The sequence below is a fragment of the Myotis daubentonii genome, chromosome 15 (assembly GCF_963259705.1).
Source record: "Myotis daubentonii chromosome 15, mMyoDau2.1, whole genome shotgun sequence".
In the NCBI taxonomy this organism is placed as follows: Eukaryota; Metazoa; Chordata; class Mammalia; order Chiroptera; family Vespertilionidae; genus Myotis; species Myotis daubentonii.
Window position 1 is genome coordinate 9,733,900 of NC_081854.1, and position 138,390 is coordinate 9,872,289.

The following is a 138,390-nucleotide window of genomic DNA, read 5'->3' on the forward strand; positions in this document are numbered from 1 at the left end:
GCCGATGGAATCTCCCAGCCTCACCCACGTCCACAGGCCCAGGGGGAGCACTGCAGGCCCCGGTGGCACCTGTTCTACATGTCACAGGATGGGGATGGGGGAGAGCAGCTTTGGTGACAGAGTACAGGACCCAGTAGGTGTGGGGAGTGGGAGAGATGACAGGATCCCTTTGCCTGGAAAGAGTGGGCAAGGGCTACCCACCTCCACACTCCACGGTGCAGGCTTGCGAGTCAAGTGACCCTCTGCTGTGCATGTGCCTCCTTCCACCCCTCTTGGGGGCGGCTGGGGGCGGCCAGAGGCAGGCGGTGTCACCGGGCAGTCCTCAGACAGGTGCTCCAGCCAGAGCCGCAGGGAGTGCAGGAGAGGTTCGTATCAGAGTGGCCTGTGCGACACCCGGCCCTGCCCCTCTGACCCCTTCTCCTCTCACAGCTCCATTGATTGATATTGGCTGCCTCGAGCTCAGTGACAACTCCTGAGACCTGGGATTGATTACCGATGTCTGCCATGAGCACAGGCTGAAGAATGGTTTAGAATCTATTTCTGTCATTGGTGACTGAAAAAGTCATTCTCAACCCTGGCTGTGCTGGAAATCAGAAAAAGTATTTAAGCTAGGGTCACACCCTGTAAAATTCTGGTTCCCCACCCTTTGGGGTTTATTTCCTGAAAGTTCCACAGGCAATTCAAAAGAGCAGGTAGGCTTGGAAACCACTGAACAAGACAATCCTTTCCAGACTAGAACTTCATTTATTCATTCGCTCAACACTTCTTAAGCGGTGTCGTTTAGAGGTTACCACGTGCGGTAGAAGCCTGAAGAAAGCCTTCAGAAGGGGCAGAACGAGACCCCACATGCTAGTCGCTCGGCGAGTATTGACTAAGCACCTACTGTGTCTGCCCTAGTCCAGCACCTGGGGACACAGTGCTTCACCATGGAGCCCGACCCTGCCCTCGGAGGCTTTCACTCCCAGATGCAGAGATCTGGGACTGACACACTCCCCTCCACATCCAACCTGCCTTTGAGAACTCCCTTTTATGTCTCTTATGTAACTGTCTGGCAAAGGACGGGCACGTCTTTGTAGGTTTTTAACACATTTACTGAATGCTTGCTTTGTCAGGCCTTGTAGTCCACATGCTGGGGATGTTACTGCCATCTCAGATCTTGCAGTCTGTGTATATGTATTCTTTCTGCCTGGAGGGAGGTGACAGGAAAGTTGGCCAACTCTAGCCCGGCCAGCGTGGCTCAGTGGTTGAGCGTGGCCCTATGAACCAGGAGGTCACAGTTTGATTCCCGGTCAGGGCACATGCCTGGGTTGCAGGCTCGATCCCCAGTGTGGGGCGTGCAGGAGGCAGCCAATCATGATTCTCATCATTGATGTTCCTCTCTCCCTTTCCCTTCCTTTCTGAAATCAATAAAAATATATTTTTTAAAAGAATGATTATTTCTTTTAAAAGAAAGAAAGTTGGCCAACTCTGGAAACTATACGGGTGTAAAGAGTCCCCAAGCCCGTCCTGTCATTCTAGGGACAAAATACTCAGGAAGCTCGTAAGACCCTGGGTTTAGTGTTACAGAATTTACCAGGCGACTGAAAAAATACACGGAGTACTCAGAGACCCGGATAAACCCATTTGCTTTCAGATGCACTAGTACAATGGGTCGGTTCTCCACATCCTGAGTGAATATGGAGGAGGCTTTCCCTTTATATCCTTTGGATTCTTTGTTTTCTCTGTTTCCTAACTACCAGGCTGTGTGGGGGCTTCCACAGCCCCCCCTGAGTCAGTCACAATGGGGGAGTTACATTGTATCTAAATGCCTGGTCTGGGTGGTGCCGGTGACCTCTCCTCTAGCTAAGCTGTTACATTCTTTGTTTATGGCCCCTCTGTAAAATGGGAGTATTCTGGGAAACAGGTTCTGCAAGACAGGGCAGGCATCAATGGAGTTAATATCGGCTGGCAAGAGTGTGGTTAGAAGGCAGGTTACTGGCACAGACTCAGATTGCTAGCCCCCCACCCCCGAATGTCTTATGTCCCCCTTCATTAGAAACACCTGGTCCACTCCTTTCTAGCCTATCAGTCAAGGGACTTACTCTCCCTGAGCCTCGATTTCATCCTCTATAAAGTGGGCTAATAAACCTCTGCAGGATTGTTGCAAGCTTATAGAGGTAAATTTGGGAAGGATGTGTGGCTCATGGTGCTCAGCGAATGCTGAATAAGTGAATGCTGGGTAACAATAGGATGGTTGTGAGGATTCAATGGGATAATCCAGCCAACGTGACTGGCACAAAGCCATTCAATAAAGGAGGAGGTTGTTTGTCAGGACAGATAGCTAGACCTTTCTTTGGGGTAAGAAGAATGCATTTCACCATTTTATTTTACATATATATTCAATGTTTTACTTAGAAACAACTTGAAACCAAGATGTTGGTTTGAAAAAATTAATTCAAAGTGAATTGAAAGTAATCAGCCAGTTTCTCAATTAGAATTGATATTCCGGGATGAGTAGCAGGATGTCTAGATATAGATGAGACTCTCATCTAATAATCAAAGCTATTCCTGAGAGCCAATTGATTAGCTGAAGCAACAGGTACTTCCTTTCATAAATGTATTTTTGTTGACTTCAGAGAGGAGGGGAGCGGGAGAGAAACGTCACTGATGAGAGAGAATCACTGATGGGCTGCCTCCTGCACGGCCTTGGGGGATCTAGCTGGAAACCCGGGCATGTGCCTGACCGGAATGGAATCGTGACCTCCTGGTTCATAGGTAGATGCTACACCACTGAGCCACACAGGCCGGGCCATTTCACCATTTTAAAAGTGATGTGATTAACAAACTATTGGTGCGGTCTTATTTGGGTTATAATACTACTTACTAGGTGTGTGATCTTCCTTTTACCTCTGTGTGCCTCAGTTCCTTCATGCATAAAGCACAGTAACTACCTCAGACTGCTTGTGGGTTTTAAATAAATCGATAGATGGGAAGCGCTTAGAACAAACTGTTCCTGACATATATATATTAAGCTTTATTGTGGGAGTTATCTACCGTCCACATAGCGCGCAGGCGCGTTGGGGCCAAGTCGCCGGGGAGGCTTGGCGGCCATCTTGGTAAAGGGCAGCGACGCAGCTGTGACGTCGTCAGTCTGCGCGACGAGCGGGCACCCCGAGGCCCCGGTCGCTTCGGGAGCGTGGGGTGGGGCAGGGCGGGCCGCGCGGGGCTGCGGGAGTGAGTGGCTGGGGCGCGCGATGGGGGAGGCGGCCGTGGCCGCGGAGCCCTGCCCGCTGCGCGAGGACAGCTTCACGCGCTTCTCGTCGCAGAGCAACGTGTACGGCCTGGCGGGCGGCGCGGGCGGGCGCGGGGAGCTGCTGGCCGCCACCCTTAAAGGCAAGGTGCTGGGCTTCCGCTACCAAGACCTCCGACAGAAAATCCGGCCGGTAGCCAAGGAGCTGCAGTTCAATTACATACCCGGTGCGTGGCGCTGTGGGGCCGGAGGGCCGGGAAGATGGTGTTGAGAAGGCTTCTGAGGCTCTGTCTGAGCCGGATCGCTATGATGGGAAAATGGGACCAGGGTGATTGAAGGGGGTCGGAGCTGGTAATCAGGAGGCGTTGGGGTCAGAGGGCAGGGATAAGAGGAGCCTGGAAGTGGGTAGGATTCAGGATCTCTGCTCCCATGATGATGGTGATCAGGACTCAGTAGGATTCAGAGATCACGATCATTGCAGTGGTTAAAGGTTATGGAGTCCTAGAGGTCAGGGGTCACTATGATTGGAGGTATTGCCTGAAACTTGAACTTTGAACTATCCCCTCCCAGTGGATGCCGAGATTGTCTCCATCGACACTTTCAACAAGTCGCCCCCAAAACGGGGCCTGGTCGTGGGAATCACGTTCATCAAGGTACCCAGAGCCCCCTCCACCTACCCGTTCCCTCCTCCTTACACACATGTGGATCCCACGGAATCTGACCCAAATCCCTCCTGCCAGCCCTACTCTCCCCTGAGGCCAGTTTCCTTCCACAGGATTCAGGGGACAAAGGCAGCCCCTTCCTTAACATTTACTGTGACTATGAGCCTGGCTCTGAGTACAACCTCGACTCCATTGCCCGTAAGTGTGGCCTGGAGGGAGGGAGAGGGCGGGGAGGGCACCTGTAGGTCCCTCGTGCCCACCTACCTGTGTTCCCCCTGCAGAGAGCTGCCTGAACCTGGAACTCCGGTTCACTCCTTTCCAGCTGTGCCATGCCGAGTGAGTAAGCCTGGGATGGGGTACAACAGGGTGCGGGTGTACCTGCAGGGGAGGGGCTTAGCAACGGAGACCGCAAACCTGCCCCTAGGCAGTCACATTCTAGTTCTGTTTTTTTAGAGCATCGTGCATTTAAGGTGTCCGTGGACCAGACGCGTGGCTGATGGGCTACCATTTTGTTATCACCAAACTAGATAGAGTTCAGTGAGCATCCGTGTTCTAGATATCTAGAATTCTCAGGTTCTCGGGTCCTCAGTTTCTAGACTTGGATATTCCAAGAGCTAGAAATGCTATTTTCTAGAGTTGCAAGCTCTGAGATTCCAGGAACTGAAAGTACTATAGTTTGATAATTCTGAGGTTCTGTCATGATAAAGCCCTAACATTGTCATATTTCAAGGAGCGACCCTACAGATCATTTAGAATTCTGGGGTTCTAGAATCCCACACTATGAGAATTCCATTCTAGAGCTCTGGATTCCATCCTAGAACACCAATGGTCTGGCACAGGTGCTAGCAAACTTTTTCTGTAAAGGCCCAGGTGGCAAATACGGTAAACATTAGGCTTTTGAGGGCCAGACCATCTCTGTCACAACTACTTGTCTGCTGTTATAGCAAGAAGGCAGCCATTGACTATGTAAATGAGTGGACATGACTGTGCTTCAATAAAACTTTATTTATAAAAACAGATGGTCGGTTGGATTTGGCCTGTGGGGTCATAGTTTGGCAGCCTCTGCTCTAGCAGGTGAGAGTTCTAGAAACTGATTTTCTGGATTCTAGGAACTGGATGTTCTACCATTCTGTGTCTGAATATCCTTGGTGGCAGTTTATTCAAGGCCTAGTAATTTAAAGGAGACAGAGAACAGAACTAGTTCTAGAGATAGAGATTCTAGTGTCCTGGGCTCCTGCAACCCACTCTAGAGCTTTATATTACACTAGAGGCCCAGTGCACGAAATTCGTGCACTGGTAGGGTCCCTCACGGCTGCCGGCCAGGGCCTCCCTTCCCCTGGCTGCCTGCCGCCTTGGCCTGGCACCGCTCGCTCACCTGCTCCACCATCCCGCCACAGTGGGGCCCGTTGGGGCTGGCAGTGCCTCCACTGCCGCATCGCCAACGCCCACCATGTTCTGCGCCGCCCCCTGGTGGTCAGCGCACATCTAACTCCCAGCTGGTCAAACTCCCCAGTAGGGACAATTTGCATGTTAGCCTTTTATTATATAGGATTTCTAAATCTCATCCGGAATGAAGACTCTAGGAGACGAGAGCTCTAGAAATGGGAGGTGCTCACAGGCTAACTTCCTATAGTTCTGCATCCTGAGGCTCTGGCCCTGGATCCAGTGTCTGGATCCCACAGCGTTAGGGTTCTTGCAGGCAGAGGTTTTGCAGACTCTGCCACTCTCGGGCTCTGCCACACGGGGGTCCTAGATGTCTCTGCTTCCAGGGTCCAGGTCGGGGATCAGCTGGAGACCGTGTTTCTCCTGAGTGGGAATGACCCGGCCATTCATCTCTACAAGGAGGTGAGGCAGGGGGAGGCGTGGCGGGCACAGCCCTGCCGGCGGCGTGAGGGGATGGCCACTGATACAAGCGGGGGTTGGGTCTTGGTTCTCCCAGAACGAGGGGCTGCACCAGTTTGAGGAACAACCCGTGGAAAATCTCTTCCCAGAGCTCACCAACCTGACCAGCAGGTAGGAGAGTGGCCGGACGGGACCAGGGCAGGTGGCCGCAGAGAAACTGGGTCGTGGGAATGGACCCCTAGAGAAGTCGGGTGGCGGGGATTACCTCAGAGAAATGTGGCAGCAGCGAGGGTCCCAGGGCTACAGGGCGGGCCGGGTCCCCGTGACGGCCTCCGGCCCCTCTGTCCGCCCACTCCCCCTCCAGTGTCCTCTGGCTGGACGTTCACAACCTCCCCGGCACATCCCGGCGACTGTCAGCCCTGGGCTGTCAGAGTGGTTATGTCCGCGTGGCCCACGTGGACCAGCGGAGTCGAGGTGATGGCGGGGTCTGGGGGGTAGGGATGGGGGGCTGAGGGCGGCGGCAGGGCCCTGAGTGCCCCCCTCCCCGCAGAGGTTTTGCAGACGTGGACGGTCCTGCAGGACGGCCCTATCTCCCGCGTGATCGTGTTCAGCCTGTCGGCCCCCGAGGGTGAGCCCTGGACTTGGGGGGACAACTCTGCAGGCTCGGCGACCCCGCACCTATGTCTGTGCCCTGCTCCCGCGTCCAGCCCTCATACCTCTCTCGGTCCCTCCCGCCTGCCCCCGGAGCTGCAGTGTGTCCCTCCCCTCCCTCCACGCCCTCAGGTCTCCCTTCCAGCTCCCGCCCCTGTGGTCTCCTCTGCCTTTCGCGTGGGGGTCTGACCTCACCCCTGCGCTGTGGCTTTCTGGGCTCCCTGCTCTGTCCTCACTCTCGCACTGTGCTCTCCGCCTCAGCCTTTCTTGAGGCCTCGCTGTCTCACCACTCAAGGTCTCGCCTCGCCCCCCGCATGTCGCTCTGCTCCTCCTGCCGGGGTCCGCCCTTCGCCGCTGTCTCCCTGGGCCTGACCTCGGCCAGCTGCCATCTGTCCCCCAGGCTGGTGTTTATTTTTCCTCCGACCGCCATTCCTACTGTGGTCTCGCCTTGGACCTCCCTGCTGTCACCAGCTTTTGCCTCTTCTGCTATCGTGGTCTAACCCCAGACCTGTCCTCCTGGTCTCTGACCTCGGCCACTCTCTCCTCCTCTGAGCTCTGCCCCTCCCTCTAGCACTCCCTCAGGTCTCTCTCCTGAGGCCCCACCTCTGTTCCTCTCACCGAGGGGAGGGTGGTCGGAGGAGGACCCTGGGCCCGTCCCCTCAGACCTACCCCCCATTCATGTTCTTTCTCCAGAGACCGGGGACGGGCCGCAGCGGGAAGAGTACAGTGTGCTCGTGGCCAGCATGCTGGAGCCGGCTGTGGTGTATCGGTGAGGGGCCCGGGGTGCGTGGGTGCCGTCTCACCCCAGACCTTTGCTCTGTGGTCTGACCTTGTCCCTCTGGGTGAGGTGGTTCAGGGCTGGGCAGGTAAAGGTGTTCATGGCCCAGGGAGTGGGTGCAAGTGTTTAAGTCTAGAACTTGTAGGGGTACGGGGAGGCCTTGGATGGGCACGAGCTGTCCGCTCTCCCTGGAGGAGGGGAGAAAGCCTGCTGGCAGGTGTGTAACGACCGCCTTCGTGTGTGAGAAAAGCTTGATTTGTAGCATTTGCCGATTTCCATGGTGTAAATACTCCCGCCAGGGGGGAGTTCAGGCCACTGACATGATGCCAGCAGGCTTGCCAAGCTTGTGAGCATTTCCTCTGGTGAGCCAGCACGAGGCAGCTGTGGCGCACCTGGTGGGCAGTGAGGAGGCCCCAATGGGGACCAAGCTCTCCAGGCTCCATGGGGACAGTGTGGGTGTCTAGATCCCCCAGGGGCCCATGTCAGTTTCCATTTGGGAGTCAGATGGTCCCACTCCAGGGGGAGGTGTGGGGCTCCAGATGGGGGAGTAGCCGGTGGGCAGTCGGAGTAAGGGATTTGAGCTCCCCTTGGTGGAGAGGAAGGTGATCAGATTGGAGATGAGGGAGATCAGGGGGGTGTCCAGGCTTCAGGAGGGTGTGCAGACCTTCGACGTGGAGCTGTGTGGGCCCTGGCCCAGGGTCTGGCACTAAGGGTGGTGGGCGCTGCGATCTGACCTCAGCCTGCCCCTGCGCTGGGGACCCTCAGGGACCTGCTAAGCCGGGGGCTGGAGGACCAGCTTCTGTTGCCTGGCAGTGACCAGTTTGACAGCGTCCTCTGTGGTCTGGTCACCGATGTGGATTTGGACGGGCAACCGGAAGTCCTGGTGGCCACCTATGGGCAGGTAGGACCCGAGGGAAGGACTGACACCCGCCCTCCCATCCACTGTCCCCGCCGCCCTGGGTAACCCAGCCCCTCGCCCCTGCAGGAGCTGCTCTGTTACAAGTACTGCCGCCCCGAGTCGGGGCTCCCCGAGGCCGAGCGCGGATTCCGCCTGCTGTGGCAGAGGAGCTTCCCCAGCCCGCTGCTGGCCATGGCCCACGTGGACCTGACCGGGGACGGGCTGCGGGAGCTCGCCGTGGTCTCCCTGAAGGGCGTGCACATCCTGCAGGTAGCGGGCTCCACGGGTTGGGTCCCTGGACGCGGAGCCTGAGATGGGGTTTTCGTACACCTGCTTGATTGAGGGCATGTTCACGGGGAATGTGTGTGTTTTACATTCTCTCACCTTCAGGCAAGGGCATTGGCTGCAGGCCCCCTCTGGGGGGTGGGAGTAATCTTTTTCTGGGAGGTGGTTCCTGTTGACTCAGGAGAGCTCCCAGGAGAAGGGGCAGCTGGGAGCACTCACAGCTGGCAGGAAGCATTCACAGCTGGGGGAGCACTCACAGCTGGGGGAGCACTCACAGCTGGGGGGAGCATTCACAGCTGGGGGAGCACTCACAGCTGGGGGAGCACTCACAGCTGGGGGGAGCACTCAGCTGGGTGGAGCACCCACAGCTGGGGGAGCACTCACAGCTGGGGGAGCACTCACAGCTGGGGGGAGCACTCACAGCTGGGGGAGCACTCACAGCTGGAGGGAGCACTCACAGCTGGAGGGAGCACTCACAGCTGGAGGGAGCACTCACAGCTGGGGGAGCACTCAGCTGGGTGGAGCACCCAAAGCTAGGGGAACACTCACAGCTAGGGGAACACTCACAGCTGGGGGGAGCACTCAGCTGGGTGGAGCACCCACAGCTAGGGGGAGCACTCACAGCTGGGGGAGCACTCACAGTTGGGGGAGCACTCACAGCTGGCAGGGAGCATTCACAACTGGGCGAGCACTCACAGCTGGGGGAGCACTCAGCTGGGTGGAGCACCCACAGCTAGGGGAACACTCACAGCTAGGGGAACACTCACAGCTAGGGGAGCACTCACAGCTGGAGGGAGCACTCAGCTGGGTGGAGCACCCACAGCTAGGGGGAGCACTCACAGCTAGGGGAGCACTCACAGCTGGAGGGAGCACTCAGCTGGGTGGAGCACCCACAGCTAGGGGGAGCACTCACAGCTAGGGGAGCACTCACAGCTGGCAGGGAGCATTCACAACTGGGCCAGCACTCACAGCTGGGGGAGCACTCACAGCTGGGGGAGCACTCACAGCTGGCAGGGAGCATTCACAACTGGGCGAGCACTCACAGCTAGGGGAGCACTCACAGCTAGGGGAGCACTCACAGCTAGGGGGAGCACCCCCGGTGAAGGGGATTCTGACACAGCATCTGTCCCCCCAGTGCCCTTCAGCCTCCCTGACTTTTGTCCTTCATTCCTCATGCTTTGTCACCTCGTCTCTTCCCTGTGGCCTGGCCCAGACCTGCCCCTGTGATCTGACCTCCACCCTTCCCTTTGCCCCCATGACCGTGCCCTCCTCCTGCAGCCACCCCTGTTGTGCACGTGACCAGCCTCACCCTGGCCGTGGTCTCCCAGCAGCAGCTGCTGAGCTTCCGGCCCCGGAGCCCCACTTCCCCCCCTGCCCGCAGTGCGGCCTCCAGCGCTTCTTCCGCAGCCAGTCCCCCGCTTTCCGCTCTGGCCACCTCGAGCCCTTCCTTAGTCCAACCTCCCAACTTTCTGTCGTGGTCAAGCCTGAGGGCTGTGGCCCACTGTCCAGCTTTCTGCTGCACTTTGACCTCTGACCCTCCCAAGCAGCCTGACTGCCGTTTCCCCTGTCACAGTCTCATATCCAGCCGTTCCCGTGGTCCAGGGTCCAACCCGGGACCCTCCATTGCAGTTTCACTTCCTGCTAATATAGTCTGACCTCTGACCTTTGCCCCATGGCCCAGCCCCCACCCCTCAGGCCAGTGGTTCTCAACCTTCCTAATGCCGCGACCCTTTAATACAGTTCCTCATGTTGTGGTGACCCCCAATTTCATTGTTACAAACTGAACATAATGAAAGCATAGTGATTCATCACAAAAACAATATGTAATTATATATGTGTTTTCCAATGGTCTTAAGCGACCCCCAAAGGGGTCGCGGCCCACAGGTTGAGAACCGCTGCCTTAGGCCATGGTGAGTATGCGTTTCCTAATGTGGTATTTGCTTCTCCTTCCACCTGGTCCGACTCCAGGATCCTTTCCCGTGCTGTCCAGCCTGGGTTCTCTCTACTGCCTCTAACCTTACTGCCTCATCTGAGTCTTGCTTGGGCTTGTCCTCCCGTCTGTCCCTCAGGGGAACGGCCTAGGTTAGACCTCAGGGCACCCATGCAGGGCAGACCCCAGGGGAAGGGTCTGAGTTGAACCAGTGGATGAGTTTAGACCTGAGTAAAACGGAATGAGGTTAGGCTCTGGGGCGGTCTGAGGTTAGAGCCTCATAGAAAGGGCATAGGGCCCTGGCCGGGTGGCTCCGTTAGATAAGTGCTGTCCCAGTACACCGAGGTTGTGGGTTTGCTCCCCAGTCAGGGCACATACAGGAATCAGCCAAAAGTGCAAAAATACATGGAACAACAAATCGATGTATCTCTCTTTCTCTTTATAAAATACTAGAAGCCTGGTGCACAGCCCGGCCTGTGCCCTCTCGCAGTCTGGGACCCCTCGGGGGATGTCCACCTGCTGGCTTAGGCCTGCTCCCTGGGGGATCGAGCCTAAGCTGGCAGTTAGACATCCCTCTGGCAGTCCAGGAGCCCTTGGGGGAGAGGCTCCTGCCACCGCTGCTGCACTTGCCAGCTGTCAGCCTGGCTTCTGGCTGAGCGGTACTCCCCCTGTGGGAGCGCACTGACCACCAGAAGGCAGCTCCTGCTTTGAGGGTCTGCCCCCTGGTGGTCAGTGTATGTCATAGCACCCGGTCGTTCTGCTGTTCAGTCAATTTGCATATTAGGGTTTTATTATATAGGAGATGTGTGTGTGTGTGTATAAATTTTTTTTAAAATGGAAAGGGCATAGGTTCATCTCATTGGAAAACTCTGAGGTTAGGCCACAGGGAGGTGTCTGTGGTGTGACCGTGGCAGCAGGACTGCCCTTCGCTGGGCTCTGACCCTCCCATCACCTGCACTGCGATCCGTTTCGAGCCATTTCACTGAGATCTCTGTCCCTTCTATGAGGGTCCCACCTCAGACTCCCCAGCCATCTAGCTCCACCCTCTCCCCCCCCCCCGCCCCCATGTGGGACATTCCTCTCTTGTCTGCTTTGCTTTGGCCTCCTCTGTCCTGTCGGCCTCTCCTTTCCTCCAGCGTGTCACCTGTGTCTCTGCCTGTGGCCTCACCTTGGCCTCTCCAGGGTCAGACCTCCCTCCCATAGAACGCAGTCTCTCTCATATCTTGATCCATCCCATCTCTTTCATCAACTTCTAACCTCAGACCAACAGTTGGGCCCAGGCTTGGTTCCTCCCACTGGAAATTCACTGAAGGCTGCCCCCTGGGTCTAACCTTCACCTGCCAGACACCTGTCCCACCCGCACACTGGTTTGCTCTCGGGCCCCCACCATGGCTGGGCTCCGGGCCTTTGGGGTGGTCTGACCTGCACCCCTCAGCTCTCTCAGCCCCGCCCTCTCTCTTGCTCCCCCAGCACAGTCTGATTCAGGCCTCGGAGCTGGTCCTGACGCGGCTTCGGCACCAAGTGGAGCAGAGGAGACGTCGGTCACAAGTGCTGGGGGACAGGGTGGGCCCGGGGCCTGCTGGGACGCCGGCCTCCTGAGCACCCACCCACTGCCCCCCATTGGGGTGCTCACCTCCAGCCCTTCCTGAGGCGGGGGGTACGGGGGGAGGGAAGAGTCCTGAAGGAGGGCATGCCTGGCCAGCCCCCAGGTGCTGGGACTGTGAGCTCTTGCCCTGGCTCTGTCCCAGGGCGCCCTTCGACCTCACCTAGCGCACTCCTCTGTGCCTCAGTGTTCCCATTGAAAATGGGGTGATCTCACCCAGCCCCCCTTCCGCTCCAGGTGAGAACTGGCCAGCCACCGATTGTTTTATGTCCTGAGGAGCTGGACTTCCCGTTGTCTTTATTCTTTTGTTCAGCAAGCAAGTCCTAAGAGCCTGGCCCCAGGTGCTGGGCTGGACTCGCCCAGAAGAACGGAGGGAGGGACATGGGAGAGAGGATCCAGGGATAGACCAGAGTCAGGACTGAGAAGAGGCCGAAGTGTAGACCTCGGAGGAGAGAAATGAGGATGGGCCCTTGCCGAAAGGCTGCGGTTAAACCGCTGTGGAAAAGACCAGACTACAGGGCAGCGGTTTCCAGCCGGTGCCGCGAGAAGTGTTAAAGCATGCAGTACCTGGCTGTTTAGTCAGGGCACGGACCTCTTCCCCTTAGATTGTCAAATAAAAAAAATGACAGCAGCTGCATGGCCAGTGTGGGTCAGTGGTTGAGCACCAGCTTGTGAACCAAGAGGTCGCCAGCTGGATTCTGGGTCAGGGCACATGCCTGAGTGTGGTTCGATCCCCCGTAGGGGGCGTGCAGGAGGCAGCTGATCCGTGGTTGATGTCTCTCTCATCATTGATGTTTTTCTCCCTCTCTGTCTCTGAAATCAATTTAAAAAGTATATTTCTTAAATGACAACAGCCAACACAACAACAGCCGTTTGGTGTGAACAAATAAAAATTACACCTAATTTTGTGTTTGTGTGTCAGATCAGCAAAGAATATATCTGTTGGTGTGCACAGAATATTAAGCTGGGGTTGGACCTGCAGGGAGGACGGGTGAGACCCCCGTGGTGAGCTCTGGACCTGAGACTAGAACCAGTAGGGAAGCGAGGAGATGGAGCCTCAAAGGAGAGGAAAGGGTGTGAAGGACACTGTGGGGAGCTGTCCAGCTGCAAAGAGGGTCTGAGGCTGTGGGTTGTGCTGAGGTTGGACCCCAAGGGCCAAGGTGAGACCCCAGCAGGAAGTAATTGCGTTAGATGCCCCGGGAATGCTGGGTGGGACTCGGTGGGCGGACGAGGTCAGTCCTAAATGGAAAGCCCCCGAGGCTGGGGACAAGGCTGATCGCAGCCTGTGGCCATGGGACCTGCCCCTTCTCTGGCACCAGGAGGACTCAGGCCCCCCTCCCTGACCCGTGGAGGGCCGGGGTGACCAGGCCCCCCTCCCTGACCAGTGGAGCGCCAGGTGACACAAAGGTCTGCCCTCCCCCACCAGGGGCCAGGAATCGGTCAGGAGGCTGGGGAGTGACTCCGAGCAGGACCAGGCTGGTGGGCGGGTGGGCTCTTTCCTCGGGGCAGAGGTGGGTGGGATCCTGCTCCCTGAGGAGGGCCTGTGGCCATCGGCCTTCACCATCGGTGTGACACACGCACTGACAGCAAAGGCCCAGCCGCCAGCTCTCTGCAGGCGTCTTGACGAGATAGCCTGCCATTTCTTGGTGAGCCTGGCTTCTCATCCCCCAGAACCCAGGCCCAAGTATGGGAATTGGCAGGGGGTGCCTTCCACCTGTGCCGTCACCCCCGTGCCGGGCGGGCGGGGACCCTGGGGGCGCTCCGGGAGGGGGTTAGTGATGGTGTGATCTGAGCAGGGCGCACACCCTGGAGAGGGGCGTGTGTGGGTGTGTCCACTCCAGGGCTCAGGAGTGGGTCTGGGCCACCGGGTCCTCCGCAGCTCACTTCCTGGCTTCCCGCCGGGTCCGTGGCCCAGGACAGCGTGTGGTGTAGCGGCGCAGGGGGTAGAGCCTGAAGCCACACTTCACCGCCCTGTGCCTCAGTTTCCCCATCTGTAACAGCGTCCGCCTCGCAGGGTTGGTGGGCGGGTTAGCTCCATCAGCATGTGTCAAGCGCTTACAAGAAGTGTTCGTAGCACCTGCACGTGCCGAGGGCGGCGTGAGTGGCAGCTGCTGCTATTATTATTAACGGCGCCTTTGTGGTTGTTTCCGCTGGCAGGAGTTTGGATCTGAGTGGCTAAACATTCCTGTCCTCCCCCCAGTCCTGGGAGCCGGCAACTATTTGTAGCTATTTTTTGCGTCTTTGGCCCTTATATGGAGCAGAGGCGGTATGTGTGTTGGGGATGGGGGCGGAGGGTGCCTCTGAATGACCCCTCCAGGTCCCCCCCCCCAAAACATGGGAAGAGCGCCCTGCGCCGCTGTCCCTGCCTGTGGTGCTGAACCCGGGGGGAGGTGGGAGGCGCGGGCGGCCTCCTCCTGCCCCGCCCCTCGCCAGGCCCCGCCCCGGGCCGCCCCCGCTTCGCCGCCTCCCCTCTCCCCGCCTCTCCCTCCTCCCCTCCCCAGAGCTCCTCCTCCCTCCCTCTCCAGCCGCCCCTCCCCCGCGTCCCTCCCCCCTCCTTCTCTCCTCCCTCGATCCCCTCTCCCTCCCCTCTCCCAGGCTCTCCCTCAGTCTCCAGCTCCTCTCTCCCTCTCCCTCTTCTCTCTCTGTCGGGCAGACTCGCCCACCACTGCCAACCCAGGGCTGGGGGGACCCTGCCCAGGCTGTGGCTGCAGGTAAGAGATCCCCAGTTAGTGGGGGTGTCGGGGAGGACAGAGTTCCCCAGCCTGGTTTGGGCGGGGGGTGGGGGGGTGAGGGCGTCTGTGGAGCCGGGAGCCGCTTTTCCCCGAACTCGTCGATGGCGGCTGGGGGGCTGCATATTCGGGGGGGGGTACCCAGGCCTTCCCAAGGGGCGGGGGCGCCGCCAGCAGCCAACATCCTCAGCGCCCCCCACCCCCGCCTTCGGGGAGTATGGCGGGCTGGGGAGGGGGTGCCTCCTGGGCACCGAGGGGCGAGAGCTCACCCGCCCCCCTTCTCTCCCCGCCCCCGACTTCCTGTGTCTGGTGTCCTCTCCTGCCTGCACCCCTGGGGGTCTCTGTCCGGCGAGTCCCCGTGTCAGGCTCGCGCTGCCCTGCGATCCCGCTGTGCCCGGTCCGCGCCGCCTCTACAGAAGCCCGCCGCTCCCCTCCGGCCCCCCTCGCCATCTGCGCTTCCCGTCTCCGCTCTCCCCGGTCCGTCTCCGTCTCCGCTGGCCCCACGTCTCCCCCTTCCTGCCGCCCCTTCCCCTCTCGCCTCTCCATCTGTCCGGGCGTCTGTCTGCCCGTCTCCCTCCCTCCTCCCCCCGGCGGCCCGCTCGCTCTCCTACACACCTTGGCCCCGCCCCTGGCAGGGGGAGACCTGGAGGAAGAAGATACGCCCTGCGGAGTGGGCTCCCCCAGAAGGCGAGGAGTCCCCCGAACTCCGCTCCCTTCCTCAGCCCGGTCCCTCCCGCCCTCCCCGCCGCACCTCCCCGCCCTCCCCGCCCCTCCCCTGTAGAGTTCCTTCTCCCCCGCCTTGGTTCTGGCTCTGAGGCCAGTCCGTCTGACCTGCGCCCTGACCTGCGCCCTGTGCAGAGCAGACGGAACCAGCCCTTCTGCCCAACGACCCCCTTCCTCTTCGCACGGACGGCCAGTCCTGCCTGCAGTCTAACCTCCACACGTCTTGCTGTTTGTCCGTTCGCAGTTCAGCCTTTCCACAATTTTCAGGCACCTTTCTAATCCAGGCACAGCGCTAGGTCCTGGGTCAGACCCGCCAGCCCCTCCTGCAGCCTCCCCTCCCTCCGCTCATGGTGTGCCGGCCTCGGACGGTCTCTCCGTGGTTCGTGGGGATGGAGCTCAGAAGCTCCTCTACCGCCCCTGGTGGGTCCGGGAGGGCCCTTCTGAGGCTAGAGGCGCCGGCCGGCCAGGGCACCCTCTTTTTCCTGGAGGGAAGGGGCCCCAGAGAAAGTGGGCTACAGTGAGCGGCAAGGGAGAGGGGTGAGTCTCCAGGTGCCACGTGGCTCCGGCTGGGCTAAAAGAGCACCGGGTCAGGAGTCCCACGAGATGAGTTTCCATCTCTGCTCGGCCTCCGACTTCAGGCTGTGTGACTCCGCCAAGCCTCTCCCCTCCTGGGCTCCAGCTCACCCACCAGCACTGCGTGTGTGATCCCCAGGCCCGGACATCGCATGCTCCCCGTGTGTGTGTGTGTGTGTGTGTGTGTGTGTGTGTGTGTGTGTGATCCCCAGGCTGGGACATCGCATGCTCCCCGTGTGTGTGTGTGTGTGTGTGTGTGTGCGTGCGTGTGTGCGCACATGTGTGTGATCCCCAGGCTGAAACATCCCATGGCTCACCAAGTGTGTGCCTGGGTGTGTGTGCACATGTGTGTGATCCCCAGGCTGGGACATTGCATGGCTCACCCTGTGTGTGTGTGTGTGTGTGTGTGTGTGTGCGCTCACATGTGTGTGATCCCCAGGCTGACACCTGGCTCACCCTGTGTGTGTGTGTGCACGCTCACATGTGTGTGATCCCCAGGCTGACACCTGGCTCACCCTGCAGCAGTAAATGTGCACGTTTCGAAGCCTGGGTCCCCACCTTGCACATCTGTGCGAGGGCTGGCGGGCGCCCCCTGCCCCCCACAAGCACAGTCAGGAACTGCCGCTGCCCTCCCCAGTGTGAGGGGCCTGAGGGAAGAGGCCCCACCTTCCCTCACGCCAGACTGGCCCCCCTCAGGCTGGCAGCCCCACTCTGCGGGGGAGGTCGCTGAGGTCCCAGGAGGCGTGGGAGGCAGAAGCAGGGTGCTCACACTGACCCAGCTGGCCGCCGGCCCACCAGAGAGAGGAGAGAGATGGCTCCGGAGATGGGGCCGGCCATCTGCCCTCCCGGCTCCCTCCCTGGCCTCCACCTGATCCTGTGGCCCCTGGATGCTCAGCCCAGACTAGGTTTCAGTTCCGCTGATGGACGAGAGGCAGAGGCAGACGAGGGGAGCTCAGCTGTCCCCGCCGCAGGGCGCAGATCTCGCGGCTGTTCATTTCACAAATATTTATCTTGTGCTTTCTCTCCTCCCCCGAGGCCTCCGTGAGAGGAAACCAGGTTTCTGAGGGAAAGGCAGGGAACCAGCCTGCTCCGAGGGCAAGGAGAGCAGGCGCAGCAGCCCTGGGCGGGCCCTGGCCCTCCCCGCTGGCGCCCGGGGGTGGGGGGGACAGGTGGTCAGACTTGAGGGAGGATCGCAGGCCATGGCCCTGCCACAGGGAGGGAGTGAGATGCTTCAGAGGAAGGCTGGGCTCCCAGGTGGCCCCGGTTCCTCCTGAAAGCCGAGGAGGAGGGAGGGAGAAGAGCGGAGTCTTTGCTTTGGATCCTGGTGGGTTTGTAATTATGCCTAAGTCGTTGCTAATTAGGGGGCTGCTAATTAGACATATCATTAGGGGACTTGCCGGTGGGGGCTAATTGTGCGGTGGCCCTTTAAGAGTCACCCCTCTCTCCCGCCTACACACACACACACACACACACACACACACACACTCCTTCTCAGGGAGGTTCTGCCAACACTCTGCCTCCCTCTCCAGGAGGAGCCAGCTCCCCGCCCGGGAGTGCGTGCGTGAGGAGGTGGGCGTGTTGGGAGCAGGCTGTGGGCTAGACTCGGAGAACTTGCTTCAGACAAAAATGGCAGGTGCTGGGAGAAGAGAGGCTGGTGGCCAGAGCGGGGTCCGGGCTGGTGGAGCCTAGCAGGACCCCTCCCTTCCTCTCTCAGTTCCTTTTCGATGGGTTGCTGGGTTACCATGGCAATGCAGGGGTGGGGCAGAGCCGCTGGAAGCCAGGGCCACTCTTGGAAAGAGAAACGAGGATGGGGAGCCCCAGGGTTGCTGCTGGGGGACTTCAGGCAAGTTACTGACCCTCTCTGAGCCTTGGTCCTCTCATCTGGGAAGAGGCTGGGGACTCCCCCCAAGAGGGCTGGTGCGTTGTGAGTAAGATGTTCAGAGAAGAAGACATGGGGCGGACTCCTCGAGGAGAGAGAGGGGGGATGTGGAGGAGAACCGGAGGAAAAGGGAACAGCAGGAGCGAGGTCTCTGAGGCAGCATGTGTCCACGGTGTCAGGGCCGGCGAGGAGGCAGTGGGCCGAGTGAGCAGGGGAAGGAGGGGATGAGGCCAGAGGGGATGGGGGCCAGACTGTGCAAGACCCTGTGAGGGGGGCAGAGCAGAGGACGCTGGTGCTCTGAGTGAGGAGGGAGCCACGCAGGGTTCTGAGCAGCGGGGAGATGTGCACTGACTTGCATTTTTAAAAGAAACCTAGACAGACAGACACAGCCACTCAAACCCAGGACCAGACGCAGGAAGGGAGGTGTTGAAATAGTAGACACCCTGCACCCACAAACAGGACAAAACCTCCAAAACGGTTCATATGTCACAGCTGCTAAGGAATTGTGCACCTCGCAGAGACTGGGGTACTGGAGAGAGACACCTGCCACCAGGTGGGGGGGTGTGTGTGTGACAGGCCCTCCAGCGGCCCCTTCTCAACCCCACCTGAGACAGACAGACACCCAGCACCCCCTGCAGCCCAGATTCGAGCAGGAGCGCACTGAAGGCCAAGTTGGGAAACATTAGAATCACCTAATGCAGTGGTTCTCAACCTCTGGCCCTTTAAATACAGTTCCTCATGTTGTGACTCAACCATAAAATTATTTCCGTTGCTACTTCATCACTGTCATGTTGCTACTGTTATGAATCGTCATGTCAATATCTGATATGCAGGATGGTCTTAGGCGACCCCTGTGAAAGGATCGTTCGACCGCCCAAGGGGTCGCGACCCACAGGTTGAGAACCGCTGACCTAATGAATCGCCTCCAGCCTTCGCCTCACCCACTGAATTATTCAGTCTGTGTTTTTTGTGCCTGGCTTCATCCATGCATTGTGTGTCCGTGGGACCCATCTGTGTTGTTGGGTGTATGGGTAGCCCACTCCCTTTTCAGTGCTGTGTAATATTCCTCAGTGTGACCACATGCTACTTCTCCATGTTACTGCTGACAGGCATCTGGGCGGTTTCAAAGTGGCAGCTATTAGAAGTAAAGTTGCTATGAACACTCTTGTAGTCCAGCCAGAGTGGCTCAGTGGTTGAGTATTAACCTGTGAACCAGGACGTCTCGGTTCCATTCCTGGTCAGGGCACATGTCTGGGTTGCAGGCTCGATCCCCAGTGTGGGGCATGCAGGAGGCAGCTGATCAATGATTCTCTGTCATCATTGATGTTTCTCTCTCTCTCTCCCTCGCCCTTCCTCTCTCTGAAATCAATTTAATATATATACTAGAGGCCCAGTGCACAAAATTTGTGCACTGAGGGGGGGGGTGTCCCTCAGCCCAACCTGTGCCCTCTCACAGTCCAGGAGCCCTCGGGGGATATCTGACTGACGGCTTAGGCCCACTCCTGTGAGCCCAGCTTCTAGCTGAGCTGTGCTTCCCCTGTGGGAGCAAACTGACCACCAAGGGGCAGCTCCTGCATTGAGCATCTGCCCCCTGGTGGTCAGTGCGCATCATAGCAACTCATCGACTGGTCGACTGTCTGCCCCCTGGTGGTCAGTGCATGTCATAGCGAGTGGTTGAGTGGCCTTAGCATATCATTAGCATATTACGCTTTGATTGGTTGAACAGCTGACTGGACAACCAGACACTTAGCATATTAGGCTTTTATTATATAGGATGTATATTTAAACACTCTTGTATGTGTCTAGTCTATTGGGGGACACGTGACCTGTTTCTCCTGGGTAACGCCTGGGAGCGGAATTGCTGAGTCGTAGTGTGCACATTGTTCAGCTATGGTTCCCCGGAGTGGTTAGACCAATTTACAGTCCCACCTGCTATGCGTCTGTCTTTATCTTTCTGGGTCTTTCTCCCTTCGTCTCTGTCTACCTCCCTCGGTCTCCGTCCTCCCTGTATTAGTCCTCAGCCTCCCTCTCCTTCTCCATCCCCAACAAGCCTTGACTCCTGTGTGTCCAGGAGGGGTGCCCTCCTCTCACCCAAACTTCCTCCTCCTCCCCCGCAGGACCCCGCCACCCTCCATGGCTCCCCTGGCCTTGGTGGGATTTGCGCTCCTCCTGGGGGCTCCCCCCTGCTCGGGGGCAGCTACCCCGACCCCCTCTCTGCCACCTTCCCCCACCAATGACAGCGACACCAGCACGGAGGTCTGCCAGGGTTCCAACCGCTGCCAGCCGGGGGTCCTGCTGCCCGTCTGGGAGCCCGACGACCCATCGCTGGGCGACAAGGCGGCAAGGGCCGTGGTCTACTTTGTGGCCATGGTCTACATGTTCCTGGGCGTGTCCATCATCGCCGACCGCTTCATGGCCTCCATCGAGGTCATCACGTCGAAGGAGAAGGAGATCACCATCACCAAGGCCAACGGCGAGACCAGCGTGGGCACCGTCCGCATCTGGAACGAGACCGTGTCCAACCTCACGCTCATGGCCCTGGGCTCCTCGGCGCCCGAGATCCTGCTGTCGGTCATCGAGGTCTGCGGCCACAACTTCCAGGCGGGCGAGCTGGGCCCGGGCACCATCGTGGGCAGCGCGGCCTTCAACATGTTTGTGGTCATTGCCGTGTGCGTGTACGTCATCCCGGCCGGCGAGAGCCGCAAGATCAAGCACCTGAGAGTCTTCTTTGTCACGGCCTCCTGGAGTATCTTCGCCTACGTCTGGCTGTACCTCATCCTGGCCGTCTTTTCCCCGGGGGTGGTCCAGGTAGGCTGGCCCCGTGGACACCGCCTCGGTGCATGCATGTCTGCAAAATCCAGAGGGGGGGGGCGCCCTGGGCTTGGGGGGGGCCGGTTCATGTGTCGGCACAAATGCATGCTCAGACCCCAGAGGGCGCCCGGTCACGCCCTGAGCAAGAGCTTCCGGCTGGGGAGGGAGGGCAAGTGGGGCTGGAGTCCTGAGGGTGCTCCCAAGCCGTGTCTAGATGGTGCTCCAGGCCCTGGAAAGGGCTCCTCTGCCGGGGGGGGGGGGTGCCATTGGCAATATTCCCACCCAGAAAGCCCCACCTTTTAACTCTCACAAGGGAGCCACGTGTGCTACGGATCCTTGTGGTCTCTGTAATGCATCCTGCCCTTCCGGTAGCCAGCTATTTGCTAGGTGTGCTTACGTTCTCCTCCTCGCCCTGTCTTTGCATTATTTAGTTCTCCTTTTTCCAGAAGACACGCCCCCCTGTGCACAAGTCATGCTCCGGTCGCATAAGCCAGCCTTGTGTTTCCTGACGATGCTAATTGCTTTGGGCAACGGGTGCAATTTGCATAACTTATCCGTGGACAAGCACAGATACATGCCCACATCTGCCGCCTCTAGCTCTGAATTCCCCGGGCAGGCTGTCGTGGTTTGCACCCTGCCTTCACCATTCCCCAGTGATTGCTGATGTTCGGATCATTTATGCCACTTGACTGTAATTTATACTCACATCAGCACAGGTAGAAGCCCAGCCCGCAGCAAAGCCCGCTTTGCATAATTTATTCCAATAGTGAGGCAAAATTGAGACCGAGCTGCATAATTTACACCCACATTCACATGCTCATCTGCCTCTCGTCTGTCCAGTGTCTTAACCGGCATCCCGACTAGCCTGCGTTTAAAACAGCGGTTCTCAACCTGGGGGTCGAACGACCCTTTCACAGGGGTCGCCTAAGACCATCGGAAAAACACATATATAATTACATATTGTTTTTTTTGTGATGAATCACTATGCTTTAGTTATGTTCAGTTTGTAACAATGAAATTGGGGGTCACCACCACATGAGGAACTGTATTAGAGGGTCTCGGCATTAGGAAGGCTGAGAACCACTGGTTGAAAACATCTGCCTAGTTTATTTCCCACAGTCCCGGAGACTGCAGGCTTTATTTGCATAATTTATTGATGGGCCTGCCTAATTCATTTGCACACAGGCAGAATTTATTTGAGGCTCCCCAGGATGCCTTCACACGCGTGCAGTCTCTTCATGCATATCTGTCAGGTTTTACCAGTTAACGTTTCTTTCCCGGAAGGATCTGGAGGTAGAGGCATAAAAATTCTTTGCAGATGATACAAAGGCAGGACTGCGGGATGAGAAGGCAGGGAGGAGAGGGGGAGATGGCGGCAGCGGCAGCAGACAGCGGGGAGGGAGGGAGAGACAGTCACTGCGACGGGCCCGTGACTGTGGCCCTGAGTTCCTGGCTTCATGGCCAGTAGTACAGAGCCATGTGTCACAGTTTCCTTTTGTGTTTAGTTTTAATTTTTATCTATTTTAGAGGAGGGGGTGAGGGAGAGAGAGAGACATCAATTTGTTGTTTCCCTCATTTATGCATTCATTGGTTGATTCTTTTTAAAAATATATATATATTTTTATTGATTTCAGAGAGGAAAGGAGAGGGAGAGAGAGCGAGAAACATCAGTGATGAGAGAGAATCATCGATCAGCTGCCTCCTGCATGCCCCGCACCAGGGATCGAGCCTGCAACCCGGGTACGTGCCCTTGACCAAAATCAAACCTGGGACCCTTCAGTCCTCAGGCTGATGCTCTATCCACTGAGCCAGACCAGCTACGGCTGATTCTTTTTTGAAAATATATTTTTATTGATTTCAGAGAGGAAAAGAGAGGGAGAGAGAGGTAGAAACATCAATGATGAGAGAGGAGACTCATTGATCAGCTGCCTCCTGTATGCCCCACACTGGGGATCGAGCCTGCAACCGGGGCATATGCCCTGACGGGGAATAGAACCAGTGACCTCCTGGTTCATAGGTTGAGCATCATAGGTAGACACTCAACCACTAAGCCACGCCGGCCAGGCTGTTGGTTGCTTCTTGTGTGTGCCCCTGACCGGAGATCGAACCCGCAACCTTGGCATATTGGGTCGGCACTCCAACCAATGACACTATCACACTTTTCAGGCTGTTAAAAAGGTTTCCAAAATGGTCTTGGATGAGGATTTATACCAAAACTGTGAAGAGAATTTTAGACACCACGGCTGAGAGGCGGCTAGGGGTGGGGGTGGAGAGGGGGTTTCCCCCGAGGAGGAGCTGGCTCGGATGTAGGGAACAGAGGGTATAAGACGCCAGGGCTCTGGGTGGAGAAGCAGGCACGGAGGGGCCTGTTGGGAGGAACACAGAGACCAGGATTGTGGGACATTTTGTGAAACAGCTGACGGAACTGGCATGAGATAAAGACGGCCCCGGTTCCCCCTGGATGCGCTGAACGGGGCAGGGAGAAGATGAGCCTGGCTCTGGCTTCCCCCCGGAAGTGCTGCGTGACCTCCGGCGAAGCCTGTGCCCTCTCTGGGCCCCAGTTTTCACATTTGAACCATGGAAGGGGTTGAACTAGACCACTGGTTCTTTTTTAAAAATGTTTTTTTTTAAAATATGTTTTTATTGATTTCAGAGAGCGGAAGGGAGAGGGAGAGAGAGAAATATCCGTGAGAGAGAATCATTGAGCAGCTGCCTCCTGCAGGGCCCCTCCTGGGGATCAAGCCTGAAACCCGGGCATGTGCCCTGTCTGGGAATTGAATGATGACCTCCTGGTTCATGGGCCAACACTCACCACTGCACCACACCGGCCGGGGCTTTGTTGTCGTTAATCCTCACCTGAGTATATTCTTTCCATTGATCTTTAGAGAGAGTAGAAGGGAGGGAAAGGGAGGCAGGGAGGGAGAGAAACATCAATGTGAGAGAGACACATCAATTGGTTGCCTTCCGCATGTGCTGTAACTGGGGCTGGGCATCGAATCTGCAACCCAAGTACGTGCCCTTGACCGGGAATCGAGCCCAAGACCCTCTGGTGCACAGGCCAACGCTCTAACCACTAGACAACACTGGCCAGGGCTCAACCAATCGTTTTTGGCCCTTCAAACCTAATGCTCCTTTTTTATAACAGACAATTTGTTTTATGCCCTTTATTCTGCTGATGGGAAATTCTTAGGTAAGAAGAGAGAAGTCTTCTAGCCTCAGAGTTTAGTTCGTGGGCCCTGGAGCCAGAGGGCTGGGTTCAAATCCCACCTCTGCTGCTTCTTAGCTGTGTAACTAACCTCGGGCAAGTCCCTTACGTGCTCTCAGGGCTGCGTGAGGATCCGCTGAATTGCTTCCTGTGGAAGGGCCTAGAACAGCCAGCCAGGGACAGAGAGAGGGTGAGCTGTTCTTCTCATGAGTGACCTTGAACTTGCCTCTGCTGTTGGCTTCCCCACGTCAGTGTAACACCTGACCTATGACATAAAGGAAAGTAACCTCTCATAGAACAGTGTGCATTTTCACATGTCAGTGCTTCCGCATGACTACCTAACCGTCATGACGAGGGAGCCGCATGCCAACACCCACTTATAAACAACGAGCCCTAGCCGGTGTGGCTCAGTGGATAGCGTGCCGGCCTGTGGACTAAAGGGTCCCATGGGCTCATGCCCCGGTTGTGGGCTCGATCCCCAGTAGGGGGCGTGCAGGAGGCAGCCGATCAATGATTCTCTCTCATCACTGAGGTTTCTATCTCTCTCTCCCTCTCCCTTCCTCTCTGAAATCAATAAAAATATCTTAAAAAAGGAAAGAAAAGACCAGAGACCATTCCATGCAAGGATTCAACAGAAGAGCAGGTCGCCACGAGGTTAAAAGCGAGCATCTTAGGTGCATATGAAACACCCAGGAGCATGCTTCGTACGTACAAAATCAGAGTGGAGTTCTGCCCTGGTTATTATAAGCAGGCTTTTCACTGACATGAATGTCCAGTGGGAGGTTCCGAAACGAAGTCGGCAGGACGTGTATTGTGGGGGGCTGTCCCATGCGTCTCTGATGTCAGCAGGCTGGAACTCCCCAATTATGTGCACCCATCAGCACCCCTGGACTTCTGATCCCCCGCTGGGGGGCGTGCCTGTCCACCGGGACCTGAGGTGTCTCACTCCCCTCCCACCGTGGGCGAGTGCACACGCCCTCACTGTGGGTGCCCTACAGGGGAGATGGGACCTGCTAGGGCAGCGGTTCTCAACCTGTGGGTCGCGACCCCTTTGGGGGTCAAACGACCCTTTCACAGGGGTCGCCTAAGACCATCAGAAAACACACATATAATTACATATTGTTTTTATGATTCATCACTATGCTTTCATTATATTCAATTTATAACAATGAAAATACATCCTGCATATCAGATATTTACATTATGATTCATAACAGTCGCAACATGACAGTGATGAAGTAGCAACGAAAATAATTGTATGGTTGGGGGTCACCACAACATGAGGAGCTGTATTAAAGGGTCGCGGCATTAGGAAGGTTGAGAACCGCTGTGCTAGGGTCTCCTTTAACTTCCCTGCAGGGAGCAAAGCCAATCATAGGGGCCTGAGACTGTCCTCTGATGAAGAGAGAATCCCCCACAACACACATGGTGCCCAGGAGACGGGGGCTCATTTTACAGCTTCTTTCCACAAACCCATCTGGTGGCTTTTGTGCGGTTTCACTATTTCCAAGTCCTCCCTTTTCCCTGAGCCATCAGTAAACACAGCGAGATCTTAGGAGATATTTCCCAGACCAGACTCATTGTTAAGATACCTCTGGGGCCAGCAAATAATAAATCCTTTTTACTCTTTTCTTCTTTATCTTTTTTGTGTTTGTTTGATTTTTGTTCATCCTCACTGAAGTATTTTTTTTCCCCATTGATTTTTAGAGAGAGTGGAAGGGAGGGGGAGAGACAGAGAGAGAAACATGGATGTGAGAGAGACATATCAACCGGTTGCCTTCTGCATACACCATGAGCCTGCATCCGAAGCACGTGCCCTTGACCAGAATTGAACCCACGACCCTTCAGTCCCCGGGCTGGTGCTCTAACCACTGAGCAACAGCGTTTCTTCCTTATCTTTAAGGAGGAAGGTGACATTTGAGTCTTCTTTAAAAATATTTTTAATTGATTTCAGAGAGGAAGGAAGAGGGAGATAGAAACCTCAATGATGAGAAAGAATCATGGATCGGCTGCCTCCTGCACACTCCCCACTGGGGATCGAGCCCGCAACCCGGGCATGTGCCCTGACCCAGAATTGAACCGTGACCTCCTGGTTCATAGGTCAGCACTCAATCACTGAGCCAGGCCATCCGGCTGGGCTCCATTTGAGGCTTTTCACGCATATTTTCAGGGTGAACTGTCATGTGTTAGTGGATGCTTTTGCAACGCGCCCAGAGAAGAATACTAGTGATGATAATGATAATAGCAATTTCGCATTTTGAGTATTTTCCACGTCAGGAACTGGCCATGCCGCGTGCCCCAGTGCATAACTCACTCAGTCTTGGGTCGGTGCCCACCTCCTGGACAAGAGGCTGGGCCAGACGTCCCGGGATCGGAGCTGGGCATGGCCGGGCTCTCTGGGGAGGCAGCACGTAAACATGGGAACTGGTTTCATGAGGCTGCGGAGAAGCCAGGCTGAGCCTCTTTTAGAATCAGCTCTGTCCCCAAGGACCCCGTTCTGAGAAAGGCGCCTGGCCAGGCCGCATTGGGGGTGGTGGTGGGGGGATGGAGTCTGGGGGGGAGGTGGGCAGAGCGCATGGAGCTGGGACTGCGGGGAGGGGGCTGCCTTGGTGGTGGCGGAGAATAGCTGGTTCCTGAGCGTGAGAAAAGGGGTGAATGAGGCGACCAGGAGAGAGACAGGGGGAGAGCGACAGAGTTCCAAGCATCTCACAAGGGAAGGAGATCGAAATCCACAAAATACATAAAAGGACGTGGAGACAAGTCAGGAGGCAGCAAGAAAGGAAGACCCTGGCGGGTGGCTCAGTTGGTTGGGGCCTCGGCCCATACACCACGATGTTGCGGGTTTGATTCCCAGTCAGGGCGTGATTCCCTCCTCCTCTCTAAAACCAATAAACATATCCTCAATGGGAATTTTTTTTTAAAGGAGAGGAGGAGGAGGAGGAGGAGGAGAAGGAAAGGTAGAAAACAAAAATCCAACAGACACAAGGCTGAGACAGACCAACACAGAGAGACGAGGAGACAGAGGAACAGGGACAAGAGCGGAACAGAGACGAAGAGGGAGGAGGGTGCAGAGACGGAAATGGGAGATGGGGGAGATGGGGAGATGGGGGAGATGGGGGAGATGGGGAGATGGGGAGATGGGGAGATGGGGAGATGGGGAGATGGGAGAGATGGGAATATGGGGCAGATGGGGAGATGGGAGAGATGGGGAGATGGGGGAGATGGGGAGATGGGGAGATGGGGAGATGGGGGAGATGGAGAGATGGGGAGATGGGGAGATGGAGAGATGGGGAGATGGGGGAGATGGGGAGATGGGGGAGATGGGGAGATGGGGGAGATGGGGGAGATGGGGAGATGGGGGAGATGGGGGAGATGGGGGAGATGGAGAGATGGGGGAGATGGGGGAGATGGGGAGATGGGGGAGATGGGGGAGATGGGGGAGATGGGGGAGATGGGGGAGATGGGGGAGATGAGGGAGATGGGGGACAGGGACCACCTGCGGAGTGTTGGGACCCCGACGCGGGAGGGGACGCGGAGAGCCGCGGGGGGCGGAGCGCGCCCCCTGGCGGCGGCGCTGACCCACGCCCGCCCGCCCGCAGGTGTGGGAGGCGCTGCTGACCCTCATCTTCTTCCCGGTGTGCGTGGTGTTCGCCTGGATGGCGGACAAGCGGCTGCTCTTCTACAAGTACGTGTACAAGCGCTACCGCACCGACCCGCGCAGCGGCATCATCATCGGCGCCGAGGGCGACCCCCCCAAGAGCATCGAGCTGGACGGCACGTTCGTGGGCGCCGAGGGGCCGGGCGAGGCGGGCGGCCTGGGCCCGGGCCCCGCCGAGGCCCGCGAGCTGGACGCCAGCCGCCGCGAGGTCATCCAGATCCTCAAGGACCTGAAGCAGAAGCACCCGGACAAGGACCTGGACCAGCTGGTGGGCATCGCCAACTACTACGCGCTGCTGCACCAGCAGAAGAGCCGCGCCTTCTACCGCATCCAGGCCACGCGCATGATGACGGGCGCGGGCAACGTGCTGCGGCGCCACGCGGCGGACGCCTCGCGCCGGGCCGGCCCCGCCGACGGGCCCGCGGAGGAGGAGGACGACGGCGCCAGCCGCATCTTCTTCGAGCCCAGCCTCTACCACTGCCTGGAGAACTGCGGCTCCGTGCTGCTGGCCGTCACCTGCCAGGGCGGCGAGGGCAACAGCACCTTCTACGTGGACTACCGCACGGAGGACGGCTCGGCCAAGGCGGGCTCCGACTACGAGTACAGGTGGGTCCGGGGGGCGGGCGGGAGGGAGGGAGGCTGTGCGCGGGGCCTCGGGGTTCCCGGGTCTCCTGGCTGCCTCCGCGCCCATCCTCGCTCCGCTATGGGCAGACCTGGATTCATTCATTCGTTCGCTCCTTTTTTAAATTTTAAATATATTTTTCTTGATTTCAGAGGGAGAGAGAGAGAAACATCAATGATGAGAGAGAATCATCGATCGGCAGCCTCGCAGGGATCGAGCCCCAAACCCGGGCATGTGCCTTGACCGGGAATCGAACCCGGGCCTCCTGGTTCCCAGGTCGGCGCTCAATCACTGAGCCACGCCGGTCAGGCCATTCACTCACTGTTGAGAGCCTACTTGGCACCACACTGTACCAGGCGTTCGGCGCACACAAGAGAATGTGAGTGCCCACTGGCCAGGGCTGCCCCTCCCATGTTCATCACGTACCTGTGGGCTCCTGTGCTTGGCACCACAGTTACCTGTATGCTTCCCTGGTAGAACAAGTACCCCACGGACACCATGACTAAAATAAAGCGTTTATTGAGTGCCTACTGTATGCCATGGGCATATCATGGTGAACACGATATCTAAGGTCCCTACCGTCCGGCTACAGTAAGGCTGCAAACTATTAAACTATATGAAAACATCAGGTGAGCCCTAGCCGGTTTGGCTCAGTGGATAGAGCGTCGGCCTGCAGACTGAAAGGTCCTGGGTTCGACTCCAGTCAAGGGCACATGCCTGGGTTGCAGGCTCAGTCACTGTGGGGGCCATGCAGGAGGCAGCCAATCAATGATTCTCTCTCATCATTGATGTTTCTATCTCTTCCTCCCTCTTCCTTCCTCTCTGAAATCAATCGAAAAACATTAACAAAAAAAAACAAAAAACACCATCAGGTGATGTAAGTACTACGTAGGAATATTAAGATAAGAGGAAGGCGACGGTGCCCCAATTGTGCCCAGGTTTTTGGCTCCACCATAAAGCAACCCACCTCTTGCGCCCTACTGAGCCCTGTCCTCACACCCTTTTGAACAGACCTGTGATCTTCCCTCATTCAAGCAGTTCCTGCTGAGCACCTACTGTGTGCCAGGCCCTTTCTTTTGTGGCTCAACATACAAATGCCAGCAAGATAACTTCGCTGCCCTCCTGTGGCCCACAAAATTCTTTATCTATTTGTAGTTCTGTCCATGCCACACTCTTTCAAGAATTGTAGCTTTACAGGATAGCTACTGTAGTTAACTGGCGTGCAAGTCTCCCTTGGTTTCCTAAAATAATAGCACTTATCGTGTGTCTGCTGGGTCAGCAATGGGCCTGGGCAGTGGAGACAGCAGCAAATGAAACACATAAAATTCCTGCCAGAACAGTCAACGTCCTCACCGGCCGTTAGAGAAAGACAGGCCACTAGGACGTACACGCTGAGCACATAGAAATGCCAGGAAGGGGCAAGAGCCGTGAGGAAAACTAAGGCAGAGGACGGGAGAGCATGTTGGCGGCTGAGCTGTGCCCCGTCCCATCCGCTCACCATCCGCCACCCCTCCCCGCCACCCTCTCCCTGAATGAGTCACAGATCTCTGGTCCTGCCACCACGCAGCAGCCAGTCCCCACGCAGACCCACGAACCGCTCATGCTCTGTCCGTGCATTCCTCTCTGGCTTTAATGTTTCTTATGAATAATCGTGGCGGTCCGTGTGAGCTGCAGGCAGCACGGCCCTGCGCCCATAAACACTGAGCGTGCCTCTCTAAGAACAGCGACATTCTCCTGCGTAATCACCAACGGCTCCCACACTCAGGACACTCAAAACCGAGTCAGTGTTACTGCGCGATGTGCAGCCCACGCGTGCATCGCCCCGGCGACCCCCGGAGCATCCCTTATGGCTGCGTGTCCCCCTCCCTCTCTTCCCATCCATCCCAGAACCACGCCTTGTGTCTGATGGTCGTGTCTCTTTGTCCGCTTCACTCTGGATCCGTCCCTGAGCCTTCCCGTGGCTTTCGTGACCCTGACACTTTGGAAGAGGACAGGCCAGTTACTGGGACAGTCCTCGGTTTGGTTTGGGCTTGTCTGTTTCCTGTGGTCAGATTCAGGGGGTGCGCTTCGGGCGGGGCGGGGGAAGTGATGCCGTGTCCTCCTCTTTGCCCAGGAGGCACGACACCCACTGGTCCCCTTACTGGTGACGTCCACCTCAGCCCTTTGTGGTAAAGATGGTGCTAAAGACTTTCAACAGTAAAGTTAAATTTAAAAAACATGTACCTTAAAAAAATGATGGTGCTAAAATCACCACATTCTACTATCCCTTGAAGTTTACATTTCTTTTTAAAAATATTTTTTGCCCTGACTGGTTTGGCTCATTGGATAGAGCATCGGCCTGCGGACTGAAAGGTCCCAGGTTCGATTCCGGTCAAAGGCATGTACCTGGGTTTTGGGCACATCCCCAGTAGGAGGTGATTGATGTTTCTCTCTCATCGACGTTTCTAACTCTCTCTCTTCCTCTCTGTAAAAAATGAATAAAATATATTTAAAAAAATATTTTTTATTGATTTCAGAGAGGAAGGAGAGGGAGAGAGAGATAGAAACATTGATGAGAGAGAATCTTTGATCGGCTGCCTCCTGCCCGCCCCCTACTGGGGATCGAGCCTGCAACCTGGGCATGTACCCTGACCGGGACTCAAACCCGTGACCTCTTCGTTCATAGGTTGACACTCAACCACTGAGCCACACGGGTTGGGTCAACCCATTTCTTTTTTTCATTTTAATTTTTTCAATTACAGTTGACATTCAGTATTCTGTTAGTTTCAGGTGTACAACACAGTAGTTAGGCATTTATAAAACTTACAAAATGATCCCCCCAGTAAGTCTAGTTCCCACCTGGCACCAAACATAGTCATTAAAATATTATTGACTCTCTTCCTTATGCTGTACTGCACATCCCCATGACCGTTTTGTAGCTACCAGTTTGTACTTCTTACTCCCGTCACCTTTTCCTCCCAGACACCCACTCCCCTCCCGTCTGGCAGCCAGCAGTCTGTTCTCTGTACCTATGAGTCTGTTTCTGTCTTGTTTGTTCATTGACTTTGTTTTTTAGATTCCACATATAAGGGAAATCTTATGCTATTTGTCTTTCTCTGACTGACTTATGTCACTCAGCATAAAACCCTTTGGGTTCCTCCATCTTGTCACAAATGGTAAGATTCCACTATTTTTCTATGGATGAGTAATATTCCATTGTGTATATGTACCATATTTCCTTTATCCACACATCTATTAATGGACATCTAGGTTGCTTCCATATCTTGGCTAGCCTATATAATAAAAGCCTAATATGCTAAGTGTCCGGTCGTTCAGTTGGACATTCAACCAATCAAAGGATAATATGCTAATGATATGCTAAGGCTGCTCAACCACTCGCTATGACGTGCATTGACCACCAGGGGGCAGATGCTCTGACCAGTAGGTTAGCTTGCTGCTGGGGTCCAGCCAATCGGGCCTGAGCGAGATGGGTCGGACATGCCCTGAAGCCCTCCCCTGGTCCCTCCCCTGCTGGCCAACCTCCTGCATCCTTCCCCGGCCCGATAGTGCACCAGTGGGGTCCCTCAGCCTGGCCTGCATCCTCTCACAATCTGGGACCCCTTGGGGGATGTCGGAGAGCCAGTTTCGGCCCAACAGCTGAACGACCGGTTGCTATGATGCACACTGACCACCAGGGGGCAGATGCTCAGTGCCGGAGCTGCCCCCTGCTGGTCAGTGCGCACTCCCACAGGGGTAGCGCCACTCAGCCAGAGGACGGGCTCGTGGTTAGCTAGTGCAGCGGCAGTGGTGGGAGCCTCTCCCGCCTCCACGGCAGAGTTAAGGATGTCGGACTAGGGCTCCCAGACTGTGAGAGGGCACAGGCCGGGCTGAGGGACTCTCACTACCCCACCAGTGCACAAATTTCATGCACCAGGCCTCTAGTTGTAAAAACCACTGCAATGAACATATACATGTATATAGCTTTCAAACTAGTGCTTTGGATTTCTTTAAATAAATACCCAGATGTGAACTTGCTGGGTCATAAGGTGGTTCTATTTTTTTTAACCTTTTGAGGAATCTCCACACTGTTTTGCATAGCAGCTGCACCAATTTGCATTCCCACCGACAGTTGAGGGTTCCCTTTTCTCCACATCCTTGCCAGCTCTTGTTTGTTGATAAGTTTACATTTCTAACATCCCACAACTTTAGGATCCTGAGATTCTAATATTAATATGTAAATATCACTAGCTAGCTTTTGTTGAGTGCTTTTCCTGTATTAATGCAATTCTCTTTTTTAAAAAAACACATTTTTATTGATTTCAGAGAGGAAGAGAGAAGGAGAGATAGAAACATCGGTGATGAGAGAGAATCACTGGCTGGCTGCTTCCTGCACGCCCCCTACTGGGGATCGAGCCTGCAGCCTAGGCATGTGCCCTTTTGGGAATTAAACTGTGATCTCCCGGTTTATAGGTCGACGCTCAACCACTGGGCCACGCCCGCTGGGCTAACTCAATTCTTATAACAACACCATGAGGTAGACACTATTATTAGCTGCATTTTACAGAGAGGAAACTGAGGCTCAGAGGGCTGCAGCATCCTAACTGCCCAAGTTCCAGCAGGCCCGGGGCCCGGCCCTGCTGGGCACAGGTTGGCCCACCTGGCTGGGCGTCCTTGGGGGCCAGCGGGCTTTGGCAACGGCGTCCAGGTTCCTCCACTCGGGGTCTTGTCGTCTGGTTCTAATGCTTTGCCAGAACCTTGGGGTCCCTCTGCCCCTCCCACAGGGCTGGGCTTCCCTTGGAGAACTGGAGCCCAGGACCCCTTTCTTCTGAAAGTGATAATTAACGATAGTGAACACTTATCGATCAGATAGTGCATTTCAGAACCGGAGCCGAGTCCCTGAGGTGCATGGTGGGAGGGGTGGGAGGGAAAATTAAAGGTTTTGTAGATGAATTGACACCCCAGAGTCACTCTGCTGTCTACAGCTCTACCAGGGAGAGCCCACTCATTCCCTGTCCCCTCACAGCTCCCCCTGATTAAGCTAATGTCACTGCCTCGCTGCCTCCCCCACCCCACTGTAGAGCATCCTGTGTGCCCTTCAGCGACATGTTTAAACGTAAGCCAGCCCACCTCCCTCCGCTGCTCAGAGGCCTCGCGCCGTCTCCATCTCACTTGGACTAATGGCCACAGCCCTCATCGTGGCGCACCAAGGCCTACACCATCTGCTCCTGTTCCGCCTGTGACGTCATCTGCCCCCCTCTCCTCCCTGCTCCCTCCACTGCAGCCACACTGGCCTCAAACACTCCAGGCCGCTGCTGCCTCAGGACATTTGCATGGGCTGTTCCCTTTAACATGAATACTCTTCTCCAGATCTCCTCCACTTGGCTCCCTCCTCGGGTCTCTGCTCAGATGTGCGCTCCTCGGCAAGGCTTTCCCCAACCACCCTAACACGGCACCCCCTCCTCACTCTCCACCCTCTCCCTCTATTTTCTCCATGGCACCATCGCCACCTGACGTCATGTTTGTTATTCATCTCCTGCACTAGAACTCTCCGCTGCTCTGGTTTTACTGCTGTTTCCCCAGCACTTAGAACAGTGCCTGGCACACAGCAGGTGCCCAATAAATATTGGTTGAACGAAGCAACTGCAATTAAATCGTTAAATGTGTAATTGTCACCGTGATACGGCTCTGCCAGGAGGCTGTGTGCTCCATGAAGACAGCCTGTTCCCCGCTGTGTTCCCAGCAGGGCCCAGCACAGGGCAGAGCAGGTGCTCAGGGAGTGTTTGTTAAATGAATGAATGAATGAATGAATGAACAAATGATGCCAAGTTCAGGAATGTGGTCTTTCTCTTGCGGGTCCTGGGAACACAGAAGGGTTTGTCAGAAGCCTGACAAGGTCAGTCCTGGGCCCTGCAGCGCTTCTACTCCAAGGGCGGTCCATTGACGGGGACTGTCTGCATCCCCTGGGAGCTAATTAGAAATGCAGAGTTTTTTTGTGTGTGTGTGTTTTTTTTTAAATATATTTTATTGATTTTTTACAGAGAGGAAGGGAGAGAGAGAGCCAGAAACATCGATGAGAGAGAAACATTGATCAGCTGCCTCCTGCACATCCCCCACTGGGGATGTGCCTGCAACCCAGGTACATGCCCTTGACCGGAATCGAACCTGGGACCCTTGAGTCCGCAGGCCGACGCTCTATCCACTGAGCCAAACCGGTTTCGGCAGAAATGCAGAGTTTTTGAAACCTGCAGCTACGGAACCAGAACCTGCATTTTTAACAGGATCCCCACGTGATTTGTGTGCACATTAAGGTTTGAGACTCATGACTATGGAACCCTCCAGATTCTCTCTCCACCTTGGGACTTTGCATGTGCTGTTCCCTCTGCCTGGCGAACTCCTGCCCACAGAAGCCTCCTCCAGGAAGCCCGCCCTGATCTCACAGTCATCGTTATCTGTATAATGCTGGACCAACTCTGCCCGGTTCCCCTCCTGCATCCCCTCCCCGCCCGGAGCCCACCTGATTCCCCCTCCGTATGATTTGTTTAATGCCTGTCCACGCTCATGCCTGAGAGCTGTCCCGTGGCACTGCCCCCTCCTCCGGGAAGCCCGCCCTGACTGCCTTGGCCCCCGTTGTTGACCGCCTGCCCTTCACCCCTCTCCCCGCCCCTCCGCTGCAGCGAGGGCACGCTGGTGTTCAAGCCGGGCGAGACGCTGAAGGAGGTGCGCATCGGCATCATCGATGACGACATCTTCGAGGAGGACGAGCACTTCTTCGTGCGGCTGCTGAACCTGCGCGTGGGCGACGCGCAGGGCATGTTCGAGCCCGACGGCGGCGGGCGGCCCAAAGGGCGGCTGGTGGCGCCGCTGCTGGCCACCGTCACCATCCTGGACGACGACCACGCGGGCATCTTCTCCTTCCAGGACCGCCTGCTGCACGTGAGCGAGTGCATGGGCACCGTGGACGTGCGCGTCGTGCGCAGCTCGGGCGCGCGCGGCACCGTGCGCCTCCCCTACCGCACGGTGGACGGCACGGCGCGCGGCGGCGGCGTGCACTACGAGGACGCGTGCGGGGAGCTCGAGTTCGGCGACGACGAGACCATGTGAGAGCGCAGTGTCCCCCCCCAACTTCCCCCCGCCTCCCCCTGGGGGTCCGGGGAGGGGCGGGGCCTGCTGGAGGGGCGGGGCCATGCCCGGGAAGGGGGAATGAGCGGGTGGGCTGCTAGTGGGCGGGGCGTGGTGGTGGGAATGGGCGTGGTCTGGTTGTGGGTGGGGCCTGGGTAGGTCCGCGCTGGTGAAATGGAAAGGTCGGGGTATATGGACAGGGAACAGAGAGGGGCCGGGTCAGGAGAGAGGAGGGAGGAGACAGCAGTGACGGGGGTGTGGCCAAGATGATAGGAAGGGACGTGGGTGGGGCCTGGGAGAAACTGGTTGTTTGGGGAGAAGTGGGGACTCGGGGGAGGGTCAGGGAAGAGTAGGAGAAGGGCCTGGGCAGAGGAGTGTGGAGACTTCATCGGTAGTTGGTGGAGATGGAGTGTGGCCTGCGGAGACGAGGGGAGGGTCCCGTGGAGTTGGGAAGAGGACGGAGTGGAGGGCGAGTCTGTGGAATGGAGACAGGGCCTAAGGCATGGGTGGAGTCTGGGTAGGGACACGAGGAAATAGACCTGGACAGCGGGAGAGGGCGGGGCATAAGGAGATGGGGCGGGGCTTGTGGGGAGCAGGTGGAACCTGGAGAAATGAGAGACCGAAGCAGGGGTTCTCAACCTGTGGGTCTCGAACAATGAAAATACATCCTGCATATCAGATACTTACATTACGATTCATAACAGTAGCAACATTACAGTTATGAAGTAGCAACGAAAATAATTTCATGGTTGGGTCACAACATGAGGAACTGTTATTAAAGGGTCGTGGCATTAGGAAGATTGAGTAGCCATATGGGGACCTGGGAAGGGGGCAGCAGGGTCTGGGAAACTGGGGGGCTGGGGTTTGGGAAGGTGGCGTGGAGTCTGGGGAGTGGGGCTGGGTGCACAGGCAGACATCTGTAGACACACAGACACAACCAACACACACGTACACACACACACACACACACACACACACACACACACACACGCACTAGCAACATACAGACACAAAATGTCACAGACAGGCACGTTGAAACAGGGCTGCTTTGACGCCAGACACCCGGCCACGGCCTGACACAGATGCCCGAGTCTCCCCGGGGGTGCCTGCAGCCTCACCTCCCCCACCCGCCTGCCAGGGATGCTGCGCGCCTGTCCCCCTTCGCCCGCTCCCTTCTGCCGCCCCCGCACGCCCCGTCTGTCTCCCTCCTCCTGCCGCCCACGCGCCTCCCACCGAGCAGAGCCCCCACCGCGCTCCTTCCCCCTCCTCCTCCCACCTCCGTGCCTTGGCCTCCGCCCAGCCTCTCACCGCTCTCCCTCTCTCCCCTGTGCGTCTCTGCCGCCTCCCACTCCCGCAGTCTCGCCCCGGGTCTCTGTTCATCTCTAGATCTCTGTATCCAGCTCTCTGGCCGGGTAATATTTCAGTAATGAATTCTCTCCATACCTCTCCATCGATCGCTCTGTCTGGCTGGGGTTGAGAACTTGGGTTGGGGGCTCAGAGCACCATCCGTGGAGGGGCGAGGATGCAAGAAGAGACAGACAGACACAGAGACAGAGGAGACCTGGAGAAAGAGCAGGAGAGGGAGAGGCAGAGCCAGGGTAACAGAGTCAGAGAGAGAGAAGCAGACAGAAAAGAGACACAGAGAGCATGGGAGAGACAGAAACTTAGAGACAAAGAGAGAAGGAAACGGAGAGACAGAGATACAGCAAGAGAGGCCGAGGAGCCCTGGCCAGCGTGGCTCAGTTGGTTGAGCGTTGTCCCGTGCACCGAAAGGTTGCCGGTTCAATTCCCAGGGGTTCGATTCCCGATTCCTGGTGCGGAAGGCTATCTGATCTCTCTCTCTCTCTCTCTCTCTCTCTCTCTCTCTCTCTTTCTCTCTCTCTCTCTCTCTTTCTCTCTCTCAAGGCTATCTGATCAACGTGCGTGTCTCTCTCTCCCTCTCCCTTACTCTCTCTCTACAATCAATAAAAACATTTGTTTTAAAAAGGAGAGGGAGAGGGAGAGATTGAGGGACTGAGACGAAGGAAGACTGAAGGGAGATGAGAGATATTCTGAACGGGAGCCTCAGAGGGACTCGGGGAAGGAGAGGTCCTGGGGAAGCAACGGAGAAAAAAAGAGGTCGGGTAGCAAGAGACAACAGGAAGCAGCAGGAGAAGGGAATGGGTCTGAGGTCAGAGGCCACAGTGGGTGGGAGAGGGGAGTTTCCAGGACACAGGAGGGCAGGCATGAGGGTGATGGAGAGTCAGGCTGCGGGGAAGGCTTCCTCCTTGATCTCAGCAAGCCCTGCCCTCGTCTCACTCTAGTCCCTCCTGCTGTCCCTCCCAGTTGGGTGTCTCCCCCTGGGTCCCCTGAGGCCATGCCTGTCAGGGCGCCAGTTGGTGTACGTGTCACTGGGTGTCAGTCACTGCATGTCGGTGGGTCGTGGCATGTCTGTGAGAGAGTGGGCGTGTGTGTGTGTGTGTGTGTGTGTGTGTGTGTGTGTGTGTGTGTGTGTGTGTGTGTGTGTCCCTGTCAGCGGGTCACCCTGTCAGCCGCTCTCCGCGTGGGTCAGGGTGTGTGAGGCGCGTGTCTCAGCGGATCCTGCTCCTCGCCAAGGCGCTTCAGCACCACGGACAGCTCCCAGCCCCCGCCTGAGGTGGGGGCCGGCGATTCTTCGCACCCACAGAAAAGTTAAAATATGCTGAGAGCAGGAGAGGGTGGCGGTGGGCGTACGTCCCCGCATGACCGCTTTGTGTGTGTCTGTCTTTGCATGGGTGTCACTGTGACTTGTGCACTTGTGTGTTGACATGGGTCTGTTGTGTGTTGAGATGGGCCTGTTGAGACCCTTTTGCTTGAGTTGTGCTGACGTGGCTGTTCCACTCTGTGAACACTGAGAGCCAGGCAGAGAACAGATAAAGAAAGGCAGAGGGCTGGGGAGAGACTGAGGCAGAGAAGGTCACAGCCAGAGACAGGGACGGAGAGAGAGAGACAGAGGGAGGCTGAGAGATGAGCAGAGACAGGGAGACTGAAAGAGATGCCGAGAGAGAGAGAGAGAGAGAGAGAGAGAGAGAGAGAGAGAGAGAGAGAGATTGAAGGGAATAAACAGAACCAAAAGGCGTAACGAGCGAGGCTGCCTGGTAACACCAGGGTCTGTAGGTTGGCCCTGTCGCCCGGCTGTGGTGGGGGCGTCGTGTTCACGGGCATCTGGTCCCCGCAGGGAATGGCTGCGGGTGCGATGGTGTGCGGATGGGGGCGGTGTGATTGGCTGTGCTTCCTCTCTGGGTGACTGTGTGGGCCGGTGTTTGTGTGCCTGGGTTCTGGGGCTGGGCCTTGTGGTTCCTGCCGCCGAAAGCGCTGCCAGTGCAGTGTGTGGGCTTTCTGGGGTTGTGGGTCTTTGTGACGGAGGGGTGGGTTGTGTGCCTGGAGGGGAGGGATAACGTCTGTCCATTCCTCCCCTGCCACACCCCGGTTACCATAGCAGCGGGGAATGCTGAGGAAGTCAATGAGCACTGAGTTAGCCTTCCGGATGTGTACAGGACAGAGGGCAGGCAGCTGGTGGTCTCTTGGGCCGAAGGGTTCCAGTGAACAGAGGTTTGTGGAAGGTGCCCTGCCCTAGGCGTTGGCGAGTCAGCAGAGACCGTAAATGAACACAGGTCACGGCCCTGGTGGAAGTTGCCTTTTAATGCCAGGAGGCAGATGGCAAAGAATAAACAAAATAAGTGCACACCCTAGCCTAGATGGTGTGTTAGAACAAAGACGACAGAACACAGAAGGGGTTCGGGATGCTGGGGGGCGGGCAGGGGCGGATTTCAGTATTAAAGGAGGTGGTGGGAATGGGCCTCATTGAAAAAGAAGGTGGAGCCTGGCCCGCATGGCTCAGTGGTTGAGCGTTGACCTATGAACACAAGGAGGTCACGGTTCGATTCCCGGTCAGGGCACGTGCCTGGTTGCGGGCTCTATCCCCATTGTGGGGTGTGCAGGAGGCTGCCAATCAATGATTCTCTCTCATCATTGATGTTTCTCTCTCTCTCTCTCTCTCTCTCTCTCTCTCTCTCTCTCTCTCTCCTTCCCCTCTGAAATCAATTAAAAAAATTTTTTTAAAAAAAGAGAAAAGAAACAAGTGGAGTTTGAGAACTAGAGGAGTGAGGGTGTGAGCCTGGAGGAACAGTGTTCTCGGTGGGAGGAACAGCCGTGTAAAGGCCCTGAGGCATGCGCAGGCTGGTTGTTCCAGGGACAGTGAGGAGGCCAGTGTGGCTGGGATGAGTGAGCGGGGGTCGGGGGCGGGGGGGCGAGGCCAGAAAGGGAACCAGGGCCACATGGCACAGGCCTTGCGGGCCACTCGGACTCTGGCCTTGATCCCGGCTGAGAGGGGAACCGCCTGAATGCCCCGAGCAGAGGAAGGGCCGGATGTAATCGGGGGTCGCGTCGGAATCCCTCGGGCCGCTCTTTAATAAGCCTCAGCTTCCTCGGAGGCTTCTGGGCTTGTGCCTGTCAATGGGGATAATAAGAGAAAGAGAGGGCCTTCCTCTGAGGATGGTTGCAGGACTGAATGAGGTGACGGGACCGGGACGGAGCCGGGCTCAAGGAACGGGGTGGCTGAGAGGGAAGGTATCGGTGGCTGAGAGGGGAGGGGCCTCATGCCCGTGTCCTGCTTCGCCCGCCCAGGAAAACTCTTCAGGTGAAGATAGTGGATGACGAGGAATATGAGAAAAAGGATAACTTCTTCATCGAGCTGGGCCAGCCGCAGTGGCTTAAGCGAGGGATCTCAGGTGAGGGCTGAGGGGTGGGCTGTGGGAGAGATCAACGGTCCAGGGTGCGGGGGCCTCGGGGGGTCCACTGTGGGTGCTCCTTCAGACTCGTGGATCTGAGCTTCCCAGGGGAGCGATCTCACTTTCTCTCTGTCTGTCTCTCCCCAGCTCTGCTGCTCAATCAAGGTGAGTGGAGTTTACCTCCTGGCTTTACGAGAAAGGGGGGCCGTGGAGGGGGCGTCAGGGAGGGTCAGGGCCTCGAGCTGCTCTTCCGGGTCAGGTTTGAGGCAGGGTGAAGGTGAGATACAAGTAGACTTGGGTGAGGGATGGAGCTGGCCTTAGAGTTGGTAGGGCCAGCTGAATTTGGGGTTATAGCGTGGGGTTCAGAGGCCGAGATTGTTTTGTTTGTAGTTAAAGTCGGGGGGGGGGGTGTAAGTCATAGAATCCAAACTGGATCTGCGGTGAGGCCAGAGGGAGTCAGGCTTGGGGTTACTTAGGACTGGGGTGGACTTAGGATTTGAGATCAGGATTAGGATTTGGTCAAGGTTACAGTTCAGATGGAAGCTGGTGGTGTTTAGATTTGTGAGTAAAATTAGGGTCAGGGTCTGAGACTGGGGTGAGAGTTGAGGCTATAGGGTCAGTGACTTGGAGATAGTGAGAGAATAGAATTGGTGTTTGGGGTTATGGTTAAGGCTGGACAAAAGATTGTAATAGTCAGGGTAAGTAATACACGCTGCTGTAACAAATAGGCCCCAAATCCCAGGAGATGAACACAAAAGTCATTTCTTGCTCAGGCAATGTTTCCTGAGAGTGTAGCTGCCTGGTGGCTGGCTTTCTTCAGAGAGTTAGGGTTGGTGCTGGGCTTGGAGCAAAGGATCAACACGCTTTAGGGTGATAAATGAATTCAGGGCCAGCTATAGGGGTCTAGGTCCAAGATTTGTACTGAATTGGGTCACCCCTCTTTTTGCACTCCCTCAGTCATACTCTAGGATGTTTTCAGAGCTTCGATATAGAGACCAGTCCTCTTCCCTCAAGAGTTGTGATGATGTCAGTGATAATAATAAAAAAAGTAGCTTTTCTGACTGTCATGTGCCAAGCACTGTTCTAAACACTTAACATGAATTAATTCTTTTAATTCTTGCAATTGCCTTATAAGGGAGGTATTATTATTATTGTGTCCATTATATAGATATGAACACTGAGGCACAGAGAAGCTAAAGCATTGCCCAAGGCCACACAGTGCCCACCATAGGAACCTCAGAGCCCAACAACTGAACCTTGTGGATCAGCCATGGGAGCTGGGGTGGGAGCTGGGGAAGATGATGGTCAGATAGGAGGCTGGGGCAGGCTGGAGGGGTGTCACCAGGTGGCTTCCCAGGGGACACAGACAGTGAAGGCATCACAGGCCCAATTAGCTAGGCCTCCCTGGAGCCTAACCCCCATCCCTCATGCTGCAGGGGACGGGGACAGGAAGCTGACAGCGGAGGAGGAGGAGGCTCGGAGGATAGCAGAGATGGGCAAGCCGGTTCTTGGGGAAAACTGCCGGCTGGAGGTCATCATTGAAGAGTCGTATGACTTTAAGGTGATTTTCTGGGGCCTCCCTGTCTTGGGGTTTTGCTTGAGTTGTTTCCGTGGAGAGAGTCTAAGAGGAGATCAACTATGAGGGTCACAAGAGAGGGGCAACCAAGGGTCCAGAGCCACCCTCCAGGTCCCTCCATTAGCACCATGGACAGCACACGCCTCCCTTTTCCTAGTAGCCCTGGGGTATGGAAGGTTGGGGGCCCCTGAGCATGGGGTGTGGGCCCCCAACCCCAGTCCCCCTCATGGGGCAGTCTTGGGTGATCGCGGACAACAATCTCTCTCCCACCCTTTCGACCCCAGAACACAGTGGATAAACTCATCAAGAAAACGAACTTGGCTTTGGTGATTGGCACCCATTCATGGAGGGAGCAGTTTTTAGAGGCAATTACGGTGAGCGCAGGTAAGTGGGGAGGGAGGAGAGAGAGACAGAAGAGGGAGGGGAGGGGCGGGCAGAGAGAGACACAGAGAGAAATGCGTGGAAAGACAGAGGGCAAGAGAGACAAGGAGAGAAAGACAGAGAGATAGAGAAAGAAAAGAGCAGGAAAGACACTGAGAGGGACAGACAGAGAGAAAAGGAAAGAAACAGGTACAGGAAGACAAAAGAAAAGATGGAGATCAGAGACCAACAAGACAGACAGGCACACGAAGAGACTCACCGCAGAAAGACAGAGGCGGAGGAAATGGGACCTAGAGAGTGAAGTCAGTGCACGGCATGAGGCCAGGGAGGGGCAGATAGACCCAGAGAAAAAGGCGGACAGAGACGGAGGGGGCCCGAGGTGCAGGGCTGCGGGCGGGAGGGCACCGCCCAGGCTTTCCTGTGGAGATTGGAGGGTGGAAACAGGTTAAATGGCCTGCCCGCCCCAGATAGAGCCTGGGCTCCTCTGTTGCCATGGAGACAGTCACCACAGCACCCAGCTGCACCCCCCTGTACGGTGTCCGCCCTCCTTAGGCCTCAGACGGTTTCCGACTGCCCCCCTGTGGCCAGAGACACTATGACACTCGGATCACAGTCTGGGGTACACACTGGGGAAACTGAGACCCAGAGACAGAGGCGGGACTGGCCTGGAGCCCCCCGCGAATCCAGAAGGAGCTGGGGTGGAGCTCGGGGCTCTGTCCCCCGCACAGCATCAGCTTCCCGCCCGGGAGGCCTAGCCAGTGGGAACCGAAACACAGAGCTGTGGTTGGAAAGACACTGGTCAGAGGTGGGACCCCCAGACGCCAGGCTTCGGGGATAGAAAAGCAGCAGGCAGCTGCCGAGAGACAGCAGATGGGAGGCCTAATAGAAACGAGGTGGTGTCTCCCCCGAGGCCACATCCTCTGACATCTCCTTCTGAGGGGTCCCCGGCCCCGGCCCTGTACAGGACACTCCTGGGGACAGAGATGACCATGACAGCTCAGGCCCAGCCCTCGTGGGACTCACAGTCCCGTGTGGGAGACAGACCTGTCACAAGAGTGACAACCCAGAGTGGGCAGGGCCGGACTGGGGCGCTCCGGGAGCTGCACAGGGAGGGGGCCTGGCCCAGCTTGAAGTTCAGGAGGGCTTCCTGGAGGAGGAGGCACCTGAGCTGAGTCTTCAGATGCAAATAGGAGTGTGTCCTCCATGCTCTGGCCTTCGCCGTGTCTCCCTGTGGTCAGTGAGGGGTGCGCTCGGTGGCAAGTCACAGAAAACTCGACCACAAGTGGCGTAAGCACACGAGTTTATTTTTCTCACAGGAGGAAAAATAATCTGCAGGAGGCAGGTTAGCAGCAGCTTAATAATGTCATTAAATCCCCAGGCCACTTCCTTATTTCTCAGCTTTTGCTTCGTGGTTGCAAAATGGCTGCTGCCCCTCCAGGTGTCGAGTCTGTATTTTCCAGGCAGGAAGAGAGGGAGCAGGGGATCAGGAAGGGGCAGCAGGCCTGTCGCGTTTGAGTTTCCAATTCCACTTAACTTGGGGTCACAGCAGAAACCTCCCTCTTTGGGATGTAACATGCAGAACCCCCAAAACCCCACACAACCACTTACTGAAGCATCTACAAATCCAAGCATGTATTTCCTTAACAAGGCGAGTGACTAAAAGTGGGGAAGGTGTAATTGACCTGAATCCCCGAGCCCGTCCAGCTCTCATGGCTTCCACTGCCCCCGGGCAGCCTCTGCCGCTGACGCTCTGCGGAGCCACTGGGCTGCACCACGGGAAGTGGCTTCATAATTTGGTGGCCGCCTGCCTTTTATCCCCGACTTGTGCTGAGTGACCGGTCAGGGCTCACGGGGTCTCTTAGCAGCAGCCTTCCAGATGTTGGGTTGGCACACTCGTGTGCTCCTTGCTCTTCATTCGTTGCTTTGTGCTTGTCAGTTTAGGGCGAGGCGGACAAATTGTCATCTGTGCCTTCTCATCACACAAGTCACTGCAGGTCAAAAGCGGGTCGGTTTTGGTCGCAATAGCTGACACAGGCGACTCTAAGAATGAGGGCCCCATCAGGAAAACTAGGTATTTCCAGAAACCCTCTGTTTAGGCCTCATTGCCAGATGGGGTCACATGGCCACTGCTGCAAGGGACTCTGGGAAAGCAAGTATTTAGCTTAGGACTACTAGCTGCAAGGAATTTAGGGAAAGTGAATATTTTCACCTGAGGACATGGCCATTGCTAGCCTTAAGGGATTCTGGGAGAGTGACTGTTAGCTGGATACATGGCTCTCTCTACCTGCAAGGAATTTTGGGAAATCAAGCGTGTGGCTACTGTCAGCTGCAATGAGTCGGAGGAACTGAACACTTCTTCCTGCAGAATATGTCTACCTGTGAATGTTTCTACATGCCTGTCAGTAGCTGTAAAGGGATGTGGCCACCCCTAGCAGCAAGGGATCCTGGGAAGCTGGATATTTTCAACTGGGCATATGGCCTCCTGAAACTTAGAGGGATTCTGGGAAAGTAAATATTTTCACCTGGGCCTAACGTTCTCCTAGCTGCAAGGGATCCTGGGAAAGTAAATATTTTCACCTGGGCCTAACGTTCTCCTAGCTGCAAGGGATCCTGGGAAAGTAAATATTTTCACCTGGGCCTAACGTTCTCCTAGCTGCAAGGGATCCTGGGAAAGTAAATATTTTCACCTGGGCCTAACATTCTCCTAGCTGCAAGGGATCCTGGGAAAGTAAATATTTTCACCTGGGCCTAACGTTCTCCTAGCTGCAAGGGATCCTGGGAAAGTAAATATTTTCACCTGGGCCTAACGTTCTCCTAGCTGCAAGGGATCCTGGGAAAGTATTGTTCTTAGCTGCTGACATGGACACACCTAGCTTCAAGGGATCCTGGGAAAGCGATTCGTTTTATGGGACTGGCTGTCCGGAAGTTGAACAGAGTGGGGCTGCAGGCGAGGAAGGAGGCATGGGTGTGTGCCCCAGCTGGGTCGTGTGCCCACAGGGGACGAGGAGGAGGAGGAGGACGGGTCCCGGGAGGAGCGGCTGCCTTCGTGCTTTGACTACGTCATGCACTTCCTGACGGTGTTCTGGAAGGTGCTGTTCGCCTGCGTGCCCCCCACGGAGTACTGCCACGGCTGGGCCTGCTTCGGCGTCTGCATCCTGGTCATCGGCCTGCTCACCGCCCTCATCGGCGACCTTGCCTCCCACTTTGGCTGCACCGTGGGCCTCAAGGACTCCGTCAACGCTGTGGTCTTCGTGGCCCTGGGCACCTCCATCCCCGGTAACCCCCTGGGGACCACTAGCGGGCTGGGGTCTCGGAGAGGCCAGGCAGTGAGGCCTCAGAGAAAGGTCCTGCAGAAATGAGCCGATAGGATCGTCCAGAACGCATGCCGGGGGTCCCAGAGGAGTATCCTGGTGGGTAATAGAAACAGGTGGGGGTCCCAGATTCACTATGAGTGGAGTCCCCAAAGCAACCAGGGGGAGTGCCCCACCGGGTGGAACTCAGGAGGTGGGAAATGCTGGAAGCCTGATGATGGATTCCATAGAAGCAGGATGTTCATTTCCCCTTCTCTCCCCTGCCCCCGCCAAGGAACCAGATAGAACTCTGTTGCTGGGCATGAGAGGAACCAGGCCAGTGAGTTTTGAAGCTTTCGCGAAGATGAGGGAGCGAGTAGAAGCCAGAGGTTGAAGGCGGGGTGCCATACAAATAGGATGGTGGCGTTTCAGAGACCTCGCTTAGACCATTAAAAGGCGGTGGCCACCATCCCGTCCCGTCTTCCCAAATAAACCCGAGCGAGAGTCCCTTCAACACGGGGCGTCAGAGACTCAAGTTCCTGCAGGAGGAGGGAGGCCAGGTGGGTGGGGAGGCCGAAACCTTGGTTTCCACGTCGCTGTGGTCACCAGCCAGGTGGTGGCGCTGCCCTTGGGGAATGTTGGCCTTTCCACGCCTGCCCTCCAGACCAGAGGCCTGAGTTGTTAGCCGGACGTTCAGGAGTGGGTGGGGCCGCAGAGGCCAGGCCCCTGCTTGACAGAAACCGCGTGGGGAGCGGACAGGAAAGGGGGTGCACGGGGTGGAGTCTGGCACTGACCTGACGGGGCCTGGTGGCAATGAGCCGATTGGGCCCGTGGAAAGCAGGCAGCAGGCTCGGTAGGATGCAGAGCGGATCCCACGAAAATCAGGCAGCGAGTCCCTCAAAGCAGGCTGCGTCCCACAGAAAGAGACAACGGGTCACATAGAAAGCAGGCAGAGGCCTGGCCGGCGTGGCTCCGTGGTTGAGCATCAACCATTGAACCAGGAGCTCATGGTTCCATTCCCGGTCAGGGCACATGCCCGGGTTGTGGGCTTGATCCCCAGTGGGGAGCGTGCAGGAGGCAGCCGGTCCATGATTCTCTCATCACGGATGCTTCCATCTCTCTCTCCCTCTCCCTTCCTCTCTGAAATCAATAAAAAAAAAAAATTTTTTTTAAAAGAAAGAAAGCAGGCAGTGGATCCCAGTGAATGTAGGCAAGTCCCCATAGAAAGCAGGAAGCGAGTCCAAGGGAAATCTGGCAGCGAGTTCTACAGAAGCAGGCGGTTGGTCCTGTAGAGCAGGCATAGGGGTGGCGACAGACGTTCCCTCTTGGGTGGGATCAGGGCCTCACGCCCTTGCCTACCACAGGGTGCCCCCAGGGCTGCAGGGGGCAGGGGGGAGGCGGGGCCTGCGCCAGCCGGGCCTGGGTCACGGGGCCACCCAGGAGCACGGGGAGGCTGGGTGTCGGATGGGCAGCAGGCGAGGGGACGGGTCCACGCAAAAACCGGGGGTGACCCGCGCGTGTCTCTGCCCGCAGACACCTTCGCCAGCAAGGTGGCGGCGCTGCAGGACCAATGCGCGGACGCGTCCATCGGCAACGTGACCGGCTCCAACGCGGTGAACGTGTTCCTGGGCCTGGGCGTGGCCTGGTCGGTGGCCGCCGTGTACTGGGCGGTGCAGGGCCGCCCCTTCGAGGTGCGCACGGGCACGCTGGCCTTCTCCGTCACGCTCTTCACCGTCTTCGCCTTCGTGGGCATCGCCGTGCTGCTGTACCGGCGCCGGCCGCACATCGGCGGCGAGCTGGGCGGCCCGCGCGGCCCCAAGATCGCCACCACCGCGCTCTTCCTCGGCCTCTGGTTCCTCTACATCCTCTTCGCCAGCCTCGAGGCTTACTGCCACATTCGGGGCTTCTAGCGCCCCCAGACTCGGCTCCCCCCGAGGCGGCCACACGCGCGCTCCCCGGCCCGGACTCAGCCTCCCTGCCTCCTGGGAATCCGCCTCCCCAGCCCACGGCCCCACCGACAGCCCCTCCCTTCCCCTCGCGAGCCTCCCAGGCCCTCCTCCTATCCGGTACCCCCTCCAGCCCGTCCACACCCCTGGGGGGGGGGGCGCCTCGAGGCCCCGCCCTCAGGGACCCTCCCCAGACACCCAGCCCTGGCTCCTCCCAGGACCCCCCCCAGGGGAAGGGCCTCGGAACTTCGCCCTCCCTGGGGCCCTTGAAGGAGGCGGGTCCACCCCAGGAGATCCAGGATCTCAGCCATTTCCCCCACCTCAGGGAGCGCCATTCAGCCCCAGGGCGGGGGTGGGGGGGTGGGGGGGGCTTGCATAGGGAGCCACACCTCCCTGGCTTCTCCGCTCAGGCCCTTGGGAGCGCGCTCTTTCTCGAGGCTTGGAGAAGGGAGGGGAGCAGTCGGGGTTCAGAGCTGGAGGGGGCGCCTGTGGGACCTGCCGTCTCTCACCTTCCAGCGCCCCGCTCTCGTCCACTACCTCCGAGAGCCCAGCCGCGCCCCGGACGGGGCCTGTGTGTACATAGTGTGTTGGGGAAGGGGTCGCGGGAGGGTGCATGTCTTGGGGAAAGGGGGTGGCCGACTTCCCTTTGGAGAGGGCAGAGACTCCCCCAGCCATGACAACCGACTTTGGGGAGGAGGCCGGGAATCAAAGGGAGTCCAGCCATTCCCCCCGACAATCCAGACGGCTCATCGTGCCCTCAGTGCCAGCCAACCCGGGCAGGACCCTCGAAGAGGAGACTGAGGGTCCCAGAGGACCTACAAGCCAGCACATGCTGCCACATCTCTGCCTGATGGGGACCGAGGGCGGGGGGGGGGGGGAGGGCGGGGCCTGGGCTATGTGGGGGGGGGGGCATTTTTAACTTTGGGGGCCACCCATCTGCTGGTAGGCCACCTGCGTTTTCTTACTGTTGATGTTCCCCCGCGCAAAGGACATACCTGGAGCGTGGGGAGTGCGGCCCGCTTCTTGGGGCCCCGAGGATGACCCCGCAGCCCCCGTCACCCCCCCCCCTTCCCACGGGTTTTTAGCGTCCGGTCGTCCTGTTGTGCACCGGCCCAGCATCCCAGACTGTCACCCACTCCCCTTCTCCTCTCCCAGCTCACCAGCACCAGTCACTGTCTCTTTTCTCTGTGATTTCTGTAAAAGTTGCCATAAAACTTGGAAATTCTGCCTGGGAAACGGCCTTCCGGTGAGAAGTTGGGAGGCAGGAGGAGGGAGCGAATGAGGACTTTGGGATTTCCGCAGCTGTGAAGTAGACCAGGAAATCTGGGTTTTTTTCCAGCCATCGCCCCTCCTCTGCAGGACACACCCACATGCAACCAGCCACCCAGAAAGTCCACACAGCTCCCCTCCCACCCCCCAGCCAGCCCTCCCTCCTGGCCCGGAGCTTCCCTAATCCATCAGCTACAAAGTATTCCTCTACAGGGGCGTCCTGGGAACTCAGATTTGCCTGAGCAGGAGCTGGGTTCAATGGGGGTTCCCCCCCCCCCCAATAAAGCAAGTCACTTTCTCAGAATGCTGGGGTAGGGGGGAGGACTTGTGAATCCCCAGCCTTTTCGAGCCAGTGGTTAGCATGAACGGAGTACGCGGGCGTGGGGAGTGCAGAGAGCGCGAAAGGACCAATGATCAGCGATCCTCTCGGCCACGCTGAGGAGCCTGGAGTTTATCCTCAGAGCGAAGGGGAGCTTTGGAAGGGACTGCATGGGGGTGGAGTGGGGCAGGCCATGGATATCCGATTTTCAAACGTTCCTTCTGGCTGCCTGTGAGAACGGAGGCTGGGGGGCCCGGGAGGGGCCTGGGGCAGCAGAGGAGGGGGTCCCGGAGTCGGGTGGTGGGAGGAAGGTGGGGAGAAGGGGTGGTTGAGAGGGAGAATGCATCCGGGCCCTGGCGGGAAAGAGACGGTGCCAGGGAGAGTTTATGGAAGGGATGGTACGTGGACGAAAGAGGGACGGCGCAGTACCCGGGGCGGCCAGTAGAGGGAGCAGTGGCCACCCTGAGCTCGAGGGTGTGAGCTGAGTGCCCTGAACCGCCACAGACCCCGCCGAACCCCTCCCAGGAGAGAAGGGGGACAGAGTGAGCACCCCAACTTACTCCTCCCACCCACCAGTCTCCTGCTGGAGCCTCCCCCGCCCCGCCCCGGCCCCATTGGCTCAATCCAGCAGAAGCCGGAGGTCAGAGAGGGAATGGCCTCAGCTTCTGGGCGCAGAGAGGAGGGGCGATGGGAGTTTTCAGAGTGAGGTCTTTTCTGGGCCCAGAGCAACGAGGAAAGGCTGAGGTCAGGGGACAGGACACGCTTTGGAGGGAAGGGGGGGCGGTGAGTACGGGCTCAGGGGGCGCGGTAGGAAGAACAGGCGTGGAGAAGGCGCTGGGTTGAGGGGGGTGCGTGCTGAGGGCGAGGTGCCTGTGGGGCGTCCAGAGACGCCAGGGAGGGGACGCCTGGAGCTCAGGAGGCGGCTGCCTGGAGGGAGATCTGCCATTTGTTGACCATGAGGTGTCACCAGGCCTCGGGAGGGGGAGGGCTGCCCAGGGAGAGGGTGCAGAGTGAGAAGGGGCGCGGGCAGTGCCTTGAGGGGCTCCGACCTCTAAGGGGCACATGGAAGACGGGAGAGCTGCCCACGGAGAGGGACCCGCCAGAGAGGTAGGTGGTGACCTGGGTGCATGAAACCCGGAGAAGGGTTTCCAGAGTGAGGGCGTGGTCCGCAGGGTCCAAGGCTGTGGCAGGTGGAGGAGGAGGAGGAGGAGGGTGAAGGGACCCCCGGGATTTAGGATTTGAGGAGAGCGGTTGGGTAGAGGGTGTGGGGGCAGAAGTCAGGCTGGTCCAGAGTGAGGAGGGAGTGGCAGCTGGGGAAACTGAGTCAGGGCATGGAGGCCACACGTTGGACAACCTGGAAGGAGAGGGGGAGCTGCTGGAGGGTGATGGGGTCCCAGAGGGCTGTCGCGGGAGGGTGGGGGCAGGTGTGACGCAGCGGGGTGCTGGGGATGAGGGCGGCAGAGAGCATTGGGGAGACGAGTTTGTGCGAACAGTGCCCTCAGCAGCTGGCAGTTATGGAGCCCACGATGCCAGGCTGGGCTCACCCAGTCACAGCCTCATTCAAACCGCCATTGTCCCAGCGTCACTCCCATTGCCCAGGGCAGGAAGCTGAGGCTCAGGGGGTGGAGCAGCGAGGAAGGGCTGAGGTCAGGGGACAGGGACAGGATTTGGAGGGTAGGGGGTGGGGTGAGTAAGGGCTCAGCTCAGTGCTGGGTGTCCCCAGAGCTCGGGACGTGGACGAGATGTTGCAAAACCTTACAGATGTCCCTTCACCCCCAAACCTCAGGATCCCCACCTGGATGAAGGCATCCAAGGGAGTCAGCGTGGGAGTGACTTAAATGACTTGCCCCCAGGGGGCGGCCTCGCAGGGAGATTTCTTTTCTTTGTGCCTCAGTGTCCTCGCCTGGAAAATGGGGACAATAACAGTAATGGGACCTATTTCACAGGACCGTTGTATTCTATTATAATTTAACATATAATTTATTAGAATTATATATACTATATTATATTAACTTCTGTGCATTTTTATCATAATTATATTAAACTAGAGGCCCAGTGCACAACATCTATGCACTGGGGTTGGGGGTGGTGTCCCTCAGCCCGGCCTGCGCCCTCTCGCAGTCTGAGACCCCTCGGGGAATGTCTGCCTGCCGGCTTAGGCCCGATTCCCCCGGGAGTGACAGCCACAGGGCAGGAATGCAGGGTCCTGGGAACCTGCTGTACCCCCTGAGTCCCAGCTGCTAGGCCACCAAACCCTGGGGGAGCTGGGCGGCAGGGACCCGCTTTTCTCTCCCTCCAGCCCCTGGATTCTTCTATTTTTCTTACAGATTTTTAAAAATTTTTTAAAGTTTTTTTTTTATATTGGTTTGACTCAGAATTCAAACATATTAAGTTGTCATGTCTTTTATTTTATTTATTTTTTTGCTTGTCTTTTAAATATATTTTTATTGATTTCAGAGAGGAAGGAAGAGGGAGAGAGATAGAAACATCAATGATGAGAATCATTTGATTGGCTTTCTTAAAGATTTTTTTAAAATTTGATTTTTAAAGAGAGAAATGCCCTAGCCAGTTTGGCTCAGTGGATAGAGCGTCGGCCTGCGGACTGAAGGGTCCCAGGTTTGATTCCGGCCAAGGGCACATGCCTGGGCTGTAGGCTCGATCCCCAGTAGGGGGCGTGCAGGAGGCAACCAATCAATGATTCTCTCTAATCTTTGATGTTTCTATCTCTCTCCCTCTCCCTTCCTCTCTGAAATCAATAAAAATATAAAGAGAGAGAGAGAGAGAGAGAGAGAGAGAGAGAGAGAGAGAGAGAAAAGCTCAGCTGTCTCCTGCACGCCCCCTACTGGGGATGGAGCCTGCAACGCAACGGGGCGGGGGGGGGGGGGTGGGGGTGCCCTGACCGGGAATCCAACTGGCAACCTTTTGGTTGAATGATGCCCAACCCACTGAGCCACACCGGCAGGGCCCCTGGGATTCTTTAATTCACTTTATTCATTGGGGGCCTGCTCTGTGCCTGGCGCTCTGCTGGGGACACCGCAGGGGCCCCCATGTCCCTGCACTCACCTGGATCACAGCACAGTGGGGGGCACACGCTGAACAGGGGGCCAGAGATGGCGGCCAGGTTGGGACTTTCGAGGGCAAGGACTCTGTAGCAAGACCCCAGGAGGAGGCCGACGGCACGGAACTGGGTGGGGGAGGCGAGTGTAAGAAGGGAATGGGAGCCGAGGGGTGCAGGGCGTGGGCAAATGGACAAGGGATGGTGCAGCACCGGGGGCGGGGGGGGTGGCAGGGGGAGCATAACACCCCCAGACTGAAGGACAAGCCGAGGGAGTGACTTCCAGAACCTGGAGAGGGGTCTGTCTGTAAGCCCTGGGAAGGGCTTCCTGTTAATATTTTAAAAAAATATTTCTACCGATTTCAGAGAGGAAGGAAGAGGGAGAGAGAGATAGAAACATCAATGATGAGAGAGAATCATTGATTGGCAGCCTCCTGCACTCCCCTCACTGGGGATCGAGCCCACAACCCAACCCAGGCATGTGCCCTTGACCGGAATCGAACCTGGGACCCTTCAGTCCCCAGGCCGACGCTCTATCCACTGAGCAAAACCAGCCAGGGCGTTAATATTTTGATTAAGAGTCGTGAATAACAGGGATCTGAAATAATTGTGGTTTAAATAAGACGACTCTCTTTCTCGCTGTGTAACAGTCTGCAACTCTCTTTCATGAGGGCAATAAAAAACCCGGTTTCTCCGTCCTGTGGCTCTGACCGCCGGCCTGGCCCTGGTCTGTGTGGTCCCAGACGGCTCACCTCCAGGCATCGTTCCAGCCAGAGGATGGAGAGGGCCCGGACCCACCGTCCTCTGTGAGTTTATACCCAGGAGTTCCCTGATCACGTCCTCCTGCATCCCAGTTACCGGACCTGCCTGGCTGCCAGAGGAGCTGGGGGAAGTTGTATTCTAAGTCATCGGCTAAAGCTCATGGAGGATTTGAAAGGGAACGGGGAAGATTGGGTTTTGGAGGACAGTGAACAGCCGCCTGCGGAAGGTTTGAAGGAACACAGAGGCGATGCTCAGACACCACACTCACCAATCAGATTAGAGGTACCAGCCGAATGCACCTCGGAAATTCAGGCCAAGGAGCCCCAGGGCCTTTGCATCACCAGCTCCTACATGAAGGGCCCCAGCTGGAGCCAGTCCTGATCCTCTGACCTTCCCCAGACTCTGAAACCCAGATTTCCTCGGCCTCCTCTTTGTTCCCCAAGTCCTTGTCCTGTTTCCTCCAAATAACTGGCAGCCTGAGACACCCCGCCCCCCGCTTACCCCCAGCTTCCTACCTCTCACCCACCTTTCCAGACCCTCCAAGCTTCCTGTTTTGGCATCTGTTTCTACGGAACAAAAAATCACCCTAAAACTCAGTGGCTTAAAATGACAAGTTGTTCTTCTCTCTCACTGGGGACCCAGGGACTGCAGTCACATGTGCCGGCTAAGTTATCTGGGGTCTGAGCTGCCCCTCACCAGGCTGCGCCGGGGCAGGCTGTCAGCTGAAAGCTGCGGCCGCGGACAGGAGCCGTGTCTTCCTTTGCATTTCGTCTGCACAGTGACTCTCCCTCTGTCCCTGTGTCCTAGGCCGGGTAATACCCCCCCACCCACCCCCACCCCCCCACCCCCCCCACCCCCCCACCCACCCCCACCCCCCCACCCTTGCACAAACACAGCACACCGCTCACCCGGCCGCCTGTGAGGGACGCTGAGTCTGGAGCTCTCTTGTTTGTTTCTCTCCTTCCTTGCCATGTCTCACTGCTCACAGTGTTTTAGGTTTGGAAGGTATATTAATGAGGGTTCTCCAGAGAAACAGAACCAATAGGATGTGTATTAGATAGATAGATAGATGATAGATAGATAGATAGATAGATAGATAGATAGATAGATAGATAGATAGATGATAGATAGATGATAGGGACTTATTCTTTTTTTTTTTTAAAGGTTGAATGATGATTTTTATTTTTTTAATATATTTTATTGATTTTTTTTACAGAGAGGAAGGGAAAGGGATAGAGAGAAACATCGATGAGAGAGAAACACCGATCAGCTGCCTCCTGCACACCCCTACTGGGGATGTGCCCACAACCAAGGTACATGCCCCTGACCGGAATCGAACCTGCGACCCTTGAGTCTGCAGGCTGATGCTCTATCCACTGAGCCAAACCGGTTAGGGCGTGACTTATTCTTTTAAACTGGTTCATGCAATTGTGGGGCTGGGGCTGGGGCTGGGGCTGGGGCTGGCAAGTCCAAATGCTGCAGGCGGGCCAGCAGGCTGACACTGACGCTGCAGCTCAAGTCCAAGGTCAGCCCAGAAGCAGAATTCTCCCTCAGGAGCCCCCAGTCTTTTCTCTCCAGACCTTCACCTGGTTGGGTGAGGCCCACCCGCGTCCTGGGGCCATCTGCCCACCCATTGGAATGCCCGTCTCCTCTGATCGCAGCAACACCTGAACGCAGGTTTGGGGAACATGGGGTACCAATCGCCCTCACAGGGGATCTTGTCTCCCCTTGTGCCGCTCTCTGCCCACCCGCCACACCCCTGCCCGGCCACTGTGTTGGGTTGGGCTCCACAGAAGCCAGCCTGAGGCCAGGATGGGGGGCTAGAGGTTTGTTTGGGAGGTGACTCCCCGAGACACTGGAGGGGAGGCGGGAGGATGAGCAGGTCACCCCTTGCGGGCAGAACCCGCTTCGGGTGCCCAGCCTGAGGGTGCGGAATTGGGGTGTTCAGCCACTAGCCCCTGGAGGCTGATGGGGAGTCTGCTTCCAGGGGTTGACTCCCAGCACCCCACCCCCCTCAGCTAGAGAGCACACTGGGGGGGAGGAGAGGAGGGGGGAGAGTGGGCAGGGGGGTGCAGGTGCCTGTGTGGGTGCAGCTGTTGTGTAGGGGTCTGAATGGGGCGTCCACAGCCCACAGGCCTCACTGCCTCTGTCCCAATGGGGAAAGTGCATGGGCACCATGGGCAGGCACGATGCCAGGTCTCCCCTCTCCTGGCCACATGCCCGCCCCCTCACCCCCCACCCCCCAGCACACAGCTTCTGGTCCCTCAGGGAACAGGCAGGGCGGGCTCCTGGCACCTCCCCCGCAGCCTGCCAGCCCCTGAGGATTGGGTCAGACTCTGGGCAGGACTTCCATGCCCGCGGGCTGTGGGAAAGAAGAGGTGGGCTCAGTGCCGGGGGTCTGCTCGCTTTCTTCTCCCCCCCCCCACCCCCCTGCCCTCTCCGTGCAATTTTCTTCCCGGAGGTGGAGGGAAGGAACAGCACGGAAGATGGATTGAAAGGGGGCAGCTGGGGTCAGGGGAGGAGGGCCCGCAGGGCGGGAGGGGAAGAGGAGCAGGGGGGAGGGGGGAGGGGCCACAGGAGAAAACACAGCTGTGGAGACAGAAGTAGAAGAGAGAGGCTTGGACATGGAAGGGGAGGAAGGAGAGAGCGGGATCGGGGCAGGGAAGGCGCGGAGGTTTAAAGAAATCCTCCAGCGACACCAGCGCCCACAGCCCCAGAGCAGCGGCCTGGAGACGGGCAGAGAAAACCCGAGATTCAAAGGGACCTGAGCAGGGTGAGGCGGGAGGGCCGGGGAGAGACACACAGACAGGGCCCAGGGCTGGGGCCAGAGAGGGAGAGACAGAGGTCCCCAGAGACAGAGAGAGAGAGAGTGAAGAGGAGAGACAGCAATGGAGAAGCGGACAGAGAGACACAGACAGAAAAGGGTGGAAGGAGAGACACAGGAAGCAGACAGATGGACAGACACACATAAGAGACAGTGAGAGAGAGAGGAAGTGGGGGAGAGAGGAGGAGGAGCAGTGGAGAGGCACAGGGGCACAGAGGAAGGATGGGAGGCAGGAAGGGAGGGTGGGGGTGGGATGGGCCCTTGCCCCTCCCCCGCCGGGCCAGGCGGTCCTCCCCGTGGCCTCTGCCCGGCCGTGGCTAATGGTATGATTGCTTGGCCGGGCGGCAGGCAGCGGGTGACAAATGAGCCGCCCGGAGTCGCGGGGCTCAGGTGATGGATGGCCCCGAGGCGGGCGGAGGGGCGGGCGGGGTGGGGGGACCAAGATAAACATTTCCTTCTCCTGGAGCCGCGCCAGGCCGGGGGAGGGACTGGGGATGGGGCGATGCATTTATGAAAGGTCTGGCCGCGGGTGGGGGAGTGAGGGACAGAGACAGGAAGGCTGAAACCCAGGGAGGCGGAGGGGGGGACACCAAGGCCCCCAGATGCAGAGGGAGGAGGGGAGGGAGAGAGAGCGAGAGCGAGAGTGAGACACAGAGATGGGGACAGAGAGAAGGAGACACGGAGGTGGAAAGGTGCAGGGAGAGAGGAGACAGAAATGGAGCAGACAGACACCCAAGACAGCACAGAGCCCCGGAAGGCCCTGGGCGGGGGCGAAGGGGGGGGGGATGCAGGTCCTGGGAGAGCCCTAAGTGAGGGAGGAGGGAGAAGGGAGGGAGACACGAACACGGAGCGGATGAGAAAGAGGGGAAACTGAGGCAAGAGTTGGCGGCACCAAGAGAGAAGACGGGAGGGGGCCAGAGCAGCTCCTCGCTCACCCCCTCGGCTCCTGTAGCCTCTGACAGCAGACCTTGGGGGGGGGGGGGTCTCGGGATCTCTGGGGGTCCCTGAGGCCACTAGGGATGGGGGACTGGGGTCAGCAAGAGGGCCCTCCCCAGGCCACTGAGAGATCCACAGCCATGCTGGGCGGCACCTGTGTTGGGGAGACCTGGAGGCCCCCCAGCTGTATTCATGGAGGTCTCAATAGGGTGGGACGGGGCCTTCCTCTCTATAAAGTGGGGGGGGGGGACTGGAGGTGAGACGGCCCCCAGGCCGGTGCTGATCTGGGAGCCCCTGAAGGCACACAGCCCCCCGCCCCCCTCCAGATGCAGCCACACGGGCCAGCAAGCACCGCCCAGGCCTGGGCCCCATCGGCTCCCTCCCCGGACGGGAGGGTCTGAGGACCATTTAAGGGACAGCTCAGCAGAGGGGCCTGAGGCCAGAGAGATGGGACCGTGAGTGACCACACAGACGGGGAGCGGGTGACAGCCACCCCTCCCGCCTCCCCGGCCCTGGCTTCTCCCAGACACTCCCATTTCTCCCCTAACAACGCCTCCTCCTCTCTTTAATTAAAAAGATTTATGCCCAGGAGTCCCAGCTCCACCCCCCCCCTCCGTGTTGTGGGGGCTGAGGGTCCTTCTGTGCGCAGAGCTGTGGCAGAAACCACCCTTTCCTCCCAGTGACACCCCCACATGGGCCCCCCTGGGCCCCACCAGGTAAGGCCGTCGCCTCGGCCTCTGTCCCTCACCCCTCTCTGGGGCTGTCACTCGGGCCACACTTCTTCTTTTCAGAACCAACTTGGGCAAGGGGACCTCAGTGCACCCCCCAGGACACAAGGTGAGGCAGGGTCGGGGGAGCAGGCCCCTGGCTTCCCCATCCCGAACCTCAGCTGGGGGCCGTGGAGGGGACACACAGAAGAGCTTTGCATCTTTAATTAAAACGTGATTTAAATTAATTTTCTGCTCCAAAACCCCTATCAGGGGGGCGGGGTGTGCGTGGCAGTGATTAAAGCACCCCTTTCCCTCCGCTTTCCTTAAAGGGCCAGAGTCACCTGTGGGACAGTCGCATACAAGAGCTTCTGGGAAGCGCCAGCCCCCCAGCCCCAGTCCTGGTTCCCTCTAGTTTAGCTGGTTCCCCATCATTCCCCTCAACCCAGGCTCACCCCGCAGATGGGAGACTCAGGGAGGGAAGACCCGTCCGACCTCGCCCCCAACCCCCCCAGGCGCCCTGTCCTGCTGGGCAGTGCTTCTGTCCTCACCCCATCCCGCGGCCTCACCCCTGCCCGGGCGGCCTGGGCGGGTTTAATTTCCAGGAGAGGAGAGGTGACCGGGAAGCAGGTGCTGCTGAGGCAGAGCTGTTTATGAGGCTGTAAACGTTTCCTTAGAGGCCAGCAGGGCTGCGCACTGCTCCTGGCTCAGCCTCCCCCTCTTTCTTGGCCCTGTCCCCCCCCCCCCGCCGCCCCGTCTCTGGGCCCCTGTCCCCCCCTCTCTCTGGGCCCCTGTCCCCCTCTCTCTATGGGCCTCTGTCTCCCCCCTCTCTGGGCCCCTGTCCCCCTCTCTCTCTGAGCCTCTGTCCCCCTCTCTCTGGGCCCCTGTCCCCCTCTCTCTCTGGGCCTCTGTCCCCCTCTCTCTCTGGGCCTCTGTCCCCCTCTCTCTATGGGCCTCTGTCTCCCTCTCTCTGGGCCCCTGTCCCCCTTTCTCTCTATGGGCCTCTGTCCCCCTCTCTCTGGGCCCCTGTCCCCCTCTCTCTCTATGGGCCTCTGTCCCCCTCTCTCTCTGGGCGTCTGTCTCCCTCTCTCTGGGCCCCTGTCCCCCTCTCTCTCTATGGGCCTCTGTCCCCCTCTCTCTCTGGGCGTCTGTCCCCCTCTCTCTGGGCCCCTGTCCCCCTCTCTCTCTATGGGCCTCTGTCCCCCTCTCTCTGGGCCCCTGTCCCCCTCTCACTATGGGCCTCTGTCTCCCTCTCTCTGGGCCCCTGTCTCCCTCTCTCTGGGCCCCTGTCCCCCTCTCTCTGGGCCCCTGTCTCCCTCTCTCTGGGCCCCTGTCCCCCTCTCTCTCTGGGCCTCTGTCCCCCTCTCTCTCTGGGCGTCTGTCCCCCTCTCTCTGGGCCCCTGTCTCCCTCTCTCTGGGCCCCTGTCCCCCTCTCTCTGGGCCCCTGTCCCCCTCTCTCTATGGGCCTCTGTCCCCCTCTCTCTGGGCCCCTGTCCCCCTCTCTCTGGGCCCCTGTCCCCCTCTCTCTATGGGCCTCTGTCTCCCTCTCTCTGGGCCCCTGTCTCCCTCTCTCTGGGCCCCTGTCCCCCACTCTCTGGGCCCCTGTCTCCCTCTCTCTGGGCCCCTGTCCCCCTCTCTCTCTGGGCCCCTGTCTCCCTCTCTCTGGGCCCCTGTCCCCCTCTCTCTCTGGGCCTCTGTCCCCCTCTCTCTGGGCCCCTGTCCCCCTCTCTCTATGGGCCTCTGTCCCCCTCTCTCTGGGCCCCTGTCCCCCTCTCTCTGGGCCCCTGTCCCCCTCTCTCTATGGGCCTCTGTCTCCCTCTCTCTGGGCCCCTGTCTCCCTCTCTCTGGGCCCCTGTCCCCCACTCTCTGGGCCCCTGTCTCCCTCTCTCTGGGCCCCTGTCCCCCTCTCTCTCTGGGCCTCTGTCCCCCTCTCTCTGGGCCCCTGTCCCCCTCTCTCTCTGGGCCTCTGTCCCCCTCTCTCTGGGCCCCTGTCCCCCTCTCTCTGGGCCCCTGTCCCCCTCTCTCTGGGCCCCTGTCCCCCTCTCTCTCTGGGCGTCTGTCTCCCTCTCTCTGGGCCCCTGTCCCCCTCTCTCTCTCTATGGGCCTCTGTCCCCCTCTCTCTGGGCCCCTGTCCCCCTCTCTCTGGGCCCCTGTCCCCCTCTCACTATGGGCCTCTGTCTCCCTCTCTCTGGGCCCCTGTCTCCCTCTCTCTGGGCCCCTGTCCCCCTCTCTCTGGGCCCCTGTCTCCCTCTCTCTGGGCCCCTGTCCCCCTCTCTCTCTGGGCCTCTGTCCCCCTCTCTCTGGGCCCCTGTCCCCCTCTCTCTATGGGCCTCTGTCCCCCTCTCTCTCTCTGGGCGTCTGTCCCCCTCTCTCTGGGACCCTGTCTCCCTCTCTCTGGGCCCCTGTCCCCCTCTCTCTGGGCCCCTGTCCCCCTCTCTCTGGGCCCCTGTCTCCCTCTCTCTGGGCCCCTGTCCCCCTCTCTCTCTGGGCCTCTGTCCCCCTCTCTCTGGGCCCCTGTCCCCCTCTCTCTCTGGGCCTCTGTCCCCCTCTCTCTGGGCCCCTGTCCCCCTCTCTCTGGGCCCCTGTCTCCCTCTCTCTGGGCCCCTGTCCCCCTCTCTCTCTGGGCCCCTGTCCCCCTCTCTCTGGGCCCCTGTCCCCCTCTCTCTGGGCCCGTGTCTCCCTCTCTCTGGGCCCCTGTCTCCCTCTCTCTCTGGGCCTCTGTCCCCCTCTCTCTGGGCCCCTGTCCCCCTCTCTCTCTATGGGCCTCTGTCCCCCTCTCTCTGGGCCCCTGTCCCCCTCTCTCTGGGCCCCTGTCCCCCTCTCTCTATGGGCCTCTGTCTCCCTCTCTCTGGGCCCCTGTCCCCCTCTCTCTATGGGCCTCTGTCTCCCTCTCTCTGGGCCCCTGTCTCCCTCTCTCTGGGCCCCTGTCTCCCTCTCTCTGGGCCCCTGTCCCCCTCTCTCTCTGGGCCTCTGTCCCCCTCTCTCTGGGCCTCTGTCCCCCTCTCTCTGGGCCCCTGTCCCCCTCTCTCTATGGGCCTCTGTCTCCCTCTCTCTGGGCCCCTGTCTCCCTCTCTCTGGGCCCCTGTCCCCCTCTCTCTCTGGGCCTCTGTCCCCCTCTCTCTGGGCCCCTGTCTCCCTCTCTCTGGGCCCCTGTCCCCCTCTCTCTCTGGGCCTCTGTCCCCCTCTCTCTGGGCCTCTGTCCCCCTCTCTCTGGGCCCCTGTCCCCCTCTCTCTATGGGCCTCTGTCTCCCTCTCTCTGGGCCCCTGTCTCCCTCTCTCTGGGCCCCTGTCCCCCTCTCTCTCTGGGCCTCTGTCCCCCTCTCTCTGGGCCCCTGTCCCCCTCTCTCTCTATGGGCCTCTGTCCCCCTCTCTCTGGGCCCCTGTCCCCCTCTCTCTGGGCCCCTGTCTCCCTCTCTCTGGGCCCCTGTCCCCCTCTCTCTCTGGGCCTCTGTCCCCCTCTCTCTGGGCCCCTGTCCCCCTCTCTCTCTATGGGCCTCTGTCTCCCCCCTCTCTGGGCCCCTGTCCCCCCCTCTCTGGGTCTCTGTTCCCTTCCCCCCAAGCCCACCGTCTCACTGCTCTTTGGCACTGTCCCTAGACTCGCAGGGGTGGGCAAACTTTTTGACTCGAGGGCCACAATGGGTTCTTAAACTGGACCGGAGGGCCGGAACAAAAGCATGGATGGAGTGTTTGTGTGAACTAATATAAATTCAAAGTAAACATCATTACATAAAAGGGTACGGTCTTTTTCTTTTTAGTTTTATTCATTTCAAACAGTTTGCCCATGGCTGCTCTAGAGTCTGGAGTGATGGTTTGTTACGTTGGGGGGCGGGGGTGGGGGCGGTCAAGTTTCCCTTCGTGAAAATCTGATGAACACTATGGGCCATCTTCCTGGGGGGGGGGGCACATAAGCACCAAGCCCACAGGTGGCCTGCTGCACACCCCCCCCGCCCCCCCCCCCCCGATCCAAGGGCACCTGAGGATAAAGCCACTTAACGTGGAATGAATCCCAGTCTCTCTTCTCCTCCTCGCCCTCCCCCGCCTTCCATGGCCGCCTAGAACGCACAAGCACATCCCTGCCCCAGGGCCTTTGCACCTGCTCTCCCCCTGCCTGGAATGATCTGCATGGCTCCTTCGCCCTCTTCAGGGCTCTCCTCTGATGCCACCCCCTCTGACCTCCCTGCCCAGCTCACATACCATCCCCCCCTCCTCACTCGGCGTTTCCTGAGGGCACTTGTCACCGGGCACTAGTTCACAGGCACACATTTATGTGCGTGACTGCCTCTCTCCCCACCCCACCCCCAGTAGAACATGAGGGAACCACGAGGTCGGGAAGTTGGTCTTTTCCCTGCGAATTCCCCAGAGCACCCCGCACACCGCAGGTGCGCACTGAGAGTTTGTTGCCTCATCCAAACACCAGTTTCAGTGGCTGCCCGGGTCCCAGCCTCCGCCCCCCGCGGGGAACCAGGTCAAAGCGGGGACCTTCTCTCCAGCATCCCCGCAGCCAGTCCCACCACGCGCCCTGGATCCTGGAGATTCCCGACCTCCCCGGCAGCTGCGGAGGCTTCAGGCTGAGGACCTGCTAACAGGTGGGAGTCAGAGCTGGCGGAGGGGCGGGGGGGGGGGGGGGGGACACGCCTCCAGGCGCACGCGCACAGCCGCACACCTGTGCTAACACTCCGCCGTCCAAGACCCAGTCATTGTGTGCACAACCTCGGGCACCGCCCCCCCCTCCCCATCCAGCACTCACCCCTATTCAGACAGAAATACCGCCTGCGGTCACTCCTGCACGCCCCCCCCCCCCCCAGGCCTGGGTCAGACAGCCAGGTGCGCGGACACAGCTGGGGACACACACACACACACACACACACACACACACACACACACATGCGCGCGCGCAGGGGAGTCCGTGTCTCCCGGGGGAGGGGAGTTAGGGGGCAGAGCAAGAAGAGAACTAAAATATGGGGGTTTGGTTACTTCCAGCCTCTGGTTCTCTCCTCTCCTGTTTCACAGTCAGGGAGAGAGGGAGAGGGGAGACGGCTGGAGAGAGGACCCGCGGGAGGCGGGGGGAGGGAGGGAGGGACGGAGAGAGGCAGAGATGTGGGGGCAGAGATGTGGGGGCAGAGATGGGAGAGAGACAAAGACGGAAAGAAATGAGGAAAGAGAGCGAAAGAGGGAGAGAGTCGAAGATGTAGAAAAAAATAGAGAACCAGGGAGATAGCGAGAGAGGCAGAGAAGGGCGCAGAGCGCGGAGGACAGGGGGACAGGGGACAGGGGGACAGGGGTCAGGGGGACAGGGGGACAGGGGGACGGGGGACAGGGGTCAGGGGGACAGAGACCTGTGGCAGCCGAGGGAGAGGGGCAGGCAGAGACCCTGAGGAAGGGGGGGCCAGAGAGAGGAGGGCGGGAGGGGTGGGGAGATCAGACGCCGGGAGACTCAGCTACAAAGGCCGCCCCGTCCCCGGCGTGGGGGAGGGGGGAGGGGAGGGGGAGGGGGAGGGGGGAGGGGAGGGGGAGGGGGAGGGGAGGCGCGCCCGCCCCGCCTGCGCCGCCGGCGGACAGCGGGTTAAGCGTCTCCGCGGTGGAACTTCCGGATGTGACCACAGAGAGAGGGAGAGCCGGGAGGCGGAGAGGGGCCGCCAGGGCCGCGGCACCCCGGGCCGCCCACGCCGGGACCCGCACCCGACCCGCACCCGCGCCGCGCGGGGAGCCCCGCCGCCCCCTCGCCCCGGCCGGGCCCCTCCTCCCCCACCCCCACCCCCACCCCACCCCTCGGCCCTCGATCTGTGTGTCTGGAGCTGGATCGGTCCTCCCGGGACCCGGGAAGGGACTGGGGGCCCCAGGGAGGGGCCGGGGGCGACCCTCCCCGCCCGCGCCCCCCTTCCCTCGAGGGCATGAGCCCCGGGCTGTGACCCCCGCGGGAGGGGGCGGGGGGGGTCCATGCTCGCAGCCTCCGCTCCGCCGGGCGCGGGCCGCTGACGGCGGCGGGGGCGGGGGGCCGGGCACCCAGCCTCCTGCCCCACCCCCTGGCGTCCGCGCCGCGGGCCATCGGGGACCCCTGGCGGCGCCCTCCCCGCGGGCCAGGCCCTGGAGGGACCCGGGAGCTGCCGCCGGCATCAGCCCATGGACCGGAGGGTAGGTCTGAGGGCGAGCACCCAGCCCGCCTTCCTTCGCCCCCACCCCTCCATTACCCCCACCCCCGGTGGGCGCTCCGGTCCCGCCCTCCCATCCGCCCTCCCCACCCTCCCGGCCTCTGCCTCGGTCTCCCCACCCCGCGGCCCCCCTCTGTCCCTCCGCCTCCCCCGCCGCCGCAGGCCCTTTAGCCCACCCCCTCGCTTCCTCCACTGCCCCCGTCCTCCTCCGCTGGACTTTTGTTCCAAGTCCTCGGGGTTCCGGGTGGGGACGGTGCTGGGGGAGGTGGGTCCCCGGGCTGGGCCCCTCCCCGCCCCTTTCTGTCCCGGGGATGCGCCGAGCGGAGGCGGCGGCGTGGAGGTGAGTGCGCGCCCCGGGGCTGGAGGCGCAGGAGGAGCGGGTGGTGCTGAGAACCGCCCGGCGCCGCTGGAGCAACTTCATGCTCCGAAGTTCGGGGAGGGAGTGAAGGAGGGGGGCAGACCCAGGGCCCCCCGCGCCCCCGAGTCCCTTCGCCTCTGTAAGCCCCAGTTTCTGCATCTCCAAGGGAAGGGTGCGACCTGGGCGCTCGGAGTCCCGGGCTCCCAGCGCGTGTGCTCCTGGGATAACGGGGCACAGAGACCTCCCCGCTGCCCGTGGGCTCTCTGGGGGGCTGTTTGCAAAAGTGAGCTCGTGCGGGTGTGGGTTTTGGTGGTTTCCCCCCACCCCCCGTTCGACAAGAGTTTATTGAACGTGTGCCAGGCACTTTGCGAAATGCCTCATTCATTCATTCATGCATTCATTCATTCCTGTGCCCGGCAGTTGGCTCTGGCGTGTGTGTGTGTTGGACCCACTGGGTGAGTGGCTGTGACTGGTTGTGCTTATTTGAAAACTGAAGTGAAATTGACTGGGGAGACTGTGCATTGGGTACAAGCCACGCACTGTTTCCCTGGGAAGTGTCTGTAGTGACCATCTCTCTCCTCTCTCTGCCTCTTTCCTCTGTATCTTCTCTGTGTCTCACCCTCTCCACTCTGCCTCTTTGCACCTCTCTGTCCCTGTCTCTCTCCCTCTCTTTGCCTTTCTTTTTCTATCCCTCTCACCTCTCTCTCTCTCTCTCTCTCTCTCTCTCTCTCTCTCTCTCTCTCTCTCTCTCTTTCCCCCCTTCCCTCTGTCTTTCTCTAAATCTCTCTCCAGGCCTTCCTCTCCTTCCTCTCTTCCTCATTCTGTGAGGAGCTGGTAGTTACCAGCCAGCTGATCCCTGACCCCCCTCCCCGCACACACACACCCTGACCCTCAGGTCGGAGACCTGGGTCTGTCTCTCTCCTCTGGGCCTTCCTGCCCACACTTCAGGAGTCTCTGATGGGACGTATGTCACAGCCCAGGGTACAAGAGCAGGCCGTTGGACAGGGCCGTCAGTCCCACACAGCTCCATGGGGCACGGAGGGTCTTGGGGGGGATGAGGGGCATGGCTGGGGCACTTGGGGGCCAGTGTGGGTTCCTGTGAAGGGAGAGGAAGAGGGAGAAGGAGGAGATGGAGTCTCCGCTCCAGGGCCAGGAGGGTTCTTGCTGGTGCTGATGCCTCCCTGAGCTCTCCCCGCCTGCCTCCCCCAGTACGATGAGCTGGCCCACTACCCAGGCATCGTGGACGGCGCTGCAACCCTGGCTGGCTTCTCGGAGGCAGTGCCTCCCGCACCTGGAGCCCCTGGGCCCTTCGGCCCCCACCGGCCTCCCCAGCCCCCGCCCCCCGGCCTGGACAGTGATGGCCTGAAGCAGGAGAAGGATGAGATCTACGGGTGAGTGGGGGCAGGGCTGGGGGCCCCGTGGGGGTCTCAGAATTCAGGCCTTCCTCTCTGTTTCTTGGTCTCTCTAGACCAGCGGTTCTCAACCTGTGGGCCGCGACCCCTTTGGCGGTCGAACGACCCTTTCACAGGGGTCTCCTAAGACCATCCTGCATATCAGATATTGACATGACGATTCATAGCAATAGCAACATTACAGTGATGAAGTAGCAACGGAAATAATTTTATGGTTGGGTCACCACATGAGGAACTGTATTTAAAGGGCCAGAAGGTTGAGAACCACTGCTCTAGACTGTTTCTCCCTCTGTATCTCGCTCTGGTTCTCTCTCTCCAACTCCTCCCTCCGGGTCTCCCGTCTCCTCTGCGTTTCACAGACCCCGGCCCTCCCCTCATGAGGTGTCTCCTCTCCTGCTCCCTCCAGACACCCGCTCTTCCCGCTGCTGGCCCTGGTCTTTGAGAAATGTGAATTGGCCACCTGCTCACCCCGTGATGGGGCCGGGGCTGGGCTGGGCGCACCCCTGGGCGGTGACGTCTGCTCCTCCGATTCCTTCAACGAGGACATCGCAGCCTTTGCCAAGCAGGTGGGCACCCGCCTGCGTGCAGCCAGGCCCAGGACAGCAGGGAGGGCAGGCGGGAGACAGGTGTGCCCGCCCTGGCCTCTCTCTTCCCCCCCCAGGTCCGCTCCGAGAGGCCCCTCTTCTCCTCCAACCCAGAGCTGGACAATCTGGTGAGGCCTGGGCCCCCCACAATGCCCGCTCCTGCACGGGGGGGGGGGGGTCTCCTGTCCCGCCCTCCATAGCCTTGGGGTTGGTTGGGGGACCCACACAGTGAAGACTGTTGCCCCTTTGCTATGAGGTATGGCCTAGACTTGAGAACGCAGAACAGTGGCTCGAGTTCGAAGCCAAGTTCTGCCACAGCCTGGCTCTGTGAGCCAGGACAAGTACAGTGGGGCCTTGACTTACGAGTGTCCCGACTAACGAGCTTTTTGAGATACCAGCTGTCTCTCAGCTGATTTTTTGCATTGAGTTGACAGAGTAATTTGAGTAAATGAGCTCCTTAACGAGCTCGGTCTTGGAACGAATTAAACTCGTAAGTCAAGGCCCCACTGTAGTTCCGTCTCCCTGCGCCTCCGTTTCCTCATCTGTAAAGTGTGTCTAGTAGTCATTGCTACCTCGAAGGGCTGTGGTGAGGATTTAATGAGTTAACGAGAGTCAAGTGCATAGAACAGTGCCTGGTGCAGACTCGGTGCGCAGGAGCTGTTCTGCGGGAGAACAGAGCTCACCCCCCAAATGAGTGCGGGGACTGAGCTGCAAAGGAGAGAGGAGAGGGAGAGAGCCAAGAAAGAGAAGAAGGGAAAGGGAGGAGAGGGAGGAATGCCCTGGCTTCTTTCAGGTCCCAGCTCCCGCCGGCGCTTCCTATTGGCGGAACCCTTTGGCAAAGGACTCTGGGAAATGTAGTTCGCAGGTGCCGGGTGGTCCCTAGAGCCGAGGGCAAGCGGGCCAAGGAGAGGGCGTTGTTATTGTAGCTTCCCGGTGTTCGCGCCTCTTGTGATGGACCCTTTCCTGTCTCTTGCACCGCTCGCTTCTCTTTGTCTCTGACACAACCCAACGCTGTTCCCGGAATTCGGGGCCTCCGTCTCCGATCTCTAATTCTCTCTGCGCCTGCCCCTTTGTCTGGGTGTCTCACTTTGCTCCGTCTCTCTGTCCTTGCCATTCCATCTCCCTCTTTCTCTCCCTCCGTCTCTTCTCTTCCCTCTTTCGCCCCCTCCTCCTCCTCTTCCTCTCCCTTCTTCTCTCTTTTGCTCCGTCTCCCTCCCGCCGCCCCTCTGCCCGCTCCCTGCCTCTGTTTTCAGATGATACAGGCCATCCAGGTGCTCCGGTTCCACCTGCTGGAGCTGGAGAAGGTGAGTGCTTCTCACTCCCCCGCCCACCCCCTCTCGCCCCGTCCCTCCCCCTCAGGCTCTCTCCCCGCTCCCCATTCCCATTCACCCCAGCCCTGGCCCCCGGGTGGCCCCCCCAGTACCCCGTGCCCCCTCAGGTCCACGACCTGTGCGACAACTTCTGTCACCGCTACATCACCTGCCTCAAGGGAAAGATGCCCATCGACCTGGTCATCGAGGATCGGGACGGCGGCTGCAGGGAGGACCTCGAGGACTACCCGGCCTCCTGCCCCAGCCTCCCGGACCAGGTGGGCCGGGCGGGCACCAGGCATCGCCTGCAAGCGGAGCCAGCCAGGCAGCGGGGTTACAGCGTGAGGACACGCGCGCACACACACACACATACACACATACACACATGCGCACACCTTAACCACTGAGGACACCACCACAGACTCAGCTACACCCACACAGGCTCACACACGGCCGCACAGGCTCTATTCCAGCCATTCTCACTCATGGCCAGTGACAGCCTGCACCATATACCCACTGCATCGTAGGCCACACAGCCCGGTTGAGACACCGTCATTCTGTGTGTGTGTGCGTGTGTGTGTGTGCGTGTGTGTGTGTGTGTGTGTGTTACACATGCAACAACCACACAGATGGAGACTGAGCCACATGCCCCCAGATGCTTCCACACAAATCAGAGACAGTGACGCCTAGACCCAGACTGACTACGGGGCCTGCACACCCGCACGCACACGCTACCTGACCGCCTAGCAGTGTCCCTACAGGAGGTGTGCACACACCCGTGCCACTCCGTCTCTGAAACAGTCGGACTGTGGTTTCATCAACAACCACACAACAGCCCAGCCACGTGGATCCCAACCAGGCCCACACCCGCAAGACAGTCACCCTCTCACACACCCAGCAGTTATGCAGCACGACACCTGCACCCAGATACAGGCGTGCTGCCATGCCCCAACCAGACTTGGGTGTGCCTCACGCTAGTCACAGGTGGGCCCCAAGGACCCTCCCACAGCCCATAGTATCCACCCACTCGGCGAGAGCCACGTGCATGAGACAACTGGCTACAGCTCACTCGGAGACACAGCCATAGTCCTTATCTTTTTTAAAAATATATATATTTTTTTATTGATTTCAGAAAGGAAGGGAGAGAGAGCTAGAAAAATAAAAATATCAATGATGAGAGAGAATCATTGATTGGCTGCCTCCTGCACGCCCCCCACTGGGGATCGAGCCCACAACCTGGGCACATGCCCCGACCTGGAATCGAACCGTGACCTCCTGGTTCATTGGTCGACATTCAGCCACGCAGCCCAGGCCATATTCCTTATCACACAGCCCCCGACTCACTCCCTCAGCAGTTACCACCCAATATAGTCACTGAGCTGCCCACCGCGGGAGCAGGAACCAGGACAACCGCACACGGTCTCACAAATAGGACAACCTACAGCCACACACTCCATGGTAGTCAGATACAGCCCCCTGGCCATCCCGAGAGCGACAGCCACCTCAGAACCCACTGCATGTCTCAGCTCCACCCACGCCTCAGCCACCTCCCGTCCAGCGACAACCAGGCCATGTAGGCACTCGCACTGTCACAGTCTCAGGCCAGCTTCACGCACCCCAGCGTGGAGGCTCACCCACAGCAGTGGGTCGACTCCAGCGCTGGAACCGCTGCAGGGGACAGTCAGGTCCACCCTGAAGCCTTCAGACCCAATGCCCCTGCAGCTCACACACAAGCCCCCTCCAGGCACCAGGCACGCAATTGCACACACAGGACCAGCCTGCGGAAGGCTTCCCTGGGCCGGCGTCCTGGGCTGTGCTCCGCAGGCCTCAGAGGGCAGGTCCTGTGGGGAGGGGCTGTTTACAGGCAGCAGGCAGGTCGAGGGCCATGACTGAGGCAAGCCAGGCACCCAGGGTTCCTGGGGCTGTCTGCGTCCCTCCCTCACATTCCAATCCGCCTCCCACCATTGAAGTCATGGTGCCGTGTCCATGCGGGTGGCTTGGCCCCCAGGATGCGGAGCTGGGGCAGAGGGTGACCCCAACACCTGGTCAAGTTCCTCAAGGAGTTTGGATAAAGAAAGGACAGTCCCGGGCTCCGGGTCTGCCGTCTTCCTGGACACACTTCAGGAGTTGGACAGGGCCCTCAGTCCCACAGGGCCCTGCAGTCTGAGACCCCCAAGTCTCTATACCAGTGATGGCGAACCTTTTGAGCTCGGCGTGTCAGCATTTTGAGAAACCCTAACTTAACTCTGGTGCCGTGTCACATATAGAAATTTTTTTGATATTTGCAACCATAGTAAAACAAAGAGTTATATATATATTTTTTAAATACATTCCATTGATCCTTTACAGAGAGGAAGGGAGAGAGATAGAGAGCTAGAAACATCGATTAGCTGCCTCCTGCACATCTCCCACTGGGGATGTGCCCGCAACCCAGGTACATGCCCTTGACCGGAATCGAACCCGGGACCTTTCAGTCCGCAGACTGACGCTCTATCCACTGAGCCAAACCGGTTTCGGCAATATTTATTTTATATATTTAAATGCCATGTAACAAAGAAAAATCAACCAAAAAAATGAGTTCGCGTGTCATAGGTTCGCCATCACTGCTCTAAACACTGAAAGCTGTTCCCTCCCCGCCCCCCCGCACCCCCCTCAGGGCCCATAACTTTAGTGCAAACTCATTTGGCAGCAAAATCTGACCTGAACTAATGAGAGGCTATTTATAGCATTTATTTATTCCACCTAGTTAAATATCCATCCATTTTGCTGCAGAAATGTTAATGAGCTTGGTGACGAGGTTATGGCCAGACCCCGCTGGGGGTGGCAGGAAGTGCACGGCGTGTGCGCTGTGCTCTGACTTGCTGTCTAAAATGTGACCGGTTCTGAATTCGGAACCGCCTCCGGCCCCAGGGACCACGGATAAGGTGCCATAGGTCCGTGTAAACTCATCTTTACTGGTGACTGCTGTGCCTGCGTGTAAATTAACTCCCTGAGTTGCCACACTCTGTGAGGTGGGGACCAGGATAGTCTTCCATTATCCAGTTGGGGAAACCGAGGCACGGGGAGGGGAGGTGACCTGCCCCAGGTCACACAGCCAGGGGAGAGGCAGGGACAGGCCTGCCACCCAGAAGCCCCAGCCCCAGAGCCCGTGGTCTTAGCGACTGTGCGGTGACTTCCAACTCCTGTTTCCTAGAATAATTCCTGGCTTAGGGACCAGGAAGACAGCGGGTCTGTGCATCTGGGGACCCCGGGACCGTCCAGCGGGGGCCTGGCCTCCCAGAGTGGGGACAACTCCAGTGACCCAGGTGAGAAGCTTGGGGGGGAGGGGGGCAGGTAGAAGGGAAATGTGGAGCCAGACTGAGGACTGAAGTTAGACAGCAAGTGGGACTGCCAAGGGGGCCGGGGGTGGGGGGGGGGTGTCTTGGGTGAGGGTTCTGAGCCTCCGGTTTCGCACCCTCACGTCCACAAGCACAGCACGCCCCTCCCCCCTTAGGAGACGGCCTGGACACCAGTGTGGCCTCCCCCAGCTCTGGGGGGGAGGACGAGGAGCTGGACCCGGAGCGGCGGCGGAACAAGAAAAGGGGCATCTTCCCCAAGGTGGCCACGAACATCATGAGGGCCTGGTTGTTCCAGCACCTCTCGGTGAGAGCCCTCCCCCCGGGGGCGGGGCACAGAGACGGAGGCCCGGAGACACCCAGAGACGGGAGACTGAGGCGGGGAGCATTGAGGGAGGGTGTCCAGGAGGTGGGGACTGGCCAGGAAAAAGCATCCTGTGTGCCAGGTGCTGCTCAGGGCTCTTAACTCACTCAGCCCTCCCCAACCCACCCAGCCTGCATCTGACCATCTGCCCTTCTGGCCACCCACCCATCAATCAGCCACCCGCCAGCCCGCAGACTCTGTGGGGGCAGGGCTGCCTCACCTCCCTTCTGCAGAGGAGAGAGTGAGCCCAGATGGACACGGAGAGACCGAGTCACAGGGAAGGGGGAGGGGAGAGAGGCATGGAGAACGAGAAAGTGGGGCAGGGACAGCCGTGCACAGGGCCCTGCCAGGCTCAGAGGCCGGGGCTGGGTTTTGCCTCCCTTCCCGGCAATGGAGCCCTGTCCCCAGCTCCGTCTTCCCGAATGAGAGCTGGCCAATTAGCCTCTAATTGCTGGAGGAGGCGGGGCGCCCACGGGCCTAATTGCCCGAAGCTTGGCTCTGCTTCCCTGGCGGGGCCTCGGGGAGCAAGGGGAAGGCGGACGCTCGCTGGCTCTTCCGGCCCCAGCCCCAGCCTGGGCTCGCTAGCCGGCCTCGGGGACCAGCTGGTGGCCCAGCAGGCAGGGTGAGTCTTGCTGGTGGCCACAGCACCCGTACCCCTCGGAGGAGCAGAAGAAACAGCTGGCGCAGGACACGGGACTCACCATCCTGCAAGTCAACAACTGGTGAGAGGCCCCGGTGGCTGGGGCGGTGCGCGGGGAGCCTGGGGCGGGAGGCCGGGCGCTGTCCGCGGTGCTGAAGGAGCCCGGGGAGACCTGCGCCTTCTCCTCCCATTCCAGCCCTCTCTTCCCAGCTTTCTCTGTCTCTGTGCTCACCTCTGCCTCTCCCCTACACCCTCCTCCATGTCCATGACCCCCCCAACTCCCCTCCAGGTTCATTAACGCCCGGAGACGCATCGTGCAACCAATGATAGATCAATCCAACCGCACAGGTACCAGGAGGAGGTGGGGAGAGAGGGCCCAGTGCTCCCCGAGGAGGGTCAAAGGCCAGACCCAGGCACCCTGGGGCTCAGGCTGCACCCCTAAACCCCTCCCGCAGGGCAGGGTGCAGCCTTCAGCCCAGAGGGCCAGCCCATGGGGGGCTACACAGAAACACAGCCACACATGACTGGCAGGCCACCAGGTAAGGCTCCGCCCCTTAACTAAGCCACACCTCCAGCACCAGGCTCCTCCTCTATTGAATCCTTCTGGGATTACGTTCATGAATAATGAAGATAGGGCCTCATTTGCATAACAGGGGGGGCGGTTTCCGGGTGCCCACCTATGGGAAGGCTCCACTTTCCCTTAAATGACCAGCATGGTCTTAGACAATGGCTCAGTCTGTCCCGATGGAGGAACCCCCTGGGTCAGAAAGGGGCGAGAGGGACTGTGGTGCCTATGGGGTGCCTGGTGAGGACCCGCTAACCCTCTTTTGTCTTCCAGGATCTATGGGGATGAGTGTGAACTTGGAAGGAGAGTGGCATTACCTATAGAGGCAGGACTCAGGAGAAGTGTGAGTGTCCAGTGCGAGGGCTGCTGGGCTGGGGGCTGTGCAGCTCTGTGAGGCCTGTGGACTCCAATCATGAGCCACCCAGAGCAGGGCAGCGTCGGTCCCTGAACCGAGGGTTCTCCAAGGCTTGGGGGGAAGGTGATTGATTCATCCACCCACCCATCCATCCATCCATCCATCTATACATACATGCATACTAGTACACACATATCCTGAAACGCTGCAGGTAGGGTCTGCTCTTTTTTTTTTTTTAATACATCTTTATTGATTTCAGAGAGGAAGGGAGAGGGAGAGAGAGATAGAAACATCAATGATGAGAGAGAATCACTGATCAGCTGCCTCCTGCACGCCCCCTGCTGGGGATCAAGCCCACAACTCCGGCATGTGCCCTTGACCGGAATGGAACCTGGGACCCTTCAGTCCGCAAGCAGATGCTCCATCCGCTGAGCCAAACCAGCTAGGGCGGGCCTGCTCTTGAGAAAGATTCTGTGCTTGTGAGGAAGTGGACATCAGAAACCAGTGCCACCGTTGAAACAATAAAACACAGGTTGACCAGAGGAGGGAGTCGTCTGCTGTCTCTGAGATATCAGGGAAAATTTCATGGGGGAAGTGGCTTTTGGGCAGGATATTGGAGCATGAATAGGAATCGCTGGGTAGGAGTTAGGGGCAAAGTAATAGGACACATTCTCTTATTCTCCCAGGTCTTAAGGTTTTAGAGTTTCTTCTTCACAACAACCCCAAGAGGGAGAAACTATTATTATTTCCATTTTACAGATGAGAAAACTGAGGCTCAGAGAGAAGAGCTCAGTTGTGCAGGTTCTCTCAGCTCAGAAAAGCAAAGGGAACAGTATGTGCAAAGGCTGAGGGTTGAGAGGCTACCCGGACTTCCTAAAGCATAGATCAGATCTTGACCCTCTCTGCATTAAACCTTCTGTAGCTCCCTAGTGCCCTCCGGTGAAGTCGAAACTCTTAGTTTAGCATTCATTCATTCATTCATTCAATACACATTCCCTGAGCACCTCTGTGCCTGGCCCTGTGCTGGGTGGTGCTGGGAACATGGCAGTCACCTTGACAGCCCCAGCCCTGCCCTTGTGGGGCTCACAATCCAGTGGGGGAGGCAGACCCGTCTCAGACAGTGATGACCCAGAGTGGGCAGGGTGGGATGAGGGAGCTCAGGAATTGGAGGAGCCCAGAGAAGACATCAGACCCTGGCTGGTGAGTTCAGGGAGTGCTTCCTGGAGGAGGGGACTTTGGAGCTGAGACAGGAAAATAGGAGGAGTGAGGCAGGGGAAGAGGGAACCGCATATGCAAAGGCCCAGAGCACCTAGAAACTTCAAGGCTGTGAAACAGACCCTCTCCACCCCACACACATGAGGAGGAAAGAGGTCTGAGCTGGCGAATCGGTAATAAATTCAGGGCCAGCAGAAAGGCTGGGAGATAGGAGTGGAGCCTTGAGAGGGCTTAGGCATGAGGGCACTGGGGGCCTGAGCCCGGGCAGGAGAGACGGACAGGTTTGTTCAGAGCCTGACTGGTCAGGGGGGGTCTCAGTTCTGCTCTGACCCGTGTGGACAGGTGTGGCCTGGCAGCTTCTCATCCTACTTCCCCGGGGGGGTGGGGGGCCTGCATTTTCTCCCCTCGCCCACTCTTGTCTTTGTCTCTTTATCTCCCTCTCTCTTTGTCCTTCTCTCTTGGTCTTAACTGTCTCCTTATCTCTCTTTCCCGCGCTGTCTCTCTCCCTCTATTTTGGTCTGATCCCCCCCCTCTCTCTCTTCCTCTCTCTCCCCCTCTCTCTCTCCCCCTCTCTCTCTCCCCCTCTCTCCCCCATCCCTCTCCCTTCTTCTTCTTCTTCTTCTTCTTCTTCTTCTTCTTCTTCTTCTTCTTCTTCTTCTTCTTCTTCTTCTTTTCTCTCTCTCTCTCTCTCTCTCTCTCTCTCTCTCTCTCTCTCTCTCTCTCCCTCTCTCCATCCCTCTCACTATGGGGTGGGGACTACTCAGAAGGGCTGACATGCGGGGGGGGGGGCAGGTCCCTTCCCACCTCCTGACGCGGGCTCTCGTCCCCTCTCCACAGACTCCAGCTTCTGAACTGTGACCAGCGGGCTAACACCTGGTTCCGGTCCCCACCTCTGGCTTCAGGACCCCATCTCCTACGGCCCTCCCACTCAACGCCTACCTCCCTGGGGCCCCGCCAGGACACGGGGCCCTGAGCACCTGCTGGGGGGCCTCTCAAGGACAAAGACAAGGCCTCTAGGCTCTGTGCCCCACTTCTGCCCTCACCGCTGCCAGGAACCCGAGCTGCGATCTGGGTCCTCAGAAGATGGCGGATGGGGTCCCCCACCTCCAGGACAGAGAGGGAATTGGGGTGGGCTGGGGCCGTCAGGGGAGGAGGGTCACCTGGATCCGATATTTGGGGAGGTTCCCTTCATCCTCCCAGCCCACCCCCCTCCTGTCTCCTCCTACCTCCCTTCTCTAATGTCTTCTACTTTTTTTTTTTTTTTAATGATAAAGTCTTAAAAACAAAAAGCCACCAATTTGAGTTCTGGTTTGTTTGTTTTTATTGATTTTTAGAGAAAGAGGAAGGAAGAGGGAGAGAAACATCGATGTGAGTGAAACATTGATTGGCTGCCTCCTGCAAGCCCCCTACCAGGGATCCAGTCTGCAACCTGGACATATGCCCTGACCGGGAATTTAACCAGCAACCTTTCGGTGCACAGGATGGCACCCAACCCACTGAGGCATACGGACCAGAGCCAATTTGAGTCTTTGTGTCTCTTCTAAGATTCAAATTCTCATCAATTGGAAGCTCATAGAGCGCTCATTACAATGACAATTCATACGCTTTATCCTGCTCTGCCCTTGGGCACTCCATATGTATCAGTCAGCTATTGCTGTGTAACAAACAATCCTTAGACTTTGTGGCTCAAAACGCCCACTGCTTTTTAGCTCATCATTTTATGGGCTATCTTTTTAAAAATATATATATTTTATTGATTTTTTTTTACAGAGAGGAAGGGAGAGGGATAGAGAGTTAGAAATATCGATGAGAGAGAAACATCGATCAGCTGCCTCCTGCACACCCCCTACTGGGGATGTGCCCGCAACCAAGGTACATGCCCTTGACCGGAATCGAACCTGGGACCCTTCAGTCCGCAGGCCGACGCTCTATCCACTGAGCCAAGCCGGTTAGGGCTGACTTGATATCTTAAACTAGGCTCAGTGAGGCACATCTTGTGATTTCAGTAGGGCTCTCTTGTGTGTCTGTGGCAGGGACAGGTCAACAAGGGGGCTCTGCTTCTGGGGGTCAGCTTGCTGGCAGCGGGGGCAACAGGACCACGTGGTAACATCAGCCAGCAGGCTGTTGAGTTTGTTCACATGGAGGCTTGATTGGACTCCAAGAGAGAGCAGAAGGGCCCAAGCCCTCCAGAGGCCCCTGCTCAGATCTGGCTCACGGTTATCATCCCTTAGCCATGGAAAGTCTCAAGGTCAGCCCAAGGGGAAACAGACTCAACCCTTCTTGGGAGGAGCTGCGAACTTGAATTATAAGGGAGGAGGATCCTGGGAGAGATGAGGAATGGGGGCCACTCCTGCATCAGTCTCCCACACTGTGACTCCAGTTACCTTCTCCGTCTGTCCCATGGGAGGCTGGCACGATCAGCCTCACCCGTGGAGAGTGGTGCCCACAGACCTGGGTTCAAATCCCACCTCTGGAACATAATAGTTGTGGCACCTTGGACAAGTGACCTCACTTCTCTGGGTCTCAGTTTCCACATCTGGAAAGTGGGGGTCGTAGCCACACCCACCTCACCGGTCTGTCCGTCTGTCGGGCTGATGAGCGGAGGTTTGGCAGCGGACGTGCTGAGGACGGTGCCGCCTGACACGCAGTCAGCAGTCAAAGTCCCGAGTCCTTCTCCGTAACTAGAGAAACTAGCCCAGAGCTGAGGGCTGCCTGGAAACAGGTGAGGAGCGGAGGGAGCAGTTCTGAGACTCAACGGCCTTCACCTGTCCTTCATTCATTCATTTGGGCCCCAGCACACTCTCTGCTCATCACTTCAGTGCACAAACCAAACCCCTGCCCTAGGGGAGCTGAGCGGGGGGCGGGGCATGGGGAGACCCGCGTGGGCCGTGTAAATGAGTGCGTCCTGGGGTCTGCTAGAAGCTGGCGGTGGCGCAGGGTAGGGGATACACTTTACGCGTTTATTTACCCTTTGCTAGTGCGCATGTGCCAGGCTATTCTAGGAGCTATATCCTACCCACCCGGGAAAACCACCCTTCAGTCCCAGGAGGTGGGATGATCACTGTCCCGTTCCCGGAGGAGAAAACCGAGGCCCAGAGAGGTGGAGTCACGTGCCCAGGGTCTGAGCACATGGGAGTGATTGCAGCTGCTGGGTGCACAGCTGGAGAGTGTGTCTCTGTGACCGCGGTTCTCAACCTGTGGGTCGCGACCCCTTTGGCGGTCGAACAGCCCTCCCACAGGGGTCGCCTAAGACCATCCTGCCTATCAGATATTGACATGACGATTCATCACAGTAGCAACATGACAGTGATGAAGTAGCAACGAAAATAATTTTATGGTTGGGGGTCACCACATGAGGAACTGTATTGAAAGGGCCAGAAGGTTGAGAACCACTGCTCTATGAGAACCAGGACTGCCTGGCAGCTTTGGAGCCTGTGTGCTAACCACTCTGCCCAATGGCCTCTCATTTAAAAAAAAAAAAAAATAGAATCTAGCCCTAGCCGGTTACTCAGTGGTTAGAGCGCCGGTCTGTGGACTGAATGTCTGGGTTGGATTCCAGCCAAGGGCACATGCTTGGGTTGCAGGCTCGATCCCTGTGCGGGGTGTGCAGGAGGCAGCCGATATCTCTCTCTCTCTCTCTCTCTCTCTCTCCCCCCCCCACCTCCCTTCCTCTCTCTAAAATCAATAAAAACATATATATCCTTGAGTGAGGATGAAAAGAAAATAGAATCTAAGACTCTGTGATTTTTAAAGAGCCCAACACGAACTAGTTTCTGGGTTAGATACTTGTGGTGACTGGTTGGTGTTTACCTCCGCCCCAACTCCCCAGGACTGAAGGGGGTGGGTGAGGAATAGACAGCAGGAAGGACTTCCACCCGCGCCCCCCTTGAAGGCCTGTGGGGACGGGTTATGGGGAGAGGGCCGCGCTGGACGCAGACCTGACCCCTGGGAACCGGGGCGCTGCTAAGGGGGAGGGGCACCCCTCCTCCCCCTCCCCCCTCCTCCTCCCGGCGACTGGAAATGCCTCTCACTTAATTCTCTCTAATTAAACCAATTGGATGTGCCTGGGGAGGAGGGAACCTGGGCGGGAGGTTAATTGTAACTAAAAATACCGCGCCCACTTCCTGGGGTGAGGAGCCGTGGGTTCCGGGGCAGCCGGGGCAGTGAGTGGGCTGATCGGTCCGCCCAGCCCGGGGGTAAGTGGGGACCCCACCGGGGCCTGCGGTCCGCGGGGCGGCCCGGTGTGCCGGGGGCGGGACCAGGCCGCCTCCGGGCCGGTGCCTGTGCGCCATGGTGTGGTGGCTGCCGGGGTCCGCGGGCAGCTGTGGGGAGGGCGGTGGGGCTGGTGGGCGCCGCCAGGAGCGTGGCCACAGCTGTGCCTGCTGCTGAACGGGGTGTGGGTGGCCCCAGGAATGTCGGGGTCCCTGGCCGGCTGCCACGCTGCGCTTTGGGGGAGGGTGTCTGTGTGTGTGGCTTGGTGACTCTGGGCGTTGCTGTGTGTCTGGGTGGGATTGTGGCCACGCGGGTCTTCATAGCGGCGCCTCCTTCTGTGTCCATGGCAGCGCCCCTCTCTGTGTGGCCGTAGCCTCTTGTGAATTGTGTGTCCAGGACACTGATCCTCCAGCTCAGACGCCATCGGAGCGTGGCGCCTCCGGGGGGCGCTGGGGAGCCGGGAAGGCGCTTGCTTTGTGGCAGCTTTACTGGGTGTGTGTGTGTGGGGGGGGGGGGGGGCGGGGGTCAAGAGAGAGAGAGTTCCCAGACGGTGAAATCCATCCATTTAAAGCAGTGGTTCCTGCCCTAGCTGGTTTGGCTCAGTGGACTGAGCGTCAGACTGTGGACCCAAAGGTCCCAGGTTCGATTCCGGGCAAGGGCACATGCCTGGGTTTCGGGCTCGGTCCAACGTGCAGGAGGCAGCCAATCAATGATTCCCTCTGATCATTGATGTGTCTATCTCTCCCTTCCTCTCTGAAATAAAAATATTAAAAAAATAAATAAAGCAGCGGTTCTCAACCTTGGCTGCACATGAGAATCACCTGGGAATCCTTTCAAAATCCTGATTTCTGGGCCTCCTCCTCCGGCAATTCTGTTTCTTTGTGACTAATGTTGTGGCCCCACCCCATCACAAAGAAACAGAATTTCCGGAGGGTGAGGCCCAGAAATCAGGATTTTGAAAGGACTCCCAGGTGACTCTCACGGGCAGCCGAGGCTGAGAACCGCTGCTGTAAAGTCTGCGCTTGGACGGCAGCAGATCGTCGCCGAGTTGTGCCGGTGTCGCCACAATCAGCCAGAAAGAAACCGTCCACCCTCCGCAGACACCCCCTCGGCCCCCAAACCCAGGCAACCACCAGCCCACTTCCTGCCTCCGGGACCGCCTGTTCTGGGCGTTCCGTTCCCGTGGACATGACACTGCAGGGTCTTTCCTGGCTCCTCTCACTCGGCGGGTGTTCGAGGCTCATCCGTGTGGCGTGACGGTGCTTCGTCCCTTTTCAGGGCCGACTAATACTCCGTTGTCCTGGGAGGCTTTTGAGCAGATGAAGGACAGGGCTGGGTGCGTGCTTTGCCCCGCGGGCTGCCCCGGGGAGGGCGGGTCGGAGGGGGTGTATTGGTTGAAATGTGTCCCCAAAGAGTTAGACTGAGGTCCTGATTCCAGGCCGTGGCTGTGCCCTAATTTGGAAATTGGGTCTTTGCCGATGACGGAGTTAAGACGAGCTCCTACGATGAGCCCTAATCTAGTATGACTGTGTCCTTACACATCAGGGGAACTGGGGCAGCGACAGGCACACAGAGAGAAGGCGGGTGACGACGGGGGACCCAACGACGCGGCCGTGAGCCAAGGGACACGCACTGGCCAGCCCAGACGCTGGAAGAGGTCACAGGGGGCTCCTTGCAGGTTTCAGGGGGCCTCCCTGCCCACGGATCTTGATTTTGGACTTCTAACCTCAAGAACTTCCAGAGAAGTTTCTGATGCTCTGAGTCGCCCATGCGTGGTGCTGCGTCTGGCAGCCTTGGGAAGCTGACAGGGGAGTGAGCGGGGCTGGGAAGATGGAGGAGCCAGGCCAGGGTGGGGAGGTGGGAGCGGAGGAGGGGGCAGACTCAGAATGACTCAGATAGTTGGGCAGAGAAAGAATATCCACTTTTCAGAGAGGAGGGCGACACAAAGGAATATGTCACCTGAAGTTCCTTTCCTTCCTGCCGTGAGTTGAAGTTCCCAACAGCTCATGGCAATCGGGTCGGGGGGTGGGGGGGCGGTGGGGGGAGGCAAAACCCAGCTGAGATGAGGACGAGGGAGCTGAGGACCAGAGAGTCACAGTTGCAGGTCGCCATTGACCTTGAAGGAGCAGTTTCAGGGGAGAGGTGGCGGGGGAGGCAGGGGCCTGACAGGGAGGGGGTGGGAGACGGGAGGTGAGGAGGGGGTGCTCCCTGTGGACCCACAGGGTTCATCTCGGGCGAAGCCTGGAGACCACCCCAGGTGTACTTCCTGGTGATCACACTGAGCTGCGGTCCATCCCAGATGAGCCCAATGAGGGAATGGCGACCCACAAACATCAGAAAGCTCTTGTTAAAAAAAAAAAAAAAAAGAAACCAAACTCAGGGGCGGATTGGATGCAGCCAGCAAGAGGGAAAAATCCACATCATCTACATCGGTACTGGATTCTCCCTTGAGAACGGGTCCCGTTCCTCTCTGACGTCACGGATGAGGGACCGGCCAGCACATCTTGGTTCCTCTCCGTGCCTCGGGGAGACGGCAGCTGCTGGTGCTGAGACCGTGCCCACGTGTTCGCCATTCCCAGCTCATGAGGTGGGACTGTTATCCCCATTTCACAGATGGGGAACAGATGCAGGGGGGTGACAGTGCCTCCCCTCCCCTTCCCAGCCCTGGGGCCTCGGATGCAGCAGCCATGGGGGCCAGCGGCCAGCGAGCCTGCAGGCGTGCACCATGGCTGCGCGAGATGCACACAGCGCCACACACGCCGCTGCGAGAAAGCGAAGACCTTACATATGTGTGTTGTTTTCGGTGTTGGTTAATCCTCACCTGAGGGTATTTTTCCCGTTAATTTTTAGAGAGACTGGGAGGGAGGGAGGAAGGGGGGGGAGGAGAGAAACATGTGAGAGAGAGACAGCCATTGGCTGCTTCCCACACACGTCCTGGGCCTACAACCCAGGTACATGCCTCTGACTGGAATTGAACCGGAGACCCTTCGGTGCGAGGGCTGATGGTCTAACCACTGAGAACACTGGCCCTGGCATTAAGTACGTTTTTTAAAAAGGGGAGATATATCATATTCATGGATTTAAAACTTGGAAGACTTGAAATATCCACTTGTCGGTTCTCCCTAAATATCTGTAGAGTCGAGACAACCCCAGTTGAAATCCCAGTGGGCTGTGGGAGAAGTGGACGAGCTGATTCTAAAATTTATATGGAAAGGCGTGAGACCTGGCACAGCCACAGCTATCTGGGCACAGAACAAAGTCAGAGGCTTTGCACTAACTGCTTCAAGCTCGCTGTGATCCACCGTGATCCGTGTGGTCCAGGGGCAGCCCAACACAGATCGGTGGGTAAAGCCCAGGAACGGACCGCGTGGATCAGCCAATCGCTTTTCAGTGAAGGCGTCACATTAATTCAAAGGGGAATGGAGCGTCTCTTCGGCAAATGGTGCTGGAACAACTGGACATGAACCTGAAGGAAAATGAACCTTGACTCTTCATTCACATTATACACAAAAACTAACTGGAAACGGATCATAGACGTAAAGGTAAAATCTAAAACTATAAAACTTCTAGGAAAAAAAAACAGGAGGAAAACCTCATGACCTTAGGGGTAGGCAAAGATTTTTTTAGCACACAAAAAGTACAAAAAATAAAAAAATTAAAATTAATAAATAATAAAGATAAATAAATAAGATAGAATAGGTACAATCTAAAAATAAAGTAAACAATAGGATTAATAAAAATAATTTTAAAGTGCCAAGTAAAAGTGATCAATTGAATTTTATCAAAATTAAAAACTTCAGCTCTGCAAAAGACACTGTTAAGAAAATGAAGGCCCTGTCCTGGCCAGTGTGGCTCAGTCGTTGGAGCATTGGCCCGAGCACCAGAGAGTCACAGGTTTGATTCCCTGCGGAGTGGGGCCGGGGGGGGGGGGGGGGGGCGGAGCACGCATGTACCTGGGTTGCAGGTTTGATCCCTGGCCCCGGTCAGAGCGTGTGTGGGATGCAACCAATCGATGTCTCTCTCATCGATGTTTCTCTCTAGCTAGTTGGTTAGAGTGTCATCCCCCCAGATACTCCAAGGTTGTGGGTTCAATTCCCGGTCAGGACACATACAAGAATCAACCAACCAATGCATAAATAAGTGGAGCAACAAAAATCGATGTAACTCTCTTCTTTCGCTCTAAAATCAATCTATATACACTGAGTGGCCAGATTATTATGACCACCCCATCAGTACTTCGTTGGGCCACCTTTTGCCTTCAGTACTGCGGCGATTCTTCTTGGCATTGACTCCACGAGATGTTGAAAGGTGATGCGAGGAATCTGACACCATGCCTGATGAATAGCACTGTCCAGTTCTATGAGATTTGATGGTTGTGGAACCAGCTGCCTGATGGCTCTTTTAACTTCGTCCCACAAATGCTCAATTGGGTTGAGATCTGGTGATTGTGGGGCCACCTAAGCAAGGTAAAGTCTCCCTCATGTTCTTGAGACCACTCCTGCACAATACGAGCACCGTGGCATGACACATTGTCTTGTTGGAAGAAGCCACCTCCATTGGGATACGCCATCAACATGATAGGATGAACCTGATCAGCAATGATACTTAGATATGTGGTGCTATTCAGACGTTGTTCCACACAAATTAAAGGGCCCAAATCATGCCAGGAAAACATGCCCCAAACCATAACACTGCCCCCACCAGCTTGAAGGGTTGTACTCATGCATGTGGGGTGCATGCTTTCATGCTGTTTCCGCCAAATTTTCACTCTGCCATCTGCATGATGCAACTGGAAACGTGATTCATGGGACCACATGACTTTTTTCCAATGCTCGGCTGTCCAATCCTTATGTTCCTGTGCAAATTGGAGATGTTTCATCTTGGCAACTGCAGACAGCAAAGGTGTTCGAACAGGCCTTCGGCTTCCAGATCCCATATGATGCAGTGTGCGGCTAATTTGCCTACAAACGTTATGTAATCATAATAATCTGGCCACTCAGTGTATATAAAAGCCTTAGCGACCATTAGGACTGGTTGCCATGATGTGCACTGACCACCAGGGGGCAGACACTCAATGCAGGAACTGCCTCCTGGTGGTCAGTGTGCTCCCACAGCCAACTTCCCGAGGCCGGCCAACCTCCTGCGGTCCCTCCCCAGCACTGGGCAAGACGGTCGCGATCGGCCCCAATCGCCGGCCAGGCCGAAGGACCCCACCTGTGCACGAATTCGTGCACCAGGCCTCTAGTAAATAAATAAATAAATAAATAAATAAATAAATAAATAAATAAATGAAAAGACAAATATAGACTTGGAGAAAATATTCACAATATATATATTTGACAAATATATTCATATTTAAAGAAATATATAAATGATACTGCCCAACTGGCATAGCTCAGTGGTTGAGTATCAACCTATGAACCAGGAGGTCATGGCTCAATTCCTTCCTGGTCAGGGCACATGCTCTGGGTTCCAGCTCAACCCCCAATAGGAGGCATGCAGGAGGCAGCCGATCAATGATTCTCTCTCATCATAGATATTTCTATCTCTCTCTCCCTCTCTGAAATCAATTATATCTATATATCTATATATCTATATGTATATATACACACATGTATATATACATATATATTTAAAAAGAAATATATAAACTATATATTACATAAATAACTTTCAAATCAATAAGACAAACAGCCCCTTTATAAGAGGCAAAATATTTAATATAACTACAAAAAGCATATAAATGGTTAATAAGCTCATGAAAAACTGCTTGACACCATTAGTCATAAAAATGCCATTAAAGCCAAAATAAATATCATTAGAATGGCTTAAACACCAGCTATGACAATCCCATCAGTGTGTGCAGCTCCGACGTGCTGGCGGGAGCACAAATGGGCAAACGGACTCTGGAAGCCAATTTCCAAGAATCTGCCGAAAGGGAACACGCGCGAGTCCTGCGGCCCCGCGGCTCCGCTCCTGGACACAGGCTCCACCAGACGCACGTGTTCGTGCAGGTGCCGCGTCCCAGCAGCATTTCTGTAACGGGAACCACACCATCGACAAGAGGATCGATGGACAGGGATTCCCTCACGCAACAGAACGTAAGCCGCAGCTCCACGCAACAGACGCTGAGCAAAGGAAGAGCATTTTTTGTAAGCGCTAGAACGGTCCGCACCGGCCCGCTGTGAGGAGCCAGGCTGTGGGTCGCTCGGGGGCTGGGCTGCTGCTCGTTTCTTTCTTTCTTTAAAAATATATTTTATTGATTTTTTACAGAGAGGAAGGGAGAGGGATAGCGAGTTAGAAACATCGATCAGCTGCCTCCTGCACGCCCCCACACTGGGAGATGTGCCCACAACCAAGGTACATGCCCTTGACCGGAATCGAACCTGGGACCCTTCAGTCCGCAGGCCGACGCTCTATCCACTGAGCCAAACCGGTTAGGGCTGCTGCTCGTTTCTGTTCTGGATGCTGGTGGCTCGGGCATGGTTCATTTTTGGCTCATTTTCTGGAGGAATTCGCCAAGCTGTTCACGGAGGAGTTGAGCGCTTTTCTGCTTTGAGAGAAAGTCCTGGGAGACTTGAAGGCGTGCGCTCTGCGTTGGAAAGATCCTGCCAGGTCGCCTGGCGGAGAAGCGGAAGGCAGATGGAAGGAAGCGCCGTTTCCCAGACTCCCCAGCGGTGGGCACCACCCGCCTTCTTCATCGGTGGGTGGAAACGGTGTCTCGGGTTTACGTCATGCAGTTGTGAGAACGGCAGCTTCTGAGCGTGGCCGACAGTCTCTCCAGGACACGGATGGGTCGGACTCTGTCTGTCACGGGCCAGAGTCGCCCTGGAGGGGCTGTGAGCCCTGGGTTCCTCAGTTCTGACAAACATGGACCTCTGGACTCACTCCCCACGAGGGATGGATGGGTCAGAGACCAGGAGAAGCTTAAGGCTTCTTGGTGGACCTGGATGGCCATCCTCCGCAGCGCCCTCTCGTCCCTCAATAGAAACACAGAACTCTGGGCCCGGCCGGGTAACCCCGTTGGTTAGAGCGTCATCCCCATGTCCAAGGTTTCTGGTTCGATCCTGGGTCAGGTCACCGACAGGAACCAACCAATGAGTGCAAAATAACGGGACACATCGGTGCTGCGCGCTCTCTCTCTCTCTCTCTCTCTCTCTCTCTCTCTCTCTCTCTCTTCTGCCCACAGACCTCTTTTTATTTTATGATTTAACGTGGAGAAAGGAGGAGAAGCAAGACCAGTCCCGACAAGCCATAATGCTTAGATTTGGCTGGACGGGGTAGGGACACTCTGAGGTTAGTTTCTCCCTTCATTCATTTCTGTTTTTAATACTTGGGTTGAGAACACAGAAGAGAGTTAGAGAGATTTGACAACCAAAAATGGAAAAGTCCTAAGAGAGTCCAGTCCCCTTAAAGCCCAAAGACACGCAGCAGACGGATGTTTGTAACGTCTAGGGTGGAGGTGGAGGCCCAGGATGTCTGAAGAGCTTTCACAGACCAGAGGACGTGACAGGGCACCTGGGGAACAGCCGCGAGGGTGGGAGCCGCACGGAAGAGGACTCACAGCGGCCCAGGGTACCATGCGAAGAGCCGGGCTCACGGGCAGTCGGGGGAAACACAGGGTAAACCGGCACAGCCTGTGCGGAAGGACGTTTGGGAGAATCTATCAAATGACCCGTGAATACGACCAGCGCTCCCACCTCCGGGGCCTGGCCTCCAGGTACGCGTGCATCTGTAAACCACACACGTGCACGGTGTCATGCCGGCCGTTTGTGGGAGCAAAAGAGGAGCCGCCTCCCCACAGTTAAACGTGAGCCGCGCAGACGGCAGGCGCAGCACCGACTCAGCTCCCCACGCACGGGGTGCCAGCTGCGGACCGCGGTGGTGCAGCCCGTGTTTGGAAAAGTGAAAACGCTGTTCCCACGTGCCCGGGTCACTGAAGTCACAGGCGCAGAGGATGACGCACAGCCGACATGACCCACGTCACCAGGGAGACCAGCGAGGAGGCCGATCCAGTCCCTGCGTGGCTGGCAGCGACACGAGTCAGATTCTGGATCTATTTAAAGGGGAGCCGCTGGGCTTGGCTACGAGAGTGCGTGTAGGTGGGAGGGGGGCCAAGATGGCATGAGGACCTGGGCCTGACGGGGTGCCTGGCGCCGCACTGTCTGGGGATCACAAACAGAGTAAAGCTCAGACATCTGGGCTGCTGGAGGGGGGCGGGCGGAGGGAGGGGAGCGAGGACAGAGATGATCCGTGAATGATAAATGGCTGAGTGAGTGGAGCATCAATCGTGAACTGACTTAGTGGGAAGGGGCAGCCCAGGGACCCCCGAATCGGCGAGGGCTGGGTTACACCCGAGATGCCTGTTCGGCTGCAAGTGTCCATGCCAAGGAGGCAGCGGGACATGGGAGCCGGGGGCCAGGACGTGTCAGGCCTGGGGACTGGGTGAGCTCACTGGGAGGCGAGTGCGGACAGAGGAGGCCAGGGCAGGGTAGGGCCGGCCACATGCAGGCAGGGAGGCGAGGAGGGGGAGCAGCGGCTACCAGGCGGGGCTGCAGGGGTGGGGAGACATCTACGGCAGGGAGGCCCTCGGCCCAGGCAGGAGGCACCTCAGGGGCCGGGAATCCAGAGGTGACGGCTGAGAACTGCCCATGGGCCCTGCAGCAGGACAGCCCAGGGACCCTGACGGTGCAGCCTGTGGTCCGTGAGCACGGACACCCCTCCCGGTGCCTCTCGAAGTGTACACGTGGATGGGCCCGTGCAGCGTCTCCCTGAGCACAGACTCAGGCGACACCGGGCCCAGGGACACGGAGATCCTGTCCCGGGACCTGGAGTCCCTGCTCGGCCATATCTACCCCAGGACCCCAGGGCCAGCACGAGAGCAAGACTACGGGAGGACCCGCAGGGGGCGCTGCACCACTGGGTGACGGGAGTAGGCTTAAAGGTCGGGCTCAGCGTGTCAGACTTTATTCATACCCCGCCCCACTGTGTGTGTGGGGAGCAGGGGCATCCAGACTGTAGTCCTGAGCGCAGGATGGGGGTTCGGGTGGAGTCCGTGGCCCTGCCCTGGGCTCCCGGCCCGGCTGGGCTCACACATGCTGCCTGCGGTGCCGCAGCACCTCCGTGGGCGTGAACAGAAAGTCTCTCTGACAGGCCTCGCAGTGGTAAGGTCTCTGCAGAGCAGATGTCTTCTGCTGGGGCTCGGGGGCGGCTTCCTCAGCCCCTGAGAGAGAGAAGGGAGGCTGAGGGGGTGCTCCGCAGCAAGCTCTCACCCACCCAAACCCCGGGCACCGAGGGGAGTCTGGGTCTGTCTCCTCCAGGAAGCCCTCCTTGATTTACACATATGCACAGACTGAGAGAGCCCTGGGGTGGTCCGTGCACTGCAGCAGCTGCTCGGGTCTGCCTGCTACGGCATCCCTGGCTAACAACAGAGCGAATGCAGCTGTGGTAGCAACAACTGTGGGACGGAAAAGAACAAGAGACACAGCCACAGAGAGACAGGCAGACGGAAAGAAATGAGAAAGTGGCGGCCCTCCAGTCCCTCCCCAACCCGGGCTCCGGGGTCTCTGTGACCAAAACCAGAGGGTTGAGGATGTCAGTCCTGTGTCCAGAGAAGGCTCAGATACACAGGAAACCAGCCTGGGACGGGCAGATGCCCCGCCCCCCACGGCCACGGCCTTACCTGGGGGGCCGGCCGGCGGGGCCTCGGGGCAGGTGTTCTCGTGGGCGATGCGCTCCAGGGGCGTGAGAGGCATGTGCAAGCCGCAGTGGGGGCAGGTCCAGAAGGTGCGGAGACAGTCGCTGTACAGATCTGTGTCGCTCTGCAGGGGGCACGCTGTGTCAGGGCCTTGCCCCCGCCCCCCAACAGCCAGTCTAGGTCCCTCCTCAGAACCCCCCGGGGGGCAGGCCCCATTCTGCAACTACCCCTGGACTAGAGTGAAATGTGGGTGGGGGGCTCCCTAAAATCCCACGTTCGGGGGCAGGAGGGTGAGGGGCCAGGGCGCCCAGGCTCACCGTGAGGCAGTTGTAGGTGAGGAAGTCCGTGACTGCGTAGCCCCCTTTGGTGGGGTGGGGGGACGGGGGAGAGCTGCCAAAGAGGCTGGGGAGACTGGGGGCAGTGGTGATGGTCTGGGGTCCCACGTAGAGGTTCTGGGCTTCAAGCCCCGTGAGCCGCCGGAGAGCGTAGGGGACCTGCGGAAAGAGACAGGAGAGAGTGGGCCGCTCCGCACCTCGCTTCCCGCAGCCACAGCCGGGGACCAGAGCAGAATCAGGGCTTCGGCTAACAGCGCGGCCTCTGGAGCCAGGCCCGGGGTCAGATCCTGGCTCCAGCCCTTACCAGGTGTGACCCTGGGCTTGTCATCCCCGCCCTGGAAGCTGGTGGACGGGGCACCCCTGGCCGAGGGTGGCGGCGGGTACCTTGGCTGCTGTGAACTGTAGCAGCTCCCTGCTCAGGGCCACCACCTCCTGGCGGTTGACTGGAGGCTCCTCCTCCTCCTCCTCTTCCTCTTCTTTCGCCGGCTGCCCCCGACGTGCCTGATGGGCCAGCTGCCGGTCCAGGGCACTTTCCCAGCGGGCACGGAGCCGCAGGGAGGCCGCCAGGAGCCGGACTGCACTTTCACTGTCTGCAAGCTGGAGCTCCAGCCAGCCATCAGCCACCAGGCGGGAGCAGTCACCATTGGTGTCCAGGGACCGACTGAACAGCAGGAGGGACTGGAAGAGACGGGGCAGAAAACAGGCAGTGGGTGAGGGGCCCCCACACGCTGGGTTCCAGCCCAGACATTCATTCATCCATCCACCTGTCCACCCATGTATCTGTCCATCCATCTACCTGTCCTTCTATCCACCTGTCCATCCATCTACCTGTCCTTCTATCCACCTGTCCATCCATCTACCTGTCCTTCTATCCACCTGTCCATCCATCTACCTGTCCTTCTATCCACCTGTCCATCCATCTACCTGTCCTTCTATCCACCTGTCCATCCATCTACCTGTCCTTCTATCCACCTGTCCATCCATCCACCTGTCCATCCATCTACCTGTCCATCCATCTACCTGTCCTTCTATCCACCTGTCCATCCATCTACCTGTCCTTCTATCCACCTGTCCATCCATCTACCTGTCCTTCTATCCAACTGTCCATCCATCTACCTGTCCTTCTATCCATCTGTCCATCCATCTACCTGTCCTTCTATCCACCTGTCCATCCATCTACCTGTCCTTCTATCCACCTGTCCATCCATCTACCTGTCCTTCTATCCAACTGTCCATCCATCTACCTGTCCTTCTATCCATCTGTCCATCCATCTACCTGTCCTTCTATCCACCTGTCCATCCACCTACCTGTCCTTCTATCCAACTGTCCATCCATCTACCTGTCCTTCTATCCATCTGTCCATCCATCTACCTGTCCTTCTATCCAACTGTCCATCCATCTACCTGTCCTTCTATCCAACTGTCCATCCATCCACCTGTCCATCCATCCACCTGTCCATCCATCTACCTGTCCTTCTATCCACCTGTCCATCCATCTACCTGTCCTTCTATCCATCTGTCCATCCATCTACCTGTCCTTCTATCCAACTGTCCATCCATCTACCTGTCCTTCTATCCATCTGTCCATCCATCTACCTGTCCTTCTATCCACCTGTCCATCCATCTACCTGTCCTTCTATCCAACTGTCCATCCATCTACCTGTCCTTCTATCCATCTGTCCATCCATCTACCTGTCCTTCTATCCAACTGTCCATCCATCTACCTGTCCTTCTATCCAACTGTCCATCCATCCACCTGTCCATCCATCCACCTGTCCATCCATCCACCTGTCCATCCATCTACCTGTCCATCCAATGTACCGATCAGTTCCCCCACCCATCCACCTGTCCAACCAATTACCATCCATCCATCCATCCATCCATCCATCCATCCACTCCTGCCAACAAACATTTACTACACGCCTACTCTGTGCCAGGCACTCTTCCAGGTGCTAGAGATACGACTGTGAACAAGAAGACCGAGTCCCTGCCCCATGGAGCGGACATGCCACTTGGAGAGACGGGTGAATAAAGAGCAGAGTGTTCTAGAAGGAGGGTAGTCATTACCCAAGGTGGGGCAGACAGCTGAGGGGATGGCCACATCTTCACAGGTGGGGTTACATGCAAGTCAACCCTCCTCAAGTGGTGTCCCTAACGCTCTATACACATTTTGCCCTCAAATATACAAATAAATAGTAGATGCTAATTAATGGAATGCATGCTGAAGTGCTTAAGGGTGAAGGGCACTGATGTCAGCAACTTACTTTGAAATGCAGCAAAAATTGAAAAGAAAACTCACCTACTGAAATGGTGAGGACAGGTGTGTCATCAAGCAAAAGACCAATGTCCTTTGGCCGCAGCCGGCTTGGCTCAGGGATAGAGCATCGGGCCTGTGGACCGAAGGGTCCTGGGTTCGATTCCGGCCAAGGGCACGTACCTGGGTTGCAGGCTCCTCCCTGGCCCGGGCACTGGTCGGGGCTCGTGCAGGAGGCAACCAACCGATGTGCTTTTCTCACATCGATGTTTCTCTCTGTCTTTCCCTCTCTCTTCCACTCTCCCTAAAAATCAATGGAAAAATATCCTCAGGTGGAGATTAACCAAAAAGACCAACATCCTTTGAAGAATCTTGGAAATGCGGGTATGAGTGCTCCCCATACTCTTCTTTCAACTCTTCGGTGTGAGAATCACAGTATGTTGGGGAAAATTCTAGGAGGTGTGGGGGGAGTGGATGTTGGGCTGGGAGATGGCCAGGAGGGTTCAACATCCATTCTGTCTACCCACGTGTGTGTCTAAAATCCTCCCCCACGAACCCCCTGTGCAGGGGAGGGCGGGGAGGCTGCACCCCAGGCAGCGTCTCCACCGGCAAATCCTTGTGTCCCCCCGGGGCCTGCTGATGACAGGGTTTGTCAATCCGCTCTCCCCAGCACTGACAGGAGCGTCTGCCTCATCCTTGACCTTTATTTCTGTTTCTGTTCACCGTCTGCCTCCCCCACTTGCATGTGAGCCCCATGAACACAGGGAGCTCTGTCGCTTCTGATCACAAACACCCCCAGCACCTACACAAGTAATTAATGCCTGGTGCAAGGCAGGTGCTCAATAAATGAATGAATGAGCACAACTGGGCAGCTCAGAGCTCAATGCAAATCACAGGAATGCTCTGGCCAGTGTGCTCAGTGGTTAGAGCATTGCTCACACACTGAAGGGTCATGGGTTCAATTCTCGGTCCAGGGCAAGTACCTGGGTTGTGGGTTCACTTCCTGCCCCTGGTCTGGGTGCACGTAGGAGGCAACCAGTTGATGTGTCTCTCTCACACTGATGTTTCTCTCTCTCCCCCTTCCTTTCTCCCCTTCACTCTCTGAAAAGCAATGAAAAAAATACCCTCAGCTGAGGATTAACAACAACAAAATTAAATCATAGCAGCAGCAAAATCTACTGAGTTCAGGTACCTGAAGGGTTTTTCTCTTCCCAGGACATTCCCTGGGGGCGAAGCGAGGGGGTCCTGGTAATGGGACACCGGCCCTGGCTCACTGTGTGGCTTAGGCAAGTGGCAGCCCCCCGACACCCCCAGAGGCCGTCTTCACCCCTATAGTGAGAACACACCAGTCCTAGAACCACAAGCTGGCATGCAGTGAGCCGCGAGGTGCGGCAGCTACAAGCACAAATACAAGTACATCTGCAACCTGAGCACATCTTCGGCTTCCACCCATATCCAGCCACCGTCCCCTCCTTCTGCCTCCTTGTTGGGCTCCCTCTTCCAACCGTGTCAGACTCTGTCCCAGCTCTGCTCCGAACGCTTGCAGGGAGGGGGGCGGGCTCCAGTCTCACCCGCCTCCTGACCTCCTCTCTGACCTGTCGCTCTGACCTCACGTCTGGCAATGCTTCTCCTCACTAACTGCTCCAGCTGTTCCCTGTGCAGGCCAAGCTTGTGTGCCTCAGGACCTTTGCGCTTGCTGCTTGGACACTTCTCCCAGGACTCCCTATGGCTTCTTCCTCTCTCCTGCCCTCCCTTCAGGTCTTTGCTCAATCGTACCTTCTCATTGAGGCCCGTCCAGATCGCCTTATTTCCTACTGGAACCTGTCCCGCACCCTCACCCTCACCCACCCCTCCTATCCTGGCCCGATTCCTTTTAACTTCCTGGAACCCTCGTTTAGTGCTGTCCTTTGTCCATTGCTATTTTCTGCCCTCCCTCACTGGACGTCAGCTCCAGGAGAGCAGGGCCCGGGTCTTGCTTAGTTCACTGCTGTTCCCAGCACCTTCAATAGCTCCTGACACACAGCAGGCGCTGCTACACGAGCGCACAAACAGAGGACAGCAGCCGCCCAACCGTCTGCGGCCGATGCCTGCAGCCAGCAGGGGAAGGCAACTCCTCAGGCCCAAATCCTGTGATGCAGTCGCCACACCGGGACCCACCTGGAGAGCAGGGATGCGGACACAGTTCACCAGGTACGGCTTGTTGGTCTCCAGCAGGGAGACGAAGGTGAGGAGCTGGTGCTTGCTGCTCATCTTGTCCTTGTCATCTGAAAGGATCAAGAGGACAGCTCAGGCCGAACCGGTTTGGCTCAGTGGATAGAGCGTCAGCCTGCGGACTCAAGGGTCCCGGGTTCGATTCCGGTCAAGGGCATGTACCCTGGTTGCGGGCACATCCCCAGTGGGGGGCATGCAGGAGGCAGCTGATCGATCTCTCTCATCGATGTTTCTAACTCTCTATCCCTCTCCCTTCTTCTCTGTAAAAAATCAATAAAGTATATTAAAAAAAAAAAATAGGACAGCTCAGGCCCACCCTGCCCACCGCTGTCCCACTCACCCCGACACGCATCCATCCCCCAGGCCTTCCTGTCCCCCAGCCATTTAACCATCCACATGAAGAAGATGCTCGTGTGTGTGTAACGAGAAAATGCCTGTGGCTTCGTTTTAAATACTTTGTCATAATGAATGTGACTTTGGCTTTTCGGTGACATTGGGAAATATTGTCAGTTTTGTTAGGAGCGAGAACAGCATTGTGGGGATGCTAAAACGGTCATCGTTATCCTAAGTGATCTGATGACTGAAATGTTTCAGATGCTCCAGCAAAAAGGAAGAAAAACTAAACGGTCAGAAGGGTGGCAAACGCTGACAGCGAGTGAGGGTTTGTCCACTTGGGTGACACAGGATAGAAGTTTTCAAAATTAAAAAAAGAAAAGGGAAACGTGGCCGGGCAGCTCAGTGGGTTAGTGCTGTCCTGATACACCGAGGTCGTGGGTCCCATCCCTGACCAGGGCACACACGAGAGGCAGCCAACGACTGCGTAAATAAGTGGAACAACAGATCCATGTTTCTCTCTCCTGTCTCTAAAATCAATAAAAAAATTTCATAAAAATGAAAAATAATGTCACAGGGAAGGGGCCAGGGGAGCCCGGGGCAGCACCAGGCCAGGAGCTCACAGCCCCGGGGCAGGCTCGGGACGGGCTGCACACTCAGCCCCCGGGCACCTCCCTGCTGAGGTCCGCCCGCGCCAAGCGGGTAAACGCGCCACGGCCCCCCGCCGGGTCTGGCTCCTGGGACCTCCCGGCCTGCATGACCCCCCTCAGCAGCCCAGCGAAGGCCGAGTGCGGGGAGGAGCAGGGGGTTCTCTCCCCACTCGGCTCACGTACCTCGGCTCCCTTCGCCGCCCCCGGCCTCGGGCTCCTGCGTGTGCAGCACCTCGGGGCTGCTGGCGAAGACGCAGGTGGGGTGCAGCACGGTGCCCTGCTTGGCCTGGGTGTGGAAAATCTGGAGGCCAAAGGGAGGCGCCAGGTGACAGAGGCCCTCAGGTGTGCTCTGCCCTCTTCCCGCTGTCCTGCCCGCAACGCTCTTCTCCACCCTCTTGGCCGGGTTCCCCCTCCTGCCTCAGAAGCCCCCTTCAGGAAGGCCAGCCTGGCCCCTGCCAGCCTGGCCGGGGCCCCTCTGTGCTCCTCCAGCCCCGGGCTCCCCGCCCCGGCGCCACCACTCTGGGCCAGCTGTCTGGGAACAGTGTGCCGCCCCCACCGGACTGTAGCCCCACACAGGCAGGGCCGGGGCTGCTGCAGTCAAGGCCACGTGCCAGCGCAGAGCAGAGCCGGGAAGCTGTGCGTGAGGCCCACCTGATCCGAGTCCTTGCGGCCGCTGTTGAACGGGTCCGGGATGGCGAGCTGCGGGTAGAGGCCCCGGGCCAGCACCAGCTTGAGCAGGGCCATCTGGTCCCGGGTCAGCGCCTGGGCCGAGCTGGCGGCCGCCTGCAGCTGCTCCAGGTTGTGCCGCAGCTTAAACTTCACATCCTGTGGGGACATCGGGAGGGGGGTCCCACGGGCTTGTCTGGGACACGTGGACCCAGAGGTTATGTAGACTGCTGGGGCCGCGCCCTGTCCCCCAGGCCCCCAGGACGGCCCCGTGGTGCCCCACCTGGATGTCCACGTGGTCGCTGGCCGCCCGCGAGGCTTTGCCCTGGTCCTCGTCGCTGGAGCGGCCATCCTCCTCCTCCTGCAGCCGCAGGACCTTGCGCCTGCGCCCCCCTCCCTCCTCGTGCTGGCGCTTCAGCTGGTACAGCTCCCGGCGCTCGCGGCGCTGCTGCAGCCGGCTGTAGCTGTCCCCCGGCTTCGCGGCCTGGGCCCCGGCCAGCAGCCCGTGGTCCTCCAACAGCTCCTGGGGACAGATGGGCCCAGTGAGGGACACAGCGCAGGCCGGGGGGGCAGGCTCTGGACCGACACATTCAAGAGAGGGGCCTGCCACTCGCCGGCGGGCAGTGTCAGCCTCTGAGCCACACGTTCCTCAGATGGGAACCGGGATGCTCCCCATGCCGCCCACGAGGCTGCTGGCGCTGAGATGTGCGGGTAAGAACCGCCATCTGCAGGCGCAGGCGCACATGGCTGCTCCGTGAGAGAGCAGTCGCTGCTGCTGGCTGTTACTTCCCCGGCTGAGGCCCAGAGAGGCCCAGGAGCTTGCCCGGGGTCACACTGCTAGCAAATGGCAGAGCTGGGATGTGCCGCTGGGATGTCTGGCCCCAGATCTGGTGCCTCCTAGCACTCAGCCTGAGCAAGCGCACGGCCAGCTCCGCACCCCTGGCCCATGAGGATGCAGCACATGACCGCTGACCCTGTGCGCCACCCCCAAGAGCCCTCCTGGATTTCCACCCCCACACCTGGTCGTCTGCTGGTGGGGGAGGAGGGTGCAGGGTGGGACCCTGACCTCTGTGGTAGAGAAGGAAAGAGGCTGCGTTCCAGAGTGCGCTCAGGTGCCCTCACTCTGTCTCCCCAGCACTCTGGCCTCCTGTCTGCCTGGGCGGGGCTGGCCCCCACCCTGGTCCTGGGCCTCACCTTGAACTGGCGCCGCAGGTTGGCCATCTCATACAGCCTATGCTCCTCTATGCCCCGGCGGCGGCACCACTTCCGGGAGTTTCTGCTCCGTTCAGATTTCACCTGGTGGAGGTAGATGCCAGGTGTTGGGGCCTGGCCAGCTGGGGGAGGGGCGGGGGACTGACCTCCCACCCAGACCACCCCAGTATGGGCCTGAACACCAGCCACTGGGAGATGCAAGGCAGGTGGAGACCTGTCGGCCCTCCATGACACCTGCTTTCTCCCTTTTCCAGGAGTCAGCCCCACTGCCCCTTCCTCCAAGAAGCCCTCCCAGACCACACTGAGTCAGACACCCGCTCCAGCCTCTCTCAGCCCCTTGTGCTCCCACTGCAGCCTAGTCTGGGTGGTCACTGTCTAGGGATAGGTCTGACCCCCTGCACCAGGAGGGCAGGGTCAGGTGGTTTTGCTCATCACCAGGTCCCAGCACAGGGCCAGGCCCAGGGGGCGGGCTCAGGGAATGTGTTTTGGGATAAACAGGTGCTACCCTAGGAGTCTGGTTTTAATGGCAGTTTAGAAGCCCAGGCTCCCCTCGGGCCTGAGCTCTGCACGTGCTGGTCAGAATGGTGGCGTCCATGGGCTGGGGGTGGGGCATGAGGAGGAGCCACAGCCGCAGGGAGGCCCTGACTCTGTGCCTGACAGTCAGACAGGGGTGTCCCCACCGGCCTCACCTGCACCCAGGTGTTGAAGACATTGAAGAGCGTGAAGGGGTCGCCCAGGTCACTCTCCAGGGGCCGCCGCGCTGCCGCACCTTCCGGGTTGTTCTGGGCGCTGCGCGTGAAGGGCGACTGGACGCTGAGGGCGGCCGCGATGGTGAGCACGGGCTCCGCCAGGTGGAACATGGAGCCCAGGATCAGCATCTTCCCTGGGGGCGGGCGGCGAGCTGAGCCTCCCCCATCCTCCCTCCCTCCCTCCCTCCCTCCCTCCCTCCCTCCCTCCGGCTCACAAAGGGCCTCGGGAGCCAGATGGACACACTGTGCTCTCAGTCACATGACCTTGGGCAAGGCCTCAGTTTCCCCATCTGTAGCTGGAGACAAGCACCTCCTCAGACATGTGGTGGGGACTGGCTACTGCTTCTTTCTTTCCTCCCGGCCCCCCAGCACCTCTCCCCATGGGCCTGGCTTCCGTTTCTTCCTGGGACTCATTTTACGGGACCTGCCACGGCACTGTCCTCCCCAGAACGCGACCGCCACGCCAGCTGTCCCTGGTCTGCCTGGCACACAGCGGGCGCTGCTGGCTTTTGCACCCATCACGGTGTGAATCTCTCCTGCCATCTTTATTCCATTCAAGGCAGAGGCGGGGAAGATGGAGAGGAGGATAAAGGGAGAGACGGGGAGGAAGCAGGGGCCAGGAGGAGGGAGTGGGAGGGGTGGAGGGGGGACAGGGAAGGACAGAGAGAAGGAAGAAAGCGGCAGGAGCAGTATCCCCGTGGCGTTTCGATGCTCAGGCTGCTCCCGCCCGCCCTGCAGTCACTGCCTGTACGTCACGCATCTGACTCAGCCCACGGTCCCCTGACTGCCTTTCCAGAAAGTTCCTGTTCACATCTAGCCTCCTAAGATAAAGGCGGGCAGGAAAACAAGTCTGTCCCGGGCCCCTAGCTCCGTCCATCAGCTGGGCAGGCCCCTCCATCCCTCTTGCCTCGTTTCCCCATCTGTGCGAGGGGCTGACAGCGCATCCACCTGCTGTTCCACCTGCAGGGCTCGCAGTGCCCGACCCGTGACTGAGCCACCACAGCCCAGCACCGTGTCATCTGTCTCTTGCCCGGGGGCCTGGGAACCCACGTGCCCGCCTGGCCTGGAGTGCCCCAGCTCTGCCCACGGACAGTGATGGGAGCCAGGGACAGGCTTTCTCTGAGCCTCGTCTCCTCGTGGGAAGCGAGTGTCACTCACTCCTGTCCCGTGGGGGTGACGTGCGATCAAACCCAGGCTCTCTCACTGGCCTGGCCCCTTCCCTTGGGCACAGGCCCCACCCCACCAGGCCTCAGTTTCCTCATCTGTACAACAGGGTGCCTGGGGGAGCCACCCCCTCTATGTGAGAATGAAACGACATGAGGCCCACAAAGCCCGTCACTGGCACACAGGAAGTGCTCCCACTGGCACACAGGAAGTGCTCACGGCATGTGGAATGTTCCTTTCCCTCTCAGGCCTGTTTCCCTCTAGAGCAGGGGTGGGAAGGTCCGCCCCGAGGGCCGAGGGCCATAGGAGGCCAAGGCGATAGGGGTGAGTTAATTAAAGGTCTGACCAAATACAGCAGCTAATTTTAAGCTGATAATTGTGTATGGCCCGTGAATGAGCAAACGATGTTATAAATGTCCAGATGGCCCCTGGCAGAGAAAGGGTCCCGCCCCTGCTCTAAGCAAACAGAAAGAACCGTCACAGCCTCAGCGGCCGAGCGCCGGGCCTGCAGGGATGGGCTTTAAGGGCTATCACGGGCCTGCAGGGATGGGCTTTAAGGGCTATCAGGGGCCTGCAGGGATGGGCGTTAAGGGCTAACACGGGCCTGCAGGGATGGGCGTTAAGGGCTATCACGGGCCTGCAGGGATGGGCGTTAAGGGCTAACACGGGCCTGCAGGGGTGGGCTTTAAGAGCTAACACGGGCCTGCAGGGATGGGCGTTAAGGGCTAACACGGGCCTGCAGGGATGGGCTTTAAGGGCTATCACGGGCCTGCAGGGATGGGCGTTAAGGGCTAACACGGGCCTGCAGGGGTGGGCTTTAAGAGCTAACACGGGCCTGCAGGGATGGGCTTTAAGGGCTAACACGGCAGAAGGCTGTGCGGAGTGTCTGTGCTGGGGGCACGGTGCCACGGTGGTGGCTGGTGGCGCTCTGCGGGGCTGTGCTGTGGGCTGTGGACCGTCGGTGGACACAGAATGTCTTGAGTCGGGAGAATCGGGCAGAATGAACACGGGGGAGTCAGCGAGCTCCTCGGGCGGGGCAGGGGTGGCGCAAGAATGAGCAAGAGGAAGAGGTTTTGAAACCCTTACCGCCCACCGCAAGGGCAGCCCAGGGCACAGCTGGGGACGGGCTGTGCAGAGCCCTGTTTGTTTACTGCTGTATCCCTGGTGCCCAGCACAGTGCCCGCACCGGGGACTTGCGAACGCAAGAACAGGGCCTGGAGAGGGAGCAGGCTTGCGAGCAGTGGCCCAACCCACCCAGGGACCTGCGTGGTCACCCCAAGGGGGGTCCTCACCAATCACGACGTCCACAGGCAGCTGGGCCAGCAGGGACCCGATAGGGGTGAGGGCCTCGGAGCTGTCCAGAGCCCCCTGGTCCCGGAGGTAGAGGATGGCCGTTTCCAGGCTGGCTGGTGGGGGGGGCTCGATGAAGGGGAAGGTTCGGGGGTCTCCCACGCTCATGCTCTTCATCTAGAATGAGAACCAAAGCCCCCAGGAATGGGGGACACGTGAGCCACTGTGGAGCACTCAGAGGGCTCAGGGATCACAATTGACTAAGGAATGAGCACATGACCCGAGCCGGGCCAATCAGAATCCTTCCCTGGGACTTTGTAAACTGGTAGCGAGAATTCAGCATCCTCTGGTTGTGAGAGGCCCGGATAGAAGCTCAGAGACGCTGTGGTTATTCTTCCATTGCCTGGAAATTACCCGACCCACCACAGATGGAGAAATCCTTCATTGTTCCCGACTAGACCTCCCCCCACAATGGGTGCACATATCCATAAAATCCCCTTTCCTGCTTACAAGAGTTTGAGTTTCTCTCACTTTCGACCAAAGAATCCCCAATAACTCAGAGGCCAGAGGGGGCAGAGGGTGGTGGGGAACACACACACCACCAGGCCTGGCATGGCGAGAAGTGTGACTATGAGAGAGCCAGAGGGAAGCTCAGAGAGCCCGGGGGCTCAGCCCGTCTTCCAGGGAGGTGACCTGCTCACCTGGCCCTGATCTGGAGGCCACCTGGTATCTGGTCGTCCAGCTTTCCCACCTTCCTCTCTGTTCACCAAACCCTGATGTTGTCTGAGGGATCACCCAGTACCCACTGAAAGATCTTTAAATTAAAAGCTCTGGGTAGGGGGCGGGTATGGATTTTTTTTTTTTTTTTAAAGCTCTCCAGGTGGTTCCAGTGTGTAGCTGGGGCTAAGAATCAGTGCTCCGATCCAGTCTGGCAATGCCACACCCCTGGACAATTACAGGTCATAGAGTGGACACACGTGACCCAGTTCTGCCAACAAGACAGACTGGGAAGTTGGCCAAAAGGCTCTGGGAAAGGTTCCTATGGCCTTAAAAATTAGACCCACAGCCCTGCCGATATGGACCAGTGGTTAGAGCATCGGCCTGTGCACTGGAGGGTCACAAGTTCGATTCCTAGTCAAGGGCATGTACCTGGTTTGCAGGTCTGATCCCCGCCCCTGGTCAGGGCACATGTGGGAGGGAAACGATAGATGTTTTTGACGCATTGATGTTTCTCTCTCTCCCCCCCACATTCCCACCTCCCTTCCACTCTCTCTAAAAATCAATGGGAAAAATATCCTCACTCCTTGGGTGAAGATTAAAAAAAACAATTAGACCCACAAACAGGGACAGTTGGCTGCTTCTGTCTCTAGACCAGGGGTGGGCAAACTTTTTGACTCGAGGGCCACAATGGGTTCTTAAACTGGACCGGAGGGCCGGAACAAAAGCATGGATGGAGTGTTTGTGTGAACTACTATAAATTCAAAGTAAACATCATTACATAAAAGGGTACGGTCTTTTTTTTTTTTTTTTAGTTTTATTCATTTCAAACGGGCCGGATCCGGCCCGCGGGCCGTAGTTTGCCCACGGCTGCTCTAGATGGTAAAGGAGGAGGAGATGATGCCCACAACCGCCAGCTGGCATTCAAGAGGCAAACTTGGAGCCTGACAGCCTCAAATAGAACCCGGGCTCTGCCACTTGTCAGCTGTGTGACCTGGGTCAAGTTACTTAACCTCTCTGTGCACCCACACATCAGAATAGGATTACTGACCCCACAGAGCTTTTGTGAGGTTCCATACATAAAACACTCAGGATAGGGCCTAGCCACTGTGCGCACTAGGTAAGTGATGTTTCATCGTCATCGTCATTATCGTTATTACTAGGAGAGCTGCTGATAAACTGATGTTGCTAAGACGGAAAAGGCCCGGTCCTTTATGACATCACGAATCCATTTAAATAACCAAGCCTGGAACCTCCCCGTCTCGGGCTTTGTGGCATATGAAACGAGACTTTTTCCTTGTTGTTTAAGCCAGTGTTTTTGGGTCCAGAACTCCATGCAGTGGCTCACAACCAGCATTTAAAAATATTAAACCGCTGAAACCAGTTTGGCTCAGTGGATAGAGCGTCGGCCTGCGGACTGAAAGGTCCCAGGTTCGATTCCGGTCAAGGGCATGTACCTGGGTTGCGGGCATATCCCCAGTAGGAGATGTGCAGGAGGCAGCTGATCGATGTTTCTCTCTCATCGATATTCCTAACTCTCTATCTCTCTCCCTTCCTCTCTGTAAAAAATCAATAAAATATATATAAAAAAAAATATTAAACCAAACAAACAGAAACTATCAGCGTGCGTCCCCTGTAGGAAGGGGCTGGCTGGCGCACTCATACACATATGGGCCTGGAGCAGACGCCATCCGCTGCTCCCACTTTCCTCTGCCTCTTCTTCCTGAGCACAGAGACTACATTTCCCAGCCTCCCCCGCAGTGAGGTGTGGCTGGGACCCAGCTCTGGCCAGGGGCAGTGGAAGGGAAGTACTCCACTTGCAGGCCTGACCCTTAAAGCCCCAAACCCATCCCATACTCCTTCCCCACTGTATGGCTGACAGATGAAGAGCCCCAGGGAGATGACGGAGCCATGAGAGGGAAGGGGCCTGGGTCCCTGAGTAAAGGAAACCGCCGCCAACTGAGAACACAAGTTCTGTTGTGTTGGCCGCTATGGGAGTGGGTCTATTTGTCTCATCTAATCGAAACTAACGACTGAGATATGAGCCATGACATCACATGTATGGGGAAACCCTGGTTTTAAAAGCCATTTTTAAAAATGTATATATATATATATATATATATATATATATATATATATATACACACACACACACACACACACACACACATATATATATATATATATATATATATACATATATATATACATATAGATTGATTTTAGAGAGAGGAAGGGAGAGGAATAGAGAAATAGAAATATCGATGAGAAAGAAACATCCATCAGTCGCCTCCTGCACACCCCGCACTGGGGATTGAGTCCGCAACCTGGGCATGGGCCCTCACCAGGAATTGAACCTTGACCTCCTGGTTCATGGGCCAACGCTCAACCACTGAGCCACACTGGCCCAGGTAAAAGCCACTTCTTTTTTGTTGTTGATAATCCTCACCCAAGGAAACCACTGATTTTTAGAGAGAATGGAAGGAAGAAGGAGGAGGAGGAGGAGGAGAGAGAAACATCGATGTGAGAGAGACCCATTGACTGGCTGCCTCCAGCACACGCCCTGACCAGGCTGGGGATTGAGCCTGCAGCCCAGTACGTGCCCTTGACTGGAACTGAACCTGGGACTCTTCACCCTGTGGGCTGATGCTTTATCCACTGCCCCGAACCGGCTAGGGCTAAAGCCAGTTCTTGATGGGTTTTCTGTTACAGCAGAAAGAGCCCTGAGTGAGTCATGAGGTTCCTCCCGTGACTCCATGGCTTTGGGGAACAACTCCCTCCTCAACACGGGATCTGACATTTGAAAGGAACCAGTGCCCCTCAGTGGCCTGGCTGGCCCAGCTCTCCTGGGCCCTGAACACTGGGACTGGTCCTGTCTACATGCCTCCCGGTTCCTGGCTGGCGCAGCACTCAGGACCCCGTCCCCCCTGCCCCCCTCACCTGCAGGACCAGCGCGTCCAGGGCGACCCTCCGAATCTCCGGCACAGCGTAGGGGGCGAAGGCATCGTAGTCGGATTCAGCGTAGAGGCGGAAGCAGACGCCGGGGCCTGTGCGGCCCGCCCGGCCCTTCCGCTGCTCGGCACTGGCCTGGCTGATCCAGAACTCCTGCAGCCGCTGCAGTTTGGCCTGGGGGTCGTAGCTCATCTCCTTCACCTTCCCTTGGGGGGTGAGGGGGGTACAGGGAGGAATGGGCATGTGTGTGCAGCAGCCACATGGGGCCTGCATACACCGGTCCTCTCCCAGCCCTTCATCCACTCGCCCTCACGTACTCCTGTTCCATGAACACTGACCCACGGCTCATTCTGGGCCCAGCCCTGACATTCGGTTAATGTAATCTGGCATTTCCTCATTCACACATCTTTTCTTTTCTATTCTTTCTTTTTTTTAAAAAATACATCTTATTGATTTTTTACAGCGAGGAAGGGAGAGGGATAGAGAGTTAGAAACATCAATGAGAGAGAAACATCGATCAGCTGCCTCCTGCACACCCCCTACTGGGGATGTGCCTGCAACCAAGGTTCATGCCCTTGGCCGGAATCGAACCTGGGACCCTTCAGTCCGCAGGCCGACGCTCTATCCAGTGAGCCAAACTGGCTAGGGCCACACATCTTTTCATTTATTTTTTCAAGCCTTTGTTTACTCAGAGGCTCGGACAGCTGACAAGTGCTGTGAAGAACCTACCATGTGGTGGGCACTGTACCTGGCAGCAGGGACACAGCTGTGGACAAAGCAAAGTCCCTGGTCTCACGGCGCTGAACACGCACCATATCTCATCGATTCCGAGGCCGACCTTTGTTCCTATTGAGCTGTCTCTGATGCATTTTAAAACCACTGGCATGTCTATGTTTAATGGACAGCATTTAAGAATCTTAATGGTACATAAACCTATGGAATGTTTTATCGCTGGCCTCCCAGATTCAACACTGTAAGGTAATGGCTAACATTTACTGAGGGTTCCCTCTGTGCCAGGTACCAAGTGTATCCACTCATTTAATCCTACAGCCTGAGGGAGGCACTGTCATTACAGCCATTTCACAAAGAACACACAGTGTCAGGGACCCGACCCTGGGCACACAGCCAGCAGGGTCCCCGAGCCACTGTGCGCTGCCGACTTTCCAGAGAAGTCCACCCGGGAGGGCGGGCAAGAAGCAGATCAACGGATGTGAAATGTGATGCCCACACCAGGGAGAAAATAAAGCCCCACCAGGAAAGCAAGGCCGCGGGAGAAGGGGGAGGTCACGCAGACGAAGTGGACAAGCCGGGCCTCTAGGGGAGACAGACGCGGGCCCTGGCAGGGGATGGAGTGAGCCCTGTGGGTATTCGGAGAAAGACAGTTCTCAGCAGAGACCACAGTCAGTGCAAGGCCCTGCGGCAGGAGCAAGCTTGGAATGTCTGAGAAAGATTTAGACGTTGCCACTGCTCCACAGCCCTCAAGCTCTGGTCTGGCGGTCTCGGTCCCTCGGCACAACTCCACCTCCCACACTCACTCCCCGCCCGCCCCTGGGTCGCTCGGGCAGCCCTTACCGGAATCGACTACAAAGCGGATCCCGTCGATGGTGACTGAGGTCTCGGCGATGTTGGTGGAGAGGATGCATTTCCGGACTCCAGGGGGGGCCACGTCAAATACCTGGGGGCGGTAAGTAGGTGACCAGGGGCTAAGTCGGCCCTTACTCACCCGTGTGTCCAGGGGCCTCCTGGACACCCCCGGGGTGTCTAACCTGGCCTCGGTGCCTCCCACCAAAGCCTGTCCTCCTCAAGTCTCCACCTCCGAGATGGCTCAGCATTCTGGACCAGGTGCCTGGGCTGTCCTGGGCCCTCCCCTCCCTCCCCGTTCCACACACACATGGACATCTTCAACATTTCCATCCCCCAGCACCCACGGCCCTGCCCTGGTCCAGGCCCCTCCTTCCCCACCCAGATGCTGCTCCAGCTTCCTCCTTGGTCTCTGGCCTCCAGACTTATTCCCTCCAGCCCATCCTCCACACGCAGCAGAGGGATCTGCTGAAGCACAAACTGGCACTGGCCCCGCCTTGCTTAGAACCCTCCCATGGCTCCCCACTGCTCTTGGGACAAAACCCAGGTACCAAACTGGGTCCTCAAGGACCCTGGTGGTCAAACCCTGTGTAGCTCTCCAGTCCCACCTCCCCTGACTTTCCCTTCATAGTCTGGACCCCAGCCCTGTAGCTTCCCAGCGGCCCCGTCTTTTTCTCACCCCAGGCCCTTTGCACAGGCCCTTCTCTAGGACCCCAGAGACAGTCAAGCATAGTGGCTTACAGCGAGGGTCAGCGACTATGGCCTGGAGACCAAACCAGCCTGCCACCTGTGTCTGTGGATCAAGTTTAATGGCACAGCCTCGCCTGGCCCGTCTACAGCTGCGCTTCCCGCTGTAACAGATTTGCTGTGACTGAGAACCCACAAATATGGACTCCCTGGCCCTTTACAAGTTTACCAACCTCTCGTTAAGAGCATGGGCTCGCCCTAACCGGTTTGGCTCAGTGGATAGAGCGTCGGCCTGTGGACTGAAAGGTCCCAGGTTCAATTCTGGTCAAGGGCATGTACCTTGGTTGCGGGCACATCCCCAGTGGGGAGTGTGCAGGAGGCAGCTGATCGATGTTTCTCTCTCATCGATGTTTCTAACTCTCTATCCCTCTCCCCTCCTCTCTGTAAAAAATCAATAAAAAATATATTAAAAAAAAAAAAAAAAAAAGCATGGGCTCTGGTGCCAAATTACCCAACGCACAGCCCGGCTCTGCCTCTTACGTGACTTTGCACAGGTACCTGTACCTCTGATTCTATAATCTGTTAAGTGGGAATAACAACAGGACCGGCAGGCAGGACTGCGGTGAGGACGAAATGAGACAAGCGTACAGAGCCCAGAACTCCTGCCACTCGCAGCAGATGCTCCACACACGTCGGCTGGACCTTCCTCCCGGCGCACTGCGGCTTTCTCGGGTCAGTTCTGAAAGCCCCTTCCTCCAGGAAGCCTTTCCTGAATCCACCAAGACTCTGCTCTCAGAGTTCAGGAGGCTCCTCTACCATTTGTAAAACTGTCAATTACTTGTCCATCTCCCCAGCAGACCAACAGCCATGTAAGGGGAAACGGCCAAATCTTGGCTCCCACTGTGTCTCAAAGAGCCCCCTCAGCACCAGGGGAGGCGCCAAGGAGATGCGCAGGGGTCTTTCTTCAATCAATAAGCAATGCCTGGGCCGATGAGATTATGCAGTCAGCCTCCAGGATGGCCCCAGGGCGTCTCACCTTCCCCGTGAACACACACAACTTAACTAACAGGACACTGCCGAAACGCCGGCCTGTGACTGCAAGGCCAGGTCATAGGAGACGCTGTGGCTTCTGTTTAGGGCTCCTGGGGAGAACCAGCCACCATGTTGCAGGGGCACTGAAGCAGCCCCCTAGAGAGGCCCCCAGCCAACAGCCAGCCACGTGAGTGAGGACCGCTAGCCCCAGTCAAGCCTTCGAGTGAGTGTAGCCCCAGCCACCTACAACCTCATGAGACCCTGAGCCAGAAACCCCCCAGCTAAGCCACTTCCCAACCCCTGATCTCCAGAAACTATGTGAGATAATGAATGTTTATCGTTCCAAGCTGCTAAGTCTGGGGGAAATTTATAACTAATAGATTGGCCCAAAGTGCTCTCTCCCCGCACCCTTCCTCTCCAGCCTGGTGGTCTCTTCACCTTTCCTCACACCCAACTCACAGATTCCCACATCCATACATTTGCTCAAGCCGGTGCCCCTGCCTGGACTGGCTGCCTCGTCTCCTACTCCAAACCCTCCTAGGCCCCCACAGCTAAGCTCCAATGCCTCCCACTTTACCAGGAGGCTCACCCTGGCACCCGCGCCGCCAGATAATGGGAGCAGCCCGCAGCCCTCCTGGTGCTGTCACCCCCCTCCTCCCCCGGCACACACAGCCAGACCCCACCCTGCCTGGCTGCCGGGATACCTTGTCCTGGTCGGCCACAGAGAGGGCGCTGTGCAGCGGCAGCACCACCCAGCGCTGGGTGTGGCTGGCGTAGGGCTGGGCGGCCTCCAGCATGGCGCTGATCTCCGCCATGCCGCTGAGGAAGACGAGGAGGTCGCCCCGCTCCTCGGGGGGGTACTTGTTGTCGATGGCCTCCAGGACCCTCAGGAAGGGCCGCGGGTCCAGCTTCTCCGACTTGGACACTGACGGCTCGGCCTCGATTGGCTGGTACACAACCTGCGAGGAGACAGCCCCAGGCATGAGCGCACGCTGTCACCCCAGCTCAGAGCAAGGGCGGGGAGACCACACTCACACAGGCAACCTGAGCAGGATGCAGTAAAGCACAAAGTATGAAGGTAACTGGAAGGCCTCTGGGTGCCGACAAGGTTTGATGCTTCTTAATCTGGGTGCTGGCTGCATACAGGTATTTGGTTGGTGAAAATTAATTGAACTATACACATGAGATGTACATTCTTTTACATCTGGAGTATAACTTTAACAACAAATTTTAAGGGGTACAGCCAGGATGAAAACCCTAGAAATCCCTTCTCAGAAGGAACCCTCACTCTTTTTTTATGGCTGCCTAGAACAAGCATGTCAAACTCACGATTATTTTTGCAGTCCAGGCAATGTAATAGTATGGAAGAAACGTTTTAAAAATTTCGTAACTTAATTTTTGCAATATCCTGTTACACATAATTATTAATAATGAACTATAATATTCGCTAATGACTGACTACTATAATCATATTGCATTCATTTCCCTTATGCACCTTATGCGCAGGCGCACCATTTCTCTCCACTAATACTAGCAGCGAATATTTTAGCAGCCGATTGCCATGTCATTAGTCTTGCACTGACTTGTTTGGTGTGCGCAACAGGAAATATTTAGCTTTTGGAGAACAAGAAAAATAGGTTTATTTGCGTGACGCTTATTAATTTGTGCAGATCTTCAGTGTCTGGTAAGTTAATGGTCAAGAAAAAATATCAATTTTTATTAAAATGTTCTATTATTTTATGTTAACGATGACTCATTTATTTCAGTTCTTTGTATTCAGCATGTCTCTATTGAAATAAACCTACGTTTCTATGAAAATTGAAGCTTTTGATTTTTTGCGGCCACATACACTTAAATCTTGTTTATTTGACCCGTGTTAGCCTTTGAGTTTGACATGCTTGGCCTAGATCAGTGGTTCTCAAGTTTCCTAATGCCGCGACCCTTTAATACAGTTCCTCATGTTGTGGTGACCCCCAGGGAAAGTTCAAGATAGAAGTTGCTGACTGAGAGTTCAGGACTAAAGAGCTGGGATGCTAAAAAGAATCTCTGGCCCTGGCCGGTTTGGCTCAGTGGATAGAGCGTCGGCCTGCGGACTGAAGGGTCCCGGGTTCGATTCCGGTCAAGGACATGTACCTTGGTTGCGGGCACATCCCCAGTAGGGGGTGTACAGGAGGCAACTGATCGGTGTTTCTCTCTCATCGATGTTTCTAACTCTCTATCCCTCTCCCTTCCTCTCTGTAAAAAATCAATAAAATATATTTAAAAAAAAAAAAAGAATCTCTGGCCCTAGCTAGTTTGGCTCAGTGGATAGAGCACTGGCTTGTGAACTGAAGGGTCCCAGGTTCAATTCCAGTCAAAGGCACATGCCTGGGTTGCAGGCTCAATCCCCGGTAGGGGGCATGCAGGAGGCAACTGATCAATGATTCTCTCTCATCATTGATGTTTCTATCTCTCTCTCCCTCTTTCTTCCTCTCTAAAATAAAAATATATTCATAAAAATAAATTTTTTAAAAAAAGAATCTTCGGCTAGCTTGAGTATAGCAATTTTGAGAGGACCTGAAAAAAAAGGTTTGCCTCTTGGTTTCAGTTTCTTCAACAATAGTTACATCTCAGGTGGATGGTGAGTGAAATGTGGTGGAGTCAGGCCCACCCCCAGGATTGCTGTGAGAATGGGATGAGATCGGTGTAGGAGACCCATGGTGGTTCCCAGAAAGTCTTCCCTGGAACACAGGAGAGAAAGAGAGAGAGATGACATCTGCCAGCCTCCCTTGCAGCTAGGTGTACTTCAGAGATTAGAATGGAAGTAACTACAAGGGCACGTCCAACTTTCACACACACTGGATTTTCCCTGGACTTTCGCTCCTTTCCTCTTCCTACAACTCTGACCATACAGACCAGGACACTCCCTAGGACTCTTACCAGGTGTGGTGCTCAACCCCAGGGGATAGCTGGTAACATCTGGAAACACATTTGGGTATCACACCTGGGAGAGGAGGATGCCATTGGGATCTTTGAATAGAAGCCAACAATACTGCTAATGATGCCACAACACACAGGGCAGCGCCCACAGCTAATAATTATCCAGCACAAAAGGTCAATACTGGGTCTGAGAAACCCACCCATGAGACGGCAGAGCAATGAGAGAGAAAGAGCCGGGGTCCCTGGATGACCACATGGAACTGAGCTGCCCATCAGCCTGTTATATAAGAAAAATCAACTTCTATGTCACTTGAGCCTTTGTATTTTTGGGTCTCCTCTAATAAGCACTTAACTCTCTTCCCAGCACATGAAAATGCACAGATACAGCAGCTATAAAAGAGACAGAGATAGAGAAAGAGAGAGATAGAGAGATAGAGAGAGAGAGAGAGAGAGAGAGAGAGAGAGAGAGAGAGAGAGAAGGGAGACAATATCCTTAACTGAAGGGAAGGGAAGCAGAGCAGCAGACAGAGAAGGGACAGGTCCAGGTTGGGCCAGAGACCGGGTGGGAGGGGGGAGGATGTCGGGGAGCGGAGCACTGACCGTGATGGGGAAGAGCCTGCCGGGCACCTGCACCACAGGGGCGCTGCCGAAGTAGCTGGAGAAGAGCGAGATGTTGATGGTGGCCGACATGAGGATGACCTTGAGGTCAGGCCGCTTGGGCAGCAGGCGCCGGAGGACGCCCAGGAGGAAGTCGTTGTGGAGGTGGCGCTCATGGACTTCATCCACGATCAGGACCTGGTACTGGGGCAGGCTGGGCTCCCGCTGGATTTGCCGCAGGAGCAGCCCCACAGTCAGGAACACGATCTTGGTCGCCGCCGAACGCGTGCTCTCAAAGCGGATCTGGTAGCCAACCTGGGGTGGGCGGAGGAGGTGGTCGGGAGGGGACCTGGGCCTGGGCACCAGCCCCTCACCCCGCCCTCAGTGAAATCTGAGCAAATGCCCTCGCCTCAGACTCGAGTCCAACAGACTTGGGTTTGACTCCCACCTCTGCCACTTGGGGTCGTTGACTTTGGGCAAGCAGTTCTGTCCCTCAGACACTTATGTGTTCTCCTGTGAGAATTTTTTTTTTAATTAAATTTATTGGGGTGACACTGGTCAACATGAACATATAGGTTTCAGGTGTGGGTTTCTATGTTACAAGACCTGTGTATTGCACCATGTGCCCACCTCCAAAGTCAAATCTTCTCCTGTCACCAAATATTAGGACCCCTTTCTCCTCCCACCCCCTCCTGTGAGAATTGTATGTGCTAATGCACTGAAACATCTAAGACCCCGGGCTATGACACTAATTATTATAATACCAATAATCAGCCTTTCTTCAAGTCCTTACTATGTGCCACCAACTACTATAAATGCTTTATGCCTATCAACTCATTTCATTCTCACGACCACCACAGGGTGTAAGAATTCTTCTTATCCTCACTTCACAGATGGGGAAACTGAGGTCACTCACCCAAGGCAACACAGCCTAAAGGGTACCTCACATCAAACACACACACACACACACACACACACACACACACACACACACACACACATCAGTTTCAGGTGAATTATATTTCTAAATGTAAAAGTTATTAGAAAAAAACAGAATATCTTCATGTCCTTAAAGCAGGCAAAAACCTCTGAAACAGAGCCCAGAGAGTGCCAGCCACAAAAAGAAAATGACAGACTCGATTATATTTAAATGAAAAGACACCGTCATCAAAGGACACCATTCAGAAAATAAAAGGCAGCTCACAAAGTAGGAGACAAGATTTGCAACACATAAATCCTACCCCGGACTCTTATCCAGAACTGATAAAGACCTAGCAATCAAGAACAAAAAGACAGGCAACACAGAAGACAAATGGGAGAAAGGCTTGAACAGACACTTCACAAAACAGGCTCTCCAAATGGCCAATAAATACACGAAAAGGTGCTCATGTCCTTAGTCATCACGGAAATGCAAATTAAAATGTGATACCAGCCCTCGCCAGTTTGGCTCAGTGGATAGAGCATCAGCCTGCGGACTGAAGGGTCCCAGTTCTGGTTAAAGGCAGCTGCCTGGGTTGTGGGCTCGATCCCCAGTGTGGGGTATGCAGAAGGCAGCCGATCAATGATTCTATCTGATCATTGATGTTCTTATCTCTCTCTCCCTCTCCCTTCTCTCTGAAATCAATAAAAATGCTTAAAATTTTTTTTAAAAATAAAAATAAAATGTGGTACCACTTACACAGCCACCAGAAAAGCTAAAATGAAAAGTTTACTGTAGCAAGTGCTGGTGACGACGTGGAATGTACTGCTGTTGGAGTGTAAACTGGTACGACAGCGTTACAAAACGGTTTGGCAGTATCCCGCGAAAGCTGAAAACGCCCCGCTCCTAGATATATACCCCCAAGATAGTCACCAAAGGTGACCAAAAGGCACGTTATAAAATGCTTCAAGCAGCACCATTCACAAGGGCCTAAAACCGGACACCCTCCAAATCCCCCTCGACAGCTGAAGGAGCAAATACACACGGAGCCTTCACAAGGGGAGACGTACCGCGCTGACCGCGCAGCACGCACCTACATGCAAAACCAAGGACGAACCTTCCAGAACTAATACTGGGCAACACCGGCCAGGACCCAAAGAGAACATACCTGGCTATTCCCTAAAAAAGGTAAAGAGGCAGATAATCTGTGACCGTCTATCATGAACTCAGGTGTGATGACCTCGCACTAAGATGATCATTTATCACTAGGAACAGTGAGGACCTTGGGCGCCTCAAGGTAGTAACAAGAGGGGGAAACAAGAGGGTTTCTGGGGTGCTAGTTTGATTTTTAAAAATCTGGGTGCCAGTTACACAAATACATTCAACTTGTGAAAATTCTCAGAGCTGTACACTTATGATACACGTATTTTACTGAACTGAGTATAGTAGGTCCTCGGTTTACATCGGAGATCCGTTCCTACCATGTGACATAATGCAATTTTCGCCGTTAAGTCAGAACCGACCTACATAAGCACCTACGTCACTCACATGGAGCACATACCCAGCAGTAATGAAGTGACACAGTAAAAAACATGTAAAAGACAATAATTCCTGCCCTTTGCTTGTGGTAAATCTAATCTAATAAAAGACAAACAGGGTAATTGACCGTACCTTCGCTACGCTTCCCATTGGCTAATCAGGGTGATATGCAAATTAATTGCCAAGAAAGATGGTGGTTAATTTGCATACGTAGGTGCAATGATGGGAGGTGAAAGGGAAAGGACGGAAGAACGGTGATTGGAAACCCAGGTGGCAGGCAAGAGCCAGGTGGCCCTGGATCGGAGAACCGGGGCGCCTTTGCCTGCCCCCAGCCGGTGATCGCGATCGGAAAGCCGGGCCGCAGGCAAGGCGGCACCCCCGGGACCCAGGAGCCACCTTGCCTGCGGCCCGTGATCCTGATCGCGAAGGCTTGGAGGCGGCTCCAGCCGGAACAGACACGGACACGGACAGGGACAGGGGGCTGGCCTGCAGCCTCTGCAGCTGAGTGCAGGCCCGGAGAGGAGACTGCGCGCCTGCCTCCCGCAGAAGCAGCGCAGCTCCGGGCGGTGCACTGTGGCTCCTGCCAGCTCCCGCGGAAGTAGTGGGCAGTTTACTGCGCAATATTGCGCAATGGGCTACTAGTAAATAATAAAAAACATAAAGCACACATGTACGTAACCAGAGGACTGCCTGTATATTCTAACTTCAACAACAACCAATTTTAAGTGGTAGGGCCAGGATTAGAACCCTGGAAATCATTAGTAAGGAAGAGTCCTCATTCTTTTTTTATGGCTACTTAGAAAAAAGATCGATGAATCTTTAGGACATTTCTAATTTTTTTACTGTTAAAGTGCTACAGAGGCAAACCTCTGAGATACTGCCGGTTCAGTTCCGGGCCACCACAATAAAGTGAGAATTGCAATGAAGCGAACTGTAATCTTTTTGCTGGTGGAGGGACTTGCCTTCAATTTGTCAAAAATGTCACATCTACCCTGGCCTGTGTTGCTCAGTGGTTAGAGTGCTGGGCCAAGCACCGAAGGGTCTTGGGTTCGATTCCCAGTCAAGGGCACGTAGCTCGGTTGTAGGTTCCCTCCCCACCTTCTGGTTGGGACAAGTACAGGAGGCAACTAGCCCATGTGTCTTTCTCTCATCAATGTTTCTCTCCCCCCACCCCCTTCTTCCTTCCACTCTCTTTGAAAATCAATGGAAAAAATATCATGTGAGGATTAAACGACAACAAAAAGCAACATCTGTGAAGCACAAAGTGAAGCGCAATAAAACAAGGCCGGCCTGAACTGGGTAATGTTAGCACCTTTATCCTCTGGACCATATCCAGGCCAATCTGCAGACAAATTTCTAGAAGAATCACTGCTAGGTCAAAGGGTAAGAGCTTCTGTAACCTTAATCAACACGGCCCACATTCCCCGATGTCACATGGGAGAAAGTGGGGTCCTGTCAGCGCCCACTCACCTGTGAGCCATACTGACTGAGGCTCTCAAAGCCGACGCGCTTGGCCAGTGAGATGCAGGCGATCCTCCGGGGCTGGGTGCAGGCCACGTGACTGAAGCCAGCGGCCAGCAGGTACTGGGGCACCTGCGTGGACTTGCCACAGCCGGTGTCACCTGCCACCACCACCACCTGGTGCTCCTTCAGCGTCTTCAGGATGCGGTGCCCGTACTGGGCGATGGGCAGCGCCGCCCGCTCCCGCTGCAGTTTGGCCAGCCTCCCGAACGCCTGCTTCTGCACAAAGTCCAGGTAGTGCAACAGGGCTTGGCGGAACTCGGACACCCTCTCCGGGGGCAGGTGCCTGCCCAGCCTCCGAGAGCCCCGCATGTCGGGGCCAAGGACCGAGAGGTTGATGCGGTAGCGCGGGTCGTAAGCAGCAGGTAGGTCGGCCAGCGCTGGGACGCTGTGCTTGGGATGCCCGGGGTCCCGGTGCTCCTTCCTGGTGGCCTTGAGATGCTGGAACCTCTGTAAGCGTTCAAAGAAGGTCCAGAACTTCTGGCACTCCTCGGAGCCCTGGCGGACGTAGTCCTCGTCGCGGAAGAAGGCGTCCTCGAACAGATGCCGGGTCTCTGGACAATTCCAGTCCCATTTCTCTGGAGCCTCCTCCTCACGGGGAGCCCGGTGCCGGTCCCGGTGGTCCCCGTCCTCCCTTGTTCTGGGAGGAGGCATGCTGGACCTAACCACAAAGCCGTCACAAAACTGGCTCGGTTCTGATCACCTGGACCAGACATTCTCCTCCATCGCCGACTCCTGCAGAGGCCAGTGCCTGCAGTAAGGAACCACTTTCTCTTCAAAGAACTAATTTTCCTCCTCGGGGACGGTCCAGGCCCGCTGCAGGCGATGGCAGAGTGAGAGGCCGAGGGGGGTCAAGCTGGTGACGCACAGGGCACCTCGGGACTCGGCAGCAATCTCTGGGATGGACACAAGTTCATCCTGGGTTTTAGGCCCTGAAAGTTTGGGGGAAGAGAACAGAAGATGTTCATTTTTAGCAACGTTTACTGAAGGCCTGCTGGATGCAAGCACTGGCCTAGCAAAAGGGACGGTAATGACTAAGACCACCCTGAGACCCCCACGGTCACATGCAAGAGACAGGCGCGTCACCGAACTCTGACGACCCAGTGATTTATCACCATCCAGGGGTTGTGATAAAGCCGTGAGAGGTGTGGTACAGTGAAGACGAAGGCAAGGGTCCCTAACCCTCGGTCTACTGAGCTTGACACCCGGGAGCCCTTTGAATTCAGTGCACAATTTTGCAACTGTTGTTTTATATATGTACTAGAGGCCTGGTGCAGGGAGCGAGGGGGGTGCCTCAGCCTGGCCTGCACCCTCTGACAGTCTGGGACCTCTCGGGGGAGGTAGCAGTGTGCCGAGCGGCAGGCAGCCAGGGAGGAGCCTGAGCTGGGGCCGGGCGCCACACTGCTTGCGCTCATCACCTGGCACAGCCGCTTGGTAGCGCTGCATCAGAGTCGGGAGAGGCTCCTGCCACTGCAGCTGTGCTCGCCAGCCTTGAGCCCGGTTTCTGGCTGAGTGACACTCCCGCTGTGGGAGCACACTGACCACCAGGGGGCAGCTCCTCCATTGAGCGTCTGCCCCCTGGTGGTCAGTGCACATCACAGTGACTGGTGGTTCCACTCCTTTGGTTGTAACAGTCGCTTAGGCTTTTATATATACAGTTTTTGCTTGCCTGGAACATCCCTTCTTTTTCTGATTAACAGTACACACCTGCCTTTGGAGAGCTGCCCTTCCTGGGTTCCACCCGGTTCCGATGGCCTTTAAGTCAGAGACCTCATATGGGTTGGGCAATTGACAAAGGCCTGGCCAATCACGATACCCTCCACCCCTTTAACTAGTGATAGGTTTGAGAGGTGGATACATGACCCCAGGAGGGCATATCAGAGCCTTTCTCTGGAATTTATACTCCGTTACTAGGAAAGAAAAGATCTCCTTTTTTGTTTTGTTAATCCTCACTGGAGGATATTTTTCCACTGATTTTTTAGAGAGAGTGGGAGGGAGGGAGGGAGGGAGGGAGGGAGGGAGGAGAAACATTGATGTGAGAAAAACATATTGATCGGTTGCTTCCTGCTCGTGCTCCAACTGGGGCCAGAATCAAACCTGCAACCCAGGTGCATGCCCTTGACCAAGAATCAGACTCAGGACACTTCCATGTGCGGGCTGACGCTTAAAACTATATAGCCACACTGGCCAGGGTAAAGAGCTGGCCATTTTATCTACTGTGGCTTGGCAAGGATGATATAAACAGGGAAGTTTGTAATCGCTCTTGAACATACGTCTTTCCTAGATATTTATCCTAGAAGAGCCTGCATGGGGGCGCAATGAGGCACCCACAGGCATACAATGCAGCTACCACAGGAGAGAAGTGAAAGGAGCTGGGGAGAAGCCTGGCACCATCATTTAGTGCTTGAGGCTATTTCCACCAACCCTCACTTTGGAGCGACACAAGGAAGTCTTCAGGGCGGTGGGGCTGGGCTAGAACAGGTCAATGGGGGGGGGGGGGGGGGCATATGTAATACTTTCAACAATAAAGATTTTTTTAAAAAGAAACTTTTTGCTTACAGTTGGGTTTTGGACTCGGCACAAAAGCCCTAACTCATAAAGAACATACCCTTTGTGTGTGCGACTTACTGCAGGGAAAGCCATCACTCATTCTCAAAGGCGTTTGTGACCATAAAAGAGTTCAGAGCCGCTGACAATAAAGGCTTTGGAGTCAGGTGGATCCGGGTTTGAATCTCAGCTTCATCGGCACATCAACTTCTCGCGGGTGTTTTCTGCGTCTACAATACGGGCACAGCACCCTTCTCAAGCCACGGCAATGTGTTAGCCCCTGGCCCGGGCCAGAGAAGCTAAATCCTAACCAGCATTCAAGTCCAGTGCTCCCCCCCGCCCCCCCCCCCCAAATGACTAACGTACAGAAAACAAGGAGAAGAACCGGGGGCATTAACCTGGGAAAAATCACCCTCCAAAGATCACAACGCGCCTTCATAATGGTATTTAGCAATGCTTTCACCTCCTCTGCCTCCAGCCTCGCAGGGGCCGCCGTGGAACAGAGCACAGAAAACTCGATCCCGGTGGGTGCAATGATCACTATTTTACTGAGCCGCAGAGAGAATGAGCATAAGTGGCGGATGAGAAACCCAAATCTAGGGATTCCGGCTCCCTTCACGCCTCTTTTTCAACGTGATTTTCCGCTGGCTTTATTTCTTTTTAAAAATATATATATATTTTCTTGATTTTTTACAGAGAGGAAGGGAGAGGAACAGAGAGTTAGAAACATCGATGAGAGAGAAACATCGATCAGCTGCCTCCTGCACGCCCCCCACTGGGGATGCACCCGCAACCAAGGCATGTGCCCTGGACCGGAACCAAACCCGGGACCCTTCAGTCCGCAGGCCGTGGCTCTATCCACCGAGCAACACCGCCAGGGCCAGGCTTTATTTCTTGACTTCCTCATCTCTTGCTTCCTCTCCCGCTCATGTCGGGTCCCCCCATCTCACCGTCCCCGTCTTCCTATACCTACTGGCCTCTCTCCACGACTCAGTCCCTCGTCCCTCCATTTCAACTGTCCTCCTCTCCGGGCTATTTCCGTTCGCTGGTTTCCATCGCGGCCTTTCCCGCCACCTCCCGGTTCCCGGTGCGATGCCATTTCCCTCCGAGCCTCCGTGAGCCCCTCGGCGGGGCCCCTCAGCGCCTGCCCTCGGTCTCTCTCGTTTTCAGCTTCCCTCCTCCCTCCACCTCCCGCCTCTCGGTCTCTCCCAGCTTTTCGTGCCTCCATTTCTTTCCGTCCCCCAGGTTCTCTCGGGGACGCTCAGGCTCCATCTCCACCCGCTTCTCTCGGGCCCTCGGCCTCCTCCATGACATTTCCTCATGTCGGGACCTCCCCGACCCCTCAGTTCCCGGCTCCCAAATTCCCCTCGACCCGGCGCCGCCGCCCCGCCTCCCTCACCTCAACCACCGCCGCGAAAATTTGAACTTCCGGTCTCAGCGCCCCTCACGGGTCCGAAACTGGTCCTGCGCCTGCGCACGCCAACCCCCTCTGCGCCTGCGCATGCACCTGCGCCTGCGCACGCCAACCCCCTCTGGACCTGCGCCTGCGCCTGCGCGCGCTCCCGCCCCGCCTCGCTTCGAGGGGGCGGAGCTGCGCCCCCTAGGGGCCGGTGGAAGCACTGCAGTGGAGACTCGCTCAGAGACCCGCCTCCTGGGTCGCTGGAAGGCTGGGATTTCAACCCATCGAGGGAGGTAGCCCGAGTCCCGACAGAATTAAAACACCCCGAGATTTATTCATTATAACTAATAATTACTAATGCATAATTCTATTATGTATAATTCATCCTGTCAATTCACTAATAGTGCAGCTCAGCTCCCCAGCTCCCTGAAGGCTGGGGCCATTTCTGCCTTGGGAGGGGTCCTATTTTTTCCAGCGTCCACCACAGGGATTAGCTAGCTGGTGTTGGTTGAACGAATAAGTCAGTGAGGTCAGAAAAGTGAGTCTTCTTTAATCCTACCGGTGCCGGCCACTGCCAGACAGAGCCTCAGTTTCCCTATTTATAACACGAGGATAATCACCTACTTTTCAAGATTGTTGGGGAAAATACAGAGAGGGACAAAAGTAGGTTTACAGTTGTTTGTACGGGAAAAAAATATAATTAATAGACAATAATACAAGAATAAACTCTGTTTTGCATACTCACAACTGTAAGCCTACTTTTGCCACACGCTGTAAATGGAAGAGTATACATTTTTTCACTACCATATATATAGGTGCTCGCTAAATGTTAGATTTTTGTTATAGGGTGATAGTGCCGTTCTGGAGTCAGATCTAGGCACTGAGGATGCCCTGGTGAAGGAAACTGGGGGAGACAGACAGAGATCAAGGTAAATAGACCGCCAGGCAGTGCTAACTTCTATAGCAGCGGTTCTCAACCTTCCTGATGCCGCGACCCTTTAGTACAGTTCCTCACGTTGTGGTGACCCCCAACCAGAAAATTATCTTCGTTGCTACTTCATCACTGTCATTTTGCTACTGTTATGAATCGTCATGTAAATATCTGACCTGCAGGATGTCTTTTCATTGTTACAAATTAAACATAATTAAAGCATAGAATTAATCACAAAAACAATATGTGTTTATATATGTGTTTTCCGATGGTCTTAGGCGACCCCTGTGAAAGGGTCGTTCGACCCCCAAAGGGCCGCGACCCACAGGTTGAGAACCGCTGTTCTATAGGGAGCAAAACAAAGCAGGAAAGGGGTGAGGAGATGCTATTCTCAGTGTCACGGTCAGAGATATCTAGAAAGTAGCAAGAGCAGAAAAGGTGAGGTGGGTAAGCAAAAAAAGAGTGAGGTGGGAGAGCACTCTGGGTAGAGGAAACAGCAAATGCCAAAACTGAATTGGCAACAGATGTGTTGGGCTCAAGGCCCGGCAAGCCGGCCTGTGCGGCCAGAGTGAAGGTGGGGGGATAGTAGGGAATGAGGTGGGGAGAGGGGGAGGATAGATCACACACATTTGGCTTCCAATATGTGTGAGGTGAACGTTCCGGGAAAAATAGGAGCAGAGGGGGAACATGAGACGTGCTCTGACTCAGATTTTATCAGAACCTTCTGGCTCCTGTGTGGGGAACAGATGGTGGGGAACCAAGATGAGGACAGGGGACCAGGTGGAGGCTGCTGGATTAGGTGAGCGATGGTGAAGGCTGGACACAGGTGACGGCGGAGAAGATCAAGAGAAGTGGTCGGATTCTGAAGATACTTTAAGGTAGAGCGTGGAGGGACTGGCTGACAAACTGGCCACAGAATGTGAGAGAAGAGAGAGGAGGCCTCAGGGAGGGCCCCAAAGGTTTGGGCCTGAGCACCTGGAAAAATTGAGTTGCCATCAGCTGAGATGGGGAAGATGCAGGAGGGGTTGAGTTCTGTTTTTATCATATTAGGTTTAAGTTATGTATGGACATTGATGTGCAGTGTCACGTGGGAAGCTGGATACATTAAAATTACAAACAAACAGCCCCGGCGGGGTGGCTCAGTTGGTTGGAACGTAGTCTTGTACACCAAAAGGTTTCGGGTTTGATCCCCAGTCGGGGCATGTACCTATGTGAGGCAACCAATCAGTGTTTCCCTCTCACATCAATGTTTCTCTCTCTCTCTCTCCCTCCCTTCCTCTCTCTAGAAATCAGATTAAAAAGACCTGGCAGGGCCCGAGCCGGTTTGGTTCAGTGCATAGAGCATCAGCCTGCAGACTGAAGGGTCCTGGGTTCGATTCTGGTGGAGGGCACATGCCCGGGTTAAGGGCTCTATCCCCACTAGGGAATGTGCAGGAGGCAGCCAATCTATGATTCTCTCTTATCATTGATGTTTCTATCTCTCTCTCCCTCTCCCTTCTTCTCTGAAATCAATAAAAGTTAAAACAAAATTTTTTAATAAAAAAAAAAATTGGAAAAAAAAGACGTGGCAGGTGTGGCTCAGTAGATTGAGTGTGGTTCTGTGAACCAAAAGTTGACCTATTCAGTTCCCCGTCAACGCACATGCCCTGATTGCAGGCTCAATCCCCAGTAGAGGGTGTGCAGAAGGCAGCCTAGTGACGATTCCCTCTTTCTCCCTCTCCCTCTCTTTTAAGTCAATAAAAACGTATTTTTTAAAAAAAAATCAATTAAAAGAATACACGTATCCCTGGGTGAGGATTAAAACAAACAAGCAAGCAGAGACCAAGGTTGAAAATTTCCTCAGCAGAAATAACCAGTTTTGTCATACAAACAAAGCTGAGCTGAGCTTATTTTGCAAGACTAACATGACCTGAATCACTTCTCGCTTATGCATCCGGAAATCGTGAGCAAAGCTTGAACTATTTCCCAAGGGAAGTATGAGGTAACCACTGACCAATTCCCTATTATTTAAGGCAGTTCTAATATTATAACCAATCACTGTGAAAAACGAATCGTCATTGCTTTTCACTATAGAAGCTGCTTTATCACAATATTTACGAGTATCTAAGCCCCCTCCCATGTTTCGGTGTGAGTGCTCCCTTGCAAACGGTCTTCTGATGTGTGTACGATACGCGTTTATTAGTTACTACTTCTGCGGGTCATTGGTTTCACTTCTGCTTTTTTTCTGACTCTTTGACAGACGTAATGATCCAAAACTGGATTGTCTAAACCTTTGGGGAATAGTATGAGTATAGAGAAGTCCATATGCACATCATTTCCAAAGAAGGAAAAGAAATTGACTAGCCCTGGCCGGTTTGGCTCAGAGGATAGAGCGTCGGCCTGCGAACTGAAAGGTCCCAGGTTCGATTCCGGTCAAGGCCACGTGCCCGGGTTGTGGGCTCCATCCCCAGTGTGGGGTGTGCAGGAGGCAGCCGATCAATGAGATCCATGATTCTCTCTCATCGCGGATGTTTCTATCTCTCTCTCCCTCTCCCGTCCTCTCTGAAATCCATAAAAATGTATTTAAAAAAAAAAAAGAAATTGACTAAACACTCTGCTTAAGATTTGCGAAAGAGAACTACAGAATTTTTTGGAGGAAGTAAATAACAAATAGGAAATCGAGAAGAAAGTCACCAACTACCAAGACTAGGATTGAGCAACAAATTTGAAACTAATTCTTAGAAAAACCATTAAGACCTGGTTCTTTCGAAATCAATACATTCCAGGAAAAATAAATAAATAGATAAAAACAAAAGAACAAACTTAAGAACAAAAAAGGAGAAGTTACCAAAAAAAACAACAAAAAGAAAGATGATTTTTGGTGCTTCCCTCTGGGGAGCAGTGCCTGTCCCCTCCCCTAGGCAGTTCCCTTGGCCTCTCTCTCTCCTAAGCCTCAACGGCCCCTCTTTCGCTCCTGTAACTTGTCCCCCCGCCCCCGCCCCCAGCAGCCCAGCTGGCTCACTTCTCCTACCTCGGTAACTTCCTAAATAAACGTCCTCTTACAATTTGCAAAGAAAAAGAAAAGAAAGGTTATTTTTTTAATATATTATATTGATTTTTTACAGAGAGGAAGGGAGAGGGATAGAGCGTTAGAAACATCCATCAGCTGCCTCCTGCACACCTCCTACTGGGGATGTGCCCGCAACCAAGGTACATGCCTTTGACCGGAATCGAACCCGGGACCCTTGAGTCCGAAGGCCGACGCTCTGTCCACTGAGCCAAACGGGTTAGGGCAGAAAGATTATTTTTAATGATCAAGGGACTTCCATGGAATGGAAGAAATGTTTGAAAGCTTTCATAAGACCGGTTCTCCTTAACGGAAAGGAAGGCTGATGCAATAATAAGTGAAAATAAACTTCAAAAAACATGAAGACCTTTTATAAAATATGTCACAGAAGAGCTCTCCTAAACAGTACCTGACCCCAATGGATTAACAACAGGATCCCCCCCACACACGCTTTTCATGAAGTTACATAAATTATCCGAGGACAGAATTCATCCTACAAGGCAGGCTTAGTCTTAATAAGGTATGTCTGAGACTTCTGAACAAAATACCAAAGAGTAAAACAGGTATTGGTGAGGACCTACTACGTGTTCCTGTATTAGATAAAGAAAAGATAGCAAGATGGAGATCACCACCATCAGGGAGGTCACAATCTAGTTGGAAGAAACAAATCGAGAGGTTTGGCTCTTTGTAAGGCCTGGGATGGGTGGAGGAGAGATAGAAATGGATGTGGCCCATCCAGTGAAAATGGCAGTGTAGGCGAATGTGGTCCCCGGATTGTCCCACCACCACATCAAAATTACAACCAGCCCGGCCAGTGTTGCTCAGTGGTAGAGCATCAACCTATCAGCCAGGCGGTCACAGTTCAATTCCCAATCAGGGCACATGCCTGGATTGTGGGCTCAATCCCCAGTATGGGGCGTGCAGGGGGCAGCCGATCAATGACTCTCTCTCATCATTGATGTTTCTAGCTCTCTCTCTCCCTCTCCCTTCCTCCCTGAAATGGATAAAAATATTTGTATATTTTTAAATTACAACTAACCTACAGAACAACTATCATTCAGAACCACCTGAAATCTAGCTGAATGGAAGCCCTACAACTGAGGATATATAGAAGAACCCACCTCAAGACTGGTAGGAGGGACAGAGATGTGATGCAGAACAGAGATGTGGGCTGGTCCCACATCCACATGTAGCAGAAAAAGAGCAGGAGGGAGCCCAAGCTGGTTTGGCTCAGTGGATAGAGCATCAGCCTGTGGACTGAAGAGTCCCGGGTTCGATTCCAGTCAAGACCACACACCTAGGTTGTGGGCTCGATCCCCACTAGGGGGCGTGCAGGAGGCAGCGGATCCATGATTCTCTCTCATCATTGATGTTTCTCTCTCTCTCTCCCTTCCTCTCTGAAATCAATAAAATATATATTTTTTTTAAAAGCAGGAGGGATGTCTGGCTGGGAGGTCCTGATAGGGGAACGTATACTCTGATAGATGGAGCATCTGAATTAATCTGAAAAATAGTCATATTACTTTAAATCTTTGAACACATATACTTATGTGAAGAGGGGGTTAAGTTTTTCTTAAGTTTTCTTTTCAAGGCCTGTGCGAAGCGATTGACGAGGTGACTCAGCTGTGAATCCAGCAAGCAGAACCGATAAGCAGGGTCAGACCCACTCACCAGGAGTCAAAACATCATCTTATCAACATTATCGCATCTCCTGATGACTAAAGACACTAGCTTACATCTGCAGACCTCCAAGACTGCACGTAGCTGCATTCCGCTAGCTGCATTCTGCTCCCAGCCTCCCCTGAGCCCCTTCCCCTTTGTAATCCTGTCCCCTGCACCTTGCTGTAAGACTGGATTTGAATGCTTGTAAGCACCCTGTCTTCTTGGCTGGCTGGCCTTCTCAATAAACGCCTTTTATGATTCAACCCTGCCTTCGTTATTGAACACAGCGACAGGCAGCCCAAGTCCAACTGGGGGTTTTCCGGTAACAGTCCCCCTAAGGCAGCGGTTCTCAACCTGTGGGTCACGACCCCCGAAAATACATCCTGCATATCAGATATTTACATGACGATTCATAACAGTAGCAAAATTACAGTGATGAAGTAGCAACGAAAATAATTTTATGGTTGGGGGTCACCACAACATGAGGAACTGTATTAAAGGGTCGCGGCATTAGGAAGGTTGAGAAACACTGCAGGACTGAAGGGTCCTGGCCACCCCCCCCACCACCAAACCCCACCCCCAGGCCAGGGTTCCAGTGCCAGGAAGAGAAATCCCCATAACTTCTGGCTTTAAAAACCAGCGGGGATTGTGGATGAGTGAGATGGAGGGTTACCAGAGTCCCAGGCAGTTCCTCTTTAAAGTGCCCACGATCCGACTTACTTGGACTCACTCTCTCTGAGCTCCAACACTGGGGCAGCAGCTCAAAGGGCACCAGGGACACATGAGGAGGAACTGAGTTACGTGGCATCAGGGCGAGGGCTTTCTCCAGACTGAAATGCTGGCAGAGGTCATTGTTCCTTTGCTGAGCCCTTTCTCTGCAGAGCTGGCAGGCAGGCACCATATCTGTGTCTCCATCAGCCTGGCTAATGCTGTTCCCCGCACCCTGTTGACTACCTGAGACCCTGCCCCAGCCAACGTGTGGGCCCATCCATGCTGTTTCCCATGGCGTTTCCATAGGAGAAACAAGCAGCATCTGGCCTTGGTGTGCCCCATACCTCTCATTAAGTGGCCCCAGGCCTGGCCCTGGCAACAATTGGCCTTGGTTCACGGCCTGGCATCTCCTGAGCACCTCCAAGCCAAGCATAAGCAGCAGCCATCTGCAGATTGCTTTGTAGCTCATGCGAGGAGGTCCCTGGCAGAACACAGGGGGCAGCAGACCTTGGCCTGCACCTCCAGGAGGCCCCAGAGCCATCGCACCCAGCTTCAGACCACCTTGAGAAACCACCTGACCACCTCCACAAGTGACACGCTCGAGGTGGACTCAGTGAGCACCAGAGTCCTGCTGAAGTAAGTCCTACTCCATGGAATGTGCCCCTGCACAGCTGATCCTCTACATTGGTGTGGTCGCAGCCAGTCCTTGCAGCCGATTAGTCTGGGGGTAAATCCCTCCCATTGACATGCCAACAGCAATCAAGGCTCCACTACACAGTTGAGGGCATACACAGTCCACACAGGATGGGAGGGAGGGGCCACAGTGGCACACCTGGAGTCCCCAGCTCAGGTGAAGAGGGAGGTTATGTCACTGGACCTTATAGGACACCTACTACATTAGACCACTCTAACAAGCCCAGGAGACCTGGCAGCTCTACCTAATACACAGAAACAGGGAGCCTGACAACATAAGGAGACGAAGAAACATGTCCCAAATGAAAGAACAAACCAAAACTCCAGAAAAAGAACTACACAAAATGGAGACAAGCAATCTCCTGGATGCAGAGTTCAAAACACTGGTTGTAAAGATGCTCAACGAACTTAATGGAACTTCAACAGCATTAAAAAAGGACATGGAGCCGAACCAGTTTGGCTCAGTGGATAGAGCATCGGCCTGCAGACTCAGGGGTCCCAGGTTCGATTCCGGTCAGGGGCATGTACCTTCGTTGTGGGCACATCCCCACTGGGGGGCGTGCAGGAGGCAGCTGATCGATCTCTCTCATCGATGTTTCTGGCTCTCTATCCCTCTCCCTTCTTTTCTGTGGAAAGTCAATAAAATATATATTAAAAAAAAAAAAGGACATGGAAACCATAAAAAAGAACCAGTCAGAGATGAAGGATGCACTTACTGAAATGAAGAATAATTTATGAGGAATCAATAGTAGAGTTGATGACGCCAAGAATCAAATCAGGGATTTAGAATACAAGGAAGCAAAAAACACCCCATCAGAACAGCAAAAAGAAAAAAGAATCAAAACAAAACAAAACACGAAAATAGTGTAAGGAGCCTCTGGGACAACTTCAAGTGTGGCAACATTCACATTCATAGGGGGTCAGGGAGAGAAGAGAGAGAGCCAGAAATTGAAAGCCTATTTGAAAAAATGACAGAAAACTTCCCTAACTTGGTCAAGGAAATAGATATACAAGTCCCAGAAGTGCAGAGTCCCAAAAGAGGAACCCAGAGAAGCTCCAACCAAGCCACATTATAATTAAAATGTAAGAGATTAAAGAGAACAAAAGAATCTTAAAAACACCAAGGGAGTTTCCTTGAAATAATACTGTCAGCTGATTTCTCAACAGGAACTTTGCAGGCCAGAAGGGACTGGCAAAAATATATATATTCAAATTAATGAAAAACAAGGACCTACAATCAAGATTACTCTTCCTAACAAGCTATCATTTAGAATGGAAGGATATATAAAGAACTTCCCAGACAAGAACAAGCTAAAGGAATTCATCACCACCAAACCAGTATTACATGAAATGTTAAAGGGTTTCTTTAAGAAGAAGAAGAAAAAAAATAAATTAAAAATATGAACAATAAAATGGCAATAAATACGTATCTATTAAAATTGAATCTAAAAAACACACAAAATAAACGAACAACCAGAACAGAAACATTCACAGGTACAGAAAACATTTTGACGGTTACCAGATAGGAGGGGGGTCAGGGAGATGGGTAGAAAAGGTGAAGGGATTAAGAAGTACAAATTGAGGGGGAAAAGGAGACATATAATACTTTAAGCAATAAAAACAATTTTTAAAAAGGAAGTATACAAATTGACAGTTACAGAATAGTCATGGGGATGCAAAGTACAGCATAGGGCATACAGTCAATTATATTCTAACAACTAGGTATGGTGTCATATGGGCACAAGATATATTGGGATGATTACTTAGTAAGTTATATAATGGCTCACTGGGATGTACACCTGAAACTAATACAGTAATGTATGTCAACTGCAATTGAAAAATAAAAAAAAATTTTTTTTAAAGAGATTAGGCCTGGCCGGTTTGCTCAGTGGATAGAGCATCAGCCTGCGGACTGAAGGGTCCCAGGTTTGATTCCAGTCATGGACATGTACCTTGGTTGAGGGCACATCCCCAGTAGGGGGTATGCAGGAGGCAGCTGATTGATGTTTCTCTCTCATCGATGTTTCTAACTCTCTATCCCTCTCCCTTCCTCTCTGTAAAAAATCAATAAAATCTATTTTAAAGAGAGAGAGAGAGAGAGATTAAAGTGGTCCAGATGTCACCCTTGGGGAATTTACGGTTCAGCTGGGAACTTGTGTTTCGGAAACTTGGAAACGAGAAGAGCACTCCTTCCTCGCTGGGAGGAGGGTGAGTCAGGGAGGGCCCGCTGGAGAAAGTGTCGCTTGAACAAGGTGTTGAAGGGAAATGTCGCTGACGAAGAAGAGCATGGGCACTGGCGTCGAGTAAACATGGGCTCAGACCTCAGCTCTGTCACTTCCTTGCTGGGTGACCTTGGGCAAATGACCTCCCCTCCCTCAGCCTCAGCTTACAAAATGCAGCATCTCCTCCCACCTTCCTCGGTTGTTGTGAGAATTACCTGAAAGGAAAGCTGTGGGTAAAGTGCAGTCCTGGAGCAATGGCTCTACACGCAGACGCCACTACTGTGTGGTTTAAAAGACCTGGACGACCCTGACCGGTGTGGATCAGTTGGTTGGGTGTCATCCCATGCCCCCAAAGGTTGCTGGTTCGGTTCCCGGTCAGGGCACATGCCAGGTTGTGGGCTCGCTTCCTAGGAGGGGGTGTGCAGGAGGCAGCTGATTGATATTTCACTCCCACATCGGTGTTTCACTCTCTTCCTCTAAAAATCAATTTTAAAAATCTTTAAAAAAAATAAAAGATCTGAACAGGTGAGATTCTAGAATGGAAGGACATATGAAGAACTTCCTATGACGAGGGAAATATTCTGTATCTGCTCTCCCAAAATTGGTCGCCACCAGCCACACATAGCTACTGAGCGCTTGAACTGTGGCTAATGCAACCGCGGCGAGCTAAATTTTTAATTTTAATTATTTGAACTTGACTAGCCATAGGCAGCTCGTGGTCACCAGATTGGGCAGCAGAGACCCAGGGGCTTTCCAAGGCAGCGGCACCAGCGGGAGAAAAGACCCAGAGGTGGGAAAATTATACAAGCCAGAGGATCCACATTAGTTTCCTGTGGCTGCTGTAACAAGTTACCACAAGCACAGCGACTTAAAACAACACGCATTTATTCAATAAGAATTTGGGAGGTCAGAAGTCTGAAATCAAGGCACTGGCCAGTCTGTGTTCCTCCTGGGGGCTTTGGAGGGGATCCATTTCCCTGCCTTTCTCCGCTTCCGGGGGCTGCCTGCATTCCTTGGCTTGTGGCCCCCTCCTCACATCCCTCTGACATCTACTTCCGTTGTCACATCTCCTGCTACTGACGCTGACCCTTCTGCCTCCCTCTTAGAACGACACGAGATGTCGGTGGGCTCACCTGGAGGATCCAGGATCGTCTCCCCATCTCGGGCTCCTTCACGCAATCAAATCTGAGATGTTCCTTTTGTCGTGTGAGGACAAAAGTTTAGGGGATTCGGATGTGGAGATCTTTGGGGCCATCATTCTGTTTGCTACAGGGTCTGAGCACCTAGAATATAAGTGTGTTCAGCGGTGGAGACAGGTCTCAAATACCAAGTTACAGAGCTCAGACGCAGCCTTTCCTGCAAAATAGATCCATAACCTGTCACCCTCTCACCACCTGTGCTGCTGTGACCCTGATCGAAGTCACCCTCCCCTCTCACACCAGCAGCCTTTGCAGTAGCCCCTCCCTTCCCTCTCCCTTCCCCCATAGTCCAGTCTCCACCAGCAACCGAGGGATCCTATTAAAATCTAAGTCAAATCCAGACACTCCTTTGCTCAGAATAGGGTTGCCTGATTTAGAAACATTACAGACTGCTCAGTTAAATTTGAATTTCCGATCCACAACAAGCAGTGTTTTTAGTCTAAGGATGTCAGATGCTGCATAGGCCAGAAGGGATGGAGCCTCGGACACAGGAACCAGAAAGTCGCCGGTTCGATTCCCACTCAGGGCCAGGTCTGGGTTGTAGGCTCATTCCTGGGTGGGAGTGCATGCAGGAGGCAGCTGATTGATGATGTTCCTCTCTCATCGATGTTTCTCTCTCTCTCTCTCTCTCCCTCTCCCCCCCTCTCTCTCTAAATATCAACAAAAACCTATTTTTTAAAATTTTTTGCATGGGCCATACCTCATGCTAAAAAATGTTGTGGTGGTTGATCTGAAATTCAAATGTAATTGGGTGTTTGGTATTTTACCTGGTCACTGTAGCTCAGAATCCTCCCAGGGATCCCCAAAGAGTTGCTATGGTCTAGAAGCGTTTCCAAGTCCACGCTCCTGGGCCCCCGCACCTCTCTCTCTCCGTCTCACCACACTCTCCCTCTCGCTCACTCTGCTCTCCCACACTGGCCTCCTCGCTGTTCTTGGAATGTGCCAAGCACACTAGACCCCAGGGCCTTTGCACCTGCTGTTCCCTCCGCTCGAAATGCTTTTCTCCAGGTTTAAGCATGCCTCTCCCCTCTCTTCTTCAGATCTTTTTTTTTTTTTTTTTCCTTCTTCAGATCTTGGTTCAAATACCACCTCACCCGAAGGACACATTGCATAGTTCTTTATTTCTTTGCTTATTGCCAGTATTCCTCCGCAAGACAGGCAACTCCCCAAGCACAGGGACCTGTGTCTGTTTGGGCCACTGCTACGTCCCAGGGCCTATACTAGGACGCTCATTGCACAAAGCGGGTGCATAAGAAACGTGTGTTGAGCCCCGGCTGGTTTGGCTCAGTGGATAGAACATTGGCCTAAGGCAGCCGTGCGCAAACTACGGCCCGCGGGCCAGATCCGGCCCGTTTGAAATGAATAAAACTAAAAAAAAAAAAAAAAGAAGAAGACCGTACCCTTTTATGTAATGACTAGGGGCCCGGTGCATGAAATTCGTGCACTGGGTGTGTGTGGGGGAGGGAGTGTCCCTCAGCCCAGCCTGCCCCCTCTCACATACTGGGAGCCCTCAGGCGTTGACCCCCATCACCCTCCAATCGCAGGATCGGCCCCTTGCCCAGGCCTGACGCCTCTGGCCTAGGCGTCCGGCCCAGGCAGCGGGGACCCACAGCTGCAGCGGCCCCACGATCGTGGGCTTTGCTTTAGGCCCAGGCAAGGGGCCCCTAGCTCCCGGGACTGCCAGCTTCGACCGTGCCCAGCTCCCATCGCTGGCTCCACCCCTACTTCCTGCTATCACTGGCCAGGGAGGCAAAGGCGCCTGATTCTCCGATCATGGCTGGGGGGCAGGGCAAAGGCGGCCCCAGGGCCACCTTTGCCCTGCCCCCCAGCTCTTAGCTCCCCCCTGGGTTTCTGATCACTGTCAGTGGCAGGGGGCTTCTTCCTGCTTTCCCTTTTGCCTCCCTGCATTGTGCCTACATATGCAAATTAACCGCCATCTTGTTGGCAGTTAACTGCCAATCTTAGTTGGCAGTTAATTTGCATATAGCCCTGATTAGCCAATGTAAAGGGTATCGTCGTACGCCAATTGCCATTTTTCTCTTTTATTAGTGTTGATGTTTATTTTGAATTTATATTCGTTCACACAAACACTCCATCCATGCTTTTGTTCCGGCCCTCCGGTCCAGTTTAAGAACCCATTGTGGCCCTCGAGTCAAAAAGTTTGCCCACCCCTGGCTAAGGGCTGAAGGGTCCTGGGTTCAATCCCGGTCAAGGGCACACGCACGGGTTGCATGCTTGATCCCTACCTGGGGGGCGGTGGAGGCAGCCGATCCATGATTCTCTCTCATCATTGATGTTTCTATCTCCCTCTCCCTCTCCCTTCCTCTCTGAAATCAATAAAAAAATATGTTAAAAAAAAAAAAAGAGAGAGACGTTTGTTGAGTGAATAAAGGGATACATGACGATAGCACTGAACCCCTGGATCTCCCTGAAGCCAGTTTGGTGAACTGGGATCGGAGGAGACGCGCCGGTTTCCCCTCCCGCCTAGACCGCCATCTCCGAGACCAGGTCGTGGCTGGTGGATTTCTTGCTGACCGCGCTCTCATCCTGGCTCTCCGGCCCCTGCAGGGCCCAGCGACACGCGGCGGGCAGCGACCGGCAGAGCTGCGCCCGCCCGAAATACAAGAAGAGCGCGGGGTTGAGGCAGCTGTGGGCCAGGGCCAGGCCCACGACCAGGGGCTCCGCCCGCAGGGCCCGCGCCAGCAGCCGGGAGCGCGGGGCGGCCGCGGTGAGCACCAGCCCCAGCGCGTGGTAGGGGGCCCAGCAGAGGAAGAAGCCCGCCGCCACGGCCGTGCCCAGCGGCCAGGGGCGCGGGGCCGCGCGGCACCGGAGGGCGCCGTGGCAGCCGGCCACGACCACCAGCGGCCCCAGGAAGCCGCCCAGAAACCGGACGGCGGCCACCGAGTTCTCGGCCACGGCCGAGCCGCCGTAGTCCACCACGCACTCCAGCCGCGCGGGGAAGCGCTCCCGGTGCAGGCGGCGGTAGATGGCCGAGGGCAGGGTCAGCAGCAAGGCCGAGGCCCAGGCCGCCCCGCAGGCCACCCGCACCCGGCACGCCCGCCGATCGGGCGCCCACCAGGCGGGCCGGAGCGCCAGGAGGCACAGGTCTGCGCTGAGGGCGGCCAGGAGCAGCACGCTGGTGAACATGGACAGCAGGATGACCGCGGGCAGGGCCCGGCAGCCCACCGCCCCATAGGGCCACTGGCCTCCCCGCGCGATGGGCACCGACAGGATCGGGAGGGACACGCAGCAGAGCAGATCGGCCACGGCCAGATGGAGGAACCAGGCGGCCCCGGCCCGCCGCCGGGCCTCTTGGCGGCTCACCCAGGCCACCATGGCGTTGCCCGGCACCCCCACCAGGAAGACCAGTGCGTACAGCACGAGAGGGGCCACGCGGAGGGGCCCCAGGGCGTCGCAGGTGCCGTCGGCGCAGTCCACGGGGAAATCCGAAACCTCCTCGTCATAGTGGCTGTACTCGTACTCGTCGCTGACAGACGCGTTCTCCATCCAGACACCTGGGCAGGAGACAAAGGCCACGCCACCTCAGCCACGGAAACTCTCCCGGCTTGGAGTCCTGGGGTGTGGGAACCCGGCCCATCGGGATCTGAGAAACGAGGATATGAGCCCTGGCTGGTGTGGCTCAGTGGACAGAGCACGGGCCTGTGGACCGAAGGGTCCCAGGTTCGGTTCCCGTCAAGGGCACGTACCTGGGTTAAAGGCTCCTTCCCGCCCGGGTCCCGGTCAGGGCGTGTGCAGGAGGCAACCCATCAATGTGTTTCTCTCACATCAATGTTTCTCTCTGTCTTTCCCTCTCCCATTCTCTCTAAAAGTCAATGGAAAAACATTCCCCGGATGAGGATTTAAAAAAAGAGAAAAGAAACTAGGATACGACAATGTTAAGAGAGCCGGTGTGTCTGAATACTGGGCTCCCTGCAATGCCGGTGGACTAGCTGGTTAGCATTTGGAATGCTAGAATATGCCAACCTAGAACCCCAGCCCGTTAGAACCCTGGAATTCTCGAATGCAAGGACAGAGCCCTGGCCGGTGAGCCTTCTGGAATTCTAAAACAAGTCAGTCTTAGACTCCTGCTTATGGGCATCTCAGAACTTGGGACCCGATCCAATGCTAGGACACGATCAAGATAAAAAAAAAATCCTGGAATTCTGCCCTAGCCGGATAGCTCCGTGGATACAGCATTGGCCTGCAGACTGAAGGATCCCGGGTTCGATTCCAGTTCAAGGCACATGCCTGGGTTGCAGCCTCGTTCCCTAGTAAGGGACCTGCAAGAGGCAGCCGATCAAGGATTCCCTCTCATCATTGAGGTTTCTATCTCTTTCTCTCCCTGTCTCTCTGAAATCAATAAAAATATATTTTTTAAAAATCTTGGAATTCTGAAGTACGACACTATTGGAACCCTAGCCAGTTGTTACTCAGAACTGGGGAGCAGCGCTGTCCTGTGGAAGTCGCGATGTTGGCGGACGTGTTCCGTGTCTGTGCTGTCCACCGTGGTAGCCGCCAGCACAGGTGGCCACTGAGCGTCGGAAACGGGGCCCTGACCAGCGCGGATCAGTTTGGTTGAGCACCGAAAGGTCGCCTGTTCAATTCCCATTCAGGGCGCATGCCTGGGTTGTGGGCTCAATCCCAGGAGGGAGCCTGCAGGGGGCAGCCGATCGATGTTTCTCTCTCTCCCCTTCTCTTTTCCTCTCTCAAATCAATAAAAACATATTTAAAAAGAGAAGAAGTAGGGCCATGGTGACCGAGAAAGTAAAATTTCAATGTTACTTAATTTTAACTCATGTAAATAGCTACACCTGGCTAGTGGCTACCTTACTGGGCAATGAAGTTCTAGCGCATTAACATGTTAGAACACTCACCCATCAGCAACATGGAATTCTGGGATTTAAAATACTGGAGTGTGTGTATCCGTCAAGAGGGAAAGGTTAATATGTATTCAGGGCAAAAGTATTTGACTTGGTTCCTCTTCACCTGTATTTTCAAATCTTGGTGCAATGGAATGTGCCTCTGGAGCAATTTTCTCATCTTTTTGTTTGTTTTTGTTAATCTTCACCTGAGGATATGATTTCCATTGATTTTTAGAGAGCGTGGAAGAGAGAGAGAAACATCGATCAATTGCCTCCCACACCTGCCCCGACCAGGGATCGAACGCGAAACCTAGGTATGTGCCCTGACTGGGAATCAAACCTGCAACCTTTCGGTGAACGGGATGATGCTCCAACCAACTGAGCCACCCAGCCAGCGGCCCCCCCCCCTTTATAATGTATTTTTATTGATTTCAGAGAGGAAGAGAGAGGGAGAGAGAGAGAGAAACATCAATGATAAGAGAGAATCATTGATCAGCTGCCTCCTGCATGCCCCCCACTGGGGACTGAGTCTGCAACCCAGGCATATGCCCTTGACTGGAATCGAACCCGGAACCCTTCAGTCCAAAGGCTGATGCTCTGTCCACTGAGCCAAACCGGCAAGGGCCCCCCCCCCTTTTTTTTTTTTTTTAACATAAATGAGATCCTAGTAAAACCTGCAGACAGCAAAGGCACGCCTCACACAGGGACACTCGCTGGGTTTCCCAACCTGAGCACAACTGGGAAACTGGCGGCCATGTCGAGAAACGGACGTTTCTAGAATCCCACCGGAGCAATTTTAAAAAGTAATGATAGAGTTAGGTAAGCAGGGGAAAAAGTTGAATTCTTGACAACTCATTCATTCATTCATTCATTCACTCAATACAACTCCTGAGTACCTTCTCCATCGCCATCACTGCATGCACAGCAAGGGACAGACAGACAAAACCCCTTTTCCCTTGGGTCTACCACCCTAGTGGGAGGAGTCAGACAGGAGAAGAACAAGCAAAATACTAAGTATTTCCAAAGGTGACAAATGCTAAGGCGAGAGAGAGAAAAAAATCACACAGGGAATTTTTAATTCCCTAGGTTGGAATTTTAAATGAGTGGTCAGGGAGGGCGTCTCTGAGAAGGTAACGTCTGAGCGAAGCCATAAAGGAAGTGAGAGAGGGCGCTGTGTGTGGGTTTAGGGGAGACTTTGAGGCCCAGGACACAGCCAGTGCAAAGGCCCTGGTATAGGAAAGTGATGGCCACGTTCAAGGAACATCATGTGCCTGGAGTGATAGATGAGGAGATTAAGGGGAAGTCAGAACAGAGAGATATCAGGGGCCACATGGGGCATTTCGGACCTTATCTTGTATTCTGTGTGAGATGGGCGGGTACTGAGCAGAGAAGCGACATGATCGATTACAGCAGTGGTCGGCAAACTGCGGCCCCTTGAGTGTGGCTCTTCCACAAAATACCACGTGCGGGCGTGCACGTACAGTGCGATTGAAACTTCGTGGCCACACTCAGGGGCCAAAGAGCCGCATGTGGCTCACGAGCCGCAGTTTGCCGACCACAGGATTACAGCAATAGTAATTATTATTGTTGGTATGATTATTAATATTATTCTTAGAAGCCGTTATCTAGGGAGCACTTTGTGTTATGTGCTGGGCATTGCTCCAAGCACCGTTAAACATCCTATTGTTTTTTGTTTGTTTGTTTGTTTTTTATATATATTTTTATTGATTTCAGAGAGGAAGGAAGAGGGAGAGAGAGACAGAAACATCCACGATGAGAGAGAATCATGGATCGGCTGCCTCCTACAAGTCCCCAACCAGGGATTAAGCCCACAACCTGGGCATGTGCCCTTGACACTGGAATCAAACTGGGACCTTTCAGTTCGCAGGCTGACGCTCTACCCACTGAGCCAAACTGGCTAGGAAGGGCCATCCTATTGTTTAATCCTTCTAACAACCCTCTGGTTTTAATGCCGCCGTTATACCCATTCTGCAGACGAGGAAACCGAGGCACAGAGAAGTTAAGTAACTTACCTAAGATCGCTCAGCTAAGCCAGAAACAAGAGTTGAGTTTCAAACCGTGTTAGCCCCACTCTGGTACTCCGGGCCCTAGACTATTTATCATCCCAAAACCTTAGATTCGGGAGAGTTAGAAGGCAGGACAGCCAGCGGCCGCGAGCAGATCCGGGCTCCGGGACCCGGTTGCAGTTTGTCTGAGAAACGAGAGTCAGCCAGGTGAGCCTGTCTCACCGGTTTGGGGAGGCCTTGAGGAGTTACTGTGTGTACAGCACGTGACATGGAGCAAGAGCTGGGGGAGACGCTGGATCTGCAGGGCGGCCTGGCTCTCAGGCTCTTGCTGACGGGGCTGGCCTGCTGGCGCTGCCCAGAGTTCCCGCCAGGGCTGACACAACAGGAAAGGTGGAGGGGAAGTTGGGGCGCCTCCCCCCCCGCCCCCGTTCCCTCCACCCTGCAAAAGTAAAGGAGAAGCTCAGTGCGTGTGTGTTTGAAGGATGGCCTCTGTTCTCATGTTATGTTCGTCGCTAGAGTGAACATGTGTGAGCTTTAACACTAGAAAGACTGAAATTTAGTATATACCTATATTGCCCAAAAGCAGTCAAAATGACTGCATTGTGAAAGAATAATATCGGAGCACTCTTCACTTATGTTCCTTAGCTTTTCCAATAACTCACTTCTATTCGACATTTCTTTCATGAATTTAGGGCGCAAAAGAAATAAAATAAACAACTTATTAGAACAAGTATCACTGCATAAAGATTCGAATAACAAGTACTAGTTTAGCTTATTGAGCAACTGCAACTTATCAAGTATCGACATTTTATCATGTACTTCTATGTTATCATGTGACGGTAATTGAAAAAAAATGAAAACTGTTATTTCAATACAGAGCCGAACTGGTCATATAAGAAATTTACTCAATTCAATAATAAGAGTCTAAAATTTCCCCCAAGCAGTCAAAATGACTGCTTTTGGGCAATATAGGTATAACACATATATATATATACCGGAAATGAAGGAGGGGGAGGTAACTACAATTATTAATAAACGCATTTATATGTTGTACAAAAAGTCACAAAATTCTAAGACATTGTGTCCTTATATACATAATTGTTTTTCTAATTGAAATTAAAAAGCAGTCAAAATGACTTCCTTGGGCCATCTAGTGTTAAACACTCAAACCCTCGGAGCCCTGGCCGAGGCCGGGTGGTTAGAGCGTCATCCCGATGCACCAAGGTTGCGGGTTTGATCCCCAGTCAGGGCACATACAAGCAACAACCAACGCATACCTCAATAAGCGGGACAGCCCTGGTTGGTTTGGCTCAGCAGATAGAGCGTCGGCCTGCGGATTGAAAGGTCCCGGGTTCGATTCCAGTCAAGGGCACATGCCAGGGTGGCAGGTCCCCAGTGCGGGGCATGCAGGAGGCAGCCGATCAATGATTCTCTCTCATCATTGATGTTTCTCTCTCTCCCTCTCCCTTCCTCTCTGAAATCAACAAAAAATATATATATATTAAAAAAAACAAGTCGAACAACAAACCAATGATTCTCTCTCACTCTCTCTCTCTCTCTCTCTCCCTCCCTGTCTTTATTTATTTATTTATTTATTTATGTCCATCCTCACCTGAGGATATTTTTCCCACTGATTTTTGGAGAGAGTGGAAGGGAAGCAGGGTGAGGGGGAGAGAGAGAGAGAGAAACATCGATATGAGAGAGCACTTGCCCAAACTGGGGCCGGGGATCGAGCCCACAACCCAGACACATGCCCTTGACCTGGAATTGAAACCAAGACCCTTCAATGCAAGAGCTGACGTTCTAACCATTTAGCAACACTGGCCAGGACCCTTCCCCTCTTTAAAAACCAATCAATTAATTAATTAAAAAGTAAAGCCCCAGCCCGTTTGGCTCAGTGGAGAGAGCGTCGGCTTGTGGACTGAAGGATCCCGGGTTCGATTCTGGTCAAAGGCACATACCCAGGTTGCAGGCTCGATCCCCAATAGGGGGCGTGCAGGAGGCAGCCGATCAATGATCCTCTCTTATCATTGATGCTTCCATCTCTCTCTCCCTTTCCCTTCTTCTCTGAACTCAATAAAAATATTTTTTTTAAAGTTCTTAAAAAAAAATGTTTTTTAAACTCGCCCCGACTGGATGGCTTAGTTGGTTGGAGCATCACCTGGTGCCCCAAACGGGTGTAGCTCGACTCCCAGTCAGGGCGGATCCTTAGGGTGGGGGTTCGATCCCTGGTCTGGGTGTATACGGGAGGCAACCAATCAATGTTACTCTCTCACATGGATATTTCTCTCTCCTCCCACCCCTCTCTCCAAAAACCAATAGAAACATATCCTTGGATGAGGAATTTTTTTTGTAATTAAAAACTCAAATCTCCCCAGCTGTGTGGCCTTGGGCACATCACTTAACCTCTCTGTGCCTCCACTGCCTCATCTCGCGGGTGTTGTGCGAATTCACCAAGTTAATGGGCGTGAGGAGCTGAGCGCAGCACCTGGTCCTCAGTGGCCTTCGACGTGTGTGTGTGGCCGGCACCGCTATCTGCCACCTAGGCCCCCCCTCTCTCCCCGCCCTGAGACCCCCCACCTTCCCCAGCTCTTACCGATTAAAATCCGGAAAGTTCTCTGCGTGTAAACAACTCGGTCCGTCTGTGTATGCTATTCCCCTTTTAATATATTACACAGAAATGGGAACAGCCAACATCCACTGTGTCATCGCTTAATCTCGTCCACTTCATGTGTCTTGGGTCTGTTTCCCTATCTATACGCACACACCCTCCTGTCTCCATACCGGCTTCAGAGTCAGTCCGCGGCCTGGGCGTGTCACACTTCCTAGTCGGCCTCGGACTCAAGGGCATTTAATGACCATCCATGAGCAGCATCATTATTTTATATAATGCAGTCTGCTTGTATGTCTCTATCTACATATAAAACATAATTACCATAATAATTTTATAATCACTCCCATCATAGAGGAGGCGTAACCCTATGAAATAAGTTGTTATTAGCTCCATTTCCCAGGATGTCAGCGTTATTACCACGGTCCCCATTTTCCAGAGTGCCCGCTCTTCCCTGCCGTGTCCGGCATCCCAAACGGCACCAGGCACACAGCGTGTGCTCAGTTGATAGTTGACGGAGACGATAATAAAGAGGGCCCGGCCGGCGTGGCTCAGTGTTTGAGTATCAGCCTGTGAACCAGGAGGTCACGGTTCGATTCCTGGTCAGGAATAGATTCCCGGTTTGATGCCCGGGTTGCAGGCTCGACCCCCCAGTAGGGGGCGTGCAGGAGGCAGTGGATCAATGATTCGCTCTCCTCACTGATGTTTCTATCTCCCTCTTCCTCTCCCTTCCTCCTTGAAATCAATAAAAATATTTTTTAAGCCCTTGCTGGTTTGGCTCAGTGGCTAGAGCGTCAGCCTGTGGACTGAAGGGTTCCGGGTTCGATTCCGGTCCAGGGCACGATCCCCAATAGGGGTGTGTGCAGGGGGTAGCCGATCAATGATTCTCTCTCATCATTGATGTTTCTGTCTCTCTCTCCCTCTCCCTTCCTCTCTGAAATAAATAAGAATATATTTTTTAAAAATAATGATGATGATAATAATAAGGAGGGAAACTGAGGCACAGAGAAGCTACAGGGTCGCCCGTGCGTTTGTGCATCAGCCGGTCTGGCTGGAACCGCTGCCCGGGGAGACCGTGGGGCACAGTGGAGGCTGAACAGACGGAACGGAAAGACACGCACGGGGTGTTCGCAGCGTGCACATACCCACCCACGGGAGGACGGAGAGACACACCACGCGCTGGTCAGGCCCTGGAAGATCCTAGGACCGGAGCATGAACTGGGTGGGCTCTGTGTGAGGAGGGAGAGCCAGGCACCCAGGAGAATCTACTGGATGAGCCCAATCACAGAAAGTTAAAACCAGGCCAGAGGGTCCCCTGGGGGGTGGGGAGTGACGGGGGTGGGGCCACGGGGACGCTGGGCCTGAGCCCGGGCTGTTCCTCAGCCCCCCCACCCCTGTGGGTGCCAGTTACCTGAGTGCTCGCTCCTGGAGACACCCCGCGCTGCGAGCACGCCTCTCTGTGCGGATGTTACACGGGAAGAGGAATCCAAGGGTCTTGCCTAAGAAGTGGAATCAATCCCCGGGTTCAAGGGCTGGCTCCTGGGCCCCGTGACCATCGGGTGGACTTCCCAGGAGGTGCAGGTCCGAGAGTTCTGGACGCCTGAGGGTGGTGATATGTTTGGATCTTTTGGGCAGCCTTCCGGCCGGGCGGCCCGGGGCCGTCCCAGAGCCTGGGGTTCTGATGTGGATTCCAACGCGATGGTGATTAAGAGCCCGTGCCTCACATTCGGGTTCTGATGCCCAGATTCTGAAAGGACGGAGACTCCTGGGCCAAGATTGTGAACCGCCCCCCGCACCCATCCCCACCACCTTCCTCCACCCCTCTCCCCTCCACCCCTCTCCGCTCCACCCCTCTCCCCTCCACCCCTCTCCCCTCCATCCTTACCGTCTCTTGCAAGAGGGCCCCCGATTTGGCCAAATGCCACCTGGGAGCAGGATCCGGGCCCTCAGCCGGGACCCTGGCCGTC

General features: G+C 56.0%; 5 protein-coding genes across 11 annotated transcripts in view; 3 read left to right on the plus strand and 2 right to left on the minus strand.

Annotated features, from left to right (window-relative positions):
- The first annotated feature begins 3,161 nt into the window (after nucleotides 1-3,161).
- On the plus strand, nucleotides 3,162-12,799 carry KPTN (kaptin, actin binding protein). 2 transcript variants are annotated; one of them, XR_009448779.1, is made up of 13 exons: nucleotides 3,162-3,456; nucleotides 3,800-3,882; nucleotides 4,005-4,089; nucleotides 4,173-4,227; nucleotides 5,661-5,736; nucleotides 5,831-5,904; nucleotides 6,098-6,207; nucleotides 6,284-6,361; nucleotides 7,078-7,153; nucleotides 7,928-8,063; nucleotides 8,148-8,330; nucleotides 11,746-11,984; nucleotides 12,024-12,799. XR_009448779.1 is itself a non-coding variant. In XM_059665998.1 (12 exons), the coding sequence occupies exons 1-12, from the start codon at nucleotides 3,234-3,236 to the stop codon at nucleotides 11,872-11,874; spliced, it is 1,308 nt and encodes a 435-aa protein (XP_059521981.1). In that variant the 5' UTR covers nucleotides 3,162-3,233; the 3' UTR covers nucleotides 11,875-12,799. The 2 variants fall into 2 exon arrangements, 1 of the variants encoding a protein (XP_059521981.1); XM_059665998.1 differs by having other exon boundaries at nucleotides 11,746-12,799.
- A 1,648-nt stretch (nucleotides 12,800-14,447) lies between these two features.
- On the plus strand, nucleotides 14,448-48,209 carry SLC8A2 (solute carrier family 8 member A2). The gene is made up of 10 exons (XM_059666000.1): nucleotides 14,448-14,589; nucleotides 19,900-20,590; nucleotides 27,398-28,062; nucleotides 34,732-35,154; nucleotides 39,821-39,924; nucleotides 40,072-40,089; nucleotides 41,361-41,485; nucleotides 41,785-41,884; nucleotides 44,879-45,157; nucleotides 46,705-48,209. Exons 2-10 carry the CDS (start codon nucleotides 19,916-19,918, stop codon nucleotides 47,079-47,081), a joined length of 2,766 nt encoding a protein of 921 aa, XP_059521983.1. The 5' UTR covers nucleotides 14,448-14,589; nucleotides 19,900-19,915; the 3' UTR covers nucleotides 47,082-48,209.
- Nucleotides 48,210-62,569: 14,360 nt separating this feature from the next.
- Nucleotides 62,570-74,569, plus strand: MEIS3 (Meis homeobox 3). 2 transcript variants are annotated; one of them, XM_059666009.1, is made up of 13 exons: nucleotides 62,570-63,121; nucleotides 64,706-64,887; nucleotides 65,315-65,474; nucleotides 65,570-65,620; nucleotides 66,746-66,796; nucleotides 66,982-67,080; nucleotides 69,996-70,107; nucleotides 70,296-70,444; nucleotides 71,147-71,223; nucleotides 71,431-71,489; nucleotides 71,597-71,680; nucleotides 71,980-72,049; nucleotides 74,114-74,569. In XM_059666009.1, the coding sequence occupies exons 1-12, from the start codon at nucleotides 63,110-63,112 to the stop codon at nucleotides 72,027-72,029; spliced, it is 1,086 nt and encodes a 361-aa protein (XP_059521992.1). In that variant the 5' UTR covers nucleotides 62,570-63,109; the 3' UTR covers nucleotides 72,030-72,049; nucleotides 74,114-74,569. The 2 variants fall into 2 exon arrangements, with proteins under 2 accessions (XP_059521992.1, XP_059521990.1); XM_059666007.1 differs by having other exon boundaries at nucleotides 62,571-63,121; nucleotides 66,931-67,080.
- Nucleotides 74,570-86,439: 11,870 nt separating this feature from the next.
- On the minus strand, nucleotides 86,440-116,547 carry DHX34 (DExH-box helicase 34). 2 transcript variants are annotated; one of them, XM_059666066.1, is made up of 18 exons: nucleotides 116,460-116,531; nucleotides 115,142-115,290; nucleotides 112,463-113,445; nucleotides 108,538-108,849; nucleotides 105,723-105,977; nucleotides 103,291-103,393; nucleotides 101,707-101,924; nucleotides 98,052-98,226; nucleotides 95,536-95,729; nucleotides 94,829-94,930; nucleotides 93,918-94,157; nucleotides 93,620-93,793; nucleotides 93,152-93,269; nucleotides 91,932-92,038; nucleotides 87,905-88,198; nucleotides 87,503-87,679; nucleotides 87,171-87,309; nucleotides 86,440-86,711 (listed from the first exon to the last, which is right to left on the minus strand). In XM_059666066.1, the coding sequence occupies exons 3-18, from the start codon at nucleotides 113,165-113,167 to the stop codon at nucleotides 86,578-86,580; spliced, it is 3,447 nt and encodes a 1,148-aa protein (XP_059522049.1). In that variant the 5' UTR covers nucleotides 113,168-113,445; nucleotides 115,142-115,290; nucleotides 116,460-116,531; the 3' UTR covers nucleotides 86,440-86,577. The 2 variants fall into 2 exon arrangements, with proteins under 2 accessions (XP_059522049.1, XP_059522050.1); XM_059666067.1 differs by lacking the exon at nucleotides 115,142-115,290 and having other exon boundaries at nucleotides 116,460-116,547.
- Nucleotides 116,548-129,104: 12,557 nt separating this feature from the next.
- The window catches only part of C5AR2 (complement C5a receptor 2), a 9,634-nt gene continuing 348 nt past the window's right edge, over nucleotides 129,105-138,390 (minus strand). Inside the window, exons 1-3 of one of the 4 annotated variants that reach the window (XM_059666011.1) lie at nucleotides 138,309-138,390; nucleotides 137,835-138,023; nucleotides 129,105-130,438 (exon numbers count right to left, since the gene is read on the minus strand). The exon at nucleotides 138,309-138,390 is cut by the window's right edge and continues 348 nt beyond it. In XM_059666011.1, the coding sequence (XP_059521994.1) occupies nucleotides 129,408-130,430 (1,023 nt within the window). In that variant the 5' untranslated portion in view covers nucleotides 130,431-130,438; nucleotides 137,835-138,023; nucleotides 138,309-138,390 and the 3' untranslated portion in view covers nucleotides 129,105-129,407. Of the gene's footprint in view, nucleotides 130,439-131,797; nucleotides 132,156-133,818; nucleotides 134,133-137,834; nucleotides 138,171-138,308 lie in introns of those variants that run through there. The other 3 variants (XM_059666012.1, XM_059666013.1, XM_059666010.1) reach the window with 3 other exon arrangements.

Bases quoted from the DNA above. Each gene is read 5' to 3' on its own strand.
- KPTN (XM_059665998.1), top strand. From the start codon at position 3,234: ATGGGGGAGGCGGCCGTGGCCGCGGAGCCCTGCCCGCTGCGCGAGGAC. The intron at 6,208-6,283 runs GTGATGGCGGGG...CCCTCCCCGCAG, and splicing joins CGTGGACCAGCGGAGTCGAG to AGGTTTTGCAGACGTGGACG. The intron at 8,064-8,147 runs GTAGGACCCGAG...TCGCCCCTGCAG, and splicing joins TGGTGGCCACCTATGGGCAG to GAGCTGCTCTGTTACAAGTA.
- SLC8A2 (XM_059666000.1), top strand. From the start codon at position 19,916: ATGGCTCCCCTGGCCTTGGTGGGATTTGCGCTCCTCCTGGGGGCTCCC. The intron at 41,486-41,784 runs GTGATTTTCTGG...TTTCGACCCCAG, and splicing joins AAGAGTCGTATGACTTTAAG to AACACAGTGGATAAACTCAT. The intron at 41,885-44,878 runs GTAAGTGGGGAG...GTGTGCCCACAG, and splicing joins GGCAATTACGGTGAGCGCAG to GGGACGAGGAGGAGGAGGAG.
- MEIS3 (XM_059666007.1), top strand. The intron at 65,621-66,745 runs GTGAGGCCTGGG...CTCTGTTTTCAG, and splicing joins ACCCAGAGCTGGACAATCTG to ATGATACAGGCCATCCAGGT. The intron at 71,681-71,979 runs GTAAGGCTCCGC...TTTGTCTTCCAG, and splicing joins CATGACTGGCAGGCCACCAG to GATCTATGGGGATGAGTGTG.
- DHX34 (XM_059666067.1), bottom strand. From the start codon at position 113,167: ATGCCTCCTCCCAGAACAAGGGAGGACGGGGACCACCGGGACCGGCAC. The intron at 87,310-87,502 runs GTGAGCCTGGGC...TGCCCCCTGCAG, and splicing joins TCACCTACAACTGCCTCACG to AGCGACACAGATCTGTACAG. The intron at 86,712-87,170 runs GTAAGGCCGTGG...TCTCTCTCTCAG, and splicing joins CCCGCCGGCCGGCCCCCCAG to GGGCTGAGGAAGCCGCCCCC.